The sequence below is a fragment of the Salvia hispanica genome, unplaced genomic scaffold (genome assembly GCF_023119035.1).
Source record: "Salvia hispanica cultivar TCC Black 2014 unplaced genomic scaffold, UniMelb_Shisp_WGS_1.0 HiC_scaffold_479, whole genome shotgun sequence".
Lineage (NCBI taxonomy): Eukaryota > Viridiplantae > Streptophyta > Magnoliopsida > Lamiales > Lamiaceae > Salvia > Salvia hispanica.
This window is the reverse complement of record NW_025952222.1, coordinates 53218-197396: the sequence shown is the minus strand read 5'-3', so window position 1 is coordinate 197396 and position 144179 is coordinate 53218. Positions and strand designations below refer to the sequence as shown.

At 37.1% G+C, this 144179-nt stretch overlaps 8 protein-coding genes, 1 long non-coding RNA gene, 2 other non-coding genes and 15 pseudogenes across 12 annotated transcripts; 20 read left to right on the top strand and 6 right to left on the bottom strand.

Annotated features, from left to right (window-relative positions):
- Positions 1 to 1610, top strand: part of LOC125199379 — a 2836-nt pseudogene extending 1226 nt beyond the window's left edge.
- A 731-nt stretch (positions 1611 to 2341) lies between these two features.
- On the top strand, positions 2342 to 6405 carry LOC125199378 (annotated as a pseudogene).
- Positions 6406 to 10138: 3733 nt separating this feature from the next.
- Positions 10139 to 11486, bottom strand: LOC125199380 (protein PLASTID TRANSCRIPTIONALLY ACTIVE 7-like). Of its 2 annotated transcripts, none has more exons than XM_048097409.1 (4): positions 11416 to 11486; positions 11286 to 11338; positions 11130 to 11192; positions 10139 to 10576 (listed from the first exon to the last, which is right to left on the bottom strand). In XM_048097409.1, exons 2-4 carry the CDS (start codon positions 11291 to 11293, stop codon positions 10249 to 10251), a joined length of 399 nt encoding a protein of 132 aa, XP_047953366.1. In that variant the 5' UTR covers positions 11294 to 11338; positions 11416 to 11486; the 3' UTR covers positions 10139 to 10248. The 2 variants fall into 2 exon arrangements, with proteins under 2 accessions (XP_047953366.1, XP_047953367.1); XM_048097410.1 differs by having other exon boundaries at positions 11282 to 11338; positions 11416 to 11479.
- A 3592-nt stretch (positions 11487 to 15078) lies between these two features.
- LOC125199373 lies at positions 15079 to 15689 on the top strand (annotated as a pseudogene).
- Positions 15690 to 22799: 7110 nt separating this feature from the next.
- Positions 22800 to 25026, top strand: LOC125199372 (annotated as a pseudogene).
- A 1101-nt stretch (positions 25027 to 26127) lies between these two features.
- Positions 26128 to 27628, top strand: LOC125199351 (annotated as a pseudogene).
- Positions 27629 to 27767: 139 nt separating this feature from the next.
- Positions 27768 to 42024, bottom strand: LOC125199371 (annotated as a pseudogene).
- Positions 42025 to 45731: 3707 nt separating this feature from the next.
- Positions 45732 to 48593, top strand: LOC125199352 (annotated as a pseudogene).
- A 240-nt stretch (positions 48594 to 48833) lies between these two features.
- LOC125199381 lies at positions 48834 to 50150 on the bottom strand (annotated as a pseudogene).
- A 1138-nt stretch (positions 50151 to 51288) lies between these two features.
- LOC125199370 lies at positions 51289 to 54422 on the bottom strand (annotated as a pseudogene).
- A 765-nt stretch (positions 54423 to 55187) lies between these two features.
- On the bottom strand, positions 55188 to 60103 carry LOC125199369 (annotated as a pseudogene).
- Positions 57087 to 57189, top strand: LOC125199382. The gene has a single exon (XR_007172578.1). It is a non-coding gene; the product is annotated as a small nucleolar RNA snoR69Y (small nucleolar RNA).
- Positions 57252 to 57333, top strand: LOC125199383. Its single transcript, XR_007172579.1, has one exon. It is a non-coding gene; the product is annotated as a small nucleolar RNA snoR53Y (small nucleolar RNA).
- A 12773-nt stretch (positions 60104 to 72876) lies between the features above and the next one.
- LOC125199368 (structural maintenance of chromosomes flexible hinge domain-containing protein GMI1-like) lies at positions 72877 to 73968 on the top strand. The gene is made up of 5 exons (XM_048097405.1): positions 72877 to 72932; positions 73141 to 73162; positions 73312 to 73383; positions 73467 to 73583; positions 73801 to 73968. Exons 1-5 carry the CDS (start codon positions 72877 to 72879, stop codon positions 73966 to 73968), a joined length of 435 nt encoding a protein of 144 aa, XP_047953362.1.
- A 77-nt stretch (positions 73969 to 74045) lies between these two features.
- Positions 74046 to 74866, top strand: LOC125199357. The gene is made up of 3 exons (XR_007172577.1): positions 74046 to 74122; positions 74201 to 74310; positions 74738 to 74866. It is a non-coding gene; the product is annotated as an uncharacterized LOC125199357 (long non-coding RNA).
- Positions 74867 to 76008: 1142 nt separating this feature from the next.
- On the top strand, positions 76009 to 77335 carry LOC125199366 (structural maintenance of chromosomes flexible hinge domain-containing protein GMI1-like). The gene is made up of 5 exons (XM_048097404.1): positions 76009 to 76066; positions 76189 to 76274; positions 76424 to 76705; positions 76780 to 76920; positions 77012 to 77335. Exons 1-5 carry the CDS (start codon positions 76009 to 76011, stop codon positions 77333 to 77335), a joined length of 891 nt encoding a protein of 296 aa, XP_047953361.1.
- A 7857-nt stretch (positions 77336 to 85192) lies between these two features.
- LOC125199358 (probable 3-hydroxyisobutyrate dehydrogenase-like 3, mitochondrial) lies at positions 85193 to 87753 on the top strand. The gene is made up of 2 exons (XM_048097399.1): positions 85193 to 86140; positions 87617 to 87753. The coding sequence occupies exon 1, from the start codon at positions 85237 to 85239 to the stop codon at positions 86137 to 86139; it is 903 nt and encodes a 300-aa protein (XP_047953356.1). The 5' UTR covers positions 85193 to 85236; the 3' UTR covers position 86140; positions 87617 to 87753.
- On the top strand, positions 87674 to 89809 carry LOC125199359 (nicotinamide/nicotinic acid mononucleotide adenylyltransferase-like). Its single transcript, XM_048097400.1, has 10 exons — positions 87674 to 87808; positions 87917 to 87989; positions 88104 to 88177; positions 88392 to 88477; positions 88827 to 88910; positions 89001 to 89085; positions 89166 to 89245; positions 89317 to 89418; positions 89491 to 89549; positions 89639 to 89809. The coding sequence occupies exons 1-10, from the start codon at positions 87790 to 87792 to the stop codon at positions 89742 to 89744; spliced, it is 768 nt and encodes a 255-aa protein (XP_047953357.1). The 5' UTR covers positions 87674 to 87789; the 3' UTR covers positions 89745 to 89809.
- Positions 89810 to 90011: 202 nt separating this feature from the next.
- On the top strand, positions 90012 to 93096 carry LOC125199354 (annotated as a pseudogene).
- A 4380-nt stretch (positions 93097 to 97476) lies between these two features.
- Positions 97477 to 104774, top strand: LOC125199365 (lysine-specific demethylase JMJ25-like). The gene is made up of 14 exons (XM_048097403.1): positions 97477 to 99006; positions 99546 to 99673; positions 99836 to 99935; positions 100015 to 100147; positions 100235 to 100298; positions 100554 to 101268; positions 101489 to 101818; positions 102264 to 102714; positions 102784 to 102965; positions 103042 to 103114; positions 103194 to 103279; positions 103429 to 103548; positions 103990 to 104055; positions 104340 to 104774. The coding sequence occupies exons 1-14, from the start codon at positions 97477 to 97479 to the stop codon at positions 104385 to 104387; spliced, it is 4026 nt and encodes a 1341-aa protein (XP_047953360.1). The 3' UTR covers positions 104388 to 104774.
- Positions 104775 to 105204: 430 nt separating this feature from the next.
- LOC125199377 (CLP protease regulatory subunit CLPX1, mitochondrial-like) lies at positions 105205 to 110125 on the top strand. Its single transcript, XM_048097408.1, has 15 exons — positions 105205 to 106033; positions 106116 to 106174; positions 106349 to 106449; positions 106827 to 106906; positions 107174 to 107224; positions 107636 to 107710; positions 107813 to 107890; positions 108195 to 108251; positions 108447 to 108517; positions 108607 to 108706; positions 109003 to 109107; positions 109264 to 109326; positions 109425 to 109547; positions 109652 to 109810; positions 109890 to 110125. Exons 1-15 carry the CDS (start codon positions 105524 to 105526, stop codon positions 109959 to 109961), a joined length of 1704 nt encoding a protein of 567 aa, XP_047953365.1. The 5' UTR covers positions 105205 to 105523; the 3' UTR covers positions 109962 to 110125.
- Positions 110126 to 110808: 683 nt separating this feature from the next.
- LOC125199375 (E3 ubiquitin-protein ligase SINAT5-like) lies at positions 110809 to 112606 on the top strand. Its single transcript, XM_048097407.1, has 3 exons — positions 110809 to 111438; positions 111659 to 112045; positions 112159 to 112606. The coding sequence occupies exons 1-3, from the start codon at positions 111232 to 111234 to the stop codon at positions 112522 to 112524; spliced, it is 960 nt and encodes a 319-aa protein (XP_047953364.1). The 5' UTR covers positions 110809 to 111231; the 3' UTR covers positions 112525 to 112606.
- A 122-nt stretch (positions 112607 to 112728) lies between these two features.
- On the bottom strand, positions 112729 to 115002 carry LOC125199374 (annotated as a pseudogene).
- A 1744-nt stretch (positions 115003 to 116746) lies between these two features.
- LOC125199353 lies at positions 116747 to 121544 on the top strand (annotated as a pseudogene).
- A 3064-nt stretch (positions 121545 to 124608) lies between these two features.
- Positions 124609 to 127562, top strand: LOC125199364 (annotated as a pseudogene).
- A 5928-nt stretch (positions 127563 to 133490) lies between these two features.
- On the top strand, positions 133491 to 143884 carry LOC125199376 (annotated as a pseudogene).
- Positions 143885 to 144179: the final 295 nt, after the last annotated feature.

Here is a 144179-nt window from a genome sequence, read left to right as displayed (position 1 = left end):
GACTGGCTGTATCTTTTTTCGGAATCAAACACCTTCATGGTTCATTCAATTCCTTGACTCTAAAGATGTTATTGAAATTTGAATCACGTTTATGTTGTCATTTTTCTTGCCCGTGTTACAATTTAGTTCAAATATATCTATGCTCTGTTGAATTCAACTAATACTGCATACTTACGTGGCGATTTTGATTTATGGATCTAACTTCTTATTGTCCCGTCAAGTCTGAGTTCCAACCATACTTCCACCCTGCATATTATGCCAACAGCCCAACACTCCTCTTCGAACCTTGCGCGTATGTAACTAGAAAAATATATAATCTAATCGGAAAAATATGTAGTTCCTTTAAACTAGTACTCGTAGCAGATAAGACCCCATGGATTAGATAGAGTTTAGGTAGTTGGCGTGGAGTCTGGACATTAAACTGTTTTGCTAGTTCTTTTATTCATTACTAAGGCTTATTTAAATTTTATCTTTCTATATTCTTTGAAGGAAATTGAGTGATTTTCATGCTTTTGCACGAGAAGGAGATGAAGTAAACATGCTCAAGTGCATTGAGAGCGATGCCCCCTTAAATCTGAAAGGTTTGCAGATGTCAAAATTCTTGTATTCCCTGCTATACTTTCTCCCATTCTTGTGGGCATGTTATGATAACTAGTTCGCTGACGTCACCATCCATGAAGCTGCTGCTTGAGAAGGAAAACTTAAAATTTGATTCTTTGAACAATTAAGCTCTCAATCTGTTCTATGTTTAGGAAAAACTGTAGTTCAGCAAATTCAGTACCTACCTTGTCAGATTAAAATGTGTCTTGCATTTCTAGCATGCAAATCCTTTTGATCCACGCCAGTTAATTTGTTTGTTTGGATACATAATTCCCAGTTTTTTGCAGACAGTGAGGGCCGCACTCCTTTGCACTGGGCTGTAGATCGGGGCCATTTGAACATTACTGCATTGCTTTTGAACAAGAACGCTGATGTAAATGCTAAGGTAGCTGCAAATTTTATACTTGTTGAACATGTTATCATTTGCTTGGCTACAAAAGGATAACATGCCCAGTATACAACCTCATATTTTCTATTTCATGTGGTAGAATGTTTTGAAGAACTTATAAGGTGAGTTATACATCTCGGGCTCTGAGCAGGCTGTTATTAGATGTTCAGCTGCCTCTGAAAAAGTAAAGATGCTCTGAGAATATGGTTTTTTTACCATTCAATTGTTGGAAAAAAAGCTTAATTCCTGCTTTTTGCCAAATGCTTAAGAACTGTGTGTTTAATTGTAGGATGGTGAAGGTCAAACCCCTTTGCATTATGCTGCTGTGTGTGAGCGAACTGCCATCGCAGAGTTACTTGTGAAACATGGTGCTGACGTAGAATTGCGAGACGATGAAGGAAATGCTCCTAGGGATCTTTGTGGGTCTAGGTGGTCAGGGTTGGAGCTTGTGACTAAAGCGGCTGGTTAATTCTCTCAATTCAAGGGTTCCAACAATGTACATTCTTCTGGCGTAAACTTCTCAAAGATTAGGCAATTTTTAAGCCTAGAGAGATTGGCGTTGCTGTCTGAACTTTTGTATTTGTTCTTTGCTTACTTGGGTAAATGAGAGTTTGGCGGGCTAGTCTTATAAGTTATGGATTGATCAGAAGTGAACCAAAAATTGTGATTTAAATGAAAATTTACCCATCAATAATCACCTAATGTTAAAACTACCTACTACAATTAATAAGAATAACTCTTCTATAGTCATAAACTTTTTTAAACAATGGAAATGGATAAAATGTAGAATTTAGAAGGACAACCTCTTACAATAAAGAGAAAAAAAAAAGGATGTATTCCTCCGTTCCATGTTACTCACACTTTTCATTTTAAGTTGTAAATTTAAAATTGATTTTTTAATATAGTTAATTACTAGTATTTTAAATGTAATGAAAGATAATTTAGAAAAATATTTAATTAATTTTAATATATTAACTAAATACTATATTTTCTGACTTAAAATAGAAATAGTGTAACTAGGTTGAGACGAGCTAAAATCGAAATTAAACAACTAGAAACATTTTCTCACTTTTAACATTTATTAATTGATATAGATTACATGAATACATATTATCAACGTATTTGTATAAAATATGTCATACTTTAACTACTACTCTTAGTAAAATATTAAACTCGATTTTTTTAAAAAGGAAGAGAATGAAAATTTGAATGAAATCTTCAAAGAGTGGGACCGACGCGATACAGCGTATAAATGCTGTAGAAATTACCCGGTCGTTTCCGCATACAATAATTGCTCAACAAAAAAGGAAATTATTATTATTATTGTAACTCATTACATCTTATATTTCAAGTGTTCATCTTTAAGGATTTTCTCTATCTGAAAACACACAACTCCCCACTTTCTCTCTCTCTAAAACTCCTGTTTAGGGTTTTCAGGGGCGCCGCTTTTGAATTAATACGATCCGAGACTGAACTCTTCACTGGCTCTCTCCTCCCTCCTCATTTCTCCCCAGGTGATTTCATGTTATTGCATTGATTTTCGAGTTTAATTTTCATTTGTCCTTTGCTATCAGACTATAACATAACATGTGTGTGTTGAGTAATCGAAGATTTAATTTTTATTGGGAAACGGAAATGGCAGTTTGGATAGCGCTTTGCGCAATTGGATGATTACTGGATCTTCCTGTTGGGACGATCTGATTGCGTAGTTGAAAACCTTAGGTTGGGAATAGCCACGATCTCTTCTTATATTGCTAGCTAATATGTAAATAAAAAGAATTATTGAGTAGTAGTATATTTTAATGGATCGCGCTCTCAAGCTTTTTTTTTTCCTGTGTGTTATTGCAGTTTAGCTGTTGTTACTCTTGTTGTTTGGATGAGTTTGTCGTTATCAAGTGGATTTTTTTAGGTTATATCTGTGCTTTAATCTGATTTATGGAACCTCCGTTACTTGGTTGGTTTTGGTGGCAATACTGTAATGATAGCTCTTGTGCATTGTGGGATTGACTGTTCACGTTTTTTTATTTTTGTTCGTTTAAGGGCGATTTCGTTGGATCTGTTTCATTCTGTTGTTATCTTCCCCAGCTCAAACGGCTACCTAAAAACAGCAGTGAACTATTATGAGAGAGCTATTACATCTGTGTGACTGGGCCATTCTATTATGCTTTTTATATGCAAGGATGTTTCTCACTTGGCCATTTTATTTGTCATAAAGTTAGTGCTCATATAATATCTATTACTGGGTGGATTATGGCGGTAATGCTGTTTCTTGTGCACTTTGGGGAAAACTGTAGTGAACAGTTTGTTAATTTGACATATAAGTTCAATTTGTTGGATTGAGTGATTTTTTTTTTGATATGTTTCAGTCTGGTGTGATATAACTCAGCCAAAACATCTACATTAAAATTGACTTAGTGAACTACCATGAGAGAATTATTTTAAGCTAAATATGTTAATTGCTTGACCATTTATTTTCATGGATGTCTTATACTATACTCACTAGTATTTCCTATTGGAATATACAGTTTTAGTCCTCTGAATGTTTTGAACTGTCAATATATACTGCAACCTATCATTTCATCATATAGTTTGAACTAATATGCTGTGGTATCCACAGAGAGGATATGGCTATGGAAGTCACTCAGATCCTTCTAAGTGCACAGTCAGTTGATTCAACAGTAAGGAAACATGCTGAAGAGAGTCTGAAACAATTTCAAGAGCAAAACCTTCCGGCTTTTCTTTTGTCCCTTTCTGTAGAGCTTGCTAGTGAGGAGAAGCCTGTCGACAGCCGTAAACTTGCTGGTTTGGTTTTAAAAAATGCTTTGGATGCGAAGGAGCAGCATAGGAAGTATGAGCTTGTGCAAAGGTGGTTGTCATTAGATGTTTCTGTGAAGAGCCAGATAAAGGCATGCTTATTGCAGACCCTGTCATCTACCGCTATTGATGCTAGGTCAACTGCATCACAAGTGATTGCGAAGGTTGCAGGCATTGAGCTCCACAGAAGCATGGCCTGAGCTTGTTGGATCTCTCCTGTCAAATGTTCATCAAGTTCCACCTCATGTAAAGCAAGCTACCATTGAAACACTTTGGATACTTGTGTGAAGAAGTAGCTCCGGAGGAATTGATCAAGATCAAGTGAATAAGATACTCACAGCTGTTGTTCAAGGTATGAATGCCAATGAAGCTAATATTGAGGTCCGGCTTGCATCCACAAGAGCTTTTACAATGCTCTTGGATTTGCCCAGGCTAACTTTTCAAAGATATGGAGGGGATTACATAATGAGAGTGTTTGTGAGGCCACACTTTCTCCAGAAGTGAAAATTCGGCAGGCAGCATATGAGTGTTTGGTCTCAATTGGATCCACATATTATGAGAAAACTAGCTCCATATATACAAGACATCTTTAACATCACATCCAAGGCTGTCCGGATGATGAGGAACCAGTTGCTCTCCAGGCAATTGAATTTTGGAGCTCAATTTGTGATGAGGAAATTGATATTCTGGACGATTATGGAGGTGATTTACAGCAGATTCAGATGTTCCCTGCTACTATTTCATCAAGCAGGCACTCCTGCTCTTGTTCCCTTGCTGTTGGAGACACTTCTTAAGCAAGAAGAGGATCAGGATCAGGATGAAGGTGCCTGGAATCTTGCAATGGCTGGTGGTACTTGCCTTGGCTTAGTTGCTCGGACAGTGGGGGATGACATTGTACCACTTGTCATGCCATTTATTGAAGAAAATATTACAAAAGGTGATTGGAGGCAAAGAGAAGCGGCCACTTATGCATTTGGCTCAATATTGGAGGGCCCTTCACCAGACAAATTAACCCTATTGTTAATGTTGCCCTCGGTTTCATGCTCACTGCCTTGACTAAAGACCAATAGTCATGTGAAGGACACAACTGCTTGGACCCTTGGGAGGATATTTGAGTTTCTTCATGGCTCCACTTGGCAGACTCCCATTATTACCCCATCCAACTGTCAACAGATAATCACAGTTCTCCTGCAGAGCATGAAAGATGCTCCAAATGTTGCTGAAAAGCTTGTGGTGCCTTTATTTTCTGGCCCAAGGTTATGAGGATGTTGGTCCAACATCACCATTAACACCTTATTTCCAAGAAATTGTCAGTCTCTTCTTAATGCCACTCATAGAGAAGATGCAGGCGAATCTCGACTTAGGACAGCTGCCTATGAAACACTAAATGAAGTAGTGAGGAGCTCTACTGAGGAAACAGCTCGCTTAGTAGTGGAACTTGTTCAAGTCATTATGACGGAGCTTCACAAAACCCTTGAGGCTCAAAAAGCTTTCTCGATGAGAGGGAGAAGCAGACTGAATTGCAAGGCCTTCTTTGTGGGTGCCTGCAAGTCATCATACAGAAACTAGGGACATCAGAACCTATAAGTATGCCTTGCTGCAATATTCAGATCAGATAATGAGTCTTCTTCTTCGAGTCTTTGCTTGTAGAAATGCCACTGTACATGAGGAAGCAATGCTTTCCATTGGTGCACTTGCTTAGCAACAGGGCCAAACTTTGCAAAGTACATGCCAGACTTTTACAAGTATTTGGATATGGGTCTTCAGAACTTTGAGGAATACCAGGTCTGTGCTGTCACTGTTGGTGTTGTTGGGGATATCTGCAGGGCTTGGATGATAAGGTGCTGGCTTACTGTGATGGTATTATGACGCAGCTACTGAAGGACTTGTCAAGCAATCAATTGCACCGGTCTGTGAAGCCTCCAATATTTTCATGCTTTGGAGATATAGCTCTAGCAATAGGCGAGAACTTAGAAGTATTTGATGTATGCCATGCCCATGCTGCAGAGTGCTGCAGAGTTGTCTGCCCATACATCCAGTGCTGATGATGAAATGATTGAATACACAAACTCTCTGAGAAATGGAATTCTGGAGGCATATTCAGGGATATTTCAGGGCTTCAAGAACTCACCAAAAACCCAACTCCTGATACCATATGCACCTCACATCTTGCAATTCCTGGATAGTATATACATAGAAAAGGATATGTAAGTATACATTTATCTAGTTTTGCTACTTACTCTTTTTGTTTTATTTTCTTTTTCGCAATTATTTTCTGATTGCATTATTTTTTTACTCAGGGATGATATTGTGATGAAAACTGCTATTGGGTCCTTGGAGATCTTGCAGACACCCTAGGAAGTAATGCTGCTTCTCTGATTCAACAATCTGTGTCGAGCAAAGACTTCCTGAATGAATGCTTGTCCTCAGATGACCATTTGATTAAGGAATCTGCTGAGTGGGCCAGATTGGCTATTAGCCGTGCAATATCTGTTTGAGCGGTTTCACTTGGTGCATATTACTTTACCTGCATGCATATGGTCGTGTCGAGTCAGGGTCAAGGTTGGGATAGTCATGTCATGTCATGTTTGGTCATACCTTCTGACAACGGGAAAGCATTTGTGTCACTAACTCATGCATAAGCATCATGGGGTCAGGTCAGGTCGGTCGGGGTTCCTTTTGCCTTGGGTTGGTGGTGGGGTGGGGTGGGGGAGTTGGTGATGGTGGCTTCTCTGATTCTTCAGGAGTACTTGTAGTCTAAATACCAATTTTGTGCTGGGTATGGATGCTTGTCAATGGGCTGAGCAGGCTAAAACTATGTTGCATGGTCGATACGGGCTACTTTTCTTGGGGTGTTCTGAAAAGCTCCCGGATCACCCTGGTCGCTGCATCAGCTCACAGCTTTTGTTTCTGTGATAAATTTGAAGTCAAGCTATCATACCCACTTTTTCTTCTCTTTTTTAACATATCCATACATTTTTCATGCATAAACATTCCAAACTCATATAGCAGTCTGTTGCATACAAAAACATTCATTTCATTCATCTAGAAAATTGCATGGGGTTCTGCCAACTACTCCAATATTAGGTCACATTTCATTTGCATACATTTTTCATTAGTCCATAGGCGTTTCACAGGTCATCATCTAGAGTCAATTTCCGCTGTCTACGAGGTAAAACTCGTGATTTTCTGCTGGTCTGGTACAGATTCTTCTTCAATCTTGCTTTTTTAATATGTAAAATCTATATATTTTGCGCGACTGCGAAGTTGCAAGAGTGGGAAATGTCATAAATTGTTGATGATATTTTGGTATAGGATTGAAGAATCAGTTTCAGTTGTTTGTTTTATCATCCAATGGCAATGTATTTGTGGCCTTGTTGTATTCATCTCTATGCCTTCGTTTATAACATATGTTTGCTTTTGTATTATATTTTTGCATTACATTTTACTGCTTTCAAGTGTAAATCTTGTTCATTAATTTTCTTGTGGATATGTACTTTTGAGAAATTGGCGTCATCTCAAAATGATTTTCTGCAATTCAGGACTTGAGAAAAATTTTAGCATTATAAGTTCCAATACAAAGATATTTATTTTTTTTAAAGGGTGATTTCCTGTGAAAAGTCGAAAATCACAGAAAAAAAAAAAACTTGAAAAAGCCACAAGATTTGAAATTTCCAAATGATTTTTTGCCACAAAATTGTATACATTGCATATACATGTATGCAATGAATTCATGATGAAACATGCACATAGTGAAGTTGACTTACATTTTGGTAATGCATTTCATCATGATTGTATAAGCCATTGGGGATGGGTGGCAAACCCACAAAAATCACACATTTCATAGCCACTGGTGCTTATAAAAAGCCTAAATCTTGAATAAGAGAAACCACATATATAGTTTTATTGAATTCAAGAAATCAAGCACTCATCACATTAGTCCAGTAGTGATGAATCCTAGGATACAGAGTCTAAACAATGTTGTTGATCCTCATGTTCTTGTATGCAGGTACAAACCTAAACTATTCTTACATCTGATGCATTAAACGTTATATAATTGTTTGCCTTTGTAATTATAATTTGTTGATAAAACGCTTCTTCTTCAATTTTATAAAGGATGTCATTGCTTACTCACTCTTGTCTATGTAGAGTACAGGTTAAGGGCTCGGACCACATTGATACGAACCCTATTCACAAGAGTCGAGTCGGAGCAAATTCAAGAAAGCTTCTTGGGCTGGACCTAGTATTCGACTACGACGATGCTGGTCCTAATGGGAAGCATGATCCAAGAGGAGGGAAGAAAGGCGGCAAAGGTCCCTAAATTCTGTACTAATTAATCCCAAAGACAATATAGACTTTTGATCATATAATTCTCCAATAATCAGCCGTTTGGTTCCCACTTTTCACCAAATCTCGGCCCATTTATTTACGTTGTGATGTTATAAGCATAATTTTACTACTATATTTATCTTAAATGAATATAGCCTCTTCTGTCGTTAATTTTTATTTAATTTGAATCGATGAATTCGTACACTAAAATGTGTGTAGGGTGGGTGGAGGAATCGCAAATAAAAATATGGTATTACTTCATCCGTTCCAAGTTGTTTTAGTTGTATTCTATTTTGAAATATCCTTCTTACTTAAGTAATTTCTGTTTATAGGAAAAAAAAATCCCCTATTTTATTTCTGTCTTAATAATTCTCTATTTACTCGACTAATAAGAGTCACTTTCTTAATTCGTGTGCCAAAAAAATGAAGCAACATTTAATGAAAGTAGTATTACTTGGTGAAGTCTTTAATTAACTAGTTTAATTTCGTGGACTTATGGACATATTATGCCTCTTATCACTTTATCAGACAAGACCCAACTTGTTAATCAAGATTTATCATATAATATCAAGAAAATTAATGCTAGAATGGGTGCATGAATTTTGTTTCCCTCCACTTATATGTCGTGTATAGTTTAATAATTACTGTAATGTGGATGGACTTTATCTTCGTGAAGCAATTAGTATGGTCAAAAGCAGTTAGAAGCACCTTTATTAAGAGCACTAATCTTGACAATTATCAAAATGTTTGCATCGTGCACTGCTGGTTATGCCTTAATTAGGCACAGTGCTACCAGAACTGAATATTAAATTATGAAAATAATAAGTGCAGATATGTGTAGTCGCTGGAAAATGATACAACTATTGACTTCAATTATGAGCATTTGCTCAAACCCCAAATATTAGCCTAATTCCATTTGATATGATTTGTGATTAAATCTTGAATTTCCTAGATGATTTAATATTGTTTCATCATAAACTTGGCAATGTGTTGATTTACCTATTTTGGGTCAGCAATTGGACATCCTTAACTACAAAACTAAGGAATGAAACTGGTTTTTCAATTTCTTCATAAGTTTATAATGTATTCCAAACCTGAATTTAATTACAGACGGTAATCATATATTCTAGATATGCATATGATCCATCTTTTTCAAGCACTTTCTGCTTGTGCATTTCCTTATGTAACACTTTGTCACTATGATTACAAGTTCTTAGAGTGTTGAACTATTTCAACGACAGCATACCAATAACACACCTTTAGAATCAGGCACTATTTAATTTTATGTGGTATACATATCCCAAACAAAGAGTATTTAAACGTTCCTGAATGTTCTATGCCTCCATCAAATTGGCATGAGATAGTAGAATGAATAAAAAGTGTATTTTAAATGAAGTAGGGATTATTGAAGGGTCAAATGGCCCTTGCAGCTCCCAACAGGAAATTCTCAAACCAGGGAATAATGAAATAAGACAATGTCCTAATACAGGCATTTCTATGTACACCTATATATCTATTAAGTAGATTAGAGTATGATGTCCATACAAAGTCAAAAAACAATTGTTTGTTGCTTACATATGGACATGTGCATAGAGGCAAATGCCTTTTTTATAAATGTGCTACAAAGTTATGCTCAAATCAGGTTCACAGCTTGTGCATACCCATAGTAGCAGCTGCTAATATCCTAAATCATCATAGGAGGGCCAGGAAAATAACACTCTCGGTAGAGCTCTGAAAAGTAGCCCGACTCGGCCCTACCCCTTGGACAACTCTACTCATCGATAACTAAGTAATATCTAATGCACGATAAAGTTTCAAACAGTCTTGAATAGAATGTTGGACTCGACTAGGTTGTTACCTAGGTTCCATTCTAAAAACAGGTAATTGGAACACAAACTACACGAACCACATAGACACCCACCGGTCCCTAAAAACCAATAACCCCAACCAAATATGGTGAGGTCTTGTTGGGAAAAGACATAGTGATATTTTCCAGTTGTATCCAAATACCTCTCAAAACATAGTTTTGTATAGCCGATCACAGTAATATCAATACTAGCTCGAATAAGAACATGCTCATACTTGGATATAACAAAAATAAGAACTATTGGTACTATTTATTTATCATAGAGTTCTTGCCTTAGGAAGCCAGGCCCTGGCTTGAAAGGATCATCTTCCCTGTATGCCTCAGGACGGTGAACTCCAGAGTCGTTCATACGGTTGCTGATGACGTGGAGGATTGCCTTCTTTGCACCATACTCATCACGGTTGTTCTCTACATACTGCTTCGCCTCTGCTGCAACTTCATTCACAAAATCAAACCTGTTATCCTCCGAGAGTAATAGCCTCTCGATGTCCATTGTCAGGAGCTCACCCGTCTCCCTTATCCTCCTCACCCGTTCCTCAAACGGAACTCTTTCTATCCTCATTTTATCTTTTTTTTGCCTGAAAACACATGACACAAGAGATGGATTTATAGCAAACGCCACCTGAAAAATGAAGGTTGCAATCATCAAAGCCCCCACGCTATAGGGGATGAATGAATACACGGATTTTTGTTCTTCAAATGTTCGAGTTTTCCAGCATACTCTTAACTAAATTCGATGTCTATGAAATTCTCCTTACTCCTATTGACATCAACTAAACTTCCTAAGATGTGTAAACAATCACATCCAAGCACTCTGATCAGTAACAATGATGCAAAATGCTTATGAAATTAACCATTAACAAGGCTATCCAACATCAAACTCTAGCAACATATTATCATCTACCAAGTGGAATGAAAGACAAATGTTATACCTAAACTCCCAAACTAACTATGCAAAGATATCTTCTAGTAATATCTTATTTTACAGTTGCCTCCCAATTTCCAAAACCAATTAGCAGATGATTCACTTTTCACACTTCAAGTATTCAATCAATCGTAAATTAAATCTGAATTTTGATTACTTAACATCTGTATCAACTCTTTCCCCCAAATACAAGCTCACAATCATACCAATTTTCTCCGCCTCCACACTTGCCTGTGACTGGCCCCTGAATTTCGTGAGCTCGAACCATCCTGCCAATCGAAATTACCAAACGAAAATAAACCTAATTACTCAAATTGTTAAAAGTTAGGAAAAAAAACATCATTACTCAGAATGCCACCTGCGACTTCATAGCAAAACAAAGCCGCCATTTGTTCTCCGGTTTGACTTCGATTCTCTGCACTCGATGGATCAAAAAATAGATAAATCACGGCAAATTAAGTGAGAGCAAGCGTGGGGATTACAGAAACATACAGATTCAGAGAAAGCGTGGGAAAATGTAGTGATGTTCAAAGCTGCTCAAGCTTATCTAATTTCCTTTCTACGATATTTGAATTCAATCACTCTCATAAATATTTTCATGCGGAAAATGTCAAACTATTTAATTCACATCATTTCAATTTTAATAATTTTTTCAATTATTCTATGGCAAAAAAATCTTGTCCTATGTGTATTCATCTTATAATATGGAGTATCAAATTTTCTTATTTTGTACTAGTAAGGAGTAATAAACAATCTGATGGAATAATTGCTTAAAGCCGAACTATATATAAAGTTATAAACTACTATTTGTATGATTTATATTCATTTTAAATTATTTTTTTTAAGATGATAGCATATAAAATAAGTTTTAAATAAACATTTTTTACAATAGATAAACTTTTAATTTGATTTGATTAAATAAATTTATATTAGCCTCGACCACTTTGATTATTAAGCTTAAATTTTGCTACAAAAAGTATAAATGTCATTTATATAAGTTATCGCTCGATGGAATTTTAAAAAAAGTCGATGAAATTGGAGATTTTATAAAAATTTAAAGAAAATATTTACAATTTGATATAGTATATAATATCTGGAAATTATAAAATAAAATCATAACTGAATTAGTCCCGAGTTTTGTCATAGAAGTATAAGCTTGTATCTGACTTTCTCTATCGTCCCACAAAATACGCATTTTTTCTTTTTTAGCTTTTATCCCATCGAAAATATGTATTTTTAAATTTTGGAAATTTTTTTTCCATGTTACCCATTCTTTTCTAATAATATTTTAATTAATTTTTCTCTATATATCCTTTTACTTAATCAATTTTGTGTTAAAACTCATACTAAAGAAAAACATTTTACCATTAATTGCATTTCATCAAATTTTGACTAGCCCACATTTTTCACAAAATACAATAAGGTCTATTACCAATGGGCTTACGTATGAATTTGTTGTTGCTTTCATTGGATTTTAAATATAACTCATATATTCTCAGACTTTTGTCATTTTAAACCTTTTGGTTTTGGACCTTTGGTAGTAGGTTAGTTATTTAAAAGGGTAAACTACTTCTAAAATCATGAACTTTGCAAAAGTTTGGTATTTCCATAAACTTTAAATGTTGCACGAAAAATCATATACTTTGCCGGATTGTGCAAATTTCCCAAACAACCCGAATCCGATAGTTTTCCGGCATAAACTTATCTTATGTGGAACACAAAACTACGTCGTTTTGTTACTAAAAATAACGATTTCTTAAAATATAATCCATCCTAATCATGCTTTGTGTGAAATCAGATTTCATAAAAAATCGAGGAAAGTGAGAGAGAAGGATGGTGGCGGGGATGAATTGGGGACGTGAATTAGAAGGGGAGATGAATTGGGCGGGGCGGTCGGCGGTGGATGGTGATGATAGGGGCGGAGCGTGAGAGGAAGGGGCGGGACGGCGCAGCTGCGCCGCCGCCGAGGAGATGAATTGGGGCGGTCGGCGGTGGATGGTGATGATGGGCGCGTAGCGCGAGAGGAAGGAACGGAGGGCGCGGAGTGAAGATTTGGCGCGACTTGTTTGCGGAGATGACGGTGAGAATGGGGGTAAACAATCGAGCAAAATACGAAATCGACGAAGCAGCAATTGCTTTTCTCGGAACTCGCCGAAGTAGCCGCAAATTGCCACCCATCCGGTGTGGCTTGCCGTATTTCCCCATGTACCCCACGGCCGTCGCCACCGCACACGCCACCATCGCAGCACCGTCACGGTCTACCCCAATTTTCCCCAAATTAAACTCAATTTCATCAATTATTCAAATACACGAGACTAACTTTACCAGATCATGCGGAAGACGTAGAAGATGAAAAACCTATAAACAATTTTTAAAAAAATTGAGAAAATAAAAGAGAAATTGAATGAATAATGTATAGATCTTAGTTGAAATTAATCGTGATATTTAGCCAACTTGGGCGTTTTTTATGTTAGGAGAATTAAAAATAATAATTATTCCATGTCATCGCACACTAAGCCCACAACATCTTCCACGTCAGGCTTAAATACACACGTCAGCACACTACTTAGCCGGAAAACCCGACTCGGGAAATTTGCACACGAGGTAAAGTTCATGATTTTTTAGCAACATTTAAAGTTTACTTAAAACCAAACTTTTTGAAAGTTTATGATTTTAGAGCGGTTTGCCCTATTTAAAACTTATGAAGCATTGAATGTAAATAAATATAAATTCATAACGCATTTATTGGCTAGACTTAATTCCTACTTTTAATATTCATATATATAATCCGTATGTGATTAGCTTCGAATTAATTGAATCCCTATATTATTAAATTTAAATTCGTTGAATATAAATTACATCTTATATTCTATTAATAAATTGTCATTATACTGATAGGTTAATATTTAACACGGAAGCAGTAATAAAGTTTTTACATTATTGATTTATGTAGAGTATATACTGTGTGAAATAATTTATTTCTTTGTGTGAAATTATAAACTCGCACTATAAATTAATTAGTCCTAATATTTATAAGTGGTCCATTTTAATTTTCTCTATCTCTCAACCAAAAAAAATGTGATCATTGAGAAAATATACCCAAATAAGAAATGGTCTATATAGTTGTTACTTTCAGTTCAAATACCATTGTAATAATCCCTTATGTCCTTAGTACTCCATGTTACTGAATTGTAGATTCAAATTAAACAACAAGTTACCATTGTAACAACATAATTAATCTGCCCCCCAAAGCAATATTACCAACTTCAGCAAACACCACTTACATCATGTAGCTAGAACTTACCCACAGCTAATTACCATGTCTTACCATTATCATCACTTTACACTATCAAATGCCAAAATATAGTATTGTCAAAAATTCATTAAAACAAAAGGTTATACTATTTCAAACTAATATGTTTAATTTCCTCCACAAAAATTAATTACCTTCTACTTTTGAAGTTTATAGGAGTATAATCCATATTTTCACTTACAATATCTCACCCCTCTTTCAAATAAACTCGTATAATATGCTAATAAGATTATTGTTAATGGACCTAAGTCTCTTTATGCATTTTTTTCTTTCGTTCGACATTAAATATTTTTTTTATTTTTACTATTAACTTATTTCGCTCTAATTTTATTACTCCATAAAATAATTGTAGAACAAGGATACATATTTTATTCACTTTTTAAAATCATTTTACCTTGTAGAAAAATTTATGCTGAGTCAAAATATGGTATTTAATTTAATGGTAGTAGTATTTAATTTGTTATATATATGTAGTATTTATAAATTTTCTGGCACAGTAAATCTATCTGGAATTAGTACGTTGTATTCGTAGGTGTTCTCATCTGTACCATTTTTCACACACTACACGCACTAACTTAACCTAATTATTTCACTGATAAAATGGCGAAAATATAGGGTTGTGGATTCAATTGCTGTACAAATCACAAAATATTCTGATTCCTGATTCATGGCTTCTGCTCCAACAAGCTCAGACCTCCACTGCCATTGCGAATCTGCCCGCAAAAGGAATTGCACGATTTGAATCTAAACCCTAATTTCCCCGCTGATGTGCTTTTGGCCGCGAATTTGAATCTCTAGCACTGAATCTCGGATTTGGATTCTGGAACACTGATTTTCCCCTTTTCACCTGTTATTGTTGGAACATTTGCTGTGATTGTCGGTTGGAAGTGAAGAAATCGGGAATGGAGAGATCTAGATCTAAGAGATACTATTATGACCAGGACTATGAATCTGAAACCCTACACTCGCGGAGCAAGCCGCGCTACGGAAGCAATTCTTCACACGGTGGAGGTGGAGGAGGCCACCATTATGCACCGAGCTACCGCCGTCTCATCCTCCTCCGGTGGAGGAGGAGGAGAAAGCTGCCGGAACAGGTGATGGGGACGACGAACTACCGGATTCTGTGCCACGATGTGAAGGCAGGGGGAGTGATTGGGAAATCCGGGAGTATAATTAAGGCGATTAGGCAGAACACTGGGGCGTGGATCAATGTGCACGAGCTGGCTCCTGGGGATGAGGAGAGGATTATCGAGATATCTGACAACCGGGGGCGGGCTGCGGGCGGGAGGTTACCGCGTTTTCGCCTGCGCAGGAGGCGTTGCTTATGATACATGAGAGGATTTTGGAGACGGATGGGGAAGGAGGAGGGTATGGGCATAGTGAGGGCTTTGTGGGGGATGAGAATGATGAGTACGGAGGCAGAGGGGGAGGGGGTGGTGGTAATGAGTTGTGACGGGTGGGGTTTGGGTTTGCAGGGGGGTGGAGGGGGAAAAAAGGGAGGGGAAATTTGAGCAAATAGGATGGAACAATAAAATTTGGGATTTACGAGATCATACTCTCGTTGGTTTCCATGTCTGGGGAGATTGTTCAGGTTCTTGACTGTTTACATTTCCCTTTTGGGCTTTGGAAATAGTTGAACATAAACACCTTATTTTGAAACGTGGTCGTAAGACTTCAAAACTAGAACTTGACTTAACTTATGTTTCCCCAAACTGGTATGAATGGTTGAGATGTAATTTGTGGTGTTAAAGACACGGACCGCCTTCCAAACTGAGAATGGCTCCCTTTTTGCAGTAGGTTTTGAAGTTTATGATGATGTGATGTGATTCTCATTGTACTGCTGATGGAAGGGGGTTATTAATGGGATAGGATGTTATAATTTGATAGCTTTAAATTGGAATTGATGACCAATATTCACATAATGAATAGAAGACCTGGAATTTTATTTGCATGCCATTTACCTTTTTAGGTTTTCCTGTCTTTACTTAAGATTTTAAGCTTTTCATCCTCTTGGTTTGCATGCCAGCCACACTGCATTGTTATCTCTTCACTCTGTGTCATATAGTTGCCTTGTGGAAGTGCAAGGTTCATTCGACATTTTTTTTTGTCTTTTTTCCCCCCTCCCACCTCTTTAAGGACCATATAGCATTAGATGTGAATCTAGAGGAGAGGCCTGCATTAGTTATTAATATTTTTTTAAACGGGATATTTGATTGGCAGTTACAAAAAGATTGTGTTATCTTATTATTGTTTCCTCTGTTGTTCTCGATCTTGGAAGAAAGGGTTTTGTTGTGTAACATTCCCTAGAATTTGCGGGGTGGTTGGTGACATGAATGCTGTGAAAAAATGCTCTAGAAATCATTTCTCTCGCTTGAGGAAAGCCAACACGTGATGAACCCATTTTCAGAACAGGTGAATCATACCATTTCTATCCTCCAGATGATTTTCCAGCAACAATAGACATCCTCTGCAGAAAGGCCTAGTTTTGGGTCTAGATATTCTGGTGGTTCCCGAACAAAACATTTTCACCCCATCTGGATTTTCCCCAAGTCCCCCTGTGTGTATCTGATAATGCTCGATCATTTCCTGGCGAGGGAAATTTTTTGATACTATTTTTTAAAGGTTGATTTTGTTGTTGGGGGGCGGGTGGAATTTTTGATTTGCTTCCAAATGAAATAGGGCAACATTGATTTTCTATCCAGTTTCTGGATTGGACGAGCTTATAATAATCATATCATCTGATGGGGTTTGCCTTTTCTCTTAGTTTCATTTTGGAGGGGATAGTCTCTGCTTCCCAGCTTTAAAAAACAATTTGCTCTATATGTCAATTTGAACACATTTTTTTAGTAACTCATAGTTTATGTCTTCTGGAATTCTTTAAACTGTTCACACTTGTATGGTTTTGGGCCCAAATTTTAAGGTTTTTTCCTCCCAAGAAGCTTTTTCATTCAAACTCGCATTGTTGATCTTATTCCAGAAAAAGAAAATATTGTTACAACTCGGTGCTTTTACAGTCAGACAAATCGGTTCTCTGGCTGACATAGGTAAAATCAGTGGTGCGAGTGTAGAGATTCTGCCGAGAGAACAACGTCCGTGGGTGTATCAGGGATGGATGAGATTGTAAGGTTTGTTCTATATAGTTTGAGGAGCTGAGCTTGCATATGTGCTTTTATGAAATATTTTTCTTGCTAAATATCTGCAATATTTCACATCCTCGTCTCTCCCTTGTGCCTTTGATATGGTTTAATCTCAGTTCCCTTCACATGCATAGTTTTGTAAAGGATCTATAGATGAATATTCCTTTTTGTAGCTAGTGTTAGATCTACCTTGGTGCTGCATGTTGCTTGAACTAATACAATCTCAGACTGAAGGTTCCTCTATGCCGTAGGTGAAAAGATTTCTATAGAATCGTTTAACGACAGAACTAATACAATTCTGGCATTGTCATCTTCTTTTTCTTAACTATAGATAGTTGGGGAGATCACAGCTGCTCGAGAGGCTCTAGTGGAGGTGACAGCAAGGATTCGGAGTTACATATATCGTGAGTTTCATGAGAAGGATGAACCTGTCTCGTATTTCTGCTCCTAGCCCTGTCAATGGTGGTGTGGAACCAGAGACAGCTTCAGAAACAACGGACTCAATATGTCGAAATGCATGCTGGAAATGGCCATGCTCTTCGACCTCATAGTTTCTCAACCACTACAACATCACAAAAAGTAAAGGTCAGTCGTCTGCATTCTCGACGAGTCTCCTACAAAATTTACTGTTATTTGTTTTGCCTGAATTATTATTTGCTCCATCTGTAGTTGACATGTTTCTATCTCCACGAATCAATGTTTTTCCCGTTTTGTGCCTTTGCCACGAACCTGTTATTTTCTGAGCTTGTAGCTAATTCAATCCATCGCTCTATAATAAACGAATTCTAAATTTGCAGGATGTGGCCTCCACACCCTCAAATGCTGATCCAGTGAAGCAAAATGAGAGTGAGCGACGCCGAAGATCATCAGCCCAGTATATTGAATAGGTCTGTTCGTCTCAGTCTCGGCCCAGCTTTCTCACAATAGAAGCGATCTCTCTTGCATTAAAGTCGGTCACACTCATCCTCTTTTTCTTCCGTTTGTCCCCCAGAATATCTGTACCACTCGTGACAAGAAGCATACTGGAAGTCGTCATTCCACCCCATGCAGCATCCGAACTTGCCAAGAAATCAAAAGCTCGCTTTGATCAGTGAGTGAGTTTCAGTTCTCTAATGATCATATTGAGCATACACACCATTGCTCCTTGACATATGTATTATTTGTGCAAACAGCTATCCGGAGCAACCGTGAAACTGGAGCCCACGACCAGAGCAACGAGAAGTAATTCAAATATCAGGTACCCCAGAGCAAGCAGAGAGCCCAGAGTTTACTTCAGGATTCATCTTGAGCAGTAAGTCTCTCTCCTCTCTCTCACACACACCAACACCAGAAGGAACCAGCAATAATCTGATATCTAAATCTTTTGGCGCATTTCTGTTACTCTTGTTTCAGCTGAAGATGGGTAGCATGATGAGTGTAAGGTGGACACAGCAACAATTTTCTGGATAATCTGAGTGATTAGGGTGGGGGTTAGCAGAATGAAAGGGAAAATGTGATTTAGTTGTTTGGAACTTAATGATACTATACATTTGAGGAATCCTCTTTCTTGTTTGTTGTTGTTATGTTAAGCCATGATTGCTGCTATTTTTAAGTGTATATTTTCTTTTTTCCTTTTCCCTCAAGTTTTAGGAAATCGGAAATGCATTTTGACTTGCACAATTGACATTTTAGATGAATAAAACTAATTAGGGATATTATACTAGGAAATTATAACATACTACTAGTCTTATTTTAGTAAGTATATAATTATCCTACACAATATGTATACAGTGTACCGACTTTCCAAACAAAGTTTATAAAAAAATAGTGATGCCACCTAGGCGTGAAGGCTTCACTATTTTTAAGCAACCAAAATTGCAATTACGGCTCCTCTCGTCTGAATAGAATTTCATTTTCCATTTAATCCGTCCAGTGAATAAGAGTTCCGATTCACTTTATTATAAATGGTAATAAGTCTTTACCTTTCACTAACTCATTTCTCTCACATTTCATTTCAAACTAAATATGCAAGTTGGACTCTATTTTACAAAATTTTTTCCACCCACCTTTTTTAACATTTTTTTAAATGAGATTTCTAATAGCGGATGTAGGAGTAATATCTTATTGAACATTATGTAAAGTAATAATGAGCAATGAATCATTAACCAAAAACAATAACCAAATTAAAAAAGTCACTAACATGTTTACGAACAATTCTTTAGGTCAGTAACTTTTTTTAATTTGGATATTATTGTTTTTATTAGTATGTTAGTATATTTCTCAATGTAACACTAATCTGCAATTCTTGATAGCCCGGAGATATTAAAAATAAAATTGCTAAAGTGAAACAGAACTTGACATATAGGAGTATATTATATTAATAGAATTTAGAGTATGAATGCATAGATTTCTTGCAAAACTATCATTGTTGGGGACATTGCATTAGTCACAGTTTGAATGAGACTTTTGAACATGAACTTGAAGCGGTTGGACTTGACCGACCATCAAATTCAAATTTCTAGATGAGGGCTACTCATATTTGGATTATCCATTGACATTTTTGATTCATGTTGATGCCCAAATTTGATGGTTTGATTTACTACAAGCATCATCTTTACTTCTCACTTAAAATTTTAATGAGAGGAGCATAATTAATGGTTGGATTTTTGTAACAATATTGTGAAAATTGCATAATACTCGCTAACGTGACCACATTGAATTTTAATTACTACTGACTTTCTTCAAGGTTGGTGGGTTAGCAAATGAAAGACAATTTGGGACTGTGGAGAGATGAGGACAGGTGATTCAGCTCTATCGTGGCAACATACGTTTAAAATTTTTCGCAGCCACAAACCCAAATTAATCATATTTTCATATTTACATTTCCCCCAAAAAAAAAAAACGAAAATTTAAACGGGGTGATAAATTGATACCATATCGTTAAATTTTCGATTGTAAAATACAACAAATCAAAAAATAAATTAAAGGTGGAACATAAGCGAAATGTTTAATGTATTATAAATCACCCCCCACTACCAGGGCCACGAATTGAAAATGGAGTACCTTTTTTTAATTCTTTTGGGGGGTTTAACTTTTTTAAAGATTTCATATAAAATGAAAAAATTTTTATTATTTTTTGACATGTTTTAAGTAAATCTCTTTAAACATAATGTTCAAAATGTAACATTTAAAAACCCAATATCAATACTATGATCATGAAGAGATGGATTTTTTAAAAAGAAAAATAGCTAGCAAACTAATTATATATTGTAAATAACACCCAACTTGGGGAGTTATAATTTTAAATAATTGGGGGTTTAGCCATGGAATTAATAATGTAAAAATTAATGTAATTGAATTATTTTTTTTAATTTATTATATCTTCAACTAAACACCCAACGTCCCTAACACAATTTTGCACTATGTATTACTACTTTTTTTTAAAAAATGATATTGATCAAAGCAATTAACATTAATTCATAATTTAGTTTGTTTTTTTTCCCTTTTTCCTTTATATACAGAAATTATAAAAAGTAGAAAAATTGGATTAGCGACATTTTATACAATTTTAACTGGGCAAATGATATAATATAAGATGGGGTTTTTTTTAGATAAAATAATATTAAAATATAATTTTAAAATTGAGATAATTTTTTTATTAAAACAGATAATTATTTTAATTATTCATTTAAAATTTTAAATTTCTAAACCAAACAACTACAATTTTAAATTTGGGAAAAATTTTGAAACCAAACACCTCCTTTCTACTAATTGTTAAAAATAAAATAGTAACGTTTTAAACATACTTAGCAATAACAAAACGTAAAAAAAAAAAAATTTTACTTATGATTTTTAAAACTTCCATTGTAAAAATAAAATAAAAAACGAATGATTTTATAATACTACCATTTTTAAAAACAACATTGATTTAAGCTAACGAAAGTTGAGACAATTTGACAATTATTTTGAAACAACAATCTCTTTTTATATATTTTTTAAAAAAAAAGAGATAAGAAAAGAATTTAAAAAATAATTAATTAAAAAATGGGGTTATATTTAGCAACGAGATATCATATTTTTTCTTTCCATTCTTTTTTTCCGAATTTTTGATATTTCAGCTCAAACATCTCTCTCTAGAACCAAAAATTTCGTCACACAATCACCAGCAAAACCACAGATCCCCGGGAAAAATGCCGTTTTGCAAAGTGGGAGGACGAAACCGACGGCGCGGCAGCAAGCACCGCCCCCGGGAACCCAAAATTTTTAAGAACATACGGAAAAGGACCAAAAAGCCCCTAATCATAGGTAAACCGCGCGTTTACCTTTCGGGGTTTTATTTTTTTTCAATTGAATTTCGGGGGTGGGTTTCCGCGGGATCCACAAATTTCATGTTTTCAATCCATTATTCATCTGAAATTAAAAAAATGGAGTTTCTCCTGTTTCTGATTGAAGCTTTTCGATGAAAAATCGCCAGGATTAGCTGGGACCCACGATTCCGGGGCCCGCAGATTAATGCCCGACCGGGACGGAGGCCGAACGACGACGAGTCGTCGGTGAAAGATCCCAGCGGCGGCGAGGAGGCGAGGGGGGGAGGGGGCGTTTTGACAACCGTGGAGGGGGAAGGAGCCCGTTCCCACCAAAAAGTCAGGTATACGTGAGTATTAGTTAACAGTACCACCCCTTTTGACCTTTTCAATTTGTTTAATCATTGATGTTGTTTTAGCATGAATTGTGGCTTTTTTTTTTCAAAAAAAAAGTTATACACCTTCCTCACGTCCTTATTTGAATATTCTGGTCAAATTTGATAGTTTTGGTCAAATTTGATAGTTTTGTTAATAGTAATAATCAATGCTTATGGTTGTTGAAGGTTGAACAATGATATTTTAGCTGGGAACTTGCTTTTCTTGAAACAGTGATTTTTGCTCAATTTGTGGAGGGGGGTCAAATCTTGTTTAAATCTTTAATTGGTGGGTCGTGTTAAAGAGGGGAAGTTGAGGGGGAATTGTTCTGTATGAAGATTTTTGTTTGGGGGGTTGATGATTAGTTTTCGCAGGGGCGGTTTTGGCAAAAGATGCGATATATAATGGATCATTTGGGAGGAAAAAATCATGTTTTTGGGCCCCTCAATGGGTGAGTATTTGACTATAGATATTTTGTTGGCATGATTACCAACCCCGTTTGCTTTAAACAAATTTATCGGGCCACATGGACCCCCATCTTTTTGAAATCAACTTTGTTTATTAGTATTTTGAATGGCTATCTAGATTCAGTCAAAGGGTTAGGTTCCTGATTTCAGTCATTATTGTGATATTTTTCGATTTACTTGAAAAAAGGGTTTACTTAGGATTACAGACTCCCAAAGGTTCTCAGAGCAAAATATGTATCTTTTCGTGCCACTGAATGATTTCTTTATGATGCAGGTGCTATGATTTCTTTTGCTTGCTGCAATGGACCTGAGCGAATTTCCTTCGTTTAATGTAACTGGTGGAGGTTATGAATGCTTACCAAAGGTACAATTCATCGGGTTAAAGTTGGGGTCATAAACAGAACTGAGAAAAGCATATTCCAATGTACTTAAATTCAACATCTTTTCCCCAAAACTTCTTCCAAGATAAGAATATTAGTACTTGGGAAATCTGGAAAGTTGAGGGTGACAAACCGTTCAGTTTTGTTGATAATCAAAGCTTCTTTTGAATTCCCAAAACTTGGGAAATGTTTGAACTGAAAGACGAATTTTAAATTTTAAACTGCAGCTTGTAAATTCAAACTGTTTCCCGTCCAATAGCTCTATGTTGTTTGTCTTTCTTCTGCTTTCTTTCATGACTGGGGAAAAAACTTCAAATGTGAAAATTGCTGATAAACTAGACTATGTAGCTGGGCCTTTTTTATTAGATTGGTTAGTTTAAAGAGCAATTCCACCAAGGCAAAATTAATTCTAAGAAGTTAGCATAGCCAACTCATTTTCTTTCCTGTTTTTGCTAAGTTGAAAAAATAGCAAAATCCTAGTATTTGTCTTTCTACATTTCAACCCATATGGGAGTTTCTGTAACGTATCTTGTCATCCTGACCATAATCTACGTCTTTTCCCTTTTTAGTTTACCCAAACTCTGTCAATTGCTCTGCGTTTTTTGAGGGCAAAAACCCCGAACAGGAGCAGCCGTTGATTTAGATACCCCCTACCACAGGTAAAAACCCTTTTTAAATTTTGGGTTCATTATCTGTCTGTTTTGTTTCAAATGCAGAATGCAACTGTCACTGAGAATTCATCAAATTTAGCCTGGGTTTTGAGGGAAAATCTTGCAGAGTACATTGACTAAAAAAAAGAAGAGCAATTTTATACCAAGTAAGGGGTTTTTTCTTAAAAATAGAACTTGAGACTAAATCCTATACGTATACTTTTTTGAATAGAGGCATAAGTCTTAGGAGAATGCAGTAAAGATTTAGCCTTAATTTTTTTTTCTTGCTGAGACAATTTCATTGAACCATAGATTTGTATTTTTCCCGTCCCAATCAAAGACCCTCTGTGCCAAATTATTTTTCTGATGCAAACTATTTATAAAGGGTCTATGATTTCAAAGCATAACATGATGCTAAAATTCTGTAGGAATACGTAAAAGGCATATCATCAACAGGTATGCAGTCGAAGCACGGATTTGACGGTCAGATTAACGCGTGTTGGACCCATAAAATGTCGAGAAAGAGATAGAATCCATCCGTATGGCTGGATTTCCTATATCAGTAATTCATGGCAGGTAGCCTATAAAAGACTTAGCTATGTTTTTTTCTCATTGCTCATATGTGCACTGTGTCTTCAAGACAACTTATATTTTCTCTTTTTTTCATTCTCATCCCTGTAGACACGACATTATTGCTCAGCTCTGCCATGCAAAACGACTTGCAGAGAGATTATATCCATCCGCAAGAATGGTTGAACTTAATGGTGGGCATCTAGTAAGCCATGAGAGGACCAGGAGGTACTATTCTATGTATTAGTAAGACCAATAATGATATAATAACTGAAAGAGATAAGCTATGAAATCAATCTGGAAATTACAACATTGAAGCTAAAAGTCACATTATCTTACTGGAATTAGCTTTTTCGACATAAAGGAAAGCAAGACTAGATGTTCCCATGTTTTATGTTAGCGAGCAATTTCATCTGTCATTGACCTGAATTCTTGCTTACGTTGTATTACCTTGCTCAAACTGCAGGTAAATAAAGCTCTACTAGAGTTGATCAACGCATCACAAAGTAGGATAAATCTGTACGAATGGACAAATTTGTCCGCTAAAAAAAGTGGTGGGTGCTACTCGTATTCAAAATTCTTCATCTTTCTGTGTTACTAGTCTAAATCTCCTATAGAACTCCCCAACCAATATAACGAGAACCTCACCGTTATGTTCTCAAACTGAAAACGTCTAGGTCACTGACTTCTTTCATGAGCTTTTGTGGTTATTGATACATCACTGATGCTGCTCTTTTCTTCAGTTGGCAAGGCATCTCAGTTAACGGCATGGAGAGCAGCCAGTTCGTCTTTCATTCTTGGGAGCGTAGAGAAGCTACAGATCTTCATTTTATACTTTTTTGGCCTCTTTGGACTGGCCTTTCAGTACTTACGAAGAGGCGTGATGAGGCTTAAGCCCGACAAAGTAGAAGCAGCTCTTACTAACTAACACTTTCCCTGCTGGTAAGCCTACTCTTCCTGCAGATGTCTTAGTTCACTCACTAGCTGCAAATTTCAATGATTCGCTTATTTACACGCAGGGGTTCGATGTTTCTTCATTTACTATCACTTACACAGCGTCGCCAGTCTGGGCATGGACGAGCTATAGAGAACACGAAGATTATCACTACAGTTTTATGCTACAGCGCTAATGAGACAGTCTAAGGCGGGTGCAACGAGAAGCGAGGCAAGACCCTTTAGCTGAACCCAGAATAAAGATCAAGTGCAATATATCTACACAATATTCTGTTTATTCAAACACACACAACACCTTCCTTCCTTCCCTTTTGGGCTGTACACATACAGTGTAAATTATGATACCACAATATATTGAGCAATGAAATGTGATTATACATATAAATCTCGTATTTATGTATCTCACCAATATGTTAAAGAAAGAAACAAACAGCATTAACAGAGATGTAGTGATGAAAAGTTGTATACAAAACAGAATAATAAATATAAAATCTATCATATATTTTGAGAGTAGACTTACATGGTATGTCCGCGCCTTTAGCCCAGCGATGAGGGTGGCACCGCGGTGAGGCGTTGCAGGTGAGCTACCAACATGAGGGATGAGAGGTGGAGCAGCTTGGTGTCTCAGCTACGTGCAAGATCGAATGTATGTTGTGGAATGTGTATATATAGGAGTTGGGGGCCAAACTAAATAGGTAATCTACAACAAGAATATTCTAATATGCTTTGCCCAACACCAATTTCAGCCAAACAATACTAAACAAACAAGGATCATCATCTCAATTACTTTTACTTTTTCTTCCGGATAACAAAGAATATTCTTCACAAATTCTTTAATTTTGGAAACTATAAGGTATTGTCAGAAAATAGGGTTGTATACAATGTTTTAAAACCGGATTGGCTCGCCGATTCGACCGCTTTCAGCTTGAACATAGAAACCGGTTGTCGACCGCAATCAATCAAATTCAATTATTTGGTCACAACATTATTGTACTTATGTTTAAGCAAAGCTAATAAAATGCTATGTTTAAAATGTTTATTTTTTAGAATATGTATTTGATTAATTATATATAATGCACTTTTTATTTAATCTAATTACTGTAATTTTTAATTTCTCATATTTTGAAATCATCCTTTTGAAAGCCGTTACTCCCTCTTCCTTCCTTTGAAGCTCCATAGCCAAAACATGGAGACATTAGCTGCTGACGTCACTACCGTAGCTCGGAACAAATGGGATTTCAGATGGTAATCTGTCTCTCAAACACACACGAAACTCTCTCTTCTGTTTGTATGGTGCATATATTCCATTTAGAATTTACTTAACCGTAGTTAGGGTTATTAATCAGTTATGATTAAATTAATGAGGCTTTAAGGGAAATTGGTTGGTTGAATTAGATGGGTTATGTCCAAGTCTTTGATAAGAGGGTGAAAGTTGGGATCTTGTATTACTTTTGTATCACTTGCAATGTCATTGCTGCAAGCATCTTATGTGTTTCTGCTGATTTCTGAGCATCTGTTTACTTGAATTCTTTTTGTTTCCCCCACATTAAGCTACATGACAATAAACTCTACTGTCAAGCATTTATACATGGCATTCTTGTTCAAGGTTGCTGTTTCTTCGCCCTTGCATTAGCATTAAGTTGTTTCATGTTCGATACTGTCCATTCGCGTTGAGACGTGAGCACATTGTTTGATCTCTTGTTATCGGAGTAGAGCTCGTGGCGTTGTTGTAATTGAGTTTCCTTATTGGATATGAAGAAGTAATTGCACAACTAGTAGTGTTGCTAATTACGTACTAGGAAGTAGTAGTTGTCTAGTTTTCATCGAGCATACTGGCCGTGTGTGTTGCATCAATCGTTTAGTAGGCATATTCACACTCCTTATCTTTGTAGTCTGTGATATTCTTCTTATCTGAAATAATAACTTGCTTGCAGCAACTTGGAAGTAGATTATGCCTCTGAGGAAGTTGCTTGTATGGTTTATGCTGCTCTGGCAGTTGATAAGGAGGTATGTTGTGTGCTATAGTCAGCTTCTGTCCTCTTGATTTGTTCATCTGAGTTTGCATTTTGCTCGCGATTAACAGTTACAACCGGATAAAGTGAAAAGGCATATGTCAGTTTCCAACGGGAAACTCTCTGTGTAAGTATCGTGTACTTGTAATAGAGTAAGATAGTTGTTTAGATAAGCAAGTTCTATCTTAAGGCAGTTGAGCTAGTGTTCTTGCTTACAAACATTCTAACGATGTTCGACGTGTGTAACTTGAAATTTTTGTTGATGAAGTAGTGCAGAGCAGATGTTTGTTCGTCAAGTTTTTCTTACTTGATCTCGATGATTTGTAGGGACTTTGAGGCGGTCGAAGCAAGATTTCTTCGTGCATCGTACAGTGCTTTGTCGATGTTCTTACACTTGCCACCAAGACAATCGAAGAATTTGGTCAGGGATTGATTCAGTGACATTTTGAGAAGTGTATTACTGTATTAGAATTTGGTCATAGATTTAGTGTCTCTCATAATACTATTATACTACTATGTTATTAGCATCAATTCAAAATAATTAAGATTTTTATATTAACCATATATTCTGTAGTCTGTCTGTTCATATGTTATGGTTGCTTTGGAAATTTTACAAATCTTGGATGATAGGATAATGGTGTAAACTTTACTCTTCCATCTTCATTAGATATGTTTTTATTGGCATATTGTAAAGATAAAGATCTTGTAAAATTGGCATTTATTAATATTAATAAATATGTTTCTAACAATTACACTGAAATGATGATATAAAACTGAATACTAAAGAGGAAACAAAATGGTACAAACTCTTTTCAATCTCCCATTCATTTCCATCAGTATTCATCCAAATAAGTATATAATGTATCATCTTTCTTCGACTTGCGTCGACTGAGCAAAGCTTTGAGCAACCGTTTGCTTTTGCTGGGGATTTGCTCGAACTCCTTTGGGCTCTCTTTACCAACCGAATCCGCATCGAAGCCGATTTCCGAGGCTCGAGATAACCTGCCAATTTCAACCAACATATGCATTAAGGAGGCGTTTACTTCAAGTGATAAAACAGAAAAGGATAATATCACATACCGGTTGTCTTCCCAAAGCTGGATTTGGGGTGGTCGGCTGGCTCTTATTTGGGTGGTTGGGCGCGAGCTTTTTGGAGTGGAAGGCTTACTGAGAGGAGCCAGAACGTAGAAGTGGAAACCGGCGAGGCGACCTGTTCTCTCTCCTGATTAGCCAAGAGAAACATCACAACGCTTGAGCTCATCTCAAGTTGACAAGAAACAAGAAGAAACAGTTTTTGAACGAGGAACGAACCTAGATCTTTCTTGGGCATGCTCTTAGAGAAGGCGAAGTTTCCTGGCTGCTGCACAGTCTCGGAGTAGGTGATGGAGAGCGCCCTTTACTGCAAGATATCGTTAGCCTCTTAGTATGTTTTACTACTAGTGTTTTCCAGTATACAAGAGGGTTGATTTATTTGGAAGAAACTTCACCTGGATATAGATGGTGGAGCTTCATTTATTGTAGCTCGAATAGCTGCAAAGGCAACTCGCTCGTGAGATCAACATGTGGTATCAAAGCTTATAGTATGAATCTAAATGACATTATAGACATGTTACCACTCCTAAATTGATGCCATCCATCACCTTCGTCTACGCTGCAACCTTCGTACTTTGATTTGGTACGTAAACCTCCATCCATTGTCTGTCCCACTGAAAACGATTGGGGAACTTTCTTTAGAACTATACGAAATATATAGTATGCATCACACATATACATGGGAGAGAGAGAGAGAGCAATACCAGGCAAGATGTATCGTTTGTGGTAATTGGGAGTGTTTATCACCAACGACTGCTGCGAAAGACCTTCACGGTTGATATAATCGTGGCATGTCCGCAGTCTCTAAATCACATAGAAACAATGAAACATCAGTACTATAAAGAAAACAGTAGTTGTGTAAAATTTTAGGGAAAATTTTTTATGAACCCAACAAAAACTATACCTGCTCAAGGCAAGATACCGAGCTCAGTTCCTGAAACTTCATCGATGTTCTCATCCAACAGATCGTTGACCTTAAAGGTCACAGAACCCAAATGGCCCACGGTGTTGACAAGAGCTTTAATGGCATAATCTTTCAATGTATTCACCACTTGGCCTTCAGATATATTAAAGGGATAATAAACCTACAGTGATGAATCGGGGGAACAGGCAAAAGTGCAATTCAACAGCCATAAGCAACTCAAAATGCTTTTTTTTCTTTTGGGTGTAAGACAACCAAAATTCTGCTGCTGAATAGAGTTTTTTCCAAGATTCTTAAAACCTGAAGAAATAAAGCATTACTTATGAAAAAGCATATCAAGACTGTACAGCAGCAAGATGACGATCCAAAAAGGGCCTTATTCAGTATAGGAATGAGATTGTACTAACTAGAGAGCTGTACATTTACAAAGTAAATTTTGCCTGCCTGCCCCCTTTCCCCCCACCAAAAAGGACAAGAAATAAATGTGTATAAGGAATCCAAGTTCAAACAAATCATGCCTAACTAAGAAGAGATGTTCTTCCACAAGAAAAATCACAATAATTCTCCTCCAGCACTCACTGCATCATTCAATAAAGTTGGTTTACATAATTTCTTTTATCTTCCCCCCGGCCCGTTTCTCCTCAGACAATCGCTAGTTTAACAAGATGAGCAAGTAATGATTCAAAAATTTTAAAAAGACGCTAAAAAAAAAAATGCATATGAACAAAACAGATTATTATATGGAGGAATAAAATACCTTTAAACTATTGAGAAGAGCATGCTCTGCTGCATAGAAATCTCATCATAATTAGCCGGCTCAGGGGGAAACTTGGAAAAAAAGCCGCATCGTCCAGAAGGAGTGGTAAAATAGGAACAAAGTCCCCTTTTTAAAAACCATTTTACCAATAGAGCAAATATCAAGAATCTTGAAACCGAAAAGAAATTACAGTTTTTTTTTAAATTTTGTAAGCATCACAAAATAGCAGCATTACTGAGAATATCAAACACATTGTTCTGCAAGAACTAACTTAAAGATGAAAGTTGTTCCTTCTAAAAGAGAGAGGTTCCGGGGGTGGGCCCAGATATATGAAAAGAAAAAAAAAAATTGAAAAAGCAGCATTACAAAGTTTCCCCCCTTTTTTATGTGAAACTGCTAGGGCACCCAAAACCCATCTCAATCTTGAAAAGAAGCAAACAAAATGAAGAGACAAAACCAACAGATTAGCAGGGCAAAAACAATAAATTAAAGAAAATGGGCCACGGTAATTCTTTTTCCAATGATAATGGATTCAATAACTTAAAAAAGAACTAAAATTCCTAAACAAGCCAATCTTGAAATTCTCGAGATAACAGTCCACAGTCCTTTTATTCATTGTCAGACCACAATTCATTAGATTACAATCAATACCTTACAAATGCCTACTTTTTTTTATCACTTTCAGGAAAGAAGAAGTAGAAACAAGATTCACATTTTGCACAACAATTCCAATTTCTCCAAAACTCATGAGCATTATGTGAGCAACAGATAGAAAACAAGAAGCATTTAGCTAAAGCAATAGAGCCAGAGAATGAAGAAGTCACCTCCCACAATTGTGAAGTCTCGGTGAGGCAATTCAACAAACAGCGAACGCGCAAAGAAGAAGTGGTGTCTACAACTACAACAGTGAAGAAGATGCAAAAGTGAGAAACGACCCACCACAATCAGTTTGTCGTTCAACGTTGATCATAGAGTGTGGCTTTGAAGAAAGGCAAAAGCAGACAACAGGAAAACGATAGGCCCAAACCCAATAAACATCGAAGTCGCTATAGTGGTTTGGTGCAAAGATTTTGACTCTAATAAAAATGACATCTTTAATTTCATTTTAAATTTTTATAAAATTGGAAAACAGAGTGAAATACAGAGGAAGAATGAAGGTAGTTAGTGAGTTGAGGTTAGCACGTTGCTATATATGATTGGAATTGCAGCAATTGACGTTTGGGATTTCAAATTTTGAAGCTCCTTTTGAAGTCACACTAACTCTTTATTCAACCATTGTTCTGTTTCGTGGGTCACCACTCACTACTATCTCGTGTATTTATTTTGTTAATTTATTTAATGCGATAATGCCATGAAAAATAGGGAATAAAAAATGGACCACCAAATTGCATATTTTTTTCTCTTTATACATATATTTATGAAAAAAATAAATATGCTTTAACGTATAACGCACTATTGTGTGTCATGTAATTAGAAGTTTAATAATTTTAGGTATTTACTTGTAAAGAGGTCAATAGTGTGGGTATTAAAAGTGTAATCTTGTATGCATTTATTTGTTTTATAAAATCAAATATTCAAGTTAAGTTTTTTCTCTAGTGAAAGGAAATATTCATTGTTCTTCATATTTATGCATCCAGCATCTAAAAACTAAAATACGGAGTTATTCATCTGAAAATTATTGTTATTAGAAACTGGATTTATTCTTTTTAGTTGAATCAAGTAAGAGTTGGACCGGAGTGAGCTACCAACATAATATGATTTCATATTCAATGGGTAGAGTGTGCATGACCCTTGGCATCACTTCAATTTCTAGGTTGTCAAGTGTTGATTGAGCTTCTAAGAGCATCCCCATCCGTGCTCTTAGCTAAAGACAAACAGTGGGCCGACACTTTACTCTTTTCGTTTACTAAAAGACAACACCCACATCCGCTTCTTACATGACAAATTTAAGGCCCCACCATTCTATTATTCAATTGAAATACTCCAATTATTAAAAATATTTCTACATTATAAAAATACATTAAAAAATAAAAATTACATAATTAAAATCCTAAAAATAAAAATTACATAATTAAAATACTAAAAAATAAAAATACATAATTAAAATCCTAAAAATAAAAAAATACATAATTAAAATCCTACAAATTAAAAATTTTACACACATGGAAGACTAGTCCTCTAACCCCCAAATTTGCTGAGACCCGGATCATTTGCTCATGTGTTGCAAGTTGATCCGAGTCATCCGAGACGTATCGTTCTATATGAGTTGACTCAAGATGGCCCACAACGTGTTGTTCTGGGGGGAGGAGGCACAAAGGGAGTGGGGCGGGGGCGGATGGAGTCGGGCGCGAGCAGGGGGCTGGCGCCGCCCTTCCTTCCTTAGGGCGGAACGCCGCCGGCGTCGGCTACCTAAGTTAGCTCCAAAAGCTCGGGTAGCCACATCATCGGAGGCGCCGCCGGGTAGGGCTACCGACTTGGACCGCTTTTGAGGAGCCTGGAGGAGGACGCTACTATGCCGCCCTATACTTGGATGTAGGCGCCCTTCCCGCCAACAATCGAGGTACTTGAACGGTTGAACTCCTCCCGTTGGTAGGTCGCCAATGGCAGTGATGATGTCGAGCTCGTTTGCGGGCCCCTCCCCGCCGACCGCTCTTCCCGGAGGTAAATCCCCGGAACTTCCAGATTGCCTCGTGCGCTCGTAGACGCAATTGCGAACCATACTATCATTGCGATAGATGGTTCCCGCCGGCCCGGGGTTCATTGTAGAGGCGAGTGATGCGCCACCAATAAGTTTCCGGTTTGTTCGTGCCGACGTCCGATCTTCGAGACCCAAGTAGGCTTTGAACATCGCCATCATCTCACCCGGAGTGTACCGGCGGGTGCCACGAATAGGGAGAGAGGAGTAGAGCCGCGCTCCAACCAATCGTGGTTCCAACCGTGATTGCCGGAAGGGGAGATCGCCGGGCCGGACATCGTAGTGTGGTGGGAATTTAGATGAGGGATTATGAGGAAAAAAGATGAGAGAATGTAGATGGTAATGATGATAGAATAGATGAGAATTTGATTTTTTTTTTGTGTTGAAGTGGGGTATTTATAGATGAAAATGTGAATTTTGGGGAAAAAATTGAAAATAAATTAAAAGTGGAAAATGGATATATTTTTTTGGGAAGAAATATTTTTTTTTATTGCCAACGGCTATGCCGTTGGCCAATCAGAAGGCGCCACGTAGGGCTGCTCAGCGGCACGGACATGCTCTTAGCTAAGAGCAGCGCTGTGCCGCTGGCACGGACGGACGAGCTCTGTCCAGCGGCGCGGACGGACGAACAGCTCTATGAGCACCGCTGTGGATGCTCTAATCTAGGATGTAAACATTAATTGCATTATGGGATTTAATATTATATCTAACTAGTTATCATAGCTTCCTGATCTTATAGCATAATAAATGTAATTAAACACTATAGTACATCGTATAAAAAATATTTAAAAATCATGGTAACAAATTCTCGATTAAAAATGAGTACTCTCTTTACCGAAAAGTATCGTGCAGTTAAATCAATATTTGATCATTTGATGCTTCTCAACGACCCAATTGCTTGTTACAAATAAAGTTGAACTTTGCCATAAATTTTGGTACTCAAAGATTGATGTTGGGAGAAAGTTGTGTGATTAATGCAATGAGTTTCGATACTCATAAACGTTATGTCACCAACAAAAATAGATGGATAGGTAGAAAAGTACGCTTGCTATAAAGAAATTGTATGAACATACTATAAATAAATTTGAATTTTGAGATAAAATCCATAATGTCTATGTGACTCTTTGTGACACGTGCAACGTGGCAAATTTGAATATTGAGATACCGACTAAACTTAACATAGTGTGTGTTGGTGTGTGTGTCATAATTTCACCCTAGTACTTAGGTAGGTTGAGGTTCATTTTCATTCTTTGTTCACCATTAATTATCAGTGATGGATGCTTGTCGTATCAGCTTTGCGCCTATGCGAACTTCCAACACCTGCAGCGATTTTTTCAATGGATATGAATTTAATCTAAAACACATAAGTTCCAAATTCATCAATCAATTTTGGCGATGATTCAAGTTGCAATTTCAAACATTTTGAAGATTAATCTATTCAGTTTGAAAATTCATCAATCAATTTTGATTTGAATGTTTACCCTTTCAATGAAGTAAGCTTCCATCAAACTGGTGAAATTGCTCCAAAAAAAAGACCGTATTATGTTTATAATTATTGTTGTAAAGAAAAAGAGTCATATATTGTGGACCCTATAAGGAGTGATAGAGCTTAGCTTTATTATGTGTAGATGTGAACATAAAGTGTTTGAAGTCATGATTAGTAATGTGCTTAGTTTAATTAAGCCTTTTTGGGAGTGCCTCGGTCTAACTTAAATTAGTTCCATCACCACCGCCGTGAATGGCGGGTGGGACCCATCAGATAATCGCAAATTTGAGTGGACTTTTTTTTTACATCATTTTTATCGTTTTCTTCATTATTTGTGTTTGAATTCAATGCAGTCCGTTTCCTAATTTGGAGCTTAGCTACTAGGTCTCTATCCACATGGATAAGAGTCCGATAAAGTTTTATTGGGCCGTGAAAAAGGCCCAGCATTGAATTTGATAAATGAAATTGGGGCTTTCTCCTTAATCCAAGACTTCGATTTTGAAGGATTATATATAAAGTGGTTTGGGTTTCTTTAAAAACATTTGTTTTGTCAAAGCATGTCACGCATGTAGTATTTCGTACATGCATGAGATAAAATAAGGAGATACAAAATTAAAATGCCAAAAAATAATAACAATAATAATGAATGGTCTGCGAGGAATTTCATCTTCTACGCCGCCATGGAATCGCCTGCTTAAAGCGTGCATAAATGTCTAACCTGAAACAAGTATATGTATACACATGCTAATTAATCTGATTTTGTGAATCTTATATAAAACACTTGCACTTACACATGCAAATCATATATATTAATGTGCACAAAAAATGTGACACTAATGTCAAATTGCAACGAGATTAAACACTTGCACTTACACATGCATGTAAATCATATATATTTAATTTTATAATAGTTAAATAAGTATCAATCGTCTTGGTTTAATCAACTCTATAGTTTTTGTTCTTATTTCCTAGAACAAATGTCAAATGGTGCTCAGACCACCCCTTTCAGAAAAAAAAAAGAAAACGAAAAAAAGATCTTAAAACAATCAAATTTGAGACCTCGATTTATCAACTTTCAATGCTATATTAAATAATTGAGACCTACCACTATCAAAAAGTCAAACTAATTTGAATTACCATTACTACAGTAAGTTAAAATGTATTGGCGTTACATGCATGGGACCCAATAATATCTAACTGAATGAATGAATTAATTAATTACGTCATAATCCTTCTTTTAAGTTATACTAAGATAAACTAAGTTTAGAAACTCAAACTAGATCCAGGCTCAATCGACATTGTGATAATTTTGCAACATATACATTCTACTATAACAAAAGATGGCGATAATAGAATGATGTAATATATGACTACATATTTGGTCAAATATTTAAAATGAAATCTATCCAGTAATTTCGTTCCACACCATATGTAGCTATAATTTCACAGTACATCATCGTTATAATTTTTAACCAAAGTGTACTTAATTTAATGTATTACAAAAATTATAGTGATAGCATAGTAGTAAAGGAAATGGAATCGCCTGCGTTCCAAAATTATTGCATAGGAATGTAGGGCTATGATTTTCCGAGTTGTATCCTTGACTATGACACATCAATATTTCGTTTGATACTATATTAAATTCGAATGCAGCCCTTGATAAAATAAAATTTTGAAAATATATATTAGTAGCATACAAATCTTAGTTACCTAAGTATATTAATTTAGCACTCCATACATTCTATCAAGCATTACTTTGATATAGTAAAAGGAATCACAGTCAAACATATTAAGCCTTGGATCATGAAAGTTAGAAGCAACGATATATAAATGTACTTGTAGACATAATTTTATAACATTAGTTTAGTTAATATTATCCTATTTGCTCATATTATAGCGGACACAAAACATTTATCTCATATTTATTCCAAAGTTCATTTCATATCTCGAGCATTATATTTTTCTCTTTAGAAATGAACACCACTTCAATCTTTTAATCATTAAATTCAAAACAAATACATATATTGTCGTTATGGGTGACCATAAAATGAACATTTATCAAAAATAGTTTTCTAACTAGTAGTATAACATTTCTCTATCTAATATACTTGAAAATAGTTTCTAAACTCCGTAACCCTAATTTAATTAAAGGCAACAAAAGAGAGTAAAATGGTGAAGGTGACTCACAAGTTAGAATTGAGGGTGCAGGAGAAATGGAACAAGCTCCGAACTCTTGTGATTCTTGGCATCTTATGCACTTTGTTTTTGTCACGCATGAAAAAATCTCCCAGCGTCTGCGAAAGGTGGAAACTACCCTTCTCCTCCTTCCACCTCCTCCTCCTGGAAGCGCCGCAAGAATAAGCAGTAAATCTGCGGAAGGAGAAGTCGCAGCATGCAAAAAGCGAGGCGTATGGGCCGTGGAAGAGGGCGGGGGGCGAGGGCATTATGGTAAGTTCGGGCAGCAATCTAGGAGGCAGGTCCAAGGCCTCGACATGGGCGGGAATTGAGAACCTAGGCCTTCCGGGCGCCTCCTCCCATTGAAAAGGGATGGAAAGCGAGGGGTGGAGCGGCGGCGTTAGCATTTGTATGGGGAGCTTTGGCTTGCATGGAAGCCTAGACAGAGACAGCTTCGGAGTAGATCGTGCCTCCTCGTAATCCAATCCTCCTAAACCCATCCCACTATCTTGCTATTGTATTCTATTGTTACATAAAACTCACTATATATATAATATATTCACTCACTCAAACGTTCGTGTATGTATGGCAGTATGGGTGGTGGTGGGCCCCACTTGTAATTCATGTAAGTTAATTGAAAATTGAAACCCATATTCTTTTTTCTTCTTCTAATTATTGCTACAATGGTGATGACTCTTATTCCTTTTTTTATTTATTTAAAGTTCTTAAGTTTCCTTTTTTTAATTTTTGCGAATTTTGCATTTCATGAGTACTGGACTCTAATGCTACACCATAAAATATGGAGTAACTAAATACCCTTTTGCCTAATCCAATAAAAAGGACAAATATTTTTGTTTGAGAGGAGTCCAAGATGTAGTAGGATTATATCGGTGACAAAGGTGTTAATGGTAACTTATGTGGGAAAGATCCTTGGTCGAACTATTATCTGGCGAGTAAAGGGAGGAGGATGTAAGTCATGTAACGGATTGTGAGTTAGTCCAACTACTTGGCGATCTTAAATGACTATAATGGCCCTTTAACATGTGCAAAGTAAACTCGGGTGGCACGTATATAATGTATTTGGATTATAATTCAAGATATTAGTAACGTCCAGACATGAAAGGTGAAAGAAGAATTGTTTTTGTTTATCATGTAATACAAAAAATTAGAGTGTAATAGGGATAAGGACTAGTTCAAGTGGCAAAACTGATGCATCACAATACTCTTGTATTCTCATTTCTTATGGCCTTGTTTGAACTTGTATTGAATTGAGGGTACATTATTGTTTATGATTATTATCTAATTTGATAATATAACATTTAGCCTTGTGACATTATGAGCATTATACGTAAAAAAATATAATTAAGAAATGTCGTAATTTATTGGATGCTGGTTGCATATATGAATGCTGCTTTTTCCTCTTATTAACTATCAACATGTGATGACTTTTGTGACCACTGTCACCTAAATCATAATCTACCAAAACTAGCCATTAATTACTAATAAAACATTGCACCTAAAATTCGGAAATACATAAAGCGTTTTCGCTAGTGTTTTAGGAATAAAAGCAAAACACAGTTGATAATCACTTAAATTATTTCTCATTTCTACACCCACAAACGTATACTTGTATGAATGGATGAACATTTCTTACTATATTTAGTAGTACTATATTACCGAATTTATATTAATTTTGGTCGTATATATTTCTCAGCCTACAGCAATCTACATTGAACAACTCATTGTTCCTGCTAATCTCATCTGGTTTTGCCTTTACTTTTCAGTTTTTTCACTCAAGTTTCTTGAATTCTTAATTAAGTACTTAAGTATATATAAATACACACACATTTAGAGACTCATTCAAACACCAAACATGAAAATTTATCAAAAAAATAAAATAAAATCTACATTCAAATTTCACCTTTATTCTTAGTATCTGTATTTGGATGAACACCATTTCACTCGAATATATATATTATTGATACAACTTTTTTTCCATGTGGTATCATTTATCAAGATGATATTTTTCTCATTCACACAACACAAAGAAATTTCTCCACATATTTATACAATATTTTTGTCAGTTTTTCATCCCAAACATTGGTTGTGCTGACCTGATGCTAAGACAGCATGTGGTGAGAATTAAGCCCCTCTAAAAGCATGTATAAGACGAATAAATGTATATTCACATATTCACTATACAATCCACATACCACCCTGTTCATTCTTAACTAAGTCAAGCATGTCACATCATACAAACACCATGCTTTTTTTTTCCACAAGGCCATTAATTTATGATAAATATCATTTGCAGTGACCTCAAAGCAAGACTTTACTTACCTGGCCATTTGAGTTTACCTAGAGATGGGGAGGGAGCCCAGTTCCAGTTATTAACAGCCTGCAACACTCTACTTCAATGCCAATAGTTATGATTGACCCAAATTGGGGTTTTGATAAGAGGCATATACCAAAATAGCAGATACCTTATCTAACTTGTTTTGAGGGTGTTTACAGCCACAATTTGATAGTTTTATTCCTACTGGTGCAGTGACTGTAAAAAGAATACATAACATATCAATGCCAGTACCTTGTATCAGCATCGTTTTGCTGATCCTCGATGGTAAAATTTTTAATGGGTGAGGAAATATTTTGTCAGGTGTTATGCAAGGAAATGCATGTTGAAGGTAATTTTACTCATATAGGTTCTTGAAAATTAACATGACATGAGTGATTCAAGAAATGATTTAATAAACAAACACACGCAAGATTATTTCAGGAAACTTGTTAAATGGAGTTGTTGGAGGTAATCACATGTATTTATGCATTTTAAGTAGCTGCTATACTAGGTAGATGTGGTGCTGGCGATGATGATTTTAACTAATGGCAGGGGGTCTAGAAAGTTCAGAAGCCTCGAGATTTACAATTTAAGGAGACATTTCCAACTAACAATTAAATAATTTTTCCATCACACTCATAGTTTCTCTTTCTGATGCAAAAAACTAACAAAAAAAAAACCAGGGGGGGCAAAAAAGGGAAGGAAAAAATTTTTTTTTTTAAAACAAAAATTTTTTTTTTTAAAAACCAAAAATTTTGACCCAAGAAAAAAGTAGATGAGAGCTAAAAAATAGCACTAAGCCCACCCATTGCAGGAACACTTTTTTCTTTCCATTTGCTTGATTACATTGCCCTGAAAGACATGGGAAAAGGGAAACCCAAACAGAGAAAAAAAAATGAAACATATATTAAAACGAAAAATATTATCTTGTTTCAAGAAACAATCTAGCTAAACAGTTGCCCTTTTAGTAACATGGACTGAATAGATGGTCAATAAAATCAAATCAAATCAATTAGTGTGCCTATTTTGGGCACATTACTATTTTGAAAATGTTTAGTCCAGGATCACTAAGTATGAAAAACATAATTTCATTAGAATAACTTCATGAAATGTGAAGTTTGGGGACTCACTTCCATAACTGAACAGAAAAGACGAAAAAACCCCCTAAAACCGAAAAGGAGTAGACTATGGTGTTGTTACATTAGAAACTCTACAGTGAGACATAAGGAACTATTCACGGTCTCGTCTTCTCATTTTTAAAAGTTTCCATGCTTTTTTTTAACATGCATGATACCACCCAACCAGGGTTCCCCAAGATCCCCAATAACCCCAGATATTCGGACTTAAAGGGCCCCCTCTGAACTTCTCTGAACAGTGTTATATACTATCAGCAAATCGCTTCTGTCAAAGCCCCAGGCTGATCAATCTTTTCTGCAAAATCAAGAAATCCAGTGGCAATCTTAGCTTGAACTTCCACTAATTTTTGCCCTGTCGCGACTATATGCCTCTGTAATTGGGAAGGCTTCAAAAAATGCTCCAGCCTCTTTGTTTCATTGCCTGTTCTAGCAATAGCAGAGCCTCTGAGCCAATTCAGGGTTTTTCTCATCCTGCACAAAAAAAATAAAATACCATTGACTTGCTTAGGGGACCAAATTGATGTTGTAGGAGTAGTATGCTTAGAATTCTTTTAGCAGAGCACACAAAATTAGATTTGGGTTATTAAAAGTAAAATTAGGTCAATTATTTTATAATAATGAGTCATACCATTCTTTGACAGGAAACATCAATTTTCCCCGAAGGGACTGGTATCACAACCTGCTTTTTTAGGGGGAAGAAGGGCATATAATCCCTTTGCTGCAACATCCGCATTTTTTTTCGCTGTTTTCTTGCTTCCCCATCAACCCCTCGAATTGAAAATTTCTGCTTAAGTCTCTTGATCTTGTATGAGACTCCAAGGGCATGAATATCCAATTTCAGTGTGGAGTTTTTTTTCTTTCTTGATCCTTGACCTAGTGATGTTGTTGTTTCCACATTTGCTGCATCATCTGGACCACTTCTTCCCTGCCTAACATGAAGGATCCAGGGATGCAACTATATCCTTTAGCTGCTCATCAACCGAATTTCATGCACCTTTTTATTCTCGACTTTTTGAGGAATTTCTTCTGCTGAACCTTCATGTCTTGCCTTCCCTGCCCCGGTTTCCTTTTGATGACCTTGACTCTCGACCAACCGTATTATGGTTCATGGCTGCCTCAAGAGTGGATTCAAAGTTCAATTTCTGGAGGTTTGGAGGATTGAACTCATCAGTAGCTGCTCTTTCAATGCATGTAATTCTGTCTCGCGATCCAGCAGTAGAGCCCCGCCTCATATTCTCCTTCCTCAGCTGTGTAATCTCATGATCGATCCCCTTTAATTTTGACTGCAACCCTTCACTTCCATTTCCATGCTCAACAAACGCCAACGAAAAGCTTTAACCTTTCATCCTTGAGCCTCAGTTGATCCACAAAAGCATCTATTTCAAGGTTATGCCTTTGCTGAAGTGCAAATTCATTTCCTGTTTCCAAGTTGGCCCAGTTCTCCAAGCGCTTAACATCAGCTAGAGACTCTAAAGTTTCAAAATGAATTACAAAAAACAAAAGAACTAGTTACAAATTCAATAGGCGCAAGAGATTATAGACATTAATATGCTCAATACAAGTATTTTGGGAAAAGCAAGTTTCATGCTTAGAGATCTTACGTGGCTCATCAGTTCGCCCAGTCAAATAGGGTCGTTAATTAGGCTCAATAGCTTCTGGTTGCTCAAACTTGCCATAATCAGTCTCTGATGCTCTGGTTTCCAGCATCCAGTGACCATAACTTTTAAATGCCCTCCTTTTCCCCGAGAATATATCTGACTTTACACTTATATGCTTGGACAAATGATTCCTTAGTAAATGCCTATCATGTTTAGACTCAGATATTGCCTTCCATCGTGCTGCTTCTAGATCGATTGCTGTCTTTTGTCTTAGATGATTTTACTTCCTTTAAAAGCTCAGTCATATATACTTTAGATTTTCTCAGCATAGCGACAAAATTTGATCTTTCTGGTCCAAATCTTTACGCATTTTAACAAGCTCTATCGAAGTTTCGGGCTACCAAGACAGCCTGCTCTTTCTGATCTAAAGCTGAATCAAGCTCTTGCTTTGCTACCTCACCTGCCTTACAGCCCGACTCATCTCTGCTTCAAGCTGTCTCTGACTGGATACAGCTCAATGAATGCTGTTTATGCTTCAAGATTTCAGTGGCATGGCGTTGAGCTTCACGCTGTGCGTTCTCTCTCATCTCTTCCACAAGATTCTCAGCCTTCTTCACTTTTCCTTCGATTTCCACTCTCTTGAGCTCCACTTCCTCGACGGATTTGTCCTTCAAATGCATAATAGCTTCATTTTCCTTCAATTTTTGATTCAATTCAGCAATTGATCTTTCACTCTTCATCTTCACAACTCTCAAATCATTCATAAGGCCGCCGATTTGCTGCCTGAGCTTCTTTCTCTCATCGGACCAGCTCTGCTCCCGAGTGGCAACTATTCTCACAACTTTCTCGTTGGCTCTTGCATCTCGCTTCTTCTCTTCTTCAATTCTTCAACCTGTTTCTCTGCATCCACGAGCTTCTGAAGAAGGTCGGATTTTATCCTCTCCGCCTCATCCCTTTGAACCCTCCACACGAGTAATCCTAAGAGATGACTACTCCCTTCAAGCATTCTAGTTCTAACTAGTGACCACTTGTCATCACACAGTTCAGGCTGTGGCAGCAGCCTCAGAGCAAAAAAATGCACAAGAAACACCAAACAACATCGGATACAACGTATCGATCCTGTCCTTGGATACGACGGTGATGGAACCTGACATTCCCTTCTCATCCATCATCAGACCATCACCCAACAATTATAAGACCAGCCCAAATCTGGACAATTAAGTATTGCAATCAGCATACAAGAATTACCAAAATCAGCTAAAATTCAAAAATCACAGGCCAAATATATTGCAATACCTAAATCTCAATCACACTCCCCCAGAAAATCATCACTAGAAACAATTAACAGAAAGCAACTAAAACACAAAATTTGAAAAGCTAAGAGTAAATCATCATCAGCTAGAAATTACTTACAAGAATTGAGGCCAATTGCTCATCAAACACTCTTCTCTGCCATCTCTCAGCTAAAGCAAGAGCAAGAACCCTCAATTCCCCTTTTCAACTAAACCAAGCAGCAGAAACAGAAAAGGGAAGAATTGAATCCTTGATGAACCCTCAAAAATCATGGCTTTCTCCACGTGTGAGCTCTGAAGTTCTGTTAAAAAGTGTCTAACAAACTGAAATATAAGTGGGAAAAAAACACACTGATTATTCACCTACGCCTATTATAATATCTCTCTTTTCTAATTTCCAGAGCTGGCCCATGAAAACCCACTTTTTAGGAACACCTTTTTCGCTTCACATTTCCTTAATCTTGGTCCAGTTGATGCTTCTGAATGTGTGAAGCAAGATGGGCCAGATTCTTGGCAGCTTTGTCAACACGGACACTCGAAAAAACAGAGGTACAAAGCAATCCTAAATCTCTCTGGCATTTTATCAAACAGTTTATGTGTACTGTGATCTTTCCAGGTTGTCCTGGCTGTCAATCTCTCTCTCTCCAAGCCCCACAACATGGAAATATATACACATATATATTATACATAAACCAATACATATGTGAAAATGAAATCTGTGATCCCAAAGAATATTTTCTCATCATTGCTATGATTATTCTCTACTTCGAGCTTGGATCAAAATTGAACATTCCAACTTGATTAGGTTACACAATTTTCTATAGATGTAAATTTGATTGAGATTGACCACCAACATCAGTTTCAAGAGCATGGACCACTACACTTTGCTAAAATAACCTTAACTTTCCTCTATTAATTATTGGAGTTTGTATTATTCAATTCACCTTATATGTTTGTTTTTTTGGTTAAATTGAAAAAAAAAAAATTAAAAAATAGTTTTGGCCAAATTTTGGATTGTCTCACAATTTTGAAAATCAACCGAGATACAGTGAAGTTTGAATTTGATTCTCATGATAATTTTTTGGTGAAATTGTATATGATTCGAAAACGAAAAATTATACGTACACGCTACAGATAAATTAGACAATATAGACTTATCATGAAGACTGATAAATTAGACAATATAGACTTATCATGAAAAGGGAACATTGTTTGGTGGCAAAATGTGAAAAATATACTATACATGCTTGATTTTAATTTTGTCGTGAGATAATTGAGAATAAATCTAAACTTCATAATTTTTTGGCTGATTTTTAAAGTTATGTGACAAACTACAGTTTGATGAAACTTCATGTCTATTTTTATATTTGCCCTTGTTTTTCTAGCACTTACTATTTGTGTTAATACACAATGTTTGATACTTATACAACTATTTACTATTTTTCATTTACAAACATCTATCTTTATAATTCACAAGTACAAAAAATAAAGTGACTTAATTTTCAATCTATCGGTTGAAGAGGTTTGTGTTCATTTAATTAGTAGTCTACAATCACATTTGCAGATCTAAAAATTTCGTTCTGGGGTGTGAATCTTGGCGTTGCATCAAAATAACTTACGTCACCATCGTGCTAAAATAGTCATTCAAGCATTCGTCCTCATTTTCATCCATCTCAAACGACTAATAAAATGAGTTTCATGATTCATTATACATTACTAGTAAAAAAAATGTTAAAAAATTTGGAGGTCAATTTTTGGTACCACAATCACATAACTGACCATGTGCCCTAGACATTTAGAGGTTGAGCTCTGCCCCATCGATGTTGAGATTTGTTAGGTGCATTTAATTTTGATGAAGACCAAAATCAAGATATGTTGATCATATCCAATATCATTATGATGATGAGAGAGAGAAGACCAAGCCCAATAGTAGGTCACCCATGAAACTGTTTCATGTTGTATTTAGTGAAATATACTATGAATATACATATTAATTGATTTTTTATATACATTTTATTAATGGTCAGAGTTGTTATTTGTGGAGGCAACTCTCAAGTCGATATCATTGGACCAAATGCGACATACTAAAATTTATTTTCGAACCAAGATTTCAAAGCATTATTCTTTTAAAGAAATAAAGTGTGTTATGTGATTGTGAAACTTTTGATTACAGCCTTTTGAAGTGTCCCCTTTTGATTATACAAATCTAGAATATTATTGGCCCATTGAATATTTAATAATTTGGAATCAGTAAACTTAAGGGAAATAATTATTAATTTAATGCAAGATCTGCCCTTGGAATCTGGGTTTGGCTGACAAAGTTGGGATCCCACCATTACATTGCTTTTACAGCAAAACCCATGCATAAAATAAAGTGTAGTTCAATGTGTTCATATGCCATTTTAAAAATTACAATAAAGTGTAGTTCAATGTGTTCATATGCCATTTTAAAAATTACTCCCTCCGTACTTATAAATAGGAGTCCCGTTTTTCATTTTAGTCCGTCCAGAATAGAGTCTCGCTTCACATTTATCCGAAAGGTAATAAATTTAGCTTAAGAGAGTCCTTAATTAAAGATTCTCAAAGGCTTTCTTATCCTATAATTTGTTTATGTTCACATGCATCAAAGCCATTCAAATATACCATTCAAAGCCATTTAAAATAGATCCCCTCAAAATAAAAAGTTTAAAATGGGCCTCAAATGGGCCAAGGGAAATGGGTCTTTTGATCAGAATAAATGGTCTAAGCAGAAACACAATTGGGCCTGCTTTTATGGACAAGCAGGGCATCAGCAACACGGTGTTACAAACCCGTCCATCGACACGAGACGCCCGTGAGCTGCGTTGCAAAGAGGCGGCTACACGAGGGAAAATTCAGGTCTGCTTTTGTGTGTGTTTTGTGCGTTACATTCACATGTTAGGTAAAAGTATAATTATTAGAACGATGAATTGCAGCTCAGTCCGGTAAAACGTAAATTCGAGTCGTCACTAGAATAAATGTGTAGCTAAACATTTGAGAAAATAGAAATACTATTGGGCCTGGCTTAGTGGGCATTTACAAAAAGAATTAAAATCATACTCAACTTATAGTTTCTAGAATTACCTCGTCGCTAGATGCTAACATACGCCGGTGGTGAAGGATTACTATTTCAGTTGCTCTGAACAACCATTTCCGTAAGCGCCTTCTAGATTTTTTGATTTAGCTCAATTTCAATTTCTAGGGTTTTCAAATTGTGCAGGTATGGGGGAATTAAACATGGACGAATTGTCTCTTCCCCGTATTTTCGAGCAGGCTCGGAAAATCCACCAAGCCGCCTCCGATTCTTCCGTCGATCAGGTTTCCGTGGAATTGGTGTTTCTGTATGATTAATTCACATCTTTGGATCTCGAGCTAGATGAGCTTATTGTGTCAAATCCTGTGATTAGGATACGGTGAAGAAAGGCTGCGAATTGTTGAGGAAATGCGAGGAAATGATTGGGAAATTAGGGTTGTTTTCGCTTAATGAGACGAAAGATGATATCAGTACCGCAAACCTCAAATATATTCTCGTAAGTGGTATTTGATTAGTGATTTTGCTAATTGTATTGTTAATTGATGCCCAAAATGTCAGAATCATATTATGGTTGGTAACTACCTGAAAGCATGGATTGTATGCGGTAGTATAGTCTATTTCTGTAATGGTAATCTCTTGTTTAATTTGTTTCACCTCGAAAGACTGATTGCAATTGTTGTAAAGCAGTTTTCAGTAGATATTTAGAAAGCTAAATTTATAAAAATCATTACTTTATGTTTGCTCTATAGTTTGCTCCGCTATAGAATGCTTGAATCTTTGTTCTGTTGGGTTAGGTTTGTCGAGGAAAATATAGTACTAATTGGTGATTTTTTTCATACAGGTTCCATATTATCTTGGGAGCTAACTGAGAAAATTTCTGAGGAAGATAGGATTGAAATTCTAAATGTTTCACAGGCCAAGCTGAAGGTACTCATTTCTTGTGGGATTACAACAAATGATCTTTTATGTGCTGTGTTTCTGGTTTTTGTTCTGTCTAATTATAGGCTTGGTGAAGTTATTCATGTTGTAATGATGTTGGATTTGGCTTTCCATTGCTATCAGGAATTTTTTTCTTTTGTGAGGCAATGGAACTTGTACCAAAAGAAGAACTAGAATCACTTGCGCAAGCTACTGGTAAACATTTGCTGATAGGAGAGCCCAAAAGGTAGGTTTAGATATTATCTATGTTGCCCTTTACTGTCTATGATTCATTATTTTATAGCTGGAGTATTTTTTTATTTTCTACTACTGTTTTCTTGTTTTAACAAAATGCCTTTTGGAAATGTCTCTAGCAGTAGTGTGGTGTATCTAACTGTATTTGGCACTCAGATTGCACGTTTCAAACGTCAGAAAGCTGCTGAGTCAAAATTGATTGAAATAAGGGAGCGGAAGGAACGGCGTGGGCGTTCAACTAGGGCATCTGCGTTATCTACTCCTGTTGTGTCCGAGGAAGAGGATTTTGATGATGATGATGGGGAGGAGGGGAGGGAGGTCAGTTATCTCATGAGTTCTGCATTATTTTTGGTGAAGTACAAAGTTCTAATTAAATAATGTTAGGGATGCTAAATATCAAGGGTTGTAGGCATTATTGATGTATTTCCGGTCTCTGCTTTTACCTTTATTCTGTTTCAATTATCTAATTTCCTGATATAGTGATATTCTCCTCAGGCATGGCTGACCACCATCTCCTTGGCACTCTGTAAGGTTAGTCTGGAATTCCAGCATCTTGAGTATACACCAGTTCTGTGTGTGGACTTAAATTTCCCCATTTACACCTGTGTTAATAACCAGGTATTTGTATATCACAGGCATTTGATCTACTGGAAATGTTGAAGCAAGAGGAAGAGATGCTCCTTGCTGTTAGGGAAAGACAGTCAAAGGTATCAACTTGTGAAGTGGAGCTACTTTAGATTTGAGAAATTGTGGTTATTATTTAGATCTCAGGAATGCTGGAATAGTGTGTTGCGACATATATACATACACATGTTCCATGCAATAGGTTATTGAATTATGCCTATTTAGTCAGCTCAATCACTTCACCAAATATTTAAACGTGACATGCAGCTTAGTGTATACTATGAGTTGTGTAGCATATGCAACATTTGAATGCAACTTATCTTTTGTGGTTACATCTTCCGCAGGAAGGGAATAATGAGCTTGCACAGTCCATTCTCGATGAACGTGCTGAAAGAGCAGAAGCCTGGCATCGTGATGCAGCAACAAGGTCTCGATTTACAAAACCTGCAACTCCAATCACATGTGCTACTTTTGCTCAAGATGTGATAGAGGGTAGAGCGGCAGTTTCACAGGCTCATGAACACAAACATCAGCCAATGCTATTTGGACCTGCAAGCCTTGTGGCCAAAAACCCAACAAGTGAAAGGAGAGAATCGCAGCTAAAGTTTTCCAGCCTCACTACAGGTACTTTAGTAAATCATAAAACTGAACTGACAAGCAAAAGGATGAAAAATCTGCTGTGATTGCTTGAAGGTCTCTGAAATTTATTTAATTGCCAGATTACCAACCATGAGCATAGAGGAAGCTGGGTTGAAGGAGATGGAGATTATGAATAAGTGGCAAGAAGATACCAAGAAGATCATTGAAGAAGCTAACACGTCATGGCACACGGATAACAAGCTGCTACAGAGGCCAAGCGAGGATGATGATGACGAGGATGATGATGCTGCCCAAGATAAGGCTAGGGCGTGGGATGACTGGAAGGACACAACCCTCGCAGCAGGCAATAAGAAGCTCACTCCATGCGGTTGATTTTAATGCCCATTGCCCTGCATCTGTGCAATCTCTGGAGTACAATTTATTGTCCAAGTTTTAGTTTTGTTTAATTATTATTACTGTATTATTGTGCTGTATAGTGGCTGTAACTTATGAGTATAGAGAGTAGGAGAAACTTCGACCGACGGTGACATATAGCTGGTTAAACTCGATTTGGTAAAAATTTTCTGTACGTCGTGATAAACTGTTACAGCTATGCCCTTTTGCATTCCAATTCCAGTTTAAATCTAGATTTACTTTGGACGTTTCGTTTGTTGTTTTGTCGTTTCTCGATTCTGTTCCCAAGTTTCTACTCGGTTTATTTTGTTCCCAGTAAAGATTGTAAAGCTCGATTCAATGAACTTGAAAAGCTCAAACACTCCCTCTCCAAAATAAGTTACAATTGCTGAACAAAACGGCACAGGTGAGAAACAGAGGATCCAAAAAGATCAAGCAATGACAAATTACCAGTCGCGTTTATACTTGAAAGTTGTGATGCGATACAGAAACAAGATCAACGCGAACCAGAAACAGGAACACGGGATCCAAAAACATATTGCGTGACAACAACCAACAAGAAGAAAACTCGATTTATACAAGACTCAAAAAGCACAAATACAATTCAGATCCTGCAACTCAGTTGGTGTTTCATCTGACAGCCACAACCAAACCGAGCAAAACAACGCAGCAGATCAAACACAAGGCCAAGATTCGCCCCACCACTGACAAAGCAATAGAGCCCAGCAACTTACCAGGCGTTCAATCCACTCCATCATCAAAAACCTCCATAAACAGGCTGGGAATCCTATTAAAACGAGTTTGTATACACAAGTTTGAAGCACAATAATCACATCAAATACACAAGGGATACCAGTCCTGCATTATAACAGGAAATGGATGCTTTTCATTTCAACAAAGAAACTCAACCAACATATTATATATCACCAAGTATAAGAAATCACCCAAATGTAATCAAACCAAAGCTATTTCAGCTCTCCATGCATTTCAGGCCCCTGCAAACCCACAGCCATACAACAAACAAGATTGCACAAGCGATCAAATCGAGCGAAAGAATCACCCAAACTTGCTTCTTCCAAACCTTCTTAGCCTTTTGCTGGCAATTCAGTTCCCCAGAATAGAGCCCTCTGTTCTTATGCGAGGTCGAACTGAACCCGGGCTCGGACAAAGGGGGTGGCGTTGCCACTGCTGTCATCAACCTCTCTCTCCCCATTTCTTCTCCCATCCATCTTGAATTCCTCAAGCAATGCATTCTTCTTCATCTTGCTCGACCCATTTTCCACACTGAGCCTGCTCCTTCCGCGAATTGGACCCGACCCGTATTGAAAGCTCCCATTTTCCCCCATTCTCTGCCCTTTTGGGGACTCAATTCCATCCATGTGATACAACGCCGGGCCAATCAGCTGCCGGAAAACAGGGCTGAATTCGCCCTGGAAGCAATGGGAACTCAGCCTCTCCAACTTGCTAACACCATTGAAATCCTTAACGAACGCATCCTTCACGCTCCCCAGAAACGCCAAACCCTCAGATTTCTCCAATTTATCGTCGTAGACCAGAAATAGGCGAAGGATCGTCGATCATGAAGGCGTAGGTCTCGAACGGACGGTGTGGCTGAAGGTGGCGTGGAGCTTGGGCGTTTTCTCGAGGCATTTCACCGCGATCGCGCCGAGCTCGGCATCCTTGGAGTTGAATTCGCTAATATGGAGGTCCCTTTCGCAATGCAGCAATAGTAGATCAGAGCTGGATCGGAATTCATAGCTCCGGAAAAGGGAATTCGAGAACAAACGAGATCAAAACCCTTGTACCCTTTCTCCGAATTCTTCTTTCTAAATATTTACAGAAGGAAGGAATCCAGATCCAAGTCTGGTCGAAATTGGGGGAAATTGCGGAGGAAGAATTGAAATTGAGGGAGAATTGAGGGTTTGGAGGAGGTGGCTTAGCCGTCGGAAAAGTACAAAATGGACAACTCCTTTTCCACCGGCCAAAAACAGATTCAACATTTATTTCTTTATTTATTTATCTTCATTACACTCTCTTTCCTAATAATCTTTCTTTTTTTGGCATAATGTTAATGAAATCATATTTACTCAAACTTATAAAATAGCAAAATTGCAACAAAATTTTGATTTTTGGGACGTCTGATTGTTGTAATCCCAATTAGTGCAATCTAATCACGCGTCACAAGGCTAGGCCTAATACATTTGGTCTTCAAAAATAGAACTTAATAGATTTAGTGAAGTTATCGCAACAAATATTGAACAAATTCACTTATTAGTAAAACATTCATATGATCCAATTATGTCTAAAATCAATCAAAGCGTTAACAAAAACCCAAATCACCAAATCATCAGTTTTTTCAATATTTATTAAATAATTTTAATTTAATGCTTGCCAATCTATGCCCATTATTCAATATCTAGCTGAACTAAACAACAAAACCACCTCCTCTAAAATTTGATTTGTAACCATAACAAGAAATTTCAAATCAGAAGAACAAAAACCATCCCAAAATATTGTTGAATAATGAGTATATTGTGAGGGTTTGTAAATAGTTATCTTTGTTATACTTCTCATCACATTACCACCTGCTATTGACAATCCATTGTTTCATCAACATCTTCCATCTCTAGAGACTTAGCTTCAAGCAGAACTAAGCTTATCGAGCACAAACACAAGCACGTGTCGGAAGTTTGACATTGAGACGCAACACTCGAAAGAACGAGCTAGAGAGCTCCTACATTTGCTATGTTTTATATGTATGGTGTGACCATCCTCAGACGTAATAGCAAAAGAATTTTGAGCAGAATCAGAACGAAATCCCCATTTTTTTATTGCGTAGTGTAGCAAAAATGTGCAAGTTTTACCGCCTGCAAGCTGCGTTTTTGTGTTCCTGCAGAGTCAGCCAGCATAAGGAGGATCGATGAAGGCCCAGCCGAAGACTTGCTCGTACTGAACTGCAGCGTTGTCCCACGACATGTTCTTCTCCATCCCACGCTTCATTAGTCCCTCCCACGAAACTTTGTGCTCTATGACGTCGAAACTGCTATCCGTAGGGTCTGTAGAGACGAAATGACAGATGAGAAATCATACGATATCAGGGCGACCGTTCATGTATGATCATGAGATAGAACTTACAGTCAATAAACTTTCTTTTGTTAGAGGAGAAAATGCCCACCTATGACAAAGCCCAAGAATTTTCACAAGTTAAGGACATACAAAGATCTTGCAATTGAAATGGTTTGAGTCGGAAAATGTCGATGGAAATGACACGTACCCGGTACCTTCACCAGTGCCTTCATTCGCATATGGATCAAAAGTTTGAACCGTGTCCTGATGAATAGAAAGGTGAGGTGTCAAATCACTTTATTCGATAAACTGAAGAAAAAACGCTCGTAGACCGCAGTGGGTGATCTCACTCTAAGTCCCCCGGTGCAGTGGACAACGGGAACAGTGCCATATCTCATTGCATACAACTGGTTCAGCCCACATGGCTCGAATCTTGAAGGCATCACAAGTATGTCACAGCTGCAAAAGCTCTACTCATATCAACAAACAATTACTCACATAGGGCAATCAGTTAGATTAAACATCAAATTACCCTGCTGTAATCCTATGGAGATCGGGACGTTGAACCCAACCCACCCCGATACTTGTCCTTATAAGTGGATTCAAGTTGCCTCATCCAGTCTTCTATTGTTTTCTCCGGATCCGAGCATTACCTATAGTATAAACAAGCTAGAGTTTAGTAACTTATCACGTACAGCGATTTGCAGATATATCAACCGAACAAGGAAGTAGCAGTCTTACAAGTTGGACATCATCGTGCATAAGATCTGGGGCAGCTGAAAGAAGAATGTCACACCTTTCTGGTAGTCGAGTCTCCCGATAAACCCAATCTGTGGAGACATCAAACTTTGAGAAAACTTAGGCTTAAGTAACCCTAGTATTAACTAAATCATGGGAGAACTATATTCTCACCAGAGGAACATCGGGTCGGATTGGAAGACCAGTTCTGCTTGTAGCGCAGCCTTACACTCAACCTGGAATGAACAGCAGCAGATAGTTAAGCTAGCATGTCACTAGGCATACATTGATGTCGAAATAATATTAAAATTTTGGAGCATCATAACCTTTCCAGAGAGGTCATCAATCGAGTAGAAAGAAGGAAGATGTGGATCAATAGATGGATTCCATTCATTGGTATCAACCCGTTTGTGATTCCTGCAGGTCGCATGTTATTATGAGCAGAACTGACTTGATTTGTTGATGCAGACATGTCATTATCATCGACACAACATACCTGTCAAAACTGATTTCCGACTGCTTAACAGCTCTTGCAACCCATATCCACCTCGGGGTGGTTATTTCCCAGGAGTAACCCTACATGGAAAAACAAAAGAGAGTAATAAAATGTGATAATTACCAGAAAACAGGAAGGCGGAAAGTTGAGGACTTGGTTTAGGGTCAATGTGACCAAGAAAACTGATACCACTGTCTTGTAACTCCATAGCCTACTGAGCCTTACCCATCCCAATATGATCGATATCACATGATTTGTATCATAATATTACCTGGCTTACTGTCACTATCTGTCAGCAGTGACTATAGCAGATTTCAGAACATTGACTGCTTCACCAGGGTCGAGAGCATGTGTCCTCGCCCAAGTTGGGAACACCCATTCCAACGCCTTGTACCACCCAGGAGGCAATCCGAAATTCTTATACGTGACTGCTGGTTCCACACCCTGTACAACGGAATAGTTTGTGTGTCGTTACTACTTCACTATGATAATCAAAGTCATTTACACATTACCACAGTTCTTCAGCAAATCAAATTCTACAGTATGCGAAAAGAACTAGAAAGTAAAAATGCATTAGAGCCTACTAAACTGAAATGAAACAGAACTCACCTGATGTGCTAGATTATGTATCACAATTATACTCCGCGCATCCTTGTATACACCGTGTGGACGATATTTTGCGGCTAAGAGCCTAAAATCATTGAACAAACGGAAATCACTATTTACATCATTGATCTAATGGTTTGTGAGTTTATATGGGTGCTAAACATATTGTAAAAGAAAAATCATTGCAGGAACACATATACGGCCTAAAATATATATAAGACATTAATAAAGAACCGGGAATCGTTCACAAAAGAGAGATGTAAATTGTAAAGTCACGTACACAGGAACTAGGCCGGCATGCCAGTCGTTTGCTATAAATAGACATTTATCTCCATATGTGTAACCTCCCAGCGGCAGCACTAAGGAGCTTCACAAGCTGCGTGACAAAGTAAAGTGAACCGGAACTGTTCACAAAAAAGGTTATAAATTATCAAAAAAGTGACTGATCATAATAACTTGCAAAGATTCATCAATTACTTTGAGTACATATCTATATCATTAATATATATAATATATATGTCGATTCTGTACGATCAACCATTTACCTGATTATCACCAAACGCACCAAAACCATCGCCATATGGAGTTCCAGGTCGGTGGTATGAGGGGTGGTCTACAAAGACCTAAATATGAAAAAATATAACAAAACAAGTAGATGTAACTTTCTACTATTCCACAATTAAAGGAAAAAGGACATTTTACTCGGTTATCTATACATATGACTCGATAAATGTAGATGGATCTTCTTACCCAATCAACTCCAGCCCTGTATTCATGGAATAATCCAACCTCCTGTACACCACCAAAGCAATGGATCTTGGTCGGCCTTTCAGTATCAACGGCATTGGCAAATTTTTGATCTGATAAACCTCCATCCATATATCTTGGTGATACAACCATTACACGGTGACCTCGTGCAGCCAATGCTATTGGTAAGGAGCCACAGACATCTCCCAAGCCTCCGGTTTTCGAATAAGGGGCTGCTTCAGAAGTTACAAAAACCACATTGTAGGTTGTGCGGGGGGAAGTTGTATCACTACTTTTGGTTTCTTCAGACAGATTCTCTGCTTCATCTTCTTGAGTTTCCGAGACTCTGTCATCGCTGCTTCTGAAATTAGACATAATTATAGTCAGATAGTACTTGAACTACTGTAATATTTCACCTAAAAGTTTCATCCAAAATACCCCAACACAACAAATTTTCTAAAACAAATAACCATAACTCATATAACAGCAACAAAAATCACTATATCTCACAATCTTCATAATGACAAAATAAGTTCATACTACTATCTAGAGAAGAGACAAAATGGAGTAAGATCGTCCATTATCTTCTTGATCATCGTTCACAGTAAGTGAATATATCAAACATCACCGCAACATATCATAGTTCTTGGGAAACACTCAGGAACAATGCTTTATCAAGGTGAATCAACAGCAAGCATCCAAATACTACAACATAAACTGTAATCTTTTTTCCACTGGAAAGCCAAAAGCAGAACGATACATATATCCAAGCTTACGGAATCACTCTTTTTTCTGTTTTTGAGAAACATGAAACTGTAATCATAACATTTGACTCATTTTATATTAAAACAGAACCATAATATCCCGGAACGAGCTCTCGGTCCACTAAACAGGAGCTTTTCTCGCCCATGTGCACCTAATTGTAGTCCATCAACGAAAACTTGAGAAAGCCCTCAACTTTTCCTCTAATCTTAACAACTATATGACTCATTGCTCTATCATAACTAAATTCACTAATGCAAATACACTATATTATGCACAACCCCAGCAGCACAGATAGAGAGATTACAGTCATTACATCAACATTAGACAGAAAACTACAGTGACATTTGTAAGAGTGAGGACATAAGGAACAATATATCAAATCATAACCATACAGATAGCTACATACTCTTCTACAAAATCTAACACAATTATGCAAAATTCAAAAAAAACAAACACACGAAGTATAACTGTGTAACGCAGCAATGAAAAAACAAGAACGGTTACCAGAATTATGAATGAAGCGAAAGCCAACAACAGAGCCAATCTCATCACTCTCATCTCCCACCAAAACTCCCTCCTTCGTCTCCTGATTCTTGGCATTCCCGCTGCCCCTTCTCACAAACTCACCCTCTTCCTTATTGGATCTCGCTCTGATACAAAAGGAACGATCTTTTCTCTTCCCGGACGAAAATGAAGCAAATCCCAGCTGCCTAAAACAGTTGATGCCACTGTTGTGAACCAATTTTGCGGCGAGATATCTCGAGGAGTGATGTGCATCGCCTCCATGGGAGGTGAGAAAGAATGAGCCGAGTGAAGAAGCAAGGAATATGCAAGTGTGAAGAGTGATGAAGTGAATGTGAAGGGAAATGTTGAGGGAAAGTAGCTTAGGATCTGATGAAAACCGCGAAAAAATAGCTGTGGGTGAGAAGGCGATGAAACGACGTCGTACAGGTTTAATGTTAGACACGTGTCAAGTAATGTCGGCATTCACATGCTGTCGACGCTATTAATGGCACATCAACATCTTTTTCACTTCATTTTGTCCTATTTTAGACTTTGTGTTGATTGCCAAATAATTTACTAGGAGTAGTAGTTTAGCCCATCACCTTTTGACACCCTCTCTCCTAGTCTTCTGTTTATCGTATGTATCTAAATTTATAGTACTAATAATATTTCACTCATTTTCATCTGTTGTAAACATTTATTAATTTATATATTCATATTGTTCAGTATTAATATCTCATGGAGTACTATATTTCACTACATTTTTTACTCATCTTCTATCATATTGTACATATTTCAGCTAGCGATGTATCCAAATGAAACATTTACTAATAATGATCATAATGAGTATTTTATTAAATTTGTTTTAGAACTTATGTTGTCTATTACCATTATTATTAATGGACAAAGATATTGTATTAATAGTTATGTGTAAATAATTCAGTAGAGGTGTGATCAATTACTAACTTTCTTAAGTTGTTAATTTTGTTAACTCATTGGTTGCTAATTTTGCTAACTCATCAATGCATGTATTAAAATGTTAAATGGGTGATATTAAAATGTCAACACATAATTTTTTTACATTTCAATATATTGTATTGACATTATTGTTGACATTCAATGCATCGTGATGACATTTTTTATACATTGCGTTGATGAGTTAGTAAGTTAACAATTTAAGAAAAGTTAGCATTATAACTCACCCCAATTCACGTATCTATTTATATTAACTTGCAAAATTTTTCGTTTTTATAGATAAATTAATATTAGAAATTTTAAAAATCGTATGAAGGTCATCCTTTTTCTTCTTTATAGGCAAGTGAATTTTAATTTAAAAATAGCATAACAGTAGACTCGAACCTTAGATATTAATACTCCAGTCTCCACCAACATTACTTTGTTTATATGGTTGAAGTCAATTAAGTAATCGATCTTGTCTACACAAATTTGAAATTTCAGTCTGAGCTTAAAATCGAAAAAGAATCAAAGTAATTTTTTTACTATCTCCAAGACTCCAACGGAAGGGATAAATTTTGTCTTGGCGAACTGATATTAGATGATGGCCCAAAGTGAATATGGGGCCCCAAAAAACATAGCTTAAGAGCCGGGCCGAAAATGGGAAGCCCATTTCTTAACATTGCAAATTCGGAACCCTAATTCGAGCAGTTGTTTAAACCTCGACATCACATTCTGCATTTCATAGCATCATCAAATTGAACGAATTTGTGAATAATTACGATTTTGTTTTTTGAGAAGGGTGATTTGGTGTTTTGCGGTGATGATAAGATTGATTAATCCCAGCTCATTATGAGACCTTTCTTTGTGTAAGGTCAGGGAATATAATTTTTTCTCAAATATATATCTGAGCTTTTCCAATCCCTCTTTTTCCTTCCCTTTTTTTTTTCCCCGGGATTTCTTTCATCCCCTTTCTTTGGTGTTCCTGGTGATGTATGATAAACCATGCTAATACTGAATATCTTGTGATTGATATCAATTTTCGAAATTATCTGAAGGAACACCTAATTTATTTCGATTTACATATTTTTGTCCCCCTTTTGCTCTTCTAAATTCATTCACTGTTGTTTGATTAAAAGAGAACTGAAATGGATGAAAAATCTATGTTTTTCAATTTTCATTTATTTTTGCTTCTTATATTTCAAATTTCTCTGATTGTGGAGTTTCATTTCCAGAATCTCTGACCAAAAGTCTTATTTTGACATCAGCCAAAATTAATAAGATGATTGAATTAAATCAGAATTATAATGAGATTTAATTGTAAGTGAACATATTGATTCTCACTCTAATTTTGGACATGACAGCATTATCAAAAAGCTTAATGTAGTTAGTGCAAAGTTAAAAGTAACAAGTGACAAATATTCGACGCAACATCTTGCTCGGGAAAATATCTTAAATGGATTGTTTTGGTAGCTTTATTTAAGTCTTAACTGTGTTAGAAAAAAGCAAATGTATAGAAGATTTATTAAAGTCCAATTGGGTGGGAAAATATAAAATCAAAAGTATATGTATAGTAGATTCATGTTACTATATCTTTCTATTAAAGTGGTGAATATCTTTTGTGCAGAGTGTAAAATTTATGTATTTTGTTTAGATACAATAGTAAAGAAAGTACTACTAATGTACTAGTGTAATAATTTATTTATAATAAATTAAGAAATACAGAATAAAATATAAGAGTATAAAAAAAGAGTTGAAAACACAATAGTATAATTTGGTGTTTATTAGTCTATATGTTATAGTAATACATTAAGCTAGAAAATAAATTAATCATAACAAATATTTACTACTATACTTTTTTCTTGTACATATATGCTCTAACCGATGACAAAATATTTAATGAAGAACGTTTTTTTCATAAGTTATACAGGCTTGGTCACAAATCAACAGTAGTTATATTAATATAAATAATAGAGCCGGAAGTATGTCTCCAACCTGATGAAAAGACTTGCCCTCAGTGCTAGATTCCGGGCTGCACAAGCACTTACCATCTTTAGGGTTCGGGCTTCTCTGAGGCTGATAAGGTGTCCCTCCACCCGAACTCGAGAGTCGTATCCACCGACTCTCTTAGTAGAATAGTTCCACGTATTCCTAGCGGGCCGGTTGTTTAGTTGGGCCTTGAGTCCGTACCTTTTTTAGCAGATTGTGTCGGGGCCATGTAGCTTGGGACGTTGTCCATGGCCGGTCGTTGTGTTTGGGATTGCCCATTTCGATGGAGTCGTCATCCATCCATCCATCGGCCCAATTCCAACCCCATCGTGACACCATTTGTTGCTGACGTTAATCACAATGCATATTAAAATCCATATTACTCACTTGTTCACCATAAAATATTTTATTTAATTTCTGTATCGATTTTATGTGGATGAAAATTTATTTGAATATGAGTGTTACTATTTATTGAAAGAGTATAAATAAAATGAGTCATTTAATATAGAACAAAGGGGAGTTTTTCAAACCTGATTGTAGGTTACAGCTCTCTCTCTTTTGACTTCAAAGTGCAATTTTCTTCTAGGGCTATCTCTCATTCTACTCATGGTCCTATCCCATTGCTCACTCTCAAACTTGTTCATTTGACTTTTGATCTTTTTTCCCTCTCCTCCTCCAGCTTGCTCTGAAGCTGGAGCCTCGAGCGCACGCGTGCCTGCACGCGAACAAGCGCCTGCATGCACCGCAGGCGGTCATGTGCGCCTGCTTCCGCACGTTGGACCCCAACGAGCGCCGGGAGCCTCACCAGCCCTTGAGGGCGCGCAAGGCCCGCCTTGCCTAAAAATCGACACCAAAAATCTCGTCACCGGCATCATATCACATGCCCCCTACAATTCAAACACAACTTCACTAACCAGATATCCTCTGTAGTGGGCTTGTACGAGTGTCGGGGCCCTCTCCTCCTTAGACTGGCGCCGACCCGGACAGCCTAATGACTTTGGCGGCTGCGGCTGCAGTACCCCGCCACAGCCATAGCACGGTTCGGATCCTTTCCCAAGCCATAGGGGAAGACGACGACTCTATGCCCCCTCCCATTCGTGAAATCGGGCAGCTCGCGGCTGGGAAATGCTCGAGTGACACCACCTCCGGAGCTTCATAATGCCATTTCTCCACACTTTCCTTCTAAACCAAGATTATCAAAATCATCAAGAAACTCCAACAAATTTCCATGATCACTGCCTTCGTTAGGCCAAATTATTTAATTAATTTAATGTCGATTGTTGTTTTCATTTCCATCTCAACATAAATGCAACAAAGATCAACAACTTTATCAAAGATAAATCAAGAAAAGAAAAGCATAGATAGTGAGGTTGTGGAGCACATGATGATCACTTGGGCTATGATGGTGATGTCGCTTGGTTGGAGAGAAAGTAACATATGAATTGAGGTTGTTTTGACCTTTCTCTTCATTTGGGACCGTATATCTAAATAACTACTAGATCTTAAAGTGGTCACCAATTTTTATCTCAAACACCAAAAAATCTTCAATAATATCATTAAAACTAAAATCAAGATTATCTTGTTTGCATTGTCCTTAAAATGGAGGATTTGGTGGTAATTAAGAGGATGAGGTGGAGGAAATATTTTCAATTTGGATAAAGATGTTGCTAAGACAAATTTCATCAAAGTAAACTAATTGATCATCAAAAATTTTGTTTTTTTCTCACCAAGAACTTTATCTTTACAGAGTAACAAACTAACCTTTTTCTGTGGGGATTCTTTTGTGGGGGGCTGCTTGAAAACCTTCTTCACCGACGAAACCAGCCGCCGCCTTTCTTGCCCATTTTCCGACCAAAAGTGATCACTAGAAAAACGTTACATGATCGTACATATCCCAAATTTATAAGTAAAATGTAGGAGAAATGATGAAGAAACAAACCTGAAAAGGCTACTGATTATGAGCCACTTTAGTTTCTACTTGTGTCTGTATCTTGATATATGAAAGTTTTTAAAGCTTATTACTGTCAAATGTGACTAAAATTAAAGAAAAATGAAAGGGTTGATGGGAAAAGAGTGTAATAAAATGTACACACAATTGACTTATGGATATTTCGAGAGAGAAAAGTGATGGCTAAAGCACTTGCCGTTAGTATTTAATCTTTCTCACGGGGGTAGCTGTTTCATTACAGTTGGGATCAGCCAATGGGGGGCTGGCACGTGTTGGCTGAGTGCCCTCTTCACCAGGGTACATCTCTACGCTCTTCAACACATGATTTTTTTATCATCTTCTCTAATTAATTAATTGCTACACTTGAGCAAGAAATATGGAGATATATGATGTGCCCACTCTGTGTAATTTGATGTGAAAGTGGTTTGTCAAACCATAATTTAAGTCATTTCGTTCACTAATAATAGAATTAAAAGTTTATGATACAATTTTAATGTAGAGTAAGAGGAATATTGAAGAATTTTTTTAAACATTGTTAGTTGAACGTAAATAATAAAAGAAAGAAAAAAGTATACAAGATAAAGATAAAAGGCTACTGGATCATGTTATCAAAAATTGAAATGAAGTAGTAGTAATTTTCATAGATGAGGGGAAAACAAGGAAGATTATTAGTAATGGTCTAATGGATGAAAAAAATATGATAAAAAAATTTGATTACAAAATTGTGACTAAAAGTTTATCTAACTATATTTAGGAGTTGGTGTGGGGCCCAAAAAGTGACATTCACCTACAAACATCAATAAACAAATAGGTGGTGTACCAAAATATAGTCATTGGCTAAGAACTAAACTAATTTGCAATAATTTTAACTATTTTTTTCGCCATTTAACATAAGATTCCATCAAAAGATAAAGCTACCAATAACAGTTGAATGATTACTTGGTGGAGTCTACAAAAGGTAATTAAAGGGGTATTAGACATAAAAGATATGTACAAATTACACACCATTTAGTTTAAAATATATCCATCTCAATTTAAAAATGTAAAACAATCAAAGATACTATCTAATTATATGGGAGTACTAGAAAATAAACATATATTGTACTCCAATAATTGAAAATTGAATTTACAAGATCACAAGAGGGAAATTTCAAATTTTAATTATCTCTAAACAAGAGTATTATAATTATGAAATATATAGGAGTATAGGACCACAATGGCAAAGTTAGAAAGTTCCGGGGTTTATCGTAAATTAAAGGAAACGAATTGTAACAACGTAACAAAATGAGTTTATTTTAAAAAATGTCATCATAATTCATTGTGGTCATTATATCTTCTTCTCTGCCCCATTAATCTTTTTTACTCCCACTATAAGTGAGATATTTCTCTTTTTTTTGGGATAAAGCAACCTTCTATTTCTCTCCTACATCACCATCTTTCTTACTTTTCTCTCTATTTTTTTTCATTCCTATAAAACTGGGGGCAAAAGAAATGTCTCACAACTTAGAAAGTATTATACAGCATGCTAAGATAAATGTCAATTTTTTGTACCTAATCAAACATTGGCTCAATTATATAGTATAATAAATATACATAAAGAATATTTAATACTATGAAATGACAATGGTAAGTTAAATGGTCGTTATTATAGATTTATAGTTATACAACTCTCGAATTATGTATCATAATGTACATTTTTGAACATGAGGATACTAATTGTGTCACTCAATCAATTTTTGTGGCATCTATTTTCCTATAAAAATAAATGCAGAAAAGACTTTGTATAACTAAACCGTCTTTCAAAATTAAACGTTCTTTTTTTTCCCACTTTTTAAACAAGTATTGTGCTGTAAGGAGTATTCCACACTTACCATTATTTTCACTTTTCAAATAAGTATTGTAAGAATTATTCCATAATTACCATTGTTTTATCTTAAAAATTGGACTATGTTTGTGTAGCATGTGAACTACTGCATTGAAAATACAATAGAATACTTATATGGAAAAGAAGGATTGACATAAATTTTTTAATTAAGTTATATGAGCTGTGGAGTTTCATTTTCACAACCAGTTTTGAGATCTTAAAATTGCAGTTGAGTCACTAAAAGATAAAAATTAAATGAAGGCCCTAATTTATGTAGACTCGGATTACTGTATTTTACTTCCATTAAAAGGTATTTAATGATTATGTTTAAACATTATACTCTACCAATTAACTAAGTAGTTTGTTTTGTGATGCATAAAATGTGAGGCCCATCTTCCAAGGTAAGTTCCCATTATAAGATTTTAGATTAGTATTTTTGGGAGAATAATACTCCTCCGCTCAGTTTATAGTACATTTTCGTCATAAAAGTCCGTCCCACATTTATAGTCACATTTAAAATTTTCCATATTTGGATATAAAATTTACTCCATTATTCACTAAAATTATACCCAAATGTCATTATCAACACAAAATAAACCAAACCAAAACAAAAATTAAAAACCTAAAAGTCAATAAGGACTCACCTTCAACCAACTCACTCATTTATTACACACTCCACCATCTCACTTCATTAATTACACACTCCACCAATTACTTAAAACTCAATTATAACTAAACGTGCTATAAATTTGACGGAGTGAGTAAAACTTTCGGAATGTTTTTTTTTAGTTTATTTGGTAATAAATGGCCATATATTCTGATTTTGGTTGAAATCCAATTGTTGAGCTTCCTTTGAAAGTGATGTTTCCTACCAATACTCACGCATATAAGATTTTCGGAATGTTTTTTTGTGTTAGGAACGTCTCGAAAATGAATACTCCTATGAATCTATTATCTAGTAACACAATACAAATGAAGTGCAATTTACAACTAAAATTAGGGATATTAGTTCATAAAGTCACGAACTTTGGCCAAATTATGTCATTTCCATAAACTTTAAAAATGATGCTCCTATAAAATAATCTCATGACGGGTCAATCATCATATCCGACTAACATTCATGTCTTTTTATCTCATACTTGACCTTAGGGCTGATCGGAAAAAATATCGTTACGGTTGAAATTTATAAATTTTGTTTCAAAGTATATTTTTTGATGTTTTAAATCATTTGTAATAGCTTTTACACAATAATGTACACTAAATTTAGATATATTTCAAATATTTAAAAAAAGAAAACTTAAGCCCTTCCTCTCTACCACATGGGTCCGCCCTGCTTGACACAACTAAATTTATAGGATTTGGGGTGTGTTAGAGATTCGCATCGCGTCTCGACAGCTCTATCTCGCTCCGAAGAACTGCATCGCATCGAGAGGGGCTGCGCTCTCCATCTCGTCTCGACGAGACGGACTTCGTCCCTGTCTCCTTCCGAAGAGCCGCCTGACGTCTCGCCACGCGCCTGGCGACGTGGCGAGCGTGGTTCGTGCAGGACGCCCACTCCCCGATCCGCGAGTGGGCGCGTTTATATCCGTTAAAATTAATTTTTTTTTATTTTTTTTAAATCAGAGAAAAATCAAAAATTTTAAAAATATATATAAAAAAATTCCAAAAATTATACTAGCCGTTTATAGCCGTTTTTTTCAAATTTGTAAATTTTATTCAATTTTTTAAAGCCTCCAATCACTTCTATAAATACCAAATCATTCCATAAATTATCCACCGTAAAAAACTTTTTTTATTCTCATCCAAATTTTTTTAATGGTGTGTTTTTTTTAATTTTTTTATGATTTTAATTATGTATTTTTAATTTTTTTTAGGATTTTAATTATGTATTTTTTAATTTTTTAGGCCTTTAAATTGTAATTTTTATTTTGTTTAATGAAGTGTGTTTTTATTAATTGAATTTGTTGGAATTAAAAATAAAAAATGAAATTGAATGAATAGTTAAGGGATGAGATGGTTAAGAGATGGGGAATGCAGTCTTTGCTAAGAGATGATAAAAGATAAAGACTCCATAACAATGAAGAGATGAGACTAAGTAAGACGACAAGACATGACTGGACGCCTTATAATGCTAACTTTTTTTAAATTACCAACTTGTTAACTCATCAACGATGATAAAAAATGTCAACACGATCACATTAAAATATCAACACAAATTGGTTGACATTTTAATACACTCGTTGACATTTTAAACGTAAACACAACGTATTAAAATATCAACTAAATTTATATTAATATTTTTAATAGACGTATTAACGTAGCTACGAGAAAAAATTAAGAACAATACACCTCTATAAGATTTTTTATCCTACTTACAAACCTAACTTTAAAAGCTATTAAAATATCACAATCTTCACCGTTCCCTACATTAAATAAGTTTTTGCCAAAAAAATGTCTCATTTAGGTTAAGTTGGGAAACAACAAATACGACTAGAGAGAACTGATATGCTGCGGACCATTTGGTGCGCGTTTTGTAGGCGACAAGTGACGTGGTATCTCATCATCAATGATTTCTCTCTCTTCTTTTCCCGTAATTCTCTCACTCTTCCATTTCCATCCATTTCTCAATCTTCTTTTCCCATAATTCTCTCACTCTTCCATCCACCCCATTCCAACTACCACGTCTACCAATCTCTCTCTTCAAATGAAACCTTTGCACCAGGCTTTCATTCTTCATACACTTGTCTCTCACATCGGAGTATAATTTTTTTTCTTCCTCGTCAAATTGCTTCAACCACAAACTTAATAATTTCTAGTTTTAAACACTTTCGGTAGGTTTATCCGTTTCTGCAATTTAAGTTTCTAGCTATTTCCATTTATTTATGAAAACATAGATCCTTGCATATAAAATTATAAATTGTCCAATGGTTAATGCATATGAACTTGTTCAAATCCTCTCTCTTCAATACCAATATCAGATTTTGCAGTCATATCTACGATAATAGCATTCCCACAGTTAATCTAAACTAATAGTGATGGAGTATAAATTATTTTAAGAATAACCTAAAAACTAGAACATACAAATAAAAGGGGGAAATCGAGAAATAGTAGAAAGGTTAGGAAAGATGAAGATGAGATTTTGCAGAGAGAAGTTCTTAAATGATTCGAAAATTGATAAAAGTAGGCGTAAGATTCGGATCAGAAGAAAGAAAAAAAATTATAGAAAGAGATAGTAATATTAATATAAAAAATCAAATAAGAGAGCAAAATTGTGATGATATTCCACGTCATCTGCGTCATAAGGTGCTCACCTAAAGGGCCCTACAAGGTGCTCACCTAAAGGTCCGCAGCACATCAATCCTCTATGACTAGAATTTAATGTTTATGATATTTTCGATTATTTTTAAAATTCACAAAAAATACAAGAATTAGACAAAATTCATGATATTAGGTACTAATATATATGCCGGATTTATTGACTTGATATTTTGATATGCAAATATGGTGAGTTGACCAAGAGTGCATAATTGAAGCTCATGGGAATTAATCTCATCCAATTCTGTCATAATGGATTTGAATTTGGTCGTGGAGGGTGGTGACTGGTGCGCATTGCGCCACTGACCTTCCCCCTGTCGTTCATAGCCGTACTAGCTACTGCTACTCTAATTTGCTAGTGTGTGCCAATTTTACATTTATGTACTAGTACTAGTGTTAACCCAAAATTGGAAATTATACAAAAAAATAGTGTGACTGTGTGTGGCCTATTATTCATCACTTTTTTTCCTCCAAATAATCACATTATTAATTACATTCTTTTTATTTATTTATTCCAACTATTGATATTTCCCGTAAATACTAACGTAAAATTACATTAATATCAACAAATCGAATAGAATTTCGGAAATATGTAGAACAAGATCGTCTATTCAATTAATTAAATATTATTTGTTTTATACGTACTTATGTTATTCCGAGTATTGATATTAATGTAATTTTACGTGTGCTATCCACGGCAAAAAGAAATTGATCGATCATCAGATACTATCACTCGTATAAAATATATCAAAGTAAATAAACCGTTATGTGCATAAAACTTAAAATTATAGGCAAACAAAAATAAATTGCAAAATACTTTCATATGTTATTACTAACTACACCTTATGTACACTAATAAACAACGGCGGATCAGCTGGCCACATAAAATTTCCATGTCCGCCTATCATTTACCTCCAACGTTGACCCCGAAGGCAATAAATACAACTATATCCGCTCTCCTCCATCTACAAATCTTAGATCCGCCACTACTTTTAAATTAAAAATATATAATCAATCACATCTAACAATTTTCCCTCTGCACAATTTCACAAATCGTTCTAATCTCCACAATGAATTATGACATTACTTTTTCTTTTATACATTTCATTTCTATAAAAATAAATACTCTATATACAACTAAATCATCTTTCATAACCATTTCATTATCTTTTAAAAATTAGAAAGTCTTGTCAAAATTTCCACAAAATCTATTCGACAAGACAATTAGCCAATAGCCGATTAAAATGGGATTAAATCTTAATCCAATTTTTACTAAAAATGGAATGTAAAAGAGCGTTTCGCATTCCATCTTTTCTCAGTCTTTTCTTCCCATTTCATGCAGAGGAAGCTTCGCCACCACCCCAACTTTCACGCACCTCAAAATCCTCCTCACTAAAATCACACTTCCTCTTCTCCAAAATCACTCCCACGCACACGCAGAAAAAGATCAGAAAAAGGACAGGCAGAGGGGGGGTTTGTTTTTGTGGAATTGTGAGCCGATTTTGTTGCTATTTGTTTGTGTCTTCTTTTGTGTCGTACTTTTAGCATAATCGTTTGATTTATTGAAGAATTTTTGGTTAAAAATGATTTATCTAAATGATTACCAGCTGCTGGTGCTTTGAAGGTTGTTTCTGTCGTAGATTTGCAGATTTTTCATGTTCCTGTGTTGTTTTGTTGTTGAAATGTTGAATAACCTAATCAGATGCTACTTTTTGAAACCGTGCATTGGTTTGGTTAAAAATGATTCATCCAAATAATTACTCTGCTTTGACAAAAAAAATTGTTTACCTGGAAAAGGTTGTTTTCTATCGTGGATACGAAGTTTTTTTATGCTTTCGTGTTGTTTTACAGTTGAAATGTCATATAAACTAAATAGATGCTATTTTTTGAAATTGTGCGTTGATTTGATAAGCACCATTGTTGTGGCAGATGACTCGAAGTCTCCTCTCAGGAACGAAAAAGGGCCTCATGAGGCGTCATGTGGGGGGGCCAGAAAGAGTCGGCCTGTTGTGGATTTGTATGGTGATGTTTTTGACAATGTGAAGGTGTGTAAGTTGTACGCAAGAGTTAACGAGCTTATGGAAGTTTCATCTAGAGGCTGAAGCTCTGTATCCTGAACTTTTATATGAATGTTTGTGCTTGTTACTTGATCATGAATTATGCTATGTTTTTTGATGATTTTTTGTTTCTTGTGAATGTGGAAAATTTTTTTTAGCTTCAATTTTAGATATTTCCCTGAGTTGTTTTAGGTTGGGCTATGAGGATTAAAAATGTTTCACTTGCAAATGGCATCGTTGTTATGTCGTATTCTGACTTGTTCAGAGAGTATGCAAGAATGTTAGTGAGATGACTGAAATATATATCCAACTTATTTTTTACCGTTCCAAGTAATTGTCTTTCTTTTCATGCAAATAGCAAAGAACCTTGATGAGGTGTTACTTCATGAAATTAATACACTGATTTAGTTCATATTAAGGTAGATGTGATTTTGAAAAAGGGGTTTCTAATGAATTCTTGGTGAATGAAGGTAATGACACCCCATGAAGTTGAACAAAAGGCCCCGTGAAGAGACACGGGAAAAAGTTCAAGTGGGACTGTTCAAGCCAAAGATGATGGGTGTGAAATGGTATACAGGTTTCGTACTACTTCCAATGGCACTGCTGTGGAGCTCAAAAAGAGTGAGCTGCGCAAAGAGATGCCAATTGAGAAGTTCATTGGTATAGTTAGAAGAGAATATTCTCTTCTAGCAACCAGAAGACGTCCTTGGGACAAAAGAGAAAAATCAATTGGGACTACCAGGACCTACACTTCACAGATACACAAGAAAATAAGATAAAACTCAAAATAGATTTCCAGAAATTCTTGCCCAACATCTGGCACTTGCTTTGGCTTCATGTGAGATTTTGTCACCACAATTTGTTCTGTTTATTTTTGTTTCAAGTAATGGTGTTATGATTTGTGTATTCTTCTTGATGCAGGATGGATCCCTAGAGCCAGATGAATATGAGGTATATTTCATTTTTGCTTTTTTTAATCATTAAATTTTTTCGGGTTGTTAAGGTGGTCTGATTTATGATCACCAAGTGCTTTTGTTGCTAATTTTTTCTTTCAGTTTGATCATGTCACTTTATTGTTTGGATGTGCAGGACATGTGGGATCTTACCCCAGATACCGATTTGCAAAAGTTACCCGATGATTATACATGTGAAACAGCTCTGGCTGACCATATAAGCATGAAATTTGGTTTTGCTTTTTTTTCCTCTGTATTAAGTTGATCTCTTTATCGGGAAAATTTCCCCTCAAGCTTTATGGTCCAATGGCAAAGGAAAAAGAAGAAAAGGATTTTATTGCATCATAGGCTCTAAATGTTCATTTTTTTGCTTTTATATCATGGTCAATTGATTTCTTTAATGTTGCAGATTCAGATTTCTCATATCTTCCCAATTTTTTGATCTTGTTTAGTAATTGCCTTATTTACAGTGTAATTGGAGCCTGGGAAAATTTTATTTTTGACTCAGGTCCAGGAATGGATGGTGCTAATGGGAACATATAAGTGGTATAGCATAACATAAATGCTTTGGGGAGTTTAGTTGTTAGAACATTTCATTTTCTATTTCAATATTTTGGTTGAGCTTTTGTCCTCAATTTTTGTCGAAGATTTTGTGTTTTTCCTCCAATCTATGCCTTTTCCCTTTTCTTTGGTGCATTATGCAAGGTTCAAATGCTAAAATATTTTGTACAGATTCACTGTTTTTTCCCGTTTCTAGTATCAAAAATAATAAGAAAAAAGGGGTTTCATCTTAATATTTGCATAACTGGATTGCTTGGGGGAATAATGAATCACAAGCATCTCAAGGCCATGCTGAAAATAACTAGATTTATTTTCCTGTATCAATAGAAACTTGTGTTTCTATCCTCGCTATTTTGAAGAATAGCTGTCTGTAAATAGTTAAACCAATGATTTACAATTTTATTATATCTTCTCCTCATGTTTCCAAGTACTTTGGGTGATAATTCTTTAACTTCAAGAACTTTACTTAATTGGACTTCTAACACTTCCTTGTGCATCTAGCAAGGGTTACACAAACATTCAGTTTGATGCCTACCACCTATCTACTTATGGTTAATGTGCTTTCCCTGCTTATGATTGCTGTATTTTATTTATTGTCAAGGGAAAAATGGGAGCATCTCTTCACCGCTCCATGAGAGAAAAAGCAATAGGGGAGAACCTCCATATCTAATGGTACCAGCTTCTTGTCAATTTTTTTTATAATTTCCAAAAGTCTCATTTTTCTTTGCATTTTTATTGGATCACAGCCTTTCTTTGGAATGTTTGGTTATGGTGGTCCAGTAGCGGCAATGTGTTTGGGAAGGTATAAGCTATGTGAACTGTTCATTTTTACCCATAAAAATATGAAGCATCTCGTTCACAGTGTTTTCTTGTTGTTTATTTCTTTGCTTCCTTTGTATTCTTTTTAAAACACTACTGCAGGCGAGCTGTTGTTTCTTCAAAGACAAAGCAAAGTAACAAGGTATTTACATTACACATGGAAAGAGAAGCATTAGTAAGTGCCTCCCATCTGGAAAACTGCTGGAAGGTGATCGATTGTTGCACATTTTTTTCTTTATTAGATTTCCATTTGTTCTCGTACAATTTATTAGTATGATAAATCATGTGTTTCCTGCAGACCAAAGGAGGTATTAGAGATCCTTTGAAAGATGAAAATCTGAAATTCTCCACATGGAAGCTTCACAAAAGTGAGCTTCCCTTATCAGTCTTTCATAGAGAGTTTTTCATAGAGTTTAAAAACCTTTTTTTTTCATTTTCTATCTAAGTGCAATAATAACAGTCCCATATTTCCAATATGAGAAAATTTAATGTTCATTACTTCATGTTACTCATTGTTGATCTAGTGTTATTTTTTTTTGCCAGGTTGAAATATTTGATCCCAAGCCAAAAAGTGAAGAATCTGTACATAAGGCAATTGCGATGTAAATTGAAGGACATATACTTTCCTTATATCCAGGTTAATTGTCTTTATACAAAAAGGGACATAATCATTAGATGTATTTCTGGTGCTGTAACATTATATAAAACAAGTTTTTCCAATGTTGTGTATTCATTAAATTATCTTTTCAAGATCAATGACCTCATTTTTTATATAGTATAGTTCACTGATTTTTTTTTTCTGGATAAACAGTGTGATGAAATGTCAGGAAAGACAAGTAGACCGATTATATTTGAGGTGATTTTTAGGACTTTCTTTCCACTTTTGGGGTATATTTTCTCGATGGTTTTCTTGACATTGAACATCTGAAATGCGTCTATCATCCTATTTACTGAATTGAGTTAAATGTCCACAAGTTAAGATTGCTCAATTTGTTTCAGTACATGCTTCCTACTTGGGATTGTTAGTTCTAAAACTGGGATTGCTTCAGGTAAATGAGATGGACTTAGCTGGAATACAAGGTGGGGAAGTTGCCACTACAAACATGCACTCATGTAATGGTCCCAATTTGTCGTGCAAGTTCAATTTAGTACCACTGCAGATTCTTCTACATTGGCTGGTCAAAGTAAGTTAACTTATTTGGTTATTATCAAAGGATTATATTCATGTTATAATATCAAGTCCGATAACATTAGGAATTAGTTTTTGTCACATAATGATGATAACTGATTATTGCTTCATATAATTATCTGATCCCCAGATAAAAGAGTGTCTGCTACAGCAAATGCAAGTCTGAAGTGTGTTTACTTTCCCATAGTTGGGGTCTGTGCATACTCTTTCAGTTATTGGCATTAAATATGCAATCATATACTTGTGCTGGCATATGATATTTCTGCATTTGGTTGGTTGCAGGGTACAGAAAGTATCAGATGATACTTGATAAGTTAAATGAAGATCATTGTGGAATCAAGAGAGCTTTGAAAGCTTCAGTCATGTATCTGTTGAAGGTTGGGCCGTCTCCTGCCAGACGTTCGCTGGGTTAGTTGAGGATATCTTTAAATTCTCATTTTGTTTGGAAAATTTGTACTGGTTATCTTACTTTATGAATAAGGTCTGCTGCATTGTCCAAGGACCGATTGCTGTTACGATAACTAAATCCACCCAAAGTTGTGAATGATGTTATGCTTCAGAAAATGAACTTCAAATTTTGGTGAGTTACGTGGCTTAAACTGACATTTCCTTCTTGACAGGGTTTGCTTCCTTTTATGGAGCCAAACATAAAGTAGGTGAAAGAGCTAAGATTCTTATGAGATTCTGCTCTAGAGTGAAATGTTTCATAGGTAATTTTCAGAACTTTAGGATACATGAGTTTCTCTGAAATTTTGATATACATGGTATAAAAAGTATTATACATTTATGTGTATTATAAAAAAGATGCGTACTTGGTTTTGGATGCAGATACTGATTCCGGCTTCAATCCCAAAACCTCATAAGTATGAATACTCACTGAGGGATTAGGGAAACTTAGTATTTTAAGTAGTTATTGGATTTATGTGGACTTATTTCCATTATTGTGGATTTATCATTTCTCTCCCAAGCTTCAGTATTCACTTTTATCACATATAAGGACTTTATTGTGTTTCTAACAAATAGTATGCATTATGTTCCATAGTTAAATTTTAAAGTACAATCATATTGGAAGTCATGCTTGATTTTCTCTGATATGAACTTATGTATGCGTACACATGTATATTCAAAATAAGTTTGATTTTGATACCTATTCCTTTTAACCATACTTTTGAAGGCTCATTTATTACTCAGTTTTATGCAACCTACTGTTATGTCTCAGCCCACTTTTTATATATTTCAGACAGATTTAGCCCACCATCACCCCTACACCAAGGCTCTAAAGAACTTTGGCAAGAGATCAGATGATGATAGAAAAGGTAATTCATGCCAAATGTTCCTGTCTTCTTGATAAACAATTTTGAAAGAAAAATATTACTACTAACATTCAAGAGTTTCTGTGCTGTGTTTACATGTGTGAGACTTTTATCTTGTATTCTTGTTTTTATGTAGAGGTGCAAGTCAAAATCTCTAGAGATGGAAAGGCTTTGACATTCGGTCAGCTACAGACGCTATATAATGATTGGATTATGGAAATGCATGATCTATGACGAGGAAACTGATGATGGCCTGGATGAACCCATACTTATTGTTGGTGCTTCGAAGGAGAAAAAGAATAAAAAGCTCGACCTCAAATCTAGTGGTAAGCTTTATATATGGCAATGATGTCAATTCTATAGTCCTTCATTGTAGTTCTATGTGATATCAATCGCTCTGGGCTCTACATAGAAATCCAATTGCCGTGGATTCAGTTTCCACGTTCTTGTATGCGTCTTGTCACCTACTAATGTAATGATTATCGGAACATTCTAGTGCTGAGGGTTCATAAAGAGATCCAGAGGAAGGGCATATTTTGGAAAGCTGGTATGAATATCAAAATTTTAAGGGGAGCGTGTGCTGGATGCCATAACAACAATGTGTATGCCACACTTGAGTATGTCATCTTGGAAGGGCTTCAAGGGATGCTTCTGGTTAGTGAATTTTAATTTTGAGTGATTTGTTTCAAGTACTATCAAAGAGATTCACTGGTGAAGCTGTGGTCTATGATGTCTATGATCATAATGAATTGCTAATCATTATTATCTCAGTCAACTAGATGCTTTGAAAATAATGCTTAAGACATCATTCTTTCTTCATATTTCTATTATCGTCATCTAATGAGTATCTGTATCTAATCAGGCGAGGCTCGACTAATTTGCAGGTAGGTGATTTCAATTATATTTGAATGAAATAATCAATTCTTTTGTACATTTCTGGCTGAATTGGAACTTGACATAGTTCCTGTTATTGGACTTTCCTTCTGATAATAGGCCACTTGGTCTTCCGAAGAAAAAGCATGCCATCTTTTAGTTAGGAGGGAACTGCACTATTGACATTAACGACTCTTGCGTGTTTCCAATAAGAATAATTGATTCTGACAAGGTTAGGCATGTAATTTGAATATTGTTCGCTTTGTGATTTTTAATTCCATTTGTAGTATGAAATTTAATTAAGTTGTGATGCAGTGCTTACCTGTTGATGACATTGAATGGAAAGCAAAGCTTGAGGCGTTCAAGCAGAAATTGCCTGCTGCCATAGATTTATTAAGTCAGGCCGATTGCCAAGAATTGGAGATTGATGGGGTTAGCTATGAAATTGTTTTATGTAAATGCATATTTGGATTAGCTATTTGTCCTGTCTCTTCCTCTCCTTTGACTTACTAAGACACTGACACAGTCACATAACATATCTTAATTTTTTGTGTATGACATTTGAACACCTCATTAATGCCTTAAATTAACATTGAACTTTATAGTCTTGGGCTATTTAAAATAAAACATTTCTCTTTTCTTTTTACAGGGATTGCCTAGTCTACTAAATGCCGGAGATTTTCTTCCGGATAACATTGTTGCTGTTGTACGTCCGTGTTCTTTTAATAATGGAAATAGCTCTAAGAGATTGGACCAAAAGTTCATTGTTAGAGATAATCAGGAAATGATTCTAGAAATCGATCAAACAGAGAGCTAGTGATGGTGAAGCTGGAAATAGGGAGCATGCTTATTCTGTGAGGCATCCACCTGAATCCTATAAGGGGCTTCATGGTCTATATATATTTCCATTGGGCTCGAGACAGCGCCTGCTATGTGAGGAGCCTGGCATCTTAACTTGTTCATTTTCACTGGTAGCCAACTTTCTCAAGCTATGACAATGAAATTGCCAATCTTATTTGCTCTAATTTGTTGCTCATTTCTTTTATCAGAAAGATATCAAGGATATTAAACTTGAACATAAGGTGCAAGTTCAGGGGCCATATGGAATAGGCAGATGGGTAGTCTTAAATCATGATGAAAATGAACCGTACACCGTAAGGTAGGGGATGGACATATGTCATTAATATATCATGAATTGATATCTTGTTTTTCTTTAATAATATTTCTATATCATTCTTTTCTTGTTGAATAAACATTTAAGAGTTATAAATGCAGTTATAACTGTCATTTTGGCATGCTTGCTGCAGTTCATGGTGGCATCTTGCATACAGGGCCATGTTTTTTCCTTGTTCTTACTTCTGCAGTTTCACTTTATTTTGTTTTACTATAAACTTGTTCTGTAAAGTACTTCTTCCTAATGTGGTAGAGCTAATTTTAGATTTGGTGCAAAAGTTGTCTCGAACTATAATAACCTCTTTTGTGTAACAGAACTACTACAGAATATAATTTGAACTTTCAGTAAATGAAGAAAACTCGAACCCTTAATCCACTGCCAAATGATTCGATCTCTGTATTTTTTTGGACAGGGTGGGTTCTTGTTGCAGAACTCTATCTGTAGTTTGCCTTGATGAACACAAGAAACGCATCAGATTTAAAGGTTTTCCAGACTTGCTCATCAAGCTCACCTCAAATGGTAGAAATCTTGCTCAAGATTGTAGAAAGAAAGTGGAAATTACACCAGACAAGTTAACTATGAAAATTAAGGTAGTTTTTAAGTGCCTCCTGATGTGTTTGTTTGCTGATGCCTTTACTCATAAGCTCTTAATTCTGTAGGATATTTTCATTTCAAGCAGTGAATTAGATCATATCAGGCCAAATTATGAAGCAAAGTTGCTTTAACATGTCGAGGTATCTTTGTTTTTGTTTTTCTTGGTCTAGATTCTATGTTTCAAAGAATATTGATATGAACATGTGAAGTAAGATGTCCCCTTTCTGTTTATTTTCCATTATTAATTTCTTACTGGAGCACTTCCTCTTGACAGTTATGCCCGCACCTCCGAAAAAGATCACTGTGCATCCAACTGAACTACGAAAACAGTTACTTCCTGGCCAGATTATCAAGGAACTTGCACTAGAAGTACGCCTGTCATGACTATAGTTTTCCATGGCTTGTGATTTACAGTTATTAATGTTATTCTTCTCATGTTCCTTTTCCTTTTGAGTAGGTGAATGATGTAGCTAACTAATAACACGATATGGATTGCGTCAACTGCTAAGCTGATGGAAATTTTCATTATATTACAGGTGTTTGATGAATATGGCAACCATCTAAAAGAAAATGACCTCATTTTGCTAAGATTAGATGGGTTGTCCATTCAAGATGGAAGTGGAATCAACTGTGGTCTTGTTATGGAGAGTAAAAAGAAGGTCTGCTAACTGGTTTCAAAGGGCTGCTCGGTTATCATATATCAACTACACTTTCCAGATTCAACTGCTTTATTACTATAACCTTTACGAACAAACACCATCTATGTTAATAATTTGAAAGTCGCGGCATTAGTTTCACCAATGCCAAGGTCAAATATAAATTGTTTGGCTTGTGGTACAAATGCTGAACTGAGTTCTGAACAATTAACTGTATATCTAGTAGAAATAATTGTAGTATATGATTGAAACATTTTAACCCTATCACAATGTTTCTTCACCAACTGCAAATTGATCTAATAAGGACATAGTATAACTCAGTTATCAGAGCTTATATCTTCTGCCCTGCCCTTATTACTTTTCATCTCTCCGGATTTTTTTTTGTTTTCCATACTTTTGAGTTTTAACATCTCTCATCGATAGGTTGATGCTAATGGCCAGCGTTGATCTGAGCAATCTTCTTAAAGTTTCTGCCGGATATGGCAAAAGAGGTCGGAACCTGTCTGTTTTCTTAATATCCCATTACTCACTATCTATGCATATCCTTTTCAATCATTATGCACATCAATCATCACGTAGACTAGTAGTAATCGTTGCTTTTTTTGGCATGAAGTTATGCTTAGTGTAATGTCAAAAGACGGAGTTATTTTTGAGCTGCGGTTTCAGACAGAAGTAAGAGAGCTACGAGCACTGCAAAAGGTTTGTATCTTTTTCATCTGAGCTGCTTTGTTTTTAGGCAAGTATAGAAGAGGAAGGAAAATGAAAAATAACATAACTAAAGGCTTCTATTTAAAGATACATTTCCATAATATTTTTGCTTCTATACATTAACTGTTTCTTGGTGGCAGGTTTTCATGAACTATGAAGCAGGTTCCCTGTTAAAGGATGTTGCATTTGAGATTGTTGATTCTGAAGGAAAGGTTGATGAAAGGATCCACGATGACGATAAACATGGGCAGTCTCATACTCTGACAATCAAGTGCAGATCATTTCGCATTGATGAGTCTGTGAAATACAGGTTCCTCAATGGATGTTGCACTGTTCCCTCTATTCCTCTCCCTTGTGAAGAAGGAGCTGTCTTCTTTGAAGCTGTGCATTCTCGTCATCCGGAACTAAAGTTTGCCATAAAGGTCTAAGTAACTTCAGAAAGTTTTTCCCTGCTCAATATATGGTGTGGTATTAACACAGTTTTATCTAAATGCAGGTTATTGTTCAGAAGGCGCGGCAAAAGAATCGTGATTATGTGAGAAATGTGAGAAATCATGTGGATATAATAGGGAATCACATACATCAGCCCAAAAATTCATTTGAAAATGAAGCAGCTCCAGAAATTTTGCCGAGTCAGGTTGCTCTCAAGTGTATCAGAAACTGTTTGATTCTGCATTGGTTGGCAGAATAGTAACTAATAACTGTGTTTAACTTGATGCTTGAATTAGGTTCATCTTGAGAAACAGCAGCAAGAGAAACTTGACAGTGCCATGAATCCCGACGATGTAGGAAATCCAATACTTTCAACTCCAATATCATCAGAACATGAACATAACTTCCCTATCTTGCCTTCCTTGAGGGTATCAGACGTTATGAATGAGATCTCCTCTCCGCATAGTTTAGGGAATCCCATACTATCAACCCCAAGATCATCTGAACACGGACAGAACCTCCCTGTCTCACCGCCCTCAAGGGTATCACAAGTTATGAATGAGACCTTTTCACCGCATAGTTCTGGGAGTCCTTTCCTATCTAGGGTTTGCAAGAGATGAACATGACCTTTTCTCCGCCTAGTTCATGTAATTCAATATCAACCCCAAGTTCATCCAAACTAGGATTCCTCCCGGTCTCACCTTCCTTGAGGGTACCACAAGTTAAGAACGAGATCTTAAGTCGCATAGTTCAAAGGGGTGTGTATCGCCCATCAGTGATTCACCCCTTTGAAGACTCAGGATGGATACACACACTCAGAGCAGAAATCCAGTTACATTATGTAGTAAGGTTGTAGCTTCTGCTTCTCACGATATTAACTAATTCTTCTTTGATTTGTCCAAAATTAAACTCACACTTACCTTCTCTTTACTACTCCTAGCATGCTAAGAGTGAAAAATGCTGCTTATTCTATATTGTTTATGAACTTGATACATGGCTTCAAAAGGATTATTTGAATATTTCTTATTCTAATTGGTCACTTCATTTACATGCATTTTCATTATCAGGAAAGTTGTTCGGAGCAGGAGCTAGAGGATGATCTTATTAACAGTGCAATGCAAATGTCAAGTCAAATGGATAAGTTAGAGATACACGGAGTACTCTGTCACAAATCCAGCTAGAAATATCGCAGTTACAAGGTTATCTGATACTCTTAGTTATTTTCCATTACCGATAACTTTATCCATGCTTATGTTTTTCAATATTATCTTTGTCCAAGTTAATCCGAAATCTTTGTCTGCTAACTATAGTAGTAGCATTTATTGAGACACTTCAGTCCGTCTTGCTTTCCTTTTCCTTTTGTATACTGTTTTTAAAAGAAACTTTCAAAACTTTCCATAATTGATTGGCTACATTACTCCTGCAGCTGTGATAGCTCCTGATCTTGGTACCAATGCATTGAACGTATGTGGCCTATACCCGACTATGAAACAAATAGAAAGCAGAAGTCAGACAGCAGCTGCTGCAATCTGCAAAATGCTGGAAGATGATCTAGTGTGCAAAGGCATTGTGGGCGTGGTGGCACTTTTGGGAACAGTTGAAAGCTTCGAGCTCAGCAGGTTGCTTCCTATTCATCTCCTGAAGTTGATTGCCCCATGTCTGAATGACAAATTCAGCAACACTAAAGTTACATTTTCGTGATGTAGGATGCTGGCACTATTTCTCTGAGGATCAAATGCTTGCAATTGTTTGCAAAAACTACCCCGCACAATCTCTAGACGCCAACACCCTGCACAAGTTGGCCGACTACAATGCATTTTGCCTCGAGGACATCAGGTTTGCCAAGACGACGTTGTTAGAATGTTTTCCTACTATCATTGTCATTTGTCTCCATTTGGTTCTAAAATGCTGATACATAAACAGGCCAAGATCCAACGAGCCAAGCAGCGAGCTTCTACCATTGCGGGACCCGACCTTACCAAATGGCAGCGCCCATCATGGTTTCCTTGGCTATGCAGTTGACCTGATTAACATAGAACCGGACCGTTTACATTGGAGAACCACCAGCGGCCCCTGGCCTCGCGAGATTTATTTCATCGCCTTTTTGGGAAGCTTCAAGTCTATAAAGACAGGAGTGCATGATGGCAGCAGCCCAATCTTGCATCGAGGGAGCTGTCTCGTTAGATGGAGGTGTCCTGAGAGGGAATGGACTCCTCTCTCTAGGCCTTCGGTATGCATATCTATAAACTGCAATTCCATTTCTGCCAAAAGGTTTTTCCTTTGATTATGCTAATATTTTCATGAATGCAGGGAACCAAAAATCTTGTTTCCAGTGATGAAGAAAGCTACGCATGCAGATACTTTAGAAAGTTGGCAGCAAAAGAGATGGAGCTGGTGAAGATAAAGCAGCGCGTGGACGAGGAACTAGACGTGTTTGCTTTGCCATGAGAAGTTTTCCATCTGCCAACAAAAGTACAACAGCTACATGTCTCAGACTCATATATAGGATCATAGTGTCTTCCCTTCCCATGACATATTTTGTTATTTATATACTGATTGGCAACGGCGTAGGAATTGTGCTAATCCGCTGCTAACCATTTTATACAAGCAGAATTATGACAATTACCAATGAAATTGTCCGCTAGTAATGGTTATATTTTTGTGTAGTGGCTTTGTGAAAACAGTTTTTGTATAATCTGGGATTGTTATTTGATATAACTGTTTTCATTTCCAAGCTTCTTCATTACACAATTTGCGAAAACCAAACTGCATGTTGCTCTTTAGTCGTCTATGTTCCATCTCTCGACCCTAACATCTGCCGATGTCCTCGTTCTCTTCTTCGACACCAGCTTGCGCCTTCCTCTCCTGAAGAAATCAGCCATAAAATAGTACTCCCTCACGTCCCAAGATATTAGATCCTTATTCCTTTTTGGGTATCACACTATTTGAGTCATTTTATTTATGGTAAAAATTTCTTTACTACCAACTTCTTGTGTCCAAAAGAAATGGCTCTAATATCTTGTGATCATCCCTCCGTCTCATAGTAGATGTCTCACTTTCCTTTTAGTTTGCCCACAAAAGATGTTACATTTCCACTTTTGAAAAAACTAGTGTCAACACTCATGCTTATCACGGGACATAAGATTTTTAAAATATGTATAAATAAAAATAAAATTATGTGAGTTAATATGAAAAAGAGATTTAGTACTAAAAATTAATATATAAAAGAGATAAGAATATAAACCATATGCAAACAAAGGCCAAAAAAGTAACAACCGACTAAATGGAAAAAAATAAACAAAATATGATATACCCACCGTCCACTTTGGGAGTCGGTTGAGATAAACTAATAAAAAATGGCTCAAAGTAAGTAAAAAGTGTTAAAAGTGGATCTCAACATCCGATACAACTTTATTTATTACCACTCAGAAACTTTCATAAAACATGTGCGACTCAATTGGGACTCCTAAGCGGGACGGGCTGATCGAACACCAATAGTTCGAGTTTTGGAAAACCTTTTAGTAAACAACATTAACATTGAATAAACCCCTACTATCAACATCCTCGTCTTTACAAACCAAAATTTTAGACGTGCCGACTCGTAACTCGAGATATAGCAACATATAGTTGTTCAGGGTGAATCTTGGTTTTTTTTAAGAATAACCCAACATAGAAAGATTGACCTTAACTTTTGTTAATGGTCATTTGCATACAACACAACCACGAAATTGTCGTCGTTGTATTTGGGCAACCTTGGATCAAAAGGAATTAAAGACATTCGATGGATCAAAACTTTATGCCGATATTATGGCCAACACTTGTGCCTCCAAAACATAATCACCTAATCGTGTAATTAGCAATCTCGTGCCATTACATAATCCATTCGAGTGATCTATATTCTGACGACATCACAAGAGTACCAACTTTCAACAACAATTCATGAATAGGTTTACTACCTTGGGGTTTTTAAAAACTGATAGAATGTTCCGCAAAACCCAGGATGTCAAAATCTGAATGACAATACTCCCGAGCTCAAATAAAGATGACCTTCATCTTGATCAATTAAATATAACATTGCCAATATCCCAACATTCTACAAAATAAAAAATCTACTTTTAATAAATCAAAATATGTTAAAAATTATAATTAAAAGGAATTTACAATTCTTTTTCATAAACAACCCATTCACGATAAACATTATTAAATTTCAAAAGTTAAAAATTTCATACCTCCAAATTGATTTACAATAGACGAAGAAATGATACTATCAGGACTGATAAGCAAAGCAGCTTGGTTAATAACATTACCAGTCGTAGCTATAGAACTTTGAAAAGATTCACCTACATTGGCTACACATAGTAAACGCAAAAACATGGTTAGCACAATCGAAAAAAAGTAATGTATATAATTAAATTTATAATGGAATAAATTAAGATAATGTTAACAAAAATAAAGAAAATGACTAATTTCACAAAAATAAAAAGACAATTAAAACTATACAACATTTAGACATCAATTTACACTAATCAATAAATTTGAAAAATTTGTACAAAAATATTATAAAATAGAAACCAATTTTAAGATATTAAATCCGCTAATGATACAATAAGAATATAAATTATTTAGTAATATGATTATGCTTAAAAAAATAACTCTTCAATACAACCATTATTTTTATGGTTTGACATAAAATAACCGAAATTAATTCCCAAAAAAAATTTGGCCAACCGAATCCAATACTACAAATTTCGAAGATGTTTATCCCGACCAAGAAAAAATTTATTTAAATCTCATCTACAATTTAGTTAACATAGGATAAAATAAAAATAGGCCATAATAATATAAGTAGCCCAATAGATATAACACAAAAATCCCAAAAAAGAATCTATACTAATATAAACTAATAAAACAAACAACATAGCCAATTATTAATTGAGAAAAGCCCAAATACAATGAAAATGGCCCAAAAGTTTCTCCAAATATTAATCCAAAACTTTATTAAATTAAATGATAAGATAATACACTCATACAATTAAAAAAACTAAGAATACAAAAATCTGAAAAATCATTTTTCTCTCTCTCGACTTTAACCCTAGTTCCACACCCCATCGCCGCCTCCCTCTTCCTCTTCCTCCACCACCAACCCGTCGTCCCAACCTTCCGCCGCCACACCAACACGCCGCCGACCGGAAATCAAATACACTGCAACAAATCTCCACAGATACAACCTCCAAAAACACATATTTACACTAATCCGCGAAATTGTTGATTCAATACTCACCAAAATCTGGAAAAATGAAGACGATCTATCATTGTTCAAAGGTAGCAAAGATCGACGCAGTCAACGATTCAAGGTAATCTGCTTCTATGTGAAAACCCTACGAAAATTCATTTTTGTTACACGATTCTTACAAATTAAACTAAACTTTTGCAGGAATTAGGTGGATTTGATGAACAAATCGGACGCTTTTGAAGCAGCCAGAAGACAAAAAAGGAGAGAAGACTAACAAACGACCCTAAACACAAACAGGTAACTTAGATCAATTTCCATATCTAAATCATCAGCTTATTTCAATGTCTCTTGCAATGCATGCTTACCAAGATTCTGCAAAAAAGGCTTAAAAATTGGAATGAAACAGTACATGAGTCAATATTTTACTCATAATTATATCCATAAACTATATCTATTCAATTTTGAAATTACTGAATTTAGATCTTTTTGAAACAGGAAGATCAAGGTTTAAAAGCTCAAAATAAAGGAAATTCAGACATTCAACTATGCAAAGAAAAGACATCATAAGAAAATGAGTACGTGTTAACTCCTTAGATGGAAAACTCTTGAGTATTGCAGATTTTCTCAATTTCTTCATTACTAATTCCTTTGATGTTGGTATACAGAGAGAGACTATAGATTAATATGAAAAATAAGCTCTATGGAAAAGAAAAGATTTAGAAGGTGTAGAACAATTTCTAAACCATGACAACCTTAAACTCTGTAAATAAATGAAGTATATATGACAAAGAAGAAGGTTAAGAGAACTATAGAAAAGTAAAACTGAGAGACAAATAATAAGAGGAATGCTGGAAATTTAAAGGGGTTAGAACTACACATAAACCAATGAGACCTTTCATTTTATCATGGTTATCAGCAATCTCCAACCTGCAAAAAAGGTTTTAAAAAGGCAGATTGGAAATACTTAAGTAGTAGCAATAAAATTTACAAAAATGACTACAAATTAGAGTAAAATAAGGTGTTTTCTGACTGAATGTTTATATTATCAGCTTAGGAGGTTGACAAATGCAAAATACAAATGTATATATATTGGTTTTTATAAGAATACAGATTTCTCTGACTGATTTCATTGAATGAAATATACACAGATGTTTTGGACTTAAGCACAGTTTCTACATGTTTCTTATTGTTGTATGTGATTCCAATTATCTGAATCAACTGCCTGTTTGTTCAATTCGGAGACTTCACTATTAAACCACTTCATTCATTAACTTCTACATTGCTCCTAATAGGAAACAAAAGGAATAAAACAACTAATATAGGGAAGGAATGCAAAGAGAGATTGCTGAATCATTTTTTGTTATACTCCTAATTTTCTAATAGATTTAAATGCATTCTTCTATGTGCACAAAATATAAGTAAATTAGGTACATCGAATGATTGAATTCGAATTCCTGCTAAGTTTGGAACCAAAATTAACACTCATTGCCATAGCAGCTTCTGATCAACTTCTTTATATGTTATCAATCATATTTTCAAAGAGTTTAGTATATCATAAGAAAGAAAAAAAAGCTTACATTCTTTATGTTATTGCAGTAACACAAAATACAAGTCATCAATGATCTTTCCTGAAATGGTATACTAATCTACAATCTTCTGATTTCAGTAGGCCAAGTGGTAGACTAAAATAAAGACATGGGCTTTTGAATGAAGAGAAGCAGCCTAGGAAAGAAGTTGCAGGAGCTTAAAAGGTATGTTAAAAATAATTCAGACACATAGGCTGTAGGGATATTCATAATATTCAAAATTCTGAGTGCTTTTGATTAAGTTTGCATGATATGTATACAAATCATGGTTAATAGACATTAATAAATATGAATGCATAACAAACTTTCAGCATCATGTTAAGGTAATAATTCTAAGTCTAGAACTTACTAACTGAAACTCCTGTTCTTTGATGCATCATATTTTTCAACTGAAATAACAGAGTAAAAAAATAGAGGACGTAATAAAAGGGAAATAACTGATAGTAAATATCAAAAAGCCTTCATAATAACAATATTATTAACATCAACCAATAACAATATAATCTTCATCTGTGCAGCAATAGTGAAATAAAAGGAGAGAAAACTGAGAAAAGAAGAAGATGCCAAGATCTATCAGCAAAATGGTAAAACTTTTAAGCATAAACACTTATTCCACTTATCATTCAAAGCAACCTATAACAATGAATCCATTTACTTGTGCAGAATATATGATACAAAAGGAGATAGATCAATGAGAAGCAAAGGGATGCCATGCAGATGTTTCTGAAATTGGTAAGACATCGTCTAACATACTTCCTACTAATTTTAAAAGAATGAGAGAAAAAAGGAACAACCGAAAATGGAGCTTATCACTGTGAGCTGAGCTGAAGTTGATGTAAGTTTTTAAGAGAGATTAGCTAAGTGATTTGTAAACTGAGTGATTAACCATATTTATAGAAGAAGGAGACCACCATAATACACTGCACACATGTACACCATACCAGATTCCTAAAAAAACCAAATGATTAGGATAACCTTTCGGATATCTCATTTAAAATATATACCTGATAATATATAGGAAAGTATTAAATGAGTATGAAAACAATAAAAAAGTGTTAAAAAAGCATTAGTAATATTAGTTAATGCATTACCTGAATTAATGATAAGAAATATAAATAAGTGGGAGTTCTGCATTGGAAAACGAATGAATCAATAAAAGCAATTAATTGAATGGTCCATTTGCCTTGTCCAATAAATGACCTGGCTGATTGGTATTTTCTCTATTTAAACTAATCGATTTTGGCAGGAATGCAAAAGGGATTTCATCACAAGCCTAGAAAGCAGCCGCCAGCCACAATCTCCAAAGGAAAAAGAAAGAGACAAAAAGCTTGAAAGAGCATGCTAAGGCTACAGAACTTCTGAAAATAGATCGTTCCATAACAACCTATTCAAGTCTATATACAGAAGAAGGCCAAAAATATGCATATCAAAAGGTATTACATTTCATAAATAATGTTTGTTTAGATACACTTAAGTATCTTGATACCCGTTCTATTACAGATTACAAAATCATTAACTCCACTTCTAGCATCACTGCATTACACCTAACCATCTCCATTTTGATGAACAGGTTATGAATTCATGTAAGGAAGGGAAGCAATTCATACAATCTGCAAAAAACAGCAACTATTATAAGGACATTCAAGAAAAACTTCTAAGGTAATAAAATAAAACTTCTAAGGTATTACAGTTAGCGCTGAAAATGAGCAGTCAATACCCTGCCCCGATTAACCCGACCCGGACCCGAATAGGATGGATCGGCATCGGCGTAATGGGCGGCGCCATGGCGTCTCGCCTCATCTCCGCCGGCTACTCCGTCACAATCTACGCCCGCACCCCCTCCAAAGCCGCCTCCCTCCTCTCCCTCGGCGCAAAGCTCGCCGATTCCCCAATCGACCTTGCCGCCGCCTCCGACGTCATCTTCACCATGATCGGCCACCCCTCCGACGTCAAATCCCTAGTTCTCGACACTCTCCTCCCCTCCCTCCCCCCCGGCGCCGTCCTCGTCGACCACACCAGCAGCGATCCCGCCCTAGCCCGCCAGATCCACGATTCCGCTCTCCAAAACCGCTGCCACTCCGTCGATGCGCCGGTATCCGGCGGCGACCTCGGCGCCGCCCTCGGAAAATTGGCGATTTTCGCCGCCGGGGATAGGGAAATCGTAGATTGGCTGAGGCCGCTGTTTGATTTGATGGGGAAGGTGAATTACATGGGGGAGGCGGGGAAGGGGCAGAGCTGTAAAATCGCGAATCAGATCGTGGTAGGGGGGAATTTGATCGGGCTGAGCGAGGGTTTGGTGTTTGCGGAAAGGGCGGGGCTGGATAAGGAGGCGTTTGTGGAGGCGGTGAGGGGCGGGGCGGCGGGGTCGATGGCGATGGAGCTGTTTGGGAAGAGGATGATTGAGAGGGATTTTAGGGCGGGGGGATTTGCGGAGTATATGGTGAAGGATTTGGGGATGGGGGTGGAGGGGGAGGGGGCGGTGGTAGTGCCGGGAGCAGCGCTGGCGAAGCAGCTGTTTTCGGGGATGGTGGCGAACGGGGACGGGAAGATGGGGACGCAGGGGGTCGTGACGGTGATCGAGAGGATCAACGGCATCGGAGGTTAAGGTTAGCGATTGGTGATCAATGGCATTGTGTGTCGTTTGAGTCAGTGGAGATTGAACGTGAATTGGTGTTGAATGTTGATGGTGATCTTGCTTTGAATTTGATGGTTGCACATTTTAGTTCAATCTTGATTGCTGCAGTTGGTCTCATTTAACTGCGTAATTTACCTTAATTACCATATAATCTAGGGGAGGACTTTAAGAAGAGGGGATAGAAAGGGCAACACTTTAATGATCGAACATCCGCCTGAGATATGTCGGATATCTGATTTAGCAAACAAACGTACTTGACCACAGCTGTTTTGAGTCGGATTGGTCATAACTAGGGGTGGGTATTCGGTCGGTTAACCGACCCCAAAATTCCATCAAAAAACTAACCGGAATCGACCCGATCTTCGATTTGGTTACTTAATTAACCGACTCGGTTAGAATTGGTCGGTTATCGGTTATAACCGAACTAACCGAATTGGTCTATATATGCATGTGTATTGCCAAAAGGGCTACATTTAGGTACATTCGGTGCAACCTTCCGCATTAAATTATGAGTAATGTATATTTTAGTATGAACTAATAAAAAGATTAGTAAATCCTGCTTAGAAGCTAATGAACTATAACCGACTTGAATTAGAATTGAATGAATATAAGAATTTGACAACATACTATCCAATAATAAGTCAAAACCCCCTAGCTGTGAAGTGAGTTCTTGTTTCGGAAATTTAGTAGGGAGGCAAGCAATAGGCTAAGCTAACCATTAGCTTAAAGTATTATCATGTTTTTGTTACTATACCATATATGAATGAAGAGAAAAGGGCAGTACCTTGTGATACTACATAGAATCTATGTAAAATTGTTTATTGTTTTAACTTTTAACTTTTCATCTACTTTTATTAATTATTATTATACTCCTATTTACAAGTAATACATAAATTGTTTAGACAATTTAAAAGACTTAACTTTACATGATCTATCTATAATTTAAAAAATTTTCTCCAATAATAAGTGAAGGGTTATTCTATATTTAGCATAGTAATGCTTAAGCACTTTATTGACTTTGAGATATAAATTTATAAGTATAATACTATAATTGACAGTGACACAAATTAAAATGGACTTTTTTTTACAGTGCAATACGAGACTTTGACAAAATTTAAACATAAATTACAATTTCTTCTCATCTCAATTATAAAATTATATATTTTTCTCATTATTTAGTACACAAAATAACATCTCCTTGCCCATCTCCCAAGTATGACATTCACTACGGGGAGTACTTTTTTTTTTTCGGCCCCACAATGGTTGAGTTTATATTCTCTTTTCGACTGGAGTAATTGCCTTCACTATTTTTTAATTTGTTATCTTTAATCTACTACTATCTCTAGGTTAATTTTCTACTGTAAAATTATTTATTTTATTCTTTTTCCAATAATCCTACCTCATGACCCATTAGTTCCGGGTTGATTTGATTTGACCAATTATATAGGCCACTGGATTCTACAAGCTCCAACAACAACAACTCGAATTCAATTCAAAAGAAATTCCAAAGCAGTGAGCTGTAAAGACTCTGGTTTTAAGAAATTAGCTGCGTTCAGATTGCATATAAACTATTTGTGCGTTTGCGCAAGAGGAATTCCCCACGCTTCAAGAATTTATCGAATGGAAGCTTCAAACCCAGGTAAATTTTGCTGCTTATTCAATCAGCTCACGCTCTATACTTCTTGTCAATCACTCAAAAACTTGATCTTTACTCGAAAATCATGATGAATTTTACCCGGTTTTATAGATATACCGCTGCCACTAGATAAATTATCCCTCAAATCTATCACAAAAGATAGTTTATCAAGCTCTGATGCCAAGTAAGTTTTCATACGTTTAGTCATATCCGATTCTTGAAATACTGTGCCCTTTGTTTGAGGTAGAAAGTTCAAATTGTGACACTGAATGAGGAATTTTTGGCCTTCTCTCAATAGGGGGAAGATTTTTGTAGTTTTGGTTTCAACTGGAAGTTTCAATCCTCCTACAAACATGCACTTGCGTTGTTTTGGTGAGAAATTTTTCTTTTTTTTAGTATTTTCTAACTGTGTGTGGAGATATGATTGACGATTGAATTTAGGCTGTGAATAATTGTATTACGAAATAGTGTTGTTAGATATGTGGAATGCGAGATACATGAATGTAATGCTAAAATTAGTTGTCCATCTACGTTGAATTTTCTTTTTCAATGTGTTTGAGGTGTTGACTACTGCCTTGATTCCCAGAGTTGGCTAGAGATGCTGTAAATTCTCAAGGGTTTTGTGTTGTTGGAGGTTACATGTCACCTGTAAACGATTCGTACAAGAAGAAGGTACTTCGGATATTATGATCATGCTGTGCTATATATTGTCCTTAGCCAGAGTTATGTATGATATATGCTATGTGAGTTGGTTTGTAACAATAAATGTGGGATTGATTTTCTCGAAAGTTGTGTTTCCGTTCTTGAGAGGCTTGAATTATGGTTAAGGAGAGACGATATCGATCCTTAGCAAACTGTTTAATCACTCTGGCGGAACATTATTTTCCGATTTCAATTCTTTGTTGAGTTATGGTACATGTCTCGCGTTTAGGATTTACTGCAGTCTGCACGGTGTAGAAGCTTTTTTTCATTGGAGGTGTTACTCTTCCTTTTTTGAACATTTTTGCACCTTCTTTCTCAGGGTCTTATCCTTGCAGAGCATCGTATTGCTATGTGCAATCTTGCTTGTAGAAGTTCTGATTTTGTTATGGTGGATCCATGGGAGGTCAGCTTCTTTCTCTGCGAATTCCATAAGTTCATAAGCTAGCTAACATCTTTCAACGAGGCCACTCACGCACGTCGGATTCCTGAACAGGCAAGTCAGAGCTCGTACCAACGCACATTGACAATTCTGTCTAGAGTTAGGTCTTCATTATTGGACAGTGGAATTGTATCCAGCGGTAAGGTTTATCACTCACTTCTAAATATACTGCCATTGTTGGTTAGTAAAAAGCTTACAAGTTCTCTCTTTTCTTCTTAGAGTCACTTAAAGTCATGCTCGTATGTGGTTCTGATCTCTTAGAATCATTCGCCATTCCCGGATTCTGGATCCGCGAGCAGGTACATTCAACTTTTTCTAGGGAAAAAAAAGTATTAAAGTCCAATTCTTACTAGTACAAATATTTTCGTAGGTCAAGAGTATCTGTAGGGACTTCGGATTGGTCTGTATAAGGAGAGGGGGACAAGACGTCGAGCATGTTATATCCAAGGATGATATTTTGGATGAATACAAGGTAGTCCTTTTTCTCAATCACAACTACATATTTGAGTTGCATTTGTTGAACGTCGGCTCTCTGTTTTTGCAGAATAATATCATGGTCGTGGATGAAGTGGTGCCAAATGGGATCAGTTCGACCGGATTGAGGTAAGAACGATGTTTAATGCCACTCTATAGACGTTCTAGGCTGAATCTGAGGAGATTGATGTTGAGAAATTTTCGATTCTTCGTTGCAGAGATTGCATTTCGAGAGGATTATCAGTCAAGTATTTGACCGGAGATGAAGTTATCGAGTATATCAAACACAACGGGTTATATGTTGGAAAAAACGAAGATGATTGAACCTGATTCATTTATAACAACATTGGTTTCTTATGCCGGAAATAAATTGCTTGGTTGAAAGTGTATCTTCTTAGCCTTCATCTCTTCCCTTAAATCGTTTGAGTTTGTTAGAAATATGTCAGTGTACAAATTTGAATAATAAAAACGTGTTTTGAAATACGTGAGTTTACAAAGAAACGTCATTTTAAATACGTCTTATAAGTTTACAAAGAAACGTCATTGAAAAAGGCCCCTTTGTCTACCGGAGATATTAAGTTAGCGCTGAAAATGAGCGGCCAATACCCTGCCCCGATTAACCCGACCCGGACCTGAATAGGATGGATCTGCATCGGTGTAATGGGCGGCGCCATGGCGTCTCGCCTCATCTCCGCCGGCTACTCCGTCACAATCTACGCCCGCACCCCCTCCAAAGCCGCATCACTCCTCTCCCTCGGCGCAAAGCTCGCCGATTCCCCAATCGACCTCGCCGCCGCCTCCGACGTCATCTTCACCATGATCGGCCACCCCTCCGACGTCAAATCCCTAGTTCTCGACACTCTCCTCCCCTCCCTCCCCCCCGGCGCCGTCCTCGTCGACCACACCAGCAGCGATCCCGCCCTAGCCCGCCAGATCCACGATTCCGCTCTCCAAAACCGCTGCCACTCCGTCGATGCGCCGGTATCCGGCGGCGACCTCGGCGGCGACCTCGGAAAATTGGCGATTTTCGCCGCCGGGGATAGGGAAATCGTAGATTGGCTGAGGCAGCTGTTTGATTTGATGGGGAAGGTGAATTACATGGGGGAGGCGGGGAAGGGGCAGAGCTGTAAAATCGCGAATCAGATCGTGGTAGGGGGGAATTTGATCGGGCTGAGCGAGGGTTTGGTGTTTGCGGAAAGGGCGGGGCTGGATAAGGAGGCGTTTGTGGAGGCGGTGAGGGGCGGGGCGGCGGGGTCGATGGCGATGGAGCTGTTTGGGAAGAGGATGATTGAGAGGGATTTTAGGGCGGGGGGATTTGCGGAGTATATGGTGAAGGATTTGGGGATGGGGGTGGAGGGGGAGGGGGCGGTGGTAGTGCCGGGAGCGGCGCTGGCGAAGCAGCTGTTTTCGGGGATGGTGGCGAACGGGGACGGGAAGATGGGGACGCAGGGGGTCGTGACGGTGATCGAGAGGATCAACGGCATCGGAGGTTAAGGTTAGCGATTGGTGATCAATGGCATTGTGTGTCGTTTGAGTCAGTGGAGATTGAACGTGAATTGGTGTTGAATGTTGATGGTGATCTTGCTTTGAATTTGATGGTTGCACATTTTAGTTCAATCTTGATTGCTGCAGTTGGTCTCATTTAACTGCGTAATTTACCTTAATTACCATATAATCTAGGGGAGGACTTTAAGAAGAGGGGATAGAAAGGGCAACACTTTAATGATCGAACATCCGCCTGAGATATGTCGGATATCTGATTTAGCAAACAAACGTACTTGACCACAGCTGTTTTGAGTCGGATTGGTCATAACTAGGGGTGGGTATTCGGTCGGTTAACCGACCCCAAAATTCCATCAAAAAACTAACCGGAATCGACCCGATCTTCGATTTGGTTACTTAATTAACCGACTCGGTTAGAATTGGTCGGTTATCGGTTATAACCGAACTAACCGAATTGGTCTATATATGCATGTGTATTGCCAAAAGGGCTACATTTAGGTACATTCGGTGCAACCTTCCGCATTAAATTATGAGTAATGTATATTTTAGTATGAACTAATAAAAAGATTAGTAAATCCTGCTTAGAAGCTAATGAACTATAACCGACTTGAATTAGAATTGAATGAATATAAGAATTTGACAACATACTATCCAATAATAAGTCAAAACCCCCTAGCTATGAAGTGAGTTCTTGTTTCGGAAATTTAGTAGGGAGGCAAGCAATAGGCTAAGCTAACCATTAGCTTAAAGTATTATCATGTTTTTGTTACTATACCATATATGAATGAAGAGAAAAGGGCAGTACCTTGTGATACTACATAGAATCTATGTAAAATTGTTTATTGTTTTAACTTTTAACTTTTCATCTACTTTTATTAATTATTATTATACTCCTATTTACAAGTAATACATAAATTGTTTAGACAATTTAAAAGACTTAACTTTACATGATCTATCTATAATTTAAAAAATTTTCTCCAATAATAAGTGAAGGGTTATTCTATATTTAGCATAGTAATGCTTAAGCACTTTATTGACTTTGAGATATAAATTTATAAGTATAATACTATAATTGACAGTGACACAAATTAAAATGGACTTTTTTTACAGTGCAATACGAGACTTTGACAAAATTTAAACATAAATTACAATTTCTTCCATTGTGACAAAGTTTGAAAGTAAATTATACTTTCTTCTAGTATTAAATAAACATAAAATTAAAAATAAAATTGAATATAATTCGGTTATTGGTTATAACCGACGGTTACCGGTTATATCTGGTAACCGTCGGTTATAACCGACAACCGACTTAGAGCAAGAATGTATAGCCGGTATCGAACTGATAACCATAAATGTCGATAACCGACCGGTTTCGGTTCGGTTCTCGATTAACCGATTAACCAACCGATAACCGACCGGTTTCGGTTCGGTTCTCGATTAACCGATTAACCAAAAACCGTTTACCCATCCCTAGTCATAGCTGAACAATCAGAGTTGTAGACATAATATTAATAGAACATTGTTTATTATATTGAACAAACATGATTAACGATGAAGACACGAACCTTCGAGAGTCCTATGCTAAAACTGATTACGCCGACTATGATCAGCACTCGTCACTCCATCCGCTCAACCTGAGATGAGGATGTGGTGTGTTATATTCTACTTGAATTTTTACGGGGAATTATCAGGTTTTTCCTTTGAGGTGTAAAGATGAGCTCCGGAGCCTTTTGATCACATCATTTTGGTTAAATATTGGTCGCTTCCTCTTTACCTAGTACTTCTCGTTTTGGTGTAAACTCTTGCATGTTTTCTTGGGCACAAAAGCAGAGCTCCTGCTGATATTTTAGGTCAGAGGAAATCTTCGTATTTGTGTTAGGAAGCTTGTTTCACTTTCATGTGTGCAGTCCACTATTTGGCTATTTTGGTGAAATTCTTGAAGCATTTGGAGGATAAGAATCTGACAACATTGTAGAGAGTTAATAGATGGAGTTCTTGGCCAGCAATCCCAAGAAAACATTTTGGAGAGTTAATTAATGGTGTTCTTGCCCTGCAAGCACCACTCAATTTCTTTTTGTCTGATGATGCAATCGCTTTCTAGTTATTGATGTAGTGATGTAAATGTAATGAAATGATAACTCCTTAAATGCTAACTACAACCAAATTATGGCCATGAGTTCTTATACCATCAAGCTAGAGGATTGTTGTCATTCAATTTAATGGTGTCTTAGTTGAAACATAAGTGAGCGTTTATTTAAGGTATCACTAAGAGCAAATAAAAGAGAATAGTTAAACGAAGAGACAAAGCAAATTAAGAGCATCCACAACGGGTGCCTTGGGAAAGAGCATGGCCGTGCCATCAAAATCTAGCCAAGACCTTTTAAAATTCCAGGTAATAAGTTTTTTTTAATTTTTTGGGTTTTAATTATAATTTTAAATTTTTAGGTTTTAATTATTTATTTATTTTTATTTTTTTGGGAATTTGTTTTTTTTAGTATTTTGATTTTTTTTAATGCTTTTAATATTGAAAATGTTTTTAGTAATTAAACTGAAAAAAAGAATAGAAAGTACCCATGAAAAAATTGAAAAAACATGTCTTGGCAAAACCCCTAAAAAACACGATTGGGGGCGATCCCCTCATGCTCGCCCCCCCTATGGCGTCCTCCCGGGCCCGGCCGTGGGGGTACGAACCCCAACGGAAATGCCCCAAAAAAAAAAAAAGAACACGATTGGGGGTGTGTTTTTTTAAAATTAAAAGAACACAAAATAAAAAATGATTAAAAGTGGAATTGTGCCCCTACTTACAACTGTGCTCTTATGATATTATTTATCTTAGAGCAGGGTTTGGGAATAAATTTTTAAAGTATTTTGGTGTTCGATTCTCTTTTTGGAATGAGTCTCTGTCCCCTTTGTTTTTTTTTGGATTTTTTTCTCTTTTTTAAAGGGAAAAAATTAATGTGTTGGTTTTTATGCAAAATAAAAGCTAAAACCCTTTTCCAAGTGATGGAAAATTTTTACAACCAAAGCAAACTATAAACTAATATGGTAAAACAAAAAAACTAAATTTATATAATACAAGCAACAAGCTGCCTCAAAACCCCAAAATACACACAACACCCCCCCAAAGCGATTTGACCCCCGAAAAACCACCATGTACTAGTGTTATTTTACTCCTATTACCTTTTAAAAAATTTTTCCCAAAGAACTAAAACTAATTGTTTTATTTATCTACTTTGTCACAAGGCAGATAAAACGAATTTGAGTGTTGTTTATAAGTGCAACGTGTTGGAATATTTGTTAATTTATTCCTCGGACTTTTAAATTTTTCACACAGACAACATTGCTTCACTGTTTCCCCTCAAATTTTTTGTGGATTAAATCTATTTAAAAAAAATAATTGGCATTACAAAAATTTTTTTTTTCCCGACAGTTGCATGTCTTGATTCATGTACTGTCACTGACTTCAAAATAACTAGGAAAGTAATGCGATGCATCTAAATTCAAAATCATTTTTTATTATATTAAAAAGAATTTTTTTTATGGTTTCTAAGTTCAAGGGGAACACGTTTTACATATCACGAAGCTAGAGGGTGTTTTTACAATTTAAAAAGGGTTTTAATTTACAAGTTAAAAGTTAAAACATATCAATGAGCATTATCATCTTCCGTTCTAGTGTATAAAGTTCATATTTTTATAAATTTTCTCTAAAAAATCGGGGAAATTTATACAAGTATTTACCTGTTTAACCCACGTTAAATTTTAACTAGTAAGAATATGTAGATTATCTCATTATAAAAAAAAAAAGGATAAAATTTTCTTAACGATTTGACATACATAATACATGTTCGAGTTACACTGATTATTTTTTTCTAATTATTTAGAGTTTTGTACTTGAAATAATACTACTATCCCAAAAATCCCTAAATTTTTGTACGTATTAAATATGTACTATGGAGTAATTATCTTTGAATTAATAGTCCATTAGTTTTTTCCTTTAAATTAAAAATATCTCTTTTCAGTATTTTTGTACGATGACTTGTTTTGTAGCCCTTTAAAAAACCTTATTGAATTATTAGATATACTAATGAATAATAGTGTACTATTGATACTTGGGTCCCCGCCCCAAAAAAGAAACGAAAGACTTAATGACATTTTTTCCCAAAACGAAAATAATTAAAAATGCTTTGAATCAATATCACCACAAGAATTAAAAAATTAAATTTTTTCTTTAACAATAATGTAAAAATTCAAAGGATTTGGTACATGCTATTATATCGATAGATCACTCGTAATTGTTTCTCCAATTGATAATAATACGAACAATAGTCGACTATATAGGTAACCTAGAGCAGGTGACAACGCCCACACTCGATACCCTATTAAATTTACACCTATCATTTTGCATTTGTAAATTAAATCTAGTATAGTTCACATTATAAAATTGAGGCGTCACAATATTCTAACATTCGAAATTTCTAATAGAAAAAGGAATGTCATTCATATATATTCCACATGCGATTAAAAAAATATCATACGCAATTTGTAATATAGTGGTCTTTAGTTTAGACTTTAGACTATTTTAAGTGTGACTAAAACTCACGTGAGCTCATCACGTGCAAAGTTACCAACATATTAGTTATTAAAAAAGTTATTAAATATATGTTTACTATGGTGATTTTATAGCTCCCACTAAAGACCTGCTATTTAAGCTGAAATAATCCAGATCGTTGAAATGTGTATTTTTATCAAATTGTATTTATTTATCTTCTATATAAAACTGGCCACTAAATATAGGGTTGGCCTTGCTATATAAAACCATGAAATTTAACACTATATTTATTACTTTATCCCATAATAAATATCATAAACTTTTCAATTAATGTCATTATCACTCTTAAATAAAATTGAGCAAAATCATTAATACGTTTATCCCATAATTAATATCATAAACATCCCAATCAATATCAATATCACCCTAAATTAATTCGCCCACATATACGTACCTAAATTTCTTCTATATTAAATTATATTTATTCACTAAAACTAATCTCATTTACATATGAAACGAATTTTAATTAACATTAATAAAATGAGAGAAAGAAAGAGGAGAAAAATAGATAAAATAAAAGAGTAAATAGAAAAATTGACTATAAAGTTTCTATAAAATTATTTTTAGTAGATTCAGAAAATGTTTTATTTCTCATATAGTATTATTTTGGGATAAGATCGTTAATTTTAGTCATACTACAAAATCTTGGACGTGACATATAAAATTGCTACTCGTTTAAATGGAAATATATCATAATTATGCTTTAGTTACGGGAATTATTATAATAGTGAATTTTACATAATTAGTCATACATCAAATAAAAATACAATCTGACATTTGATTTAAATGAATCGAATAATTGTTGGGTACGCTTTGGCATGAGTAATTTCTCTCCAGTTCCGCCCCTGCAGTTCCATGTAGTCGTAACTAAACTGCTAAACGCGAAAGCAGGAGGGGAAAATATGAGCTAATTCTCTAATAAAAGAAACCGGCTAATTTGCTTTTCCTGCATGATGACAGAGCAAACCACAGCAGCGAATTACGCTACTACGATATCGCGACGTAGAATAGTGAGATATCGATGCAATCTAGGTGAATTATTACTGGTACTGGCTACGAACGCCATCGCGATTACTGCTGTTACGTAGTGCATTTAATTATTGACCGATTATGTGAGTCAGGTCTAATGGTGAGTTAATCACTTGTCTTTTGCTTTCCCATGGTGCAAGTTTGCGTCTTTTTGGGTTTTGGGACTAGGGTTTTTGTGTTTCTTGCTTAGGAGTGGAGAATTATGGAGGTGTCGGTGGGCGGTGGTGGTGATGAGGGGTTGAAGTGTGTGAAAGTTAGTGCGGGAGGTATGTGGAGGTGTAATCTGTTGGCTATGCGAGGGAGGTTTTGTGTGAGAAGCACTGTGTTTCTGCTCATAGGAGATTGAGGGGTGGTGAAGAGGGTGGAGGGGATTCTGGTGGTGGGAATTCTAATGTTGATTTTGGTGCTCAGAAGCGGAATTCTGATGTTTTGCCTGTTGATGGAAGTGAGATTTTGGTGATTTTTGGAGAAAGTGGTGTGAGGAAGAGAGGGAGACCGAAAAGCTTGGAGAATGAGGAGGTCAAGGAGGTTGTAAAGGCAATGGTAAGGGTTCGAAGAATAGGAAGAAAGTTGGTGTACAGAGTGAAGATCAGGCAATGCGGGAGGATCTGCGAGTGGTGGTGAGGTTCTTGGTATGAATAGTGGGGATGATGAGGAAATAGGTGTTTTGGCCGATAATGAAAGTGGTATCAAGATGGATTTTTGGGGAAGATGGAGTAAGTGGTGGGAGGAAGAAAGGGAGAGCAAAATGCTTGAAGAAAGAGGGGTAACGAAGGTCGTGGAAGGCAGTGGTGGTAGATTTAGGAGTGGGAAGATGGGAAGGGCCCAAGGTTCAAAGAATAGGAAGAAAATTAGGTGGAGAATGAAGCTGAGGCAATGCAGGGGGACCCACAAGGAGGTGGGGAGAGTCCTAGTATGAATAATGGGGATGTATTTTCGAGCAAGGGAATCAAGATGGTTTCTGGAGAAAATGGAGTAAGTGGTGCGAAGAAGAAAATGGGAAGGCCGAAGGCTCAAGAACAGGAAAAAATTGGTGTAAAGAATGAAGCTGAAGCTGGTGGGGAGATTCTTAGTATCGATAATGGGGATGGTGCTGTTAGTGGAGCAGGAAAAGTGGTTGATGTATTTTCGAGCAAGGGAATCAAGATTGGTTTTGGAGAAAATGGAGTAAGTGGTGCGAAGAAGAAAATGGGAAGGCCGAAGGGCTCAAGAACAAGAAAAAATGGTGTAAAGAATGAAGCTGAGGCATTGCGGGTGGATCCGTTAGGTGGTGGGGAGATTCTTAGTATCGAGAATGGGGATGGTGCTGTTAGTGGAGCAGGAAAAGTGGTTGATGTATTTTCGAGCAAGGAAATCAAGATGGTTTTTGGAGAAAATGGAGTAAGTGGTGTGAAGAAGAAAATGGGAAGGCCGAAGGGTTCAAAAAATAAGAAGAAAATTGGTGTGAAGAATGAAGCTGAGGCAATGCGGGTGGATCCTCGAGGTGGTGGGGAGGATCTTAGTATGAATAATGGGGATGGCGCTGTTAGTGGAGCAAGCCAAGTGGTTTCTACTGCTGATGTGTTTTCGAGCAAGGAAATCAAGATGGTTTTTGGAGAAATTGGAGTAAGTGGCGTGAGGAAGAGAGGGAGATCAAAAAGCTTGAAGAATGAGGAGGTAGAGAAGGTCGTAGAAGGCAATGGTGGATTTGGGAGTGAGAAGAGGGGAAGGCCAAAGAGTTCAAAGAATGGGAAGAAAATTTGCGTGAAGAATAATGCTGAGGATGGTGATGTTGATGGAACAGGACAAGTAGATTTGAATGAAAATCTAACTATGAACATGTATGAGGAAATGTGTCAGAAGTTTATTGGTTTGAGAATTGGAGGGTGTATATCTGGAAAGGACAACGAAGAGAGGCAGCTAGAGGTCCTGAAGAACACAAATGAAGTTGCTATGGTTAATGATAATCACGAGACATTGGTACACTTCAGTGAAGGTGATAATGCATCTCATGGCAACACTGGCACGGATGATGCCCCTGTGCTAAAGGTTCGACGAATGGGAAGGCCAAAAGGGTCTAAGAATAAGAAGAAAGCAGTCAACCAGACTAAAAAGATTGTTCATATCAGAGGTCATGTTTCTTGTCGCAATCCTTCCATTAGTGCTGCTCTGATGCAGAAAGTTCACAGGAAAGGAAGGCCAAAGGGTTTGAAGAATAAAAAAAAATCAATCTTGATTGAAAAGAGTGATGACATTGGCGAGGATGTTTCTTGTGTTAAGTCGGGGCTTATTCCTGCTCCCTCACCGATACAACGTCATATGGAAAAACCAAAGTGTTCAAAGAATAAAAAGAAAAAAACATTAGCAAGACCACAGAACAAGGAACCATGCAATCTTGCAAGCATGGGAAAGAAAAAACCTGATCATATTGCAAGAAGGAGCAAGTCATCAGCTTTGGGGATGCCGGTGAGTTTTTTCATCTATTCTAGCATATCTAATTATTATGAGAGGGTTAGTTGTCAACTTGCTGAGTAACTGACGTAATTTCACTAATCCAAGTTAAGGAGCAATTACCAACTTTTCTCATAACCTTTTTGACCACATTAAAAGATTAATTTGAAACGCTGACATATGTTGTGACTGCCCTTAGGTACTCCCAACATTTTTGGCAAGAATTCTGATTTTACAAATATTCCAACTTAACAGAAAGTATTAATTAGTTTTTCTGAATAGGGTCTGTGAAAATAATTTACCATGATGACGTCATAGAAGCTTTTGACGACACCGTTGTTATTTTGCAATTAAATTGTATGGCTCTGTAGGCTAATGCTACATATCCTGCAGAGTACCATAACGACCCTGGTAAAAGTTCGTCTGCAGACTGCTTCTAATAAGCAATAACATGCTGTGTTGGATGTGTGATTTCGATTATTGGAAATAATATAGGCTTATTTATTTTCTACCTTAGTTTTTTGTCAAAAATACTTGGTGACATTTTGTTGCAGGATGACCCTGAAAGAAGGGAACAACTTAGGTTTATGTGCCACCAGTGCTTGGAGAGTAGCAGAGTTGGGCTCATCATCTGCTCAAAGTGCACTAAGAAGAGCTACTGCTACAAGTGCATTGCAAAGTGGTAAATAAAGCTGCTACACTTACTTCAAAAACATTAACTGCAACTACACTTATCTCCAGTTTATTCCTCAAGCCGTGACATGTGTTTACCAATAATATCGTGAATCATTGGTTTGTTCAGCACGAATTATTTCCTAAGATGCTAAATCTCATAAAACTATAGGTATCCTGAAAGAACAAAAAAAGAAGTTGAGAAATTATGCCCTTATTGCTGTGGGAACTGTAATTGCAAAGCTTGCCTTCAAGAAAATGTTCTTATCAAGGTATACATCCCAAGTTTGTTGCATTCTTGTAGTCCAACCTATATCATAAATTTACACATTTGACATTATATGCTCTCAGTGCTCCCCAAAAGAAGCTGATAAGAATATTAGATTACAAAGATCTATGTACCTGCTACTCAACATTCTGCCCCTACTTAGGAGTATACAACTGGAGCAGAAGGAAGAGCTCATTGTTGAAACCAGCACACGTGGTACTCAGCATTAAGAAAAACAATTTCCTTTGTTTTTTAAATTTTTTGTTTAACGGTTGATAAGTCATTTTTCTTCTGTTATTTAAGGTGTGCCGGTGAATGAAGAAGATGTGCCAATAGCAGTTTTTGAAGAAGATGACCGGGTATACTGGTATGTTTGGTTGTTGTGTATTTTGCCTGGAAACTTACATTCTTGGTTTGATATTTGTCTGCCTAGTAGCTATGCTTTCATGAGTCCAAAACTAACTTTTTCACATCAACACCTTTAGTGGGATTTGTATTTTTCTTGTTTTTATGCTAGCTATATATTGGATGTTTTACAAAATACTGGAGGATGTTTCTCCAATTTAATTTTTAATTCTGTTGTCACCAAACATTAACAACTGTGGTGCTACTTGCTAAACAGTGACAATTGCAAGTTATCCATCGTCAATTTTCACAGAAGCTGCCCTAATCTGGCTTGTTCCTATGATATCTGTCTTGATTGCTGCTCTGAACTCAGAAGAGGTCTTCAACCAGGGGAAGATGCTGCGAAATCTACTGGCAGTTCCAAAACAAGTTTAGATAGGAGAATTTTTGTGGATGATAAAAACGTGGAGGCTGCTTCAGCAAATGGTCCTGACTTGCACTCTGGTTTCCCTAAATGGGAATCTAAGAATGGCAGGAGCATACCATGTCCTCCGAAAGAGCTTGGTGGTTGTGGAACTGAGGATTTAGTACTGAAACGCATTTTTGATGCTGATTGGGTGGAGAAATTAATTGCTAGTGCTGAGAAATTTTCTTCTAGTTACCAATTACCAAGTATAGAGTTTTCCCAGAAATGTTCGTTGTGCTTTTCACAAGATGTTAATGACTTTCCTGAAGTAAGACAGGCATCATTGAGGGAGAATAGTCAAGATAACTTTCTATACTGCCCTAGTGCTATCAATCTCCATTGTGATTTCGAACATTTTCAAATGCACTGGAGGAAAGGCGAACCTGTCATTGTTAGAAACACGCTCTCAAGAGCTTCTGGTCTTAGTTGGGAGCCTAAGGTTATGCTGCGGGCTTTCAGAAGTGCAAGCAAAAAATTGAATCAAGACACCTCTGTGAAGGCTATTGATTGCTTGGATTGGTGTGAGGTATTTGGTTGCCTTATTGGTTGATATTCTGACTCGTAGAGTTAGTTTCTTTATCACGTGAAATTTCCTTATCACCATGTTCCCAATGTTGCCATATCTGTTCATTCTGTATGTTATGCAGGGCATTTTTAGAAAATAATTATTTATAACACGTTTAAAGTAGTTTTGTCATTTGAGATTAGACTAGAGCTACATTATTCACCAGTTTTCTTAATTACAGGTTGAAATCAAAATTCGCCAGTTTTTCAAAGGTTACTTAGAAGGGCGTCGACATCAAAATGGGTGGCCTGAGATGTTGAAATTAAAGGATTGGCCACCTTCAAATACTTTTGAAGAATGTTTACCTAGACATGGCTCTGAGTTTATGGCCATGCTTCCCTTCAGTGATTACGCCCATCCTAGATCAGGTCTATTAAATCTTGCAACAAAACTTCCTGATGGTGCCTTAAAGCCAGACTTGGGACCAAAAAGCTATATTGCCTATGGATATCCGGAAGAACTCGGAAAAGGCGATTCGGTTGCCAAACTGCACTGTGATGTTTCTGATGCGGTATGCTTACACAAAAATCCCGTCTCCTATTCAATATATTGCATTAAGTGGCTGATAAATCTTTGACTGTTATTCTCAACATTTTGATGATTGTAACTTAAACTAAACAATCATGTGCACGGTGCACCTCCTGTTTCGGAAAGTCATTCTTTGTTATCTTGTCAAATTATACAAGTTAGATAATAGAGACTCAGCCACAGCTCTCAATGATCGAACTCCTAGCTTGTGTCTTTTTGTTGCCATTCTCAGCCTTGTTTGGAATAACCAAACATATTGTTTATTACTTATGCTTGCCAGTCAGGTCGCTTCAAGTTTTAGGACTTGGTTCTCGTTCTTTTTTACTTCTTCACGCTAGGTTATTTTATACTCCGATCCATGGTTCCTTTTCCGAATATATGCCAGAAAAAAATTACTGCTCTTGTTCTAATATGAGGATCTGAATCAGGTGAATATATTGACTCACGCAACTGAGGTGAGGCACACCTCATGGGAAAGAAGAAAGATTGATGAAATAAGGAGGGGATCTAAATTCGAAGATTTAGACAAGTTTAGTGAACAGGCCTGCACAGAAAGAACTGGAACTATATTACCTGAATCGCTTCAGAATGGCAGAAATCCGGAGGATCATACATGCAATGGGAACTCTTTGCCGCTGGAAAATCAAATTGATAAAAAAGCAACAGTTCAGATTAGTGACCTTCATGAGGACACATCGATAGAATTCAGTTTTGAGCCCTTTCCTTCATATGATCATCTGGATACTGGAAACAGAAGTACCAACCATGACATAGACAGAACCTCCAAAGTGGCGGCAGAAAGTTTTGACAGTACTTTTGACCGTATTGCAGATAGTTGCAATGATCTGGATCTGTCCAATTGCTCGGAGATCACAGTCGGTGGGTGTAATGAGGCTACTAATACAGATATTGTAGCTGATAATTTAACCCTGGATAATGATACCTCAGTTCAAACGAGAATAGAACCTGACACTCGCGACAGTCATCTTAAAAGTGGCAAAGCCTCCACAGATGTTGCACACGGTGCTGCAGTTTGGGACATCTTTCGTCGGCAGGATGTGCCCATGTTAACTGAATACTTGCTGAAGCATCAAAAAGAATTTTTCCATAACGACAATTCTGTTAATTTTGTGAGTGCTTACCCTGTTATTCCTAATATTTGACCAAAAATCCTCGGTTTTAACTTGGGTTTTACTTTTGATATAGGTTGTGCATCCAATCCATGACCAGATCTTTTATTTGGATGAGAAGCATAAAAGACAACTGAAGGAGGAGTTCAGTAAGATTTCCGTGCATTTCTCCTTAATTCATTTTACAAGCCATAAACTTGTATGTAACTCATACTGCCTTTTCACTAGGTATTGAACCATGGACATTTGAGCAACATCTCGGTGAGGCCGTGTTCATTCCTGCGGGATGCCCCCATCAAGTGAGAAACAGACAGGTAGATGTTGTATTATGTTTTAAATAATTTATATTTTCAATTTTTTATCTGAAATTGATCAAGAATTAATTAGTTCTACTGATGTTCCTTTTATTATGTTTCATTGTTTTATGCATCTTTTGAATGTTCTGCTCTCTTTTTTTCATCAGTCCTGCACGAAACTTGCTCTAGACTTCGTATCTCCAGAGAATGTTCATGAATGCATCCGACTGACACAGGAATTCCGGTTGCTTCCTCAGCGTCATAAATATAAGCAAGATATATTAGAGGTACGTGCTACTTCATTTGATCTGCATTACTTGAAATCCTGTATTGTAACAAAGATCTCAAAACTTGTTATTCCATAGTAATGTCAGCTTTGTTATCCCCCATTTTGTGAACTAATTTTTTCAATAGGTTTCCTATGTTCCTGTGCAATGAGTAATCCTATCCAATATTTACACGTGGGTGAAATAGTAGCAATTTTCTAGCATTCAAATTGTCAGTTTGAGATTCACCAGCGGCATTGGCGTTGCTTTGTTACATGTGGTCAATCTGGCAGTCCAGTTTGAGGAAAAATATATTTGACTTTGTTTACTATTAGAGGGGAGTTTCAGTCAAGTTGAAAGTACTTAAGTTAATGATACAACTTGACATTTTATGATTAAATTTTAAGAACCAGATTTCTTTAAGGGTATATGCTGTATCAATAAGCTTTTATGTGTTTACAGGCTAAGAAGCTGGCTGTATATGCTGCAGATGCTGCCATTAAAGACGTTGCAAATTTAATGTCAAAGGTTAAATATGGTTTCTTCTAGTTGTCCTTCCATTATCATCTCTCTCGTATATTTCTTGTTGCTGGACTCGTTGGTATATGCTGCGGACTTTGGTGATTTATTTGCTTAGTTTACTATCTGGATTTGATTTGCTTACGAAAAACGAACTGTTAAACTCTCAAGTCTTTACTGTTCATTCTCATGGCATCAATTTGTCAATGCTCATTTCCGTGGATATGTCTTTCTGCTCCTCCTCGCCTTCATTCTGTTTAGCTGCTAGTTGTTCATTTTCATTGTTTCTCTAGCAGACCAGAAAAAAATCGAAGCTAGCTGATGTAGAGAACTCCAGCTGAATGGTTGAACTCTTCGACATTGTAGCAGCACAGATCGTATTCAGCTATTGATGCAATCAACTGACCCTTTGAGGCGAGTTACCGTCTGTTCTATGCCAGAAGCTACCATATCTTAATGTAAAGTGGGGAGGAGTTACTAACTAATGTAGTGTGACCATTATCGTCACATTTATTTTCTTTTCGTTAGTTAGTCGTTTGAGAGTCCTATATATAATTCCCTCGAGGATCGAGAGAGTGATATATAAGGAATGTAATGTACCGTAGTAGCCACAAAAAACCTTGTTTGTTTCAGTAGGGGCTTAGATTTAGCTCCAATGTAACCATGAATGGCAAGAAAAGGACTAATGTTGGTTGTTGAATCAAATAAATGCCAATTTATTGTTGAAATAGAAACAAAAATACATAATGTAACAATGTGTGCATGATTTGTGTAGAGATGATTGTATCATGCATTTGGGAAGTTTTTCTATTACTAAATCAATAATCACAAATTCGAAATGAGGCGACATTTGTATTGAATTTTCTGTTGTATGTGTATTATGCGTGCAAGATTGAAATTTTAAATCTTTTTTCCCTTTTCTTGCTGTATTTTTGCTTGTCCTCACTGAAACCACATCATTTCTTGCAACTTTTTGTAGAAATCTGTTACAAAGAAAGCTTTGTTTTTGTTTCATTTTCATACTTTTGTTTCCTAGCTCTTTCGCCATAGAAAGACAGGATATTTCTAGAGGTAACTATAATTATCTTAAATATTTCTATAAATAATCAATATTTCGACCCACAGGTGAATTTAAGGATATAAAGATTTAATCTTTACAGTCATCGACAACGAAACAATTCAATCATGTTTCATATCTCTGATGAAATAACCCCCTTTTTAGTCTAAATTCACTCTCAATCTGTCTTCCTCAACCCTAAAAATCCAATCTTTACTGCAATTTCATAGATCAGTCAATTTGGAGAATCTGTGCGCGACCCTCTCTCGTTTCCCTTTTATTATCCCAAACCCATTTCCTGTTTTCACTGTAAAATTAACAAAATTCATGTACCAATTACCATATTTCAGTGTATATCAATAAGTATCTGCTGCAAATTGTTATTTAGCTTATCTCTAGTTGATTCCTCGAAGATTCTTGATGGCTGCTGCTCTGAGGTCAAAGTCATCGAGAGATACAGCTTCACTTGCTGCATCGCAATTCAGATACTTCATCCAGACCCATAAGCAAGCGGGTCGGGCCAACCGATTCCAGTGGAGCTCCGTTTCCGGCAGCAATCATCACCGGAGCTCGAGTTTTCTATCGGGCTTCACCCCATTCAAGCCCCTCTACATCGGTAGCGGCAACAATACATCGATATTCTTCAAGAATGGGAGGAGAATTGAGAATTTCAGCTCTCAGGGCGAACCGCCGGAGGTGTGGCAGCCACCGGGGGGAGCAGGGGGTGATGGGATTGTGGTGAGGCCAGGGGTCAAATTGTTTCAAGTGGGGGATAATGATGGCTCCAATTCCGGCTCGGGTGGGGGGTTTGGACAAGGCCAGAAGGACGGATGCTGGGGCGGGTCGAACCTCGGGTCGAACTTCCCAACCCCCAAGGAGATATGTAGAGGTCTTGACAAGTTTGTGATTGGCCAGGAGAGAGCTAAAAAGGTTCATGGTTTATCAATTTCCATTTAGGATTGGAGGATGTAATTTTGATGTAATGGGGTCTAATGGGGTTTCGTTGTTGCAGGTTCTTGCTGTAGCTGTGTATAATCACTACAAGAGGATATACAGTGACTCTTCGCAAAGGTGATTGATTTTGTGATAGGTTTTAGTCTACTTTAGCTCAATTTGGGCTCATGTGTTGATAGAGATTTACATTGCAATCCATCTCTTCTGTGTGGATTAGGTGACCAGAATGTTGCTGATTTCTTTTATGTTGATATACGAATATCTGATGTTATGCTATGCCTTGAAAGTTAGGCCTGCTGAGAGTGCGGATGGTAACAAAACCGATGGGAAGGAGAATGAGCATGTTGAACTTGAGAAAAGCAACATTCTTTTGATGGGACCAACCGGTTCAGGTAATTTACTGAATGACTGGGTTCATTTCTAGTATTCTTCGCTATGTAGAGATAGTTGAAAAACTCTTCCTCTCGAATCTTTCATGACATTGTGAGCATGTAGTATGGCTTGTGAAAATTAGTTTAGTGAACTGAACTGAACTTCAAAATATTCAAACAGGTTCAAATACTTAGTCTGCATTTTTAAAAAATATTTCATTTTTTCTGAAAGCGGATCAAAAATGGTTCCTCATTTTCCCAACTCAGCTAGTTGGATGCGAAGTATATTTCCAACTCAGCTGTGCTTTATTGTCTTGGTTTCTGCATTTACTTGAATGCGTATTGTTTCTCCAATTCTACTGTTTCACTGTGATCTTCTGATGTCATCTTAAGGACAGGGAAGACACTACTCGCCAAAACTTTGGCACGGTTGGTGAACGTTCCCTTTGTAATAGCTGATGCAACTACACTTACTCAGGCACGTCTTTTCCACATTTCACTTTGGAAGTTTGGTTATTTGGCATGATCTGGTTAGGGAAGTATTGCCAAACTTTGGACTGGTAGAATTTTTCTCATGAAGAAAATGATTGAATGTTTTGATGCTGTAATGAAGAGGGTTTTCCCATTGCAAGTCAACAATTTTCTAACTTAACAATTAAACAATTACAATGTGATCCAACAGTTTGAACAAAAATCATGTTATATTGTTTCTTTTTTCTGACAAAAAGTATCTCTCATTTTTCAGGCAGGATATGTTGGGGAAGATGTCGAGTCCATTTTATACAAGCTGCTTACGGTAAGCATAGCACATAGTATAATGTTTCCAGAATGTGTTTGCATTCAGATCCTTTTTCTGGGTTCAGTTTACTCGTGATTTTATATCCCAAATATGGAATTTCTTGTCGATTTTTGTGATCTTTCTAGAGTGGTAAAGATTACATTTTGCAGTTGGCTATCTCTATGCATGTTATTCCTCTCCATCTGGTTTTCCTTGTTTTTTTGTCGGATTCTCCAACTCTTGATGGTCACTAAAACACAGCTCTCTCATTTTTAAGGATAAGTGAAAAGTTTTGTTTCTTTTAAAAATTTAAACATGCCAATTAGATCATTGTGTTCAAAATGTTTCAGAATTTTCATTTTAATACTTACCAAGGTTAAGATGTTTGCCAAGTGCAGTACCTATAACATTTTTCTTTTTCTGTTTCAGGCTGCAGACTATAATGTTGCAGCAGCTCAGCAGGGAATAATTTATATTGATGAAGTAGATAAGATAACAAAAAAGGTTGCATACTGTGGCAACTGATTAATTTTCCAAAATCGTCAACTGCATATTGAATCTTATATAGTTTTCTAATTTCCAACTTGTTCTTTGTTTAATCCGTAGGCTGAGAGCCTAAACATTAGTAGGGATGTATCCGGGGAAGGTGTCCAGCAAGCGCTATTGAAAATGCTCGAGGGAACTGTAAGTACTTTTACATGTTATGGAATCATGTGGATTTTTGTTATGTTGCTAACATGCCTCGTCTTAGCATTGGAACATAAAATCTCATGTTAATAAGGTGTAGCAGTTTAGGCTTGGTTTTGTCGTACACACATCAGCTTCCTCAATATGGTCTCTTTTAGATGTTGGATGAATTCACCTTCATTGTTAGGCCCTTTCATTGTTCAAATGGATTGTAAAATCAGTGATATGTTCCTGAACTCAAGAGTATTTGAATCACCCAATTAAGAGTTTTATTTTTATCATCTAACATTTTACTCTGTAGGTGGTCAATGTCCCAGAGAAGGGTGCTCGGAAACATCCAAGAGGTGATAATATTCAGGTAACAACTTAACATCATTACCCAGCATAGTAATTGGCATCATATGCGAAGTTCGATAACACAATGGTATATTTTGCAAGAGAGGGCAAAAGGGTAATTGTATCTTAGTATAAAAACCATAAGAGGATCAAAATGCTTAGTTTTACGAATTTTCGCCACCTCTCATCGTCTCTCTTTTTATGCTTTCTTTTGCAGATTGACACGAAAGACATCCTCTTTATATGCGGCGGAGCCTTTATTGACCTGGAAAAAACAATCTCAGAAAGGTAATCTAACTTCACCTATTAAAGTGAAATGCACCATCTCTGTGCCTACTGGCAGTCTTAAGCTAAAATTTTGTTGAAATGCATCCCAGACGCCATGATTCCTCTATTGGGTTTGGTGCTCCTGTACGGGCTAATATGAGAACAGGCGGTGTTACAAGTGCTGCTGTAACCTCATCCTTACTAGAAACAGTAAGCACACTAGCAGCATAGTTTTCGTAACTGTGCTCATTTCTGTTCCATTGTCATGCAAACATAGCAATTGTTCCTTACAACGGTGTTTGTATGTTTGAGAAACATATCCCAAACCAACATCTTATGTGCTACTTGCTTGTAAAAGTCATTCCAGACTACTAGAATATTGAGTTATTTGGCCGAATTTCAGTTTTTTCGCAGTCAAGATTCCTAGCATATTCGTGGAAGTTCTCATTGAAATATACAACATATGGGGATGTTGATGTTGATGATGACTCAATACGATTTTGCAGGTTGAGAGTAGCGATCTTATTGCATACGGGCTAATACCTGAGTTTGTTGGGCGATTTCCTATCCTTGTGAATTTGTCGGCACTTACTGAGGATCAGCTTGTTCAGGTGCATTTTTTTGGCTGAATGACGAAGTGCTCGGTTTTGGTTTCAGATAATGTTTTCAAATTTAGTGATATTAGTATCTCCAAAAAGTTTGTGTCTATGTTTAGTTTTTTTGTAACATGTCTTGTGTTATGCTGTCTTGATCGAATTATTTTTCAGGTTCTAACCGAGCCTAAGAATGCGTTAGGGAAGCAGTATAAGAAAATGTTCCATATGAATGGAGTAAGGCATCTTTCCTCCTCCACCGAGAAACATGAATCTCAAGATCACTTTACGTCTTCTCTTCTTTGATTCCACGCTCTTATGCACTCGTTTCTCAGGTGAAGCTGCACTTCACGGAGGATGCATTGAGATTGATCGCAAGGAAAGCAATAACCAAGAACACCGGAGCTAGGGGTTTAAGAGCGATGCTGGAGAACGTTTTGATGGATGCAATGTACGAGGTTTGTGATCCTCCCCTCTCGCGATTTCGTGCAGCTTCACACAACTATGATACGTCCTAGTTTCAAATATCTGCCATTGATACTTAGATAAATGCATTGTGCAGATCCCTGATGTTAGAACCGGAGATGACATAATAGACGCAGTCGTGGTAGATGCAGAGTCGATTGGATCTGAGGCACGTGGCTGTGGGGCCAAAATCCTCTACGGCAAGGGATCATACGAGCGATACTCTTCGCAAGACAAGGGGAAGGAGTCGCAGCAGGTATTGCTGATGGCACGAGAGTATAGGAAATTCTCGTTTTCTCGTGTCTATTATATCTGATGCGATCTTTCTGGTGCAGGCGGCGTCTGCAGAAACGAGCGAAGGGGAGGGCGAGGCCGAGCAAGAGCTTCCCTCCATTGCAGCATTGTAAACTTTGGGTAGTAAGGAGACATGTACAGCAGCATATAATAAAACTGAATAATTTATTTAGCAGATGTAGCAAACTTTTCTCTTATTTGTTGCCACTTTATACATGTAAATGGAAGGAATGATGATCTCTCATTCTCTCATGAATATGGTGCCTCTTTTATAGTACTCCTTTCTATTTTCTTTTTATAAGCTTCATTATCCAAATATTTTTGTAACTTGTAAGCTTCTAAAAATAAGCATTCCTAAGTGAATTATAGTATATTCATAATATTTCTTTGTAAATATGATTGGTTACATTTGGCGTAAGTTGGAATACAAATCCAGTCCTTTTAACTTTGTTTTGAAGATTTAAATTTATGGTTTAAAATCCACTATATGAGGTTATCATCATAGACTAAATTGAACTGTTTTTGTTTCCCATTATATTCCAACTACCTATTAAATCAGATTATTCCGATTGAGACAGATAACAATATTTTTGGTTGGGTTGAATGGTTGGCTCAACTAATGATAAACCTCTTTGTCAATATTTAGAGCGTACTAATAATTATCCAAATAAATGTAGTCTTTGTCGGATTGGAATTAAAATATACTGTATCTGCATTTTAAAGGCCATGAAATTATGTCATAATTACAATATTATTCTAAAAATTAATAGTAGGCAGGCTAAATCTTATGAAAATGTTGTTTTACACAGGTGTAGATTAGTTTGAAATTATATAATTAGATGCATGAACCAACATATTTATGCTTAATATCCCAGCCAACAAATAAGGTACTAAAATAAATATTTATATAACCGTTGGATTAACTTTCTAAAATTAATTATATCATGATCAAGATAGGGAGAGGGAGAGAGAGATAACAAAAGAACCTGTTTTTCAGGGGTGATCATTTCTGATAACTCTCTTTTAATATTTCCTCGAGTTTTCTTGCAAAATTCTTTTGATTTCTTCTTCCCTTAATTGAACAGAAAGTTAAGGGAGGAGGAAAACAGGGCATAAAATACGAAGCAGACCCCTTAATTCCAGAAAATATTGTATTTTTTGGGAAGTGGGGGTCTCAAATTTCTGCAAAAAAACAATTTTTTAGAAGTACGAATTTGATATTTCATCAAATTATTAGATTTCCTGAAATGGGCTGTTGATGTCATACCAAAGGTTGGAGCTTTATTTCACAAACCGGGATTTGGTGCTAATTTTGAAAACAAAATTAGGTCTTCTGAATTGGGGGTGGATTTTGGGATTTTTTTTTCCCTTCCCTAATTGAAAATGCCAACAATTGAAACAGAAAATGTGGAGTGTGTTTATGCATCAGATGGAGTTGAGGATGAAGAAATTTCTTCACATCCTTTCCCCAAGAAACATTTTTCTTCAAAACCTCACAATTTGTTATCTCCTGTGATTACCCCTACTAGTGTTCATGAATTGCTGGAGTGCCCTGTTTGCACAAATTCCATGTACCCCCCAATCCATCAGGTTTGATTATTTTGAAACATTTTTTTTGTTATCTTGAATTAGATGTGATTATAGATTTTAGAGGGTACTAGATAGAAACAGTGTATGTTTGTTCTGATTATTGAGCTCAAGTAGATTGAAACAGGAACTTTGCCATGGTGTTTTCAGCTCAGAATATATGGGGTTTAGGGTTGATCAGAATGAATGATACATGGTATATGTTGTTCTTGTTTCTCTGCAGTGTCACAATGGGCACACTATCTGTTCGACATGCAAGGTACGGGTGCATAACCGGTGCCCTACTTGCAGACAAGAGCTAGGGGACATCAGGTGCTTGGCGCTTGAGAAGGTTGCAGAGTCGCTGGAGCTGCCCTGCAGGTACCACTCGCTAGGCTGCCCGGAGATATTCCCATACTACAGCAAACCCAAACACGAAGCAGTTTGCGATTTCCGACCATATAGTTGTCCATATGCTGGATCAGAGTGTATAGTAACAGGAGACATTCCTGATCTCGTTGCTCACTTGAGAGACGACCATAAAGTGGACATGCACTCAGGATGCACGTTCAATCACAGATACGTGAAGTCAAATCCTCGTGAAGTAGAAAATGCGACATGGATGTTGACTGTGAGTTCAATGCTTTTCTTCATAATCATCTCTGAGAAGTCTATGAAAGATTGATGTGAGAATGCATCCATGGAATGTTTAATTATGTGATATTCTTTTCACTGCTTGGTCAGGTATTCAATTGTTTTGGGCAATATTTCTGCCTTCACTTTGAAGCATTTCAGATGGGAATGGCACCTGTTTACATGGCGTTCCTACGTTTCATGGGCGACGAAGTTGAAGCCCGAAACTATAGCTACAGCTTAGAGGTAGGAGGAAATGGTAGAAAGCTCACGTGGGAGGGCACCCCACGAAGCATTAGAGATAGTCACCGTAAGGTTAGGGATAGCCACGACGGTCTTATCATCCAACGCAACATGGCACTCTTCTTCTCCGGAGGCGACAAGAAGGAGCTTAAGCTCAGAGTTACCGGAAGGATCTGGAAGGAGCATCAGAATCCAGATTCTGCTGGGGCTTGTGTACCTAGTCTTTCTACCTAATCAGATTCACTCCTGTACATTTTTAACTTCTCTACTCCTGCATGTATTACCAGAGTTAATACCATTACCTTTGGTTGCTAAAGATTTTTACCATTGCTTAGATTCAACACTTAAACATGCTTCTGATATTAAGGTCAATGCTTGGCAACAATTTGCAATGAGAAGTGGAACCCAAATTACACAAAAATGACTGCACATCATACCTTACGAATAATCATCCTTGCATGTCAAATTCAATGACATATAATATGGAATGATTGAGGTGCAGGCACAAAATTGGAGAGATTCTCAAAATCTACAATTGAGAAATAAAACAATTACTTGCTATCTAGTATACCTCCAAGTCAAGCAGTTACTTCTCATTTACACTGCTGCCTTCATTCTCTGCTGATTCTTCACCAATAACCTCATTGTCTACGGCATCATTCCTCATTACGTTCTCCACTTCTGGAGCCGTGGAAACAGAATCCTCCTCTTTGCCTTCAGCTGATTGTTCTTCCTCATTTTCTGCGGCATCATTCCTCATTATGTTCTCCACTTCCGGAGCAGTGGAAACAGAATCCTCCTCTTTGCCTTCAGCTGACAGTTCTTCCTCATTTTCTGCAGCATCATTCCTCATTATGTTCTCCACTTCCGGAGCTGTGGATACAGAATCCTCCTCTTTGCCTTCAGCTGACAATTCTTCCACATCTGACTTCTTTCCAAACGACTTAGAAGACAACAGATCAGCCATAGCTATACTAGTGCTGGCCTTAGCTTTTGCAGCTTCTTCAGCAGCTTTAGCAGCAGCATCAGCTTTCTCCTTCTCCAATTGCAACTTAAGATTCGTCACCTCATCTTCCATCCCTTCCTTCCCCAACAATTCCCTAACAAACTCCTCCAACTCCTCGGTGAAATCCCCCGGGATCCTCCCTCAACATTCTATCAACAATCTTCACCACTTCATCGTGCTTCCCTATCCCAGACAGTGCATTCATGATGAACTTGTATGTATCATCATTCATCCTCAGCTTTGGCACCATCAATTCAAAGAAAAATTTCGCCTCATCAACCTCGCCAGCCTTAACCAATGCCTCAACAAGCCTGTTATAGACTGCCAGGTTTGGCCTAAGCTTCAACTGAACCATTGTCCCAAAGTAGTGAGCCGCGTCATCTAGCCTATTCTCCTCCAAGCAAGTATCCATCAGTGTACCAAAGGTATACTCATCTGGAGTCACCTTCTTATCAGCCATCCCCTGGTACAGCTCCTCCGCCTCCGCCAATTTGTTGTTACTACACAACTGATCAATCAGCACATTACACGACAAAGTATCAGGATTGCATCTTTTCTCTCCCATGCTATTGAAAACCTCAACAGCCTCATCAAATCTCTTCTCTGCACAATAACCATCAGCCACAACATTATAGCTACCCAAATTCACACTCAATTTCCTCGGAGGATCATGCTCATTCCTCATCCTCTCAAACAACTTCAGTGCCTCATCAAACTTTCCATTCTTGCTCAAAGCCTCCAAGACATAATTATACGAAACAGCATTCATCTTAACTGTGGAATCCTCACCGAGAACTTTGCCATACACCTCCATGGCCTCTGCTTCCATTCCCTTCAAAAAGTAGCCTTTCATCAAATTCCCGTATATCACCCCGTCAAGATCTCATCTGCCCCCAATTTCTGCTTCAATTCCTCATACAACTCAAAAACACTATCTGGATTCGAATTCTTCACCTGCCCTGCCATCAAATAGGAATAGATAGTAGGATCCGGCTTAAGCCCCTTGGTCTGCATTTCGTTCTTAATCTCAATTGCTTTTTCGACTTGCTGATTATCTACTAATCCCTTAATCAAAATGCGATATGTAGTAGGCGATGGATTGAAAGGGGCATCGTTGATCAGCTGCCGGTATTGCTCTAGGGCTAAATCGAGCTTCCTGCAGTCGAAATAAAGAGTGAGGAGGATATTGTATGTTACGACATTCGCGGCTATGCCGGCTTGCGTGATGAAGCGGTGGAACGTGAGGAGCTCGGCGAATTGTCCCTGGCGCACTGTGCCGCCATCACCGCATTGCAGGTGTGGATAGTAGGGCGGCAATTGGAGTAGACCGAGTGGCGCGTGAAGAGCGCCGCCTCCTCGAGATCGTTCTCGCGTATGAGCTTGAGGATTTTGTTGTGGAGGTTGAGGCGGGTGCCGGAGAGCGCGGAGGCGGGCTCGGGGAGCTTCGGGGCATTTGGATTCTGCGGCGCCGGGGCGGGGCGGGGCAGCTGTTGCTGCTGCTGGTGGCGGAGAGCGGAGAGCGGCGGCTCAATGCGGAGGCGGCGCTTGCGCTTGCGGCGCTCGGCGGCGGCTTCCTCCGGGGTGGCGAAGGAGAAGCGGCGGGCAAGGAGATAGGCCTGCGGCGGCGCGTGGTGGCGGGAAATTAGGGCTCTGACGAGCTGATTGAGGAATGAGGGTTTGGAAAGCGCCATAGATTGATTAGTGTGTGTTGTGTGTGAAAAATGAGAGAGGGGTTTTGGGGGTTTATGTTTCAGAGATTTTGTGAACTCAAAGTATGGGCTTTGTATTTTTTGTTGGACTGTATTTTAGAAAATGTAATGTTTTGGTATAAATATAATGCTATTATTATTGTTCATTTATAATGTTATTCCTACACAATACAATTCTATTAGTGAAATTGAATATAAGGTGGTTACTTTTGTTTTGTTTTGCAATGGTAGATGCATAAATAACAAAAGAATTATACAAATTTTAGGTAGTTTACTTTTCTCGGTCTTTCCGATCAACAAAAGAGCTAGCTTCGTTTACCCTCTAGGCCAACAACAAGCACAACTCCAATCTTTCCACTCAACAAAACTAGGCTCTTTTTTCTCATTAGTTATCTCTTATCTCGCTAGCTAGCCCCCCTACTGCTTATTTTGCAACCACATTAAAAATGAGTACTTTAATTTTAATTCCAATTCCATTTCTTGAAATACGTTAGAAAACAAGAATATCCTTATATTTTTCTAAGATCGCACATATAATAACAATAATAATATGCACGTCTCTATGGACTATGTGTATGGTAACCATAGTGTCCAAGTTTCGTCATATCTAATCCATGCATACATAGGTGAGAAATATTGTTATTTGTGGCTTTATATATAGAACTGAGCCGACTTATAATTTTATTCAAATTGATTCACATTATTAGAAATGGATATTGATTATCACATGATAGTTGAGTGGTCACGTGTCGAGGTACAATCACTTTCTCACAACCAAATATGGTAGCCATGAATATTGGAATTTATTGATTCTATATTATACTACAAACTTTAGGCAAGGGACAAAATGTCACACAATTTCCCTTTTTCACACCCTAAAGATAACAAATGTACGTGGCTCAATAATTTCTCAAGAAAACGATGTAATGTTAATCTTTTTTACAATTTCTATGTGTATCATTGATTAAAAGCGACTACCAATTATCTACTTTTTTTTAAGGTCGTGTTTGATCGTGACACATAGTGGATAAATCTGTATGCACCAAGTAAATAGGTAGAATATGGAATTTGTATTTCAAACACATTATTGTATTTCCAATTGACCCATTACAATTATTAACATTACTATTACTAATTTATTATATCTAGTTGATAGAGCCCTTCTTACTTAATTGTATAAAATATGAAGAAAATCACCCTAGATGGATCATTGATATTATATGTTCATATTTATTATGACATTTTTTCATAGAGAATGTTCCATTTCCCATTATTGAGCATATTTATTTATAACTTAATAGCTAAAATTATAATGTCTCATCTGTCACCGTTTGTGAACAATAATTAATTCTTGACTTAGTAATTCAATCAGATTACATATGAATTGATACATCTCTTCATTATGTTATGTTATTTATGTAGTAGTCATTTTATGTCTAATGGTAAAATATTCTCTCTAAATCTATAAAAAATACAGAAACTTATTTTATAAGTATAAATTGGATTAATACATTAATTCCATGAACCGATAACTTTTTTCTTAAATTATGCCTAACTTGTGCAATAAAAATCAGCATTTTACGGTAAAAACAATGTTTATTGATTGCAACAGATAACAATAATCAGATAATTATTGAAGAAAAAGTTAAAACTCCCAGCTAGATTAACTCCAATAATCGCACGCGCGTATGTTGACAGTGTAATCACGCGCCACTCCTCCCACAAAAACTGTTTTCAATTATCACATTACCATCTATTCACTCTCACATCAATCCCTTCAAAGCCTTTTGCTTTCTGAATTTACCCCGAAATTCAGTGATTTTCTGATAAATCTGCGTCCAGCTGTTGATTTAATCACTTGTATTTATTGGAAGGAATCTGAATTCGAATCCGATTCCGGAATCCGAATTCGTTTTCATCATTGCCGGATCATCAGAGACAGGTCAGATTGCATATTTGGATTCGGTGTTTATTGCTAAGAGCTCATAATACTTCCTAATTATGATTAATCAGTAGTAGTTTGTATAGAGGGATCGCCTAATCGTTGATTAATTTGGTTGCTAAGTTGTTTGTTTGGATCGCAATGTGCGAAGATTTGATTTCCACTGTTTTGTGTACTAGTTTAGATTGAGATTGAGAAGCAGAGTTCGATGTGGAGGAATGAAAAGTGAAGAAGCTTTTTTCCCCTCTCTTTCACAGCTTGAAAAAGCAGCTTCAGAAAGTAGCTTTAATTTGTCCATTTTTTTCGGTTTAAGCTTCGTTAAGTTGAAATCCTACGTACAGTTTATGTTAATTTCTATGGAAAAATGATCATTTTTCCTTTAGTATGCAATGTGATTTTGTTAAATGTATCATTTTTGTATTTTCCTTGTTTTCTATGAGTTGAAGTGATGAAGTATGTGCATATTGAAAGATTTGGGATCTGTTTGGTTTCCTGTTTAAGGCATGCTTTGACGATTTTTGCTGCCTTTTCGTTGGCAGAGTTGTACAGTATGTGTGCGTTGATGCATGAATTGCTCAATCTTGGATTGTTTATTTTGTAATGCAATCTCTGAATGAGAGTGGCAAAAAGAAGAATCTGAAACGTTCGTGGTTGTTTCTTAACGAAATGCCTGTAACTGATGCAACTGTTGCAAATGCTCTGGACAATTGCTCTATATTCCCTGTTGAAGAGATAGCCCAGCATCCTTTACCAGGTTATGGAGTGCCGACTGCAATTAGTTTTAGCCTCGATAATAGTCTCATAGCGTACCTGTTCAGTCAGGATCAGACTTTGAACAGAAACTTGTTTGTATTTGATCCCAAGATTGGGAAACGTGAGCTGTTCTTTAGACCACCAGATGGTGGTCTTGATGAAAATAATTTATCTGCTGAGGAGAAGTTGAGAAGGGAGAGGCTAAGAGAGCGAGGCTTGGGAGTGACACGCTATGAATGGGCAAAGACCAGCCCGAGGAGAAAACGACTTATTGTGCCTTTGCCAGCTGGGGTGTGTTTCCTAACATCTTATATCTTGTTCATGTGCTATGCATTTCATCGTACTGGACGTTTGACATTCTAATTTGGTGAAAGGGAGATCATCATATACTCATGTCTTGCATTCACTCCATATTTCTTCTCTGGTCAGGATTTGTCCATGAAAAGTAAATTTGATTAGCAAATCAGACATTAATGAAAAACTGTTTTTTTTTTTGTGAATAATTTATGAGATTAACTACAGTGCTTGAAAATATGAGCTTTTTGCACTGATTAATGAAAGAAACCATGAAATTTCTTCATTGGTTGCCATTTTTCATACAAAGGAAAGTGTCTGATGAAACATGTTCATATTTTGTACATGCTCTGTTTGTTGCCTTAACTAGTCATTTTCATATTTTTAGAAAATATAGTTTTGTACATGTTCTGTTGTTGCCTTGTTTACTGTTTTACATGACTTAAAAATCTAAGGTTTCTAGTACTTATCATGAACTAAAGCACAACTGCTACATGTGAGCAGATCTATAGCCAGACAAATGATGGCAAGACTGAACTTCTGATCCCAAGTGTCTCTGGTTCGCCGATTATAGACCCAATCTCTCCCCAGATGGAACTATGCTTGCCTATGTGAGGGATAATGAGCTTCACGTGTCTAACCTTCTGTACAATGTGTCAAAGCAATTGACTATGGGTGCTAATGACAGTACTATAGTAAGCATCATGTTCCATACTATGTTTAATTTAGTCTCTCTACTACTATTATTTGTGCTACTTGCACCACTGAGTACTACATGTGTATGCCTAGTGAATTGTATTTATGTCAAATTAATTATCATAGATTTCCCAATTCTTTTTGTTTACATTTTTTTTGAAATCTTTGTGAAGAAGTTAGATTTTTGCTGTCTTCCCCTTTTTTTATTTGGGATATGAGTATGCCATCACTGGTCTTGTCAAACAACAAAAAAATAAGAACAAATAGTTACTACTATTAAATAAGATTTGTATAAAAAAGACTTTATATGAGTATCATTTAATAAATTGTAGCACTTATCAAGTACATATTCAAGTTAAATCATTTGACCTTTCCATCTAACTTGATTTGATTGCCCATCTGTTAAGACGCCTTGAGTTCCATTCATATTCTGAGTTTGAGTTAAAAGATCTCTTTTTTAAAAAGTTTCATCATTCCTCACTAGGAGTTCAAAATGAGTGCTACCAAAGTAAAAATATTGTCCTTTTGGTGCTTCACAAAGAACAATGATAGACTTAGGAACTTCAGAGGAAGGAAATGCTTTGCTTTCACCCTTATCCCCATAAATGCATACCCATTATCATTTTCCCCATTTTTCAGTTCAAATGTTGATACTTATGTCATTTGTTAACTGCTAACGCAAGTTTTTGTGTTGCTATTTCAGAAAATGGCATTGCTGAGTTCATTGCACAGGTGCTATGTTGAAACATGTTGAGGGCCACTATTGCCTGGTTTGCATAGCATGTCTCCCATTCCCAATATGACAAAGGAAAAACTCATAAATGTGTTTGCTAACCGAGATATATCTTTTTTTGCTGTAGGAGGAAATGGACCGGAAGAATGGTTACTGGTGGTCATTAGATAGCAAATATATTGCATTTACCAAGGTTGATTCATCAGAAGGTACCTCTTTTAGGATCATGCACCAGGGTAAAAGTTCAGTGGGTCTCAGATGCACAGGAAGACCATGCATACCCTTTTGCTGGCGGTCCAAACGTGAAAGTCCGCTTGGGAGTTGTTCCTGCCATTGGTGGACCAGTTTGTTGGATGGATCTTCTCTGTGGAGGTGAGCAGACAGAAGATGAGGAATATTTGGCAAGAGTCAATTGGATGCATGGAAACATTCTTACTGCTCAGGTGTTAAATAGAACTCATTCTAAACTGAAATCCTCAAGTTTGATATTAAAACTGGCCAGAGGGAACTAATTTTGCAAGAAGATAGTGAAACTTGGATCAATTTGCATGATTGTTTCACTTTAGACAAATTACCTGATCGATCATCTGGAGGATTCATTTGGGCAAGCGAAAGAACTGGATTCAGGCATTTGTATTTGTACGATGCTGATGGTGTGTGCTTAGGACCTATTACTCAAGGTGATTGGATGGTTGAGCACGTAGCTGGTGTAAACGAGGCTACTGAAATTTTATATTTCACTGGAACCTTGGATGGCCCTTTGGAATCACATCTTTATCGGACGGAGTTGTTCCCAGATAGTAGCCGTTCCTTACAGACTCCGTAAGATTGACCCAGGGAAAGGGAAGGCATGTTGTTGTTCTTGATCACCAGTTGCAAAAGTTTGTGGATATCTATGATTCCTTGGATTCACCTCCCAAAATCACCCTATACTCGTTGCTGGATGGAAGCTTCATTGCGTCAGTTTATGAGCAGCCCGTCAACATTCCCAGGTTTAAGGAACTCGCACTTGTGCCTCCTGAAATAGTTCAGGTGAAGGCTAAGGATGGAACTACCTTGTATGGGGCACTATATAAACCTGACGCTGCAAGATTTGGACAACCACCTTACAAGGCAATGGTTCACGTCTACGGTGGTCCCAGCGTACAGCTAGTCTGTGATTTTTGGGATAAACACAGTCGATATGAGAGCTCAGTATCTCAGTAGTAAAGGCATATTAGTTTGGAAGGTTGGCATTTTTGTTTTGGATTGCATCTCATCCTGCCACTTATTATTTACTTTTGGAATATATGCTATCTGCGGGTCCAACACAAGCATACTTTTAAACGTTTTCATATGCTCTGATTTTTGTCACTTGATTGTCACTGTTTTTCTTTAGTAGTTCTATTTTTTATAAAGGAGATGTTAATTTGATTCTTTCTTTTTCTGGGTGCTTTTCCCCTTCTCAGATGGATAACAGAGGAACTGCTCGACGAGGACTCAGTTTGCAGGTGCGCTCAAGTACAAATGCGGCCAGATTGATGCTGAGGATCAACTCACTGGAGCCGAATGGCTCATCAAGCGGGGGTTAGCTAAAGACGGCCACATTGGACTGTACGGATGGAGTTAGGGATATCTCTCAGCAATGGCACTGGCAAAATTCCCAAGTATTCAAATGTGCAGTTTCCGGAGCTCCTGTGACATCATGGGATGGATACGACACCTTTTTACCGAAAGTACATGGGCTTGCCCTCTGCAAACGAATCGGCTACTTACACAGTTCTGTCATGCATCACATCGACAACATGGAAGGGAAGCTTCTCCTGGTGCACGGGATGATAGACGAAAATGTTCATTTCAGGCACAAACGAGGCTTGTCAACGCGTCGTGGCTGCCAGGAAGCCTTATGAACTGTTGATATTCCCAGACGAGCGCCACATGCCTCGCGGACTCAGGGACCGCGTATACATGGAGGAGAGGATCTGGGATTTCATCGAACGGAGTTTGTAGATGATGTTGCATCAGAAACGACGAAATTCAGGTCTGACAATTCGACGAAGCTCTTGAAGATAGAGTGTGCTCCTAAACTTTTGTTTCAAATGATGTGAAATAAGAATCTTGTGGTGTACATAGTTGATGAAGCCTTGGGAAAGGAAAAAAAGTTTATTTTATCTCCAAGGAGAAGAAACTCATAATAATATTCAAAATAACTGGCGATCCAAGAAATTAATCTCTTTAATTTTAGCAAATGAATGATGATATCGTTACACTTGATTATCATTTATTAATGAAAATCTATTTTCCCTCAACAAGAGACAGATAGTAAATGGGAAAGTTAAATTCTAACGAATATGTTGTTGCGTTGTCACATTCGAAGGCACTTGTGGGAAAACCATTTTATTTTACTATAGTTGATTAATTATTTTATTTCTGTATTTATGAAAATCGAACTATAGTGAATAATAACAGAGTAAAATTAAAAATATATATTTCAGCCAAATCCTTAACTCAATATTCCAGAGATTGTAGAGAAAATCTTATACTACGATTTACCAAGTCACATGATTAAACTAACATGACAACAAGGGTATATCCTATGCAAAATTGTGAAATCCATTTTAACTTTTGCATTGACATAATGCATGATCCAAGATTTAGTGCTTGGTGTAATGTTTCAAAACTTGTATGTCTGTCCCTATAAAATATTACAAACTTTATTACCATAGAAATAATGACCCCTATGTAAGTTATTTGTTTCTACAACCAATTTTCAATTATTTCACTAAAGTTTTGTAACAATTTTGAGAGATCAAGCTTTTTTTGAAATTGCTATCTATACGATAAGCACAATCATATTTTTAATATAAAATGTTGATAAGGATAATTTAATGATAAGGATAATTAAAAATACAATAATATGATAAATGCATTATAGAGTTATAGTAGTAGTACCACACATTATCTTTTTTATTCATGAATCCTACGTTGCATTCCAATTTCCAAGGGAACATACACATACACTTTCTTACGAATTTCACATGACCTGTCTCTAAACTTTTTATTATTGTGCATGTACCATGCATGAAAAGTAAAATAATTGTATTAGGGGCTAATTGGCTATGTGTCATATATTACAATCAAATTTTATTTTGTTTCTATATCATTTTAAATTAGTAATATACACAACTTTGACTTTTTTAGATTTTTTCCAAATTGGAATTCCATTCAAATCGGAACTAATTACTGCTGACACCGAAATTTTAATAAACTTTAAACATTTGGTTGATAACATGAATGTGTCAATTTAATTTTGAATTGGGTGAAATTTGAATTTTGGGAATATTATAAAAGTGATCAAAGTTGAAAGTATATTTTGTCACAAACTTTTATAACATATACTTGAAACAAACCAAAATTTGATTACCATTTAATACGCATTATTTAAATAATTAGCATTTTGTACTCATAGTTTCATCTAATCACTATAGCCAAGTTTTTTTCATCGAGAAAAATCTCAGTACTATAAAATTCCAACATTTACTATTCATATCGGTGTCACGGCACCAATATTATACTACTTCAACACATTATTAATTTACCAAGATTAAAAACATTCGAATTTTTTTATCCCATAAAGGGAAAAACGGCCAACATGATAAGATAGACTAAGATCACATTATATATGTTATGTTAATTAGTGTTTTTTGTGAAGTTGTACACTCGCTATAATATCAAAGATAAAAATAAAATCACACAACCTCATGTGACCTTCCCACCATGAAGCTTCTTAAGATAAGAGTTTTTGGAATTTACTATAAAAAATTACGACAAAATACAACTCAATTGATAAGATAATTCTCTTCCAACCAATAGATCGAAAGTTCTAGACACATTGTGTATATGTAAATCTAAATTCAAAAATTCATTAAATTTCACTTGAAATTAATGAAATTCTTATTACATTAATTAAACAACGACGTAAGACAAAAGAGTTAATAGACCATTAATGTTTATTCCATTTTTAAATAGACTACTATATTGTATATTTAGTTACAAATAAGCCAAATATGATGGTGTGACATGCATGCCCTTGTTACTATTTCTACTACTACTAAATAGCTTTGTGATAATTTTTTATAGTATTAACTTTATTTTTAAGCATGTCTTTTTAAATTCTCTTCAATTTTATATGAAAAAAATGTTAAAGATAATATTATAGTACTATAATACAAGTATAATACATTTGGATTTTGAAGTAAACATTGAAAATGTATTTGATCATTTGCCTAATGATTAACATAGTATAAATGTATAGTGTTAATTAGAGTTGGAAAAAATTGATTGGGACGTTTTCATACAATTCCTGACTTGGCAAAACTTGATTGGGTATGAGTCGTGTGAGTATGAGTATACAAATTTTCTCAAAACGGAGGGTAATTTTGACAATTACCATATGACAAACTCAAAGAAACGGGGTTTAATATGACTGCTCATTAAGGAAGGAATTCCATTGGCTGAACACGTCATTATTGCGTCCGTTTACACGGCCGTTAAGTATACTAAAATATCACATGCACAAAATAACACTTTGTATTCAATAATAATCAAAACTTTTTTTCTTCTTTTTTAGTTGAAATTATAAAAATATTTTATGTTTTAGAAATTTAAACATTAATCATGTTCATTAGCCATTATAACCTTTATTGCTAGTTATTCCATTATAATATATATTGAAGTTGTAATCGATATGTAAACTTTACATACTCCCTCGGCCCAAGGAACACAAATAATTTATCATTTCAAGTACACCCGAATTAAAAGTTTAGTAGCATATTTTTTTTATTTTTAATAAATAAATAAATAGAAATATTAATTAAATTATTGTATTCAAATTTTATTATAAAATTAATTCTCCTGCATAAAAATAAATTTACATTTTATTTGGAGTATATACTCGTTATGAATTTTGTCTCACATTTCTTATAATCGTGGCATAGTGCTAGAACCGCTAAACGGCGGAAAAACGTTCAAAACTTAAAAACAAAAATAAACATTCGTGGGGTCCACTACCAGAGCCCTTTAAATAGCCCAACGTATTCCCTCACTTTCTCTCAGCTCAATCAACCTTTAAAAAATTCTCTGGAAATTTTACTTCCATTTTTACAATTTCCGGGAATTTTACACATATTTGAGCCGATCGTGAGTGATGAAGGTGGAGAAGTGGACATTGGCTACCATTGTTTCTGCATTTCTGTTCCAGTCGATGATCGGTTGATTCTTTCAGTTTTGCCTCGGTCTTTCACTTTTTTCTTCACTCAGGTTAGAGATTCGATTTTTTTCTTTAAATTTAATTGTGCATTCATTTTGTTTTTTGAGCTGTTTGATGATTCTTGTTCAATGCTCTATTTCTGATGTTCAATTGCTGATAATTAGTCTGATCGCATTTTCGCATTTTCTTTTTAGTTTACTTGTGTCTTCTGTTTTTTAGGTTTATTTATTGATTGAGTTGAAATGTTTCTAGCTGAGAGTGGTGATACTCTACATTAACTTTGACATTTCTTTTAATTTTTATTGTTCATTTGCTAGTAATTAGGAATCTTGCATTAGTTTTTTAAAGGGTTGGAAATTAGTAGTATTAGGTTTATTTTGCCACTTTTGTGGAATTTAAAAAATTTGCTCGGCTCGGTTCGGGAAAGTGTTTGTTCTTGATTTTTTAATGGATAATTAGTAGTGAAAGCTTGGATTTGTTGGTGTGTAGGGAGAAGTTTGTGATCTTCTTGGGTGCAATGTCGATTGCCAGCTTTTTGTCCTGTTTATGAAGACTACAACTTCCCAGGCCGGGTCTCGGGGCAGTATGGCCCGTGGTCTATGACTCGATTTTGATCTACCTGACTGTTGGTGGTTCTGTGATTCCTATGAGGGTTCTTGAATCGGATTCAATTGCTTCTGTCAAACTCAGAATCCAAGTTTCTAAAGGGTTCTCTGCAAAGCAGAAAAAGCTTGTTTTCGATGGGAAAGAACTGGCAAGGAACAATTTCAGGTGCGGGACTATGGAGTGTCTGATGGGAATGTGTTACATTTGGTTGTCCGCCTTTTGATCTCCAGGCCATCACAAGGACAGTGTGTGGCAAGGTTGAGTTCCATGTTAAAAGGGCGGAATGTGGGGTATGTGAAACAGAAGATTGCTGAGAGGGGGGATGGTTTTTTTTAACCCAAAGGGATCAAGAATTGTTCGTGATGGTGGGGAGCTTGAAGACGAGGATCATAGATGATTTATGTAGGAGTAATGATGCTGTAATTCATTTCCTGGTTGAAGTCAGCAAAGCTCGGGGTTGTGCCCATTCAAAAGATTTTGGGGTGCGATAGTTGCATCAGATGTAGAAGAGAAGGTAGGTGATAAAGTGAATAGGCGGAAAAGGAGAAGTCAGAATGAGAAGCTTCCGATTGTTGCTGCCATTCCCCCTCACGTGAGGTTCCAATAGAACCACTGATTGTTAATCCTAAGATTGTCTTGTCCCCGTGTTTAAAACAACAAACAAAACTTGTAATGGGCGGGAAAAGGGGTTTGGGCCAATTAGGTCTTGGAGGGATCAGGAGGTACTTATTTCATGCAAGATTCAGCTGGCCAGAAATATGTTTCTGTCTTTAAGCCAGTTGATGGGGAGCCCATGGCTGTAAATAATCCTCGAGGCTTACCCTTGTCCCCAATGGTGAAGGTTTAAAAAAAGGGACACGAGTAGGGGGAAAGGGGGGTTCAGGGAAGGAGCTTATATTTTGGGTCATCCACATGGAGGTCCACGCCGAGCAGTGATGAGAAAGGCTTTGCTGGCGTCCCACCTACAGTCATGGTGAAGTGTCAGCATGGTGGATTCCACTACTCAGAAGGTTTTAACTGTGGATCGAGTAAGTTTGGGTCCCCAGATGTTCAAGAAGAACTGTGGTAGCTGTGAGGACATGGGCCCCCGTGTTTCCCCGTGGAGGAAGTTCACAAGATATGTGTACTCGACATCAGGTTGGCAAATGTAGACAGACATGCTGGCAAATTTATCCAAAAAGATGCCGAGGGTCAAATTGTTCTTTCCCGATTGATCATGGTTACTGCTTGCCTGAGAATGTAAGGGAATTCTGTCCTCCATTTTTTGTTCAATAATGTTAAATTATGCATATTATTTCAGAACATGTTCTGATGTTCAATAGATGCATCTTTTTTGATACATAATCCTGGCATAGTTGTTGAATTTCTAGGCACCAAATTTGATTATTAATGTGTATTATCATTCAGCTATATTCATCATGCCTGTTAGATATTCGTGGGAAGAATTTTCTGTATATCCATCGAACATCTGGTCTAATTATCTTTATGATTACAATGTGTTTCTTTCCTACCATAAAATCCATAATATAGATTCGGGGGTAATTTGCTAAGAGGGAGAAAGCTGAACCATATATATACCTCCATCATCAGAAGTTTTTACTTGCTCGTGCCTTTTTTTTGGGACTTCATTTACTTTCCATTTACGACATTCTGCATTGCAGTTCGAAGATTGCACATTTGAGTGGCTCTACTGGCCTCGCTCGGGAGCCTTTTTCTCCTAAGGAGATTGCATACATAAACTCCTTAGATGCTGCAAAAGACATCGAAATTCTGAAATTCAATGGATGGAACGCCAGACAACTGTGCACGCTCTTCCACATCTCCACCATGCTTCTGAAAAAAAGGGGCAGAAAGAGGCTGACTCCCTTTTCCATCGGAAGCATCATGTAGGGGGACAGTCAAGAAAGAGTCTGTTATCGAGAAGATAGGGGGGAAAACCCAAGAATCCGGGGACCTGGCACAAGCGAATCAGCATTCCTCGAGTCTGTCTCAGTCATCATGGACCTTACCTTGCGGTCTGTCCCCCCCAACTGCAACACGAAGGTACATAGAAACTCCTGATATGAATACGAGTGTAGTGTTGTCATCGCCTTTTATCGTTCAAAACCGTCGTTGTCAGTCCAGCCCGTCGGGAATAACAGTGTGTGAATTTTGTGTATGTGTGTCATCATATCTACTAATGACCGCTTCTGTCTGAGTGTATATGATCCCATCCTACTTTGGGTATGTATTTGAACTTGCAGCTTAAAGGTTGCTACTCTGCTTTGTATTTCCACTTCCTCTAATGAAATAAATCACTTTTTACTTGAGCAAATTGTTTGACTTTTTGTTGTTTTGGCATTTAAACATGTGACAATGGACTGTTTTTCAATGCTAATTTTTGGGGGTAAAGTTGAAAATCAAGTTGGTTTTGAACCCAAATTACAGTACTTGTCCAATTTTTCTTGCAAATTAATAATGTTTTTATTTTTTGATACAGTGTTTTTTAAATTAGTGTGTACTATATTTCTATAACATAATTACAATGTAGGAGTGATTTAAATTTTTGTCCACTAATTTAAAAACTGTAGTTGAAGTTAAACCCCTCTTGGGTTACAGAATACCGAATCAATTAAAAATTAAAATGGTAAATTAAGGATATCATTTTGAGATAATTGATACATACTTATTTAAATTTTAATATCATTTTTTATTTATTGTTGTTATTTTATTAACTAATAACTTATTGGGGAAATATTAATTAATTTTTTAAAATTATAAATCATAATAAATTATAATAGTAATAATCAGTATAATTATAATTATTATTTATTAGTACTATTATTTTGATGCTTAATATTATATTATTTTATTATTATTTTTAATTAAGAACTAAATTAGGAAAAAACTGCTTTTAATTATTATGATATTAATTAATTGAATTTAAATATTCACTTCAAATTCTAACAATTTTCTTTGATATTTACAATAAAGATAAATAATCTATCATGGAGTATTATATTTTTTTGTAATCACATTACAACAAACGAGTCTTATATGAATTTTGTCATTCCAACTAATATGTCGAGATCGAATCATCTAACCACTATTGATTTTTTTTATATATATATATAACCGATTCTATAGGGCATCTAACCATTTTTATTTTTTTTTAAAAATTTTATCGAAATGATATAAGTAGAATTTTAAAAGATTAACAGTTCCCACAATTAAGTCTAAAGGCTATATTGTAGTAATAATGTATAATCATAAATCATTAACAGTTGTCTCAAGTTACTCTAAATGCATGCTATACAATAATGTAGAATCATAAATCATTAAACATTGACATGGAATGTGAACAAAATTTGAAACTTGAGATATACATTAGCTGATTAGCTAAAGATATTTGAGGTAAAATCCAATTTTGAATTCCATATATGTATCTATAGCTGGCATCTTCAATGACAAATTTGATTTGTTTTTCTTCCTCTTCGTATTTTTTTGCACCTATTATTCTGCAGAAATATTTATATGTGTTTTCATAATCATCTCTTGGTTGAAAATCAATTTTTTGGTCTATATAAAAAGGGTTGAATGACATATTTTTGAAGACTCATTAACTGTTGTAGGAAATTTTTTTGGGTTTCATATAATAAGGTTGAAATTTTCAACTACCTTCGTTAAAGGGAAATTAATAAGAATGAGAGCCATGAATGTTTTAAATTTTATTGTTCTGACAAGATGGCATGATTCTCTCTATATTTATATTATGTGAATAATAAATCGTATCTGTCCAACCGAAGCATTTAGTATACAGAATAAAATTTGGGAATCGATAAATGAGAATAAATTATATGTACGTAATTAGATCTTTTTCTCTACGATTTTTTTTCGAAATTTGAAATGTACGTATTAAAAACTGATCATAAATATTGATTAATTTGATGATTTAAAATTTGCAAAAATTTTTGGGAAAAATGGCAACTTTTCAAATTTAATCTCTAGAAATTTATATAATTATCTTTGAATAAATTTCGTTGCACCATATATATCCCAAAAGCTTGAAAAATTCTAAATTTTTAATGGGGTTTTTTCTTTAAAAAGATTGTATTTTTAAAATAGTGGGTTTTTTGGTTCATGGATTCAATTTTAAACTCAATTATAGATGAATAATTAGGGGAAAATAATTAGCCCTTTGTAAATATGACTAAAATAATCCCTTTTTATTCAATCGTAGATTATATCTTGATATTATTTTATCTAAAAAACAAAACCCCACTTATATGGACATTCTAAATATTAAATATTAGTGCCTTTTAAATATTGAATTTTTCGCCAAAAGTTGGTACATGTTTTGTGTTTATCTTTACACGAGAATCCACAACTTGTTAACAGACCAACAAATTAACTTTTTCTCCAATAATCTACAAGAGTACAAACTATACACAAAACCAAAAGATTATTCGTCTTTTTTTTAAAAAAAAATCCATCAACATTTCTTCTGAAAAGTAAAAAATACTGCATGTGATTATAGACGCCCAAAGTTTTCGGTTTTGGCCTTTAAACCGGAAACGTCGCGGGTGGGAACGGGAAACCCCGGGTTTTAAAACCCAACCGAAAACCGTCACTTTTGGAACCGTGGGGTTTGGGTTGGGTTTAGTTTCCCGGAATGCCGAAACCCCCCGGTTCCGGCGGGGTTTTTGGCCCAAACCCCCAAAAAACCCCGGGAAAGGCCAAAACCACCGGGAAACCGGCGGTTCAAAACCCTGAAAATCGTAAAAAGTTTAAATGGTTCAAAACCGGGCGGGGCCGGGTTTTTTAACCGGGAAAAAAAAAGGTGAAATAGCCCCCGGTTGGTTCCCCTTCCCCATTTTCCAAAAAAGGGAACCCCGGGGGTTTTTTAACCGGGGAAAGCCGGGTTTATGAACCGTGGGCATGTCTGATCATAAAAAAGAAGTAAAATATGAATTGGCTTCTTAGTTCTTTATCATTCTTACAAACTCCCAAAGGAAAAAAAACACTCATTAGTATTTACATCGAGAAATTATTAAAATTAATTAGTGTATTGATTAAAAAAGCTTTAATCAGCGCGTTTTGCCAGTTTTGCTGATCAGAAATCAGAACAACGAAAAATTAAAATTCTCTAGATTACTTGCTTTTCTAATTATATTTCATATAAGAAAATTTAAAAAACATAATTAAATAAAATTTAATTTTAAATTTTGAGCTCTATGTCTTTAATTCTTATATTCCAACAAAAAATCTTATTTTTTCAATTTTTACAAATACATCGATATAAGTCTTATTTCATTTTTTTGATAAATGATAAAAAACTTCAAATTTCATTAACTTATTTCATTTAAATTTTATTAAAAAAAAAATAAAAATTGTATGACTTATATTCAACTAACTTTTTATAAAGTTTATTTCTTCAGATTTTTTAAATTGGGTTAAGAAAGTCATTTTTCAACTTTTTTCTCAAGTCTTTTTTTTAAAGAGAATTAAACAATGATTCCGGATATTTCTAATTTCGACCTATTAGAAAGAGAAGAAATATACCTACTACTAAATGAACTATGTTTTCATCATCAACCAATTGTCTTTTTTTTCATGTTGAATAATCCATAAAATTAGTTGCTTTTTATTCTTAAATGTTTATCTTCAATTTAAAGGTAAATCACATTTTCATGAAAAAATTTTTTGAACTACTACTACTCTTCTTTATAGGGTTTTTCAATCTTTATCAATTTTTCCCTTAAAAAATAGTGTGATGGACTATAAAAAAGGGTACTAACTCCTCCGTCTACCAAAATTTGTCCCATTTTTTTATTTTTGTCCATCCCTCAAAATTTGTCCTTTTTTCCCCTTTTAATTTTTTGTAGTGAATCATATTCCTTAATTCATTCGTACTAAATTTTATTATAAAATTAATATATAAAAATAGGACCCACAATCCACTAAGTTTTTCAATTATTTCATTTCTTAAAATGGGGGTCGGGTCAAAGTGAGATAAATTTTGATGGACCGGGTATAGTAAATTAAAAACCCCACAATAGCCCAACAATCTACTAGTAGAAAACACCAAACTCTATTTCCCTCTTATCACTAGTAAGTCGAATCCAGCAAATTTTTCCTTTGACAGTTGTATTTCATCCACATTTAATCCCTCTCTCACTCTATTTATATACACTCAAACAATACTAATATATGCATGCAGGGCCCATATATGATATAAAATACCCCTCCTTCACTTCTCAAACCTCAATCTTAGGGGCACTCCCAATGGAGGGGGGAATTCCCGGGATAACCGCCGATTATCGCCAATTATCCCCGGCCATTGGGGGAAGTCGATAATTCGGGAAATGTTCCCCGTTTTTCCCCCAGTGGCGATTTATCCCCGGATTATCCCGGCGATCCCCGGGCCCAAACCGTGGGGCGCCGGGAGTCGGCGTTTTTTAAAATTTTTTTTTTTTTTTTTTGGGCCGAACGGCTATTTTATCCCCCCCCTTTTAAATATTTCATCCTCTTCCCCCCATTCATCACCCACAAACTTCATTCACAAAAATTTTTTCAATCTTTTTTTTTCCCCTTTTAAAATGAGTTGATTCATCGTTTTTGGTGTTTTCCCCGGGGGCGGGGAAATATCACATTCTTTTCCCGAAAAAAGGGGGGTACCTCCCACCCCCGTTGGATGTAGCGGGTTTCGCCAAAACCAATAAACCCTATATCTCCCCCCGCATCCGGCGAGATCCCCTGCGCCAGCCCCCCCCCCAACGGCCAATCCCCCCGGCGGCGCCATACATCCCCAAAACCCTGGAAAGTCGCCGGGTTCGCCGATTTTTTAAAGGAAACCCACCCGGCAGAGGGTTTCCGTCGGGAATTCCGTCGGGCCCCCTTTTCCCCGGCTTTTTAATGCGTTTCCGCGCGTTCCCCCGAGTTGGCTCCCCGAGACAAAAAGGGAAGCCCGGACTATCCCCCCTCGTTCCCCCAATTTGCCATCCGGCGGGGGCTTTGGAGGGTCCGCCGACATGTTCGATGAGTATCTGAAAGGGGCGAGGCCGGAAACGAGTCCCTAAGAATTTAGGGGGGGGTGCGAATTTGGGAGCACTCCCTTGGGGCCCGGGGCCCCTTTTTTTTAGGGGTTCCTCCGGGATTCCCCGGGAGGACCCACGGTTTTCCCGGGGGGATGCTGGCGCAAATGGGTATCTTTTTTGGGCGGGGGGAAGAACCGGCCCAAGCGGGGGGGGTTACTACCGGCTAAAAAGGTACGCATCCCACCATCATTTTTGGCCGTTGCCGCCCAAACGGTTTTTGGACGGGCATGCTTATTTTGGGTATGGGGGGGTCGAACAACGACCAAATGTTTAAATTTCCCTCCCCCCTTTTCAACGACGGATAAAGGGGAAACCCCCCCTTCAATTCACGGTGAATAATGTGCATAAATGGGGTACTGGGGCCGTTTCCGGCATCAAACCGCAATGGCCCGTTTTTTGGGCGCCCCGAGATGCCCCCCCGGAGTGGGGAAGGTTTTTTCCCCCGCCAAAGGCCCCGCGCGGATGTGGAAGGGCTTTTGGGGTGCTCCTCGCGATTTGCACCGGTAAAGGGGCCCACGCGCTTTTTCTACCAGGGGGTATTGCCGATATCAGATGCGTGCATCATCATGCATAACATGATCATCGAAGATGAACAGAAAAGGGGCCCGGCGTCACCCCGACCCAAATGTTGCTCATCGGGCACGGTGTCTTAAGAAATCCCCCCGCCAGGGGGTAAAAACCCCCCGAACATGAACGGTTCCAAAGGGGTTTTGGCGCCTACAAAAACGGTTTTAAAGCACTAAACGATATCATCGAAGAATTGTGGGGAAAAAGAAACCGCGCCCCCCCCCCCGAATTTTTTTTTTTTTTTAATTTTTTTTTTTATTTTTTTTTTCCTTCGTGTACTTTTTTTTTTTTTTAAATTTTTTTCGTTAAAAGGTGCGTTTTTAATACAACAACTTTATTATTTTTTATTTGGTTTTTCTTTATAAATTAAATAAGCTAAAAATTTTATTTTATAAAAATAAAACAATTAAATTAGTGATGATTAAAAATGAAATGTTGAGTTGGGAGAAATAAGGGAGAAATAAGGGAGAAACTTTAGGGGTTGGGGCCGGGGAAAAAATGGATTTTGTTTGGGCCAGGGGCGGGTTAGGGAGAAAAAAGGGAAAAATAAGGATCTTGGGGTCTTTAGCCCCAACTCCTTCACTCCTCTCTTACTCACTTCCTCACATTCCCCTCTCCAAATGGAATACGGCAGGCTCGGAGCACCCGAGCCTCCCAGCGCCGGCTCCTCATCCCGCAGCCTAACTCCCGACCTCACCCGCGCCCCTAAAAATAAATCCAGCCTCAACCTCCTCCTCGCCCTCGCCCTCGCCGCCGCGCTCATAGCCGCTTCCGCCGTCTCCGCCGCACTCGTCGTCGACGTCGTTCGCAGCAGAGCCAGCGATTCCGTCGCCGCCTCCCCGCGCCGCCCCTCCAAGGCCGTCTCCCAAGCCTGCGGCACCACTCGGTACCCGAATCTCTGCGTCCACTCGCTCCTCGACTTCCCCGGCGCCGCCGCCGCCTCCGGCAAGGACCTCGTCCACATCTCCGTCAACATGACGCTCCGCAAATTCGGCCGCGCGCTCTACTCCGCCGCCGAGATCAGCAACCTCAAAATGGATCCCCGCGTCAGGTATACGCCCCAATGCGTTTCAATTTGGTACTAAAATTGAAATTGATTGACCTAATTTTGACCTCCGATTTTCGCGCCAATTTTTTGATTGATTGAGTATTTTCCGATCAGATCAGCATACGACGACTGCCTCGAGCTTCTCGACGATTCCGTGAGCCTCCTCTCGCGATCGCTCACCACCGTCGGCCCCGGCGGCGGAGGATCGACGCAGGACGTGCTGACGTGGCTGAGCGCGTCGCTGACGAACCAGGACACCTGCGCCGACGGATTCTCCGAGCTGAGCGGCTACGGAAGAATCAAATGGCGGATCGGCTGAAGGATCTGTCGGAGCTCGTGAGCAATTGCCTCGCGATATTCCGCCGCCGCCGGCGACGGGGTTTCTCCGGCATTCCGATTCAGAACAAGGGGGGCGGCCCCCGGAGACGAGAAGCCGCACAGGCATTTTCCCCGGGGTGGCTGCCGCGGCGGGGCAGGGGCTCTTGACCCCGCCCGAGGCGATCAACGCCGACGTCGTCGTTTCGCACGACGGCAACGGCCGTAAGACGATCGCGGAGGCGATCAAAGGCGCCGAGCCGTAACCGGCGATTTATTATCTACGTGAGGGCGGAAAGTAAGTTCACGGGCCCCTCCCAGATAGAACTAACGAAATGACGCTTATACCCCTAGTTGTTTTTTTCCTTGATCTCTAGTGATTAGGATGTCGGATTGTTTACCATGGGAAAGAATAGATTTATAACGATTTTGGGAGTTATTTCTCCCTGACACCTGAAATTAAAAGTGGTCGAATACTTTATTTCACTAATTTATTTTACCTAAATGAATTATGTGTTTTTAGGTACGGGGGCCATATTAAAGGTGGGGAGGAAAAAGACGAACTTTAAAGTTCATCGGCGACGGAAAGGGCAAAACGGTCATTTCCGGTGGGAAGAGCATCCCAAAATAACATGACGACATTTCCCCCGCGACATTTGGTAAATTTCTTTTGCTCTATCTTTTTTTTGTCCTTTTTTTTATTTTTTGTCACGAATTACCTTTTCACTTTCTGTTTTTCTGTTTTTCCTTATAAATCTTCAATTTTAGTGGTTATTATTACTTCAAAATGCACGTGTCTATGATGCATAGCTTTTTAATCTTAGATTCTTGTCCAAACCTCGTCAAACAAGTTAAATCTCAATTGACTGATCTGCCCTTGAAAAGTATTGGTAAACCTTCAAAAAGAGTAAGAGCAAGATATCAAATGATCTTGGCTGAGAACATACACCACGAACCGCAGGATCTGTTAGGTCGAACTAGACCCCGAGAACCTGTTGGATTGGATAGAGTTAACCTTTCGAGACCACCGATACCTCCGTGGCCTACTTTGAATCCAAGATCCACCAGGACAAAACCTCCGCTCAAAAACCACTGAACTTTCTCGAGAACTTAAAGCGTCGAAGAGATTGCTTCACACCAGCTTACTGCTACAAAGATCTAACTCTCGAAGGCGAAGGTGCGAGAGGCCGACGGAAGATCAGGGGAAGAGAGGAGAGAAGGGGGGAGTTCTCAGTCTGGCGAGAAAAGAGAGAGAGGAATGTGAGATATGAAAGCGGCTCAGAAACAACCCGACACGCATAAACGAGTCCTCGGCCACACATCAGCGGTTAGGACCTGACCAAATCGAGAGGACACGTGGCGACGCTGGAGAGAGGGACTAGAGAAATTGGGCTCAGCCGATTGATAACATCTGAGCTCAGCAAAATAATCACGGCCAGTAAGAGTCAATCAAATATCTGACATACTCCACCTTGGACTTTTATTAAACGATCAAGTGTTGTGGGCTAAGGTATTCTGCATTCTTAACTACAAGCGGATCCTCGGCACCAAGGACTAAGTCCTGGCGTCTTGGGAACCACCGAGGTTGCCTTTAGACACAGAGGGTGACCGTGAGTCTAAGGACTTCGTACCTCCGATCCACTACCACCCTTACCACGGTGATAAGGTGACGAGGTCTCCGGGACATACGGCACATCTACAGATCCAAAGTCACTGAGAACTTTATGCGAGAAAGAAGTTTTCTAAAGGTAGGGCTTAGTTCCGTATCGAGTGGGTTTTTATCGGTATGCTTTTATGAAGAAACAACTTCACCTTTTTCTACAATATCCCAATGTAATGAAACATCTATATCTTTGTTCTATGGAAAACGGGATTTTTACCTGTTGTATAGCGAGATTGAGAATCGAGAGAACAACACGAAAGGAAGGATTTCACAAACTTAAGTTCGAGAAGAAATCTTCCTTTAACCATACGGCCTCTTTCGTGCCTCGAGTATTTAGCGTATACTCGACTTCGGATTGTGGACGGAGCCTGATGTGGCTGCAGCTTGTGATTTCCAACTTATCTGAACTACCTTGCTTGAAAAAACATAGGAGGTTGTTGACTTCCTCTTATCTACATCATTAGCATAAATTGGAATCCACAAAACCGGTTAGCAAAACACCGTCATCACATTTAGAATAGCATAAACCATACTTAGCGGTTTGCTTCAAGTATCTAAGCCATTTCGGAGCACCCGATGAACGGGACTGGATTAGACATGTATCTACTAAGGCATGACACGGCATAGGCATCTCCGGAGCTAGTGTTGGCAATTAAGTACATGAGATCAATAGCATTAGCATAGGGAATTCTCTTCATAGCATCCAAATATCGAGATTGGGACTTAGGGCCTGGAGATCTTTCGACATAAAATGAGCGGCTAAGGAACACTGACCGGGCTTAGCATGAGCAATGTTGAATTTTCGGAGGTATAGGTTCTTGATGCAACACGAGGGTGAGTATCTCTATCTCTATGGATATTAATCCACTAAGATTTTACGAGCATCACCTAGATCCTTCGTATCAAAATTCTCACTCGAGCTGACTTGCACACCTTAATGGTTTTCAACGGGGACCCGTTATAGCGTATCATCAACATATGACGAAGAAGAAACACGGCGCGAGTCAGGTTCTTCACGTAACGAGCAAGCATCAAAGATGCTACAACAAAACCTAATTTGCATACGTGTATTAAACTTGATGTTCCACTTGCTGGGAAGCTGTTTCAAACATAAAGGCCTTTTTGACAAGCACACATGATTGGGAAACTTGGGATCGACAAAGCCCTCGAGGTACATTTCATGTAAATGGGGGCACATCAAGATCATAATGTAAACCGGTTTAACATCCATACATTTCAATTCCCCGTTAAAATGAGCACCTGAAAGCCAACATCATTCTACTTGATTGTAAATTTACCAAACGGGGGCAAAGATTTCTGTTTCAATTTTAACATCCATCTTGTTTCAATTCCCGATTAAAATGAGCACACAAAGCTGACATAAAATTCTAACAGTTGTAAATTTAACAACGAGGCAAGGTACATGCAATCCGCCCCCTCTTGTTGAGTAAAACCCCTTTACCTTGATCGGCCTTGTACCTAAGGCCCTCGCTCATTTTTCGGTTTATAAAGCCACACGATCAACCCTATGTATAAACTTCGGCATCCAAGTAAGTATGAATTTTCAGAGAATGCATCTCCTCCATCATGGCTTTATGCCACTGACTCCAGAATTTAGACTTAACAGCCTGCTTATAGGTTTGAGGCTCATCACCATCAGATTCATACAACATTGAAAGCCAAATTTATAAGAGCAACCAAACCAACAAAGCCATCATATCTAGAGGGTTTACTAACATTGACCCTTCTAGTTCTATCTCTGGATAACACATAATCCTGCAAGTTAGTATTATCAATAGCATTTTGGATGCCACTAGGGCTATTAATCACATTCTGAGCAGGGACAGGAGGAGATCTTCTAACAGGACTATCATGCAAGTTATGCATATTGTCAGCAACATTTTGGGCAGGATTGTGATGCAGCACATTTGGTGTTCCTTCATCAAGTGTCTCATTAGGAGTATAGACTGGATAGGTGTTCCAGAATGGCTGCTCCACCTCACTTGGAGCACCAGAAGGCTGCTCCACACCAGTGAGTGTATCTGTGGACTCCACCTCAGTGAGAGGTTCATTGTCCACATCTATAGGATCTGGGCTCAATGTCAGTCTTAAGCAGGGGAATTCATCTTCATTGAAGACAACATCCCTACTTATTATGACTTTGAACCCAGGTTCATCCCTTAGCCAGACTCTATACCCTTTGACACCCTCAGGGTAACCTAGAAAAACACCTTTTCTAGATCTAGGCTCAAGTTTGTCAGACTTATTATGCACAAAGGCAGTACAGCCAAAAACCCTTAGGTGAGAAAAATCAAGAGGCTTGCCATAGAAAACATATTCAGGACACTGACCAACTAAAGGCACAGAAGGAGACCTATTTACCAAATAAGTAGCAGTTAACAAAGCCTCACCCCAAAACTTTTTTGACAATCCAGATTTAGAAAGCATGCATCTCACTTTTTCAAGTAAAGTTCTGTTCATTCTCTCAGCAACCCCATTTTGCTGTGGTGTATAAGGCACAGTTCTATGTCTTTTAATTCCAAAGCTATCACATAAATCATCCATCTGATTATTACAAAACTCCAGGCCATTATCAGTCCTAATAGCCTTAATCTTCTTACCAGTTTGAGTTTCAATCAAGATTTTCCAAGTTTTAAGTTTTTCAAAAACATCAGACTTGTGCTTCATCAAAAAACACCACACTTTTCTTGAGAAATCATCAATCACAGATAAGAAGTAAACACATCCAGAGTGAGAGGATACAGAGGCAGGACCCCAAACATCCATATGCAAATATTCAAGAATACATTTACTCACATTAGCAGGTGCAGGGGTATTAGGGAAAGAAACTCTGTGTTGTTTACCCAGCACACAAGAATCACAGAAGGGCAACTCACTTTGGACATCATTATCAGAAAGAAAAGCATGTTTTTTCAGGATACTCAAACCTTTTGCACTCATATGACCTAGCCTATTATGCCACAACATGGTTCTGTCAGTTTTAACTACATTAGCATAAGCTTTGTCACAAGCAAGAGGCACAGCATTACACACATACAAGCCACACTTCTTCTGAGCTTTGAAAAGACACATAGAACCTCTGCAAATTTTCATGCAACCTTCCCCCCACTTCCCTCCCATACCCTCATTTTCAAGAGCAGTACATGACATCAAATTATAGCATAGATCAGGAACATATCTGACATCCTTTAGGCTGAGCACATAACCATTTTCAAACTTCAAGCACACAGTGCCAATACCAAGAATTTCACACTTCTTGTCATCAGCCATTGACACAAAAGTCTTAGTTACAGGTTTTAGCTCAGAAAACACCTCCTTAAAAGGACTCACATGATAAGTACATCCAGAATCACACAGCCAATCATTTGAAGTAAAAGGACATGCAGGGGAGGCATTGACAAATTGCAGATCATGCACCATAAAAACAGAATCATTTACATTATCATAAGCAGCAACATTGACAAGGGTTTCAACCTGGGGATTGTTGTTAGGGAACTTATTCTTTTTAGGTTTAGTGCACTCTCTCTTATAGTGCCCAACATCACCACAGTTGAAACACTTCCTATAGGTTTTAGGGTCCTTGCTTCTAGATCTAGACCTAAACTTTTTCCTAGGGTTTGAAGAATTTCCAGAACCACTACTGGGTTCATTACCCCCTCTTGATTTAGATCTACCTCTAACATTCAACACCTTATTATAAGCATTCTTATCAGCAGCCCTTTCCCTAAGCTCAAGTTCTTTGGATTTCAGGGAGCTAATAATCAGGTCTAGAGGAGCAGAGTCTCTACCATACTTAATGGCAGCCTTAACATCACTATAGGAGTCAGGTATGGCATTCATCAGGGCTATACTTGTGTATTCATCTATAGTTTTATCACCTGACCTCTTAATGTCCTGAACTAACTTCTGAAACCTATCCACATTGTCATCAATATCTTTAGCAAGATCAAGCTTAAATTTAAACAATTTTTCAAGCAAGTACATTCTGGAAGACATGGAGGTTTCAGTGTACAGAGTATCAAGCAATTTCCACATATCAGCAGCAGATTCCTCATGATCAACTTTCCTAATCACAGAATCAGATAGATTTAACACAATAGTAGCCCTTGCCAATTCATTCATCTCATCAATTTTATCCTGAGCAGTACCATCAGGCAAAGTACCATCAACAACTTTAAACACTTTTTGTTGAATCAAAACACATTTCATTTTCTGTTTCCAAATAGCAAAATCATTTTTACCATTGTAAGGAACCACACCAACAGGTTGAGCCATTTTAACAAGAAAATTTGCAAGAACACAGGAAGCAAGACAGAAACACACAGCCTTACACACCTGAGAGCACAGAGACATACACCAACAAAGCAGGAACAGACCAAAGGCTTTCACACAACAGAAAGGGACTCAAATCCTTGACTGTCACGAGCAAGGCTGGCCAAGGCTATCCCAGCTCGCAATCACTCACTTCTGGAGGGCGCAGGGGGTCACTTGGGCAGCACAAGATGCATAGGTGGTCAAGTGACTTGAGATAACAGAGAGCACAAGAACCAGCGGAAGCAACACAGAGAAAAGAAAACACAGAGGTCCTAAGTCCTTGCCACAGACTGTCTACCAGAAACAAAAGCCCAAACCTATAGTTGGCACTAAACAGAAATTAAGACAAGAAAGAGATTAAGCCAATTTACCAGAGTGAATCCCCTCTCGAAGGAGGATTCCACTTGCCCACCTCCTTAAGCGACTCGGCGTGCTAGACTAATCCCCCCGTGGCTCTGATACCACTGTAGGGATCAGATTAGTCTAGATTCACTAATTACCGAGACCTCTTTGTTCTTGTACAAGAGAGCTCAGCCAAACTCTCACCCACGCGGCTGATTTTAACAAGTAATACAAACTAAGATCACTAGAATCTAGTTCTAACTATTACAAGACCTTGAAGCTATCGCTCCTGCTTCAATCGCACTCAATTGTACCTGCACACTCAAGAAACGAGTCAGCACAACAAAGAGAGATCCTCTCGGATCTAACCACAAGATATTGACTAAGAACACTAAAGAGTAAGAGCAAGATATCAAATGATCTTGGCTCAGAACCCGCCACACAAACACAGATCTATTCGTCCAGAACTTAGACCCAAGGGAGCACAACTGGATTGGATAGAGTTAACCCTCAGACCACCAATACCTCCACCGTGAAAGCCCCTCACACCAGATCAAGATCCACCGGACAAAACCTCCACTCACAAAACCCTAGAACTTCTCCAGAACTTAAGCAATCGAAGAGATTGCTTCACACCAGCACTCACACAAGATCTAACTCTCAAAGAACCGAGAAAGATCACCAAGAGACAGCCAGAAGATCACTGGGGAAGAGAGGAGAGAAGAGAGAGAGTTCTCAGATACGCAGAAAAGAGAGAGAGAGGAATGTGAGATATGAAACGGCTCAACAAAGCCAACACACACATAAACCGTCTCAACCCTACATCCAACGGTTAGGACACAACCATCCAAGGAGAGGACACGTGGCAGCATCTGGAGAGAGGGACTAAGAAATTGGGCTCAACCCAATTGATAACATCTGGGCTCAACAAAATAATCACAGCCCAATAAGAGTCCATCAAATATCCAACACTAGTCTAAGATAGCGATTTATATATAAGGTGCCAAGGTGATGCATAATTGAGAAGCAAGGTGATGTATAAAATTAGTCACACTGTAATCTTGTCATTGTAGAAATGAGCCAAGAGATAAGAATAACTTGGTAGCTAGAGTAAATTAGGGATAAAATTATTAGAATTATCCAATTTTTTGATATACAAATATTGATTGGTTGGGGACACTTATTTGGGATGAATAGAGCATAAAACTAGTTCTAGATTAGTCTTATAAGCAATTCAATTCCTCTATCGATCTCACAAGGGTGACTTATCTTTTACAAAACATTGTCACAAGTATACACATCAATGATCAATGTATATACACACATGAAATATACTGATACTATTGAAAGAAGAAAAACTATGCCTACATTACTTGAATTTGGTGAATGGCAATATTCTTGGACATGCATAATGTGCATAAAATGGACTGTCTGCTTAGAGTTTCTGTCTTGTTAGGACAAGTCATCAGCTTGCTCTTTTTCAAACATAGGATACTGACAAAAAAATTTGGTCCTAGAATTCTAATGAATGTATTAATTTATTGAATCTTAGCTAGGATTTTTTTTGGATTTTCATGTACAACTATGTCTTTGTGTATGTCCCTTTCAATTGGAGCTTTCATGGCTGTACAACAATAATTGCTTTCTTGATGGAGGTTGGAGATGGTGATAGGCTGCTTTTTATAAATAGTGTGCAAATTGGTCATCCAATGTAGTAATAATGTTAATAGGAGTGATAGAGAATTAAAAGAAATTAATTACTACTATGTTAGAGTTTGAGAACTATCCTCCAATTGTTATATGGAGTACGTTGTTCTTCTTTCAAGTACTAAGTAAAGCTGTGGGGAGAGTTTGATCATCTTAATTATAAATATCACTTCTATAAGCTGTCAAGATTATTTCATTTATTTAAATCAAGTGTTTAGTGCCAAATGATTTACTTTAGTTAGGTATCAAATGAACTAGTCATAATGCTTTGATCATTGCTACATAAGTGATCAGAGAAAGAGAGATTCATTTGTGATTCATCAAAAGAAAAAAGAAAATACAGGTGGGGTTAGGATTTGGGAATGGTCAATACACTTTGTAGTATATATAGTTTCTCACTTGTCACGTAGTATTTTTTGTGATCTTATCCCCTATTGCACCACTTTCTCGCCACTTATATAAATATAAAGTAAGTAATAAATTGTTATAAGCCTTTTAGTGGCGCTTGAGTAAAGAAGGTCCTCACAATATTTGTGGGTCATGGGTATGTCCTTGTTTAAAGCTTTTCACATGCAAACCATAAATGAATATTGGTTGCCAAAAAAGCATTCCAAACAGTTACTATAATTTGTTAGTATAATGTTGTAGCAAAATAAACAAGATAAAAGCGTCTTATCAACTAAATTGAACTGGTTATATTTTTTTTAATGTAGCTGCAACCGGTGCCGGTTTCATTGCACGAGACATAACATTTGAGAACTGGGCCGGGCCCAGCAAGCACCAGGCCGTGGCCCTTCGGGTCGGGGCGGACCACGCTGTCATCTACCGGTGCAACGTGATTGGCTACCAAGACACACTCTACGCCCACTCGCAGCGCCAATTCTACCGCGAGTGCGACATCTACGGCACGGTCGACTTCATCTTCGGCAACGCGGCCGTGGTGTTCCAAAACTGCAGCATCCACGCGCGGAAGCCGATGCCCTTCCAAAAAAACACCATCACGGCCCAAAACCGCAAGGACCCGAACCAGAACACGGGCATCTCGATCCACGCGTGCCGGATCGTGGCCGAGCCCGACTTGGCGGCCGCAAAGGGCGCGTACCCGACGTACCTAGGGCGGCCGTGGAAGCTGTACTCGCGGACGGTGTTCCTGCAGTCCTACTTGGGGGACCACATCCACCCGAGGGGGTGGTTGGAGTGGAATGCCACGTTTGCACTTGACACGTTGTATTATGGGGAGTACATGAGCTACGGCCCCGGTGGCGCGATTGGTCAGCGCGTGACGTGGCCGGGGTATCGGGTCATCACGGCCGTGGAGGAGGCCAACAAGTTCACCGTGGCGCAGTTCATTTACGGGTCGTCGTGGCTGCCCTCCACCGGTGTGGCGTTCTCGGCCGGCCTATCGACTTGAATAATAATATTATTTATAATAATGAAAATAATATTTTATAGAGAGTTAAATTGTTTATGTAGTGTACAAGGAAAATACTTGCCTTTAAATTAGGGTTCAATTTATTTATATGGTATATATAATATAATCCTCTTTGATTTAAAGGGTTTTCTATGTGTACATGTTGTGATTTGTTACATTGAATTTCAAAGAATCTATCATTAATACTGTAGATTATTAATTTGGAGTAAATAAAGTGTGACTAATAAATTGCTCTTTTTGACTAGGGCTTTTACTTAGGTCGGTGGGTGGAAGGATGTATTTATTTTCTTCGATGCATGCATCTTTCGTAGTAATTTTTTTTATTAGAGACTAATATAGAACAATGTTTATTTATATTCATACAAGCACATAAATTTATCAAATCACGTGCAAGCATTAAATAAATCAACTGATATT

Excerpts from the sequence above, each read along its gene's own strand:
- LOC125199366 (XM_048097404.1), top strand. The coding sequence starts at position 76,009 with ATGGCCAGCGTTGATCTGAGCAATCTTCTTAAAGTTTCTGCCGGATAT. Across the intron at positions 76,067-76,188 it reads TGCCGGATATGGCAAAAGAG|TTATGCTTAGTGTAATGTCA; the intron begins GTCGGAACCTGT and ends TTTGGCATGAAG. Across the intron at positions 76,706-76,779 it reads AACTAAAGTTTGCCATAAAG|GTTATTGTTCAGAAGGCGCG; the intron begins GTCTAAGTAACT and ends ATCTAAATGCAG.
- LOC125199377 (XM_048097408.1), top strand. The coding sequence starts at position 105,524 with ATGGCTGCTGCTCTGAGGTCAAAGTCATCGAGAGATACAGCTTCACTT. Across the intron at positions 107,891-108,194 it reads TGAAAATGCTCGAGGGAACT|GTGGTCAATGTCCCAGAGAA; the intron begins GTAAGTACTTTT and ends TTTACTCTGTAG. Across the intron at positions 108,518-108,606 it reads GAAAAAACAATCTCAGAAAG|ACGCCATGATTCCTCTATTG; the intron begins GTAATCTAACTT and ends AATGCATCCCAG.
- LOC125199380 (XM_048097409.1), bottom strand. Across the intron at positions 10,577-11,129 it reads TGTGGAGGCGGAGAAAATTG|GCAAAAAAAAGATAAAATGA; the intron begins GTATGATTGTGA and ends ATGTGTTTTCAG.
- LOC125199368 (XM_048097405.1), top strand. The coding sequence starts at position 72,877 with ATGTGTATGCCACACTTGAGTATGTCATCTTGGAAGGGCTTCAAGGGA. Across the intron at positions 72,933-73,140 it reads GGCTTCAAGGGATGCTTCTG|GCGAGGCTCGACTAATTTGC; the intron begins GTTAGTGAATTT and ends GTATCTAATCAG. Across the intron at positions 73,584-73,800 it reads AAGAATTGGAGATTGATGGG|GGATTGCCTAGTCTACTAAA; the intron begins GTTAGCTATGAA and ends TTCTTTTTACAG.
- LOC125199375 (XM_048097407.1), top strand. The coding sequence starts at position 111,232 with ATGCCAACAATTGAAACAGAAAATGTGGAGTGTGTTTATGCATCAGAT. Across the intron at positions 111,439-111,658 it reads TGTACCCCCCAATCCATCAG|TGTCACAATGGGCACACTAT; the intron begins GTTTGATTATTT and ends GTTTCTCTGCAG. Across the intron at positions 112,046-112,158 it reads ATGCGACATGGATGTTGACT|GTATTCAATTGTTTTGGGCA; the intron begins GTGAGTTCAATG and ends CTGCTTGGTCAG.
- LOC125199358 (XM_048097399.1), top strand. The coding sequence starts at position 85,237 with ATGAGCAGTCAATACCCTGCCCCGATTAACCCGACCCGGACCCGAATA.
- LOC125199365 (XM_048097403.1), top strand. The coding sequence starts at position 97,477 with ATGAATAATGGGGATGTATTTTCGAGCAAGGGAATCAAGATGGTTTCT. Across the intron at positions 99,936-100,014 it reads AAGAAAATGTTCTTATCAAG|TGCTCCCCAAAAGAAGCTGA; the intron begins GTATACATCCCA and ends ATATGCTCTCAG. Across the intron at positions 103,280-103,428 it reads ATCAAGTGAGAAACAGACAG|TCCTGCACGAAACTTGCTCT; the intron begins GTAGATGTTGTA and ends TTTTTTCATCAG.
- LOC125199359 (XM_048097400.1), top strand. Across the intron at positions 88,478-88,826 it reads ACGATTCGTACAAGAAGAAG|GGTCTTATCCTTGCAGAGCA; the intron begins GTACTTCGGATA and ends CTTCTTTCTCAG. Across the intron at positions 89,246-89,316 it reads GATTCTGGATCCGCGAGCAG|GTCAAGAGTATCTGTAGGGA; the intron begins GTACATTCAACT and ends ATATTTTCGTAG.